The sequence below is a fragment of the Schistocerca americana genome, chromosome 1, assembly GCF_021461395.2.
Source record: "Schistocerca americana isolate TAMUIC-IGC-003095 chromosome 1, iqSchAmer2.1, whole genome shotgun sequence".
NCBI classification, from domain to species: domain Eukaryota; kingdom Metazoa; phylum Arthropoda; class Insecta; order Orthoptera; family Acrididae; genus Schistocerca; species Schistocerca americana.
In genome coordinates, this window is record NC_060119.1 from 912,440,785 (window position 1) to 912,584,963 (window position 144,179).

Below are 144,179 nucleotides of genomic sequence, written 5' to 3' on the forward strand. Positions count from 1 at the left end.
TTTTTGGCAACGCACCGCACTTTTCGAAACTGCTTTTCGTCCCTGCTAGTATCACTATTCGGGTCTAACACGTGGTGTTTCAGGGGTACATTGCCAACAGTTTCTGTGTGTATATATAAATCTTTCAGTAGTAGAAATTTGATATGCTTGTAAAACTAGGAGAGCGGGCTCTCTGCAGAGAAACAACCAAGCCCATCACGGCGGCCAAGAGAACTTTTTCGATGATTGGAGACACACAGTCGCAGTAGAGGGCACGTAAAACTGATTCATAGTCGTGACAAGGAAGTCAGAAGACGTATTTAAAGGTGACAAAACGGCAGGGATTGCTGCTGGCATACATCCCGATTCATATCTTTCAGCACGAAGAATAGCAAACGATTTGGAAGCCAGTCTGAAGAATTTTGCATATGTTACGAGGTTCAGCGCTTCGCATTGAAGTACTGCCCACTTGTCTCAATACGTCGTCAATCCATCTGCCACTCTCTTAATATCACTATGAATCCAACACAAAACTTCCTTGTGCGACCTTTCATTATTTTGTCTCATTATCGCCTAGGACCATCTCCATTTCAGTTTCATAAGTCACTATTACGTCCTCAACTCCTGTCTTTTGTCTTACAAATTTGCTTGTTTTTCTGTCCGTTCTTGGAATGCCCAACATGCATCTATCCATTCCTTGTAGAGAAAATCTCAATTTTTAAACTGTTTCACTTACGTAAGCTACTACCGTCAGTAAATTCTGATTATAGACCACCTGTGTTAGGCATATTGTGAGCATTCACTTTCCCAAATGACCTCCAAGCCATTTTTACCTCCTGTTTATTCATTTAAGTGTTCACCCGCTTGCTGTTTCCAGTTGCTCTAAGAATAAAAATTAGCCAACTATTTCCGTAAGTTCATCTTTAGTCTTTACTATCGATACACTGATTGTGCATTAGTTTGGTCTTACTGTAATTGATCTTCAAGTTCACTTATAGTATTATACTTGCACGTTCAGTGCCGCCACCCTCTGCTGCGGTTGTTATGGATTTGAAGCAAGCGTGACAACGTTATTCGCAAATTGAAGATAATTCAGATAAGATCCGCTTATGAGAACTGAGTAAGAGAATGATCGTCATTTGACTCCCTTACGGGAATTTTCGGTTGCCATCCCCTCCACTCCTTACTAACATAACACTTCTCTGGAAAGCACTTCCTCCTCCCAGAATTTCTCGCAATATTACGTTCCGCTTGAAGGAATTGGAAGAATACCGTATTTCAAAGAAAAACCCAACAGAAAGTTCCCAGTCCCTTAACGAGCATAATATTTTTCAGCCTCAATGTCAGCATCAGTCTTCTGACAGGTTTGATGCAGCTCTCCACGAATTCCTGTCTACTGCCGAAATCTTCATCTCGGAACAGCTCTTGCGACCAACTTTCTCAATTACTTGTTGGCTGTATCCCAATCTCTGTCTTCTCCTGCAGTTTTTACCCTTTACAGCTCTCTCTAGTACCACAGATGCTATTCCCTGATATTTAAACACATGTTCTTCCATGCTGCCCCGTCTTGTAGTCGGTGTTTTCGATATGTTCCCTTCTTCACCGATCCTGAATGTAGTCTCCTCATCCCTTATCTTATCAGCTCAACTAATTTTCAGCATCCTTCTACAGTATCACATCTCAAACGCTCCAATCCTCTTTTTTCCCTATGGCCCAACAGTCCAGAATTCACTTCCATACAGTGTTGTGCTTAAGTGAAGGCTGACGTTTGATTCTGGATAGTAGACTTCTTTTAACAGGAACGTCCTCTTTGCTTGTGCTAGTCTACTTTTTGTGTCCCCCTTGCTTCCTCCGTCATGGGTTATTTTACTTCCAAGGTAGTATCAGAATTCCTTACCATAGCCTACTTCGTGATCATCAGTTTTTGTTAGGTTTATCACTTATTTCCTTTATACTACTCCTCATTACTTTCGTCTTTCTTCGTTTTACTCTCAGTCTGTACTCTGTATTCATTAGACTGACCATTCCATTCAAAGGATTTCCCTTCATTCTTAATTTTTATCCCACTCCTTATTTTTTCTTTTATTTCCGTTTTTGCAATATGTAGACTGGTGAATTCGTTCTTGGTTTTCCAGTCTTATTTTTCCCTCTTGGTTCTTGTACATGCTGTATACTACCAGCCTTTCCCTGTGGCTTACTATTTTTTTATTTGTATTTCACCATTTTACGCTTTAAAATTTTTTTTCTAGGTCAGAAAATGAAATGAACGTGCCCTGATTTTGACAAGTCTTGCTTCCATTATCAAGTTCAAGTCATAATTACCTCTCTTGTGATTTTACCTTTCCGAAATCAAAAATGATCGTCGGCTAATAGTTAATTCGGATGCATGAGACCTTAAGCTGGTGGTGCGATAATTCTCAGACTCATCTACCCTTGCTGTCATCGAGTTAATGTGACGCTCATAATCCGCAGGAACGTTCTGAATTTGCTCTTCGGTTTCTGGCACGGATCTAAGTTGAAAATACGTTGCGGTGCAACATTCTATTCAGTGGCGAGGCACATTTTAGACTACAGGAAACAATGAATACACAGAACTGCGGAATTTGGGGTACTGTTAAAGCGCGTGTTGTGCACAAAGAGACATTGCACTCACCGGATGTGATTGTGTGCTGTGGATTCATAACCACCTTTAATCTCAGTTCGTTCTTCCTTGAAGAGACTACACCCAGAGGGCCTCTCAAGTGTACCGTGCCGTCTGCACGTTTTCTAGACCACTTGCACAGCATTTGATTCCTGTTCTGCAACAGCGCAACTGTGCGTGATTCAATGTTTTCATGAAAGATGGGGCAACACGTAATGTCGCTCGCCCAGTGAAAAATCTGATCAATACAATCTTTCATGAACGTGTTATGTCCAGAGGTTTTCCAGATGCATGGCCTGCAAGACCACCTGATCTGAATCCATGTGACTTTTGGCTCTGGAGATATCTAAAAGAAAGCGTTTCGCATGGGCACGTTCGGTTTATCCGATCTGAAGCCCAGTATATGGGAACACGTTGCTCAGATTCCACCGGAACTGCTGCGAGTAGCTATTGACAACGTGATTTTACGGATGCAGCATCTCGTCGCCGTCTCCGGTGTTTATATTGAACGAACTGTGCCAGACGGCCGCTGTGGCCGAGCGGTTCTAGACGCTTCCGTCCAGAACCGCGCTGCTGCTACGGTCGCAGGTACGAATCCTGCCTCGGGCATGGATGTGTGTGTTCTCCTTAGGTTAGTTAGGTTTAAGAAATTCTAAGTCTAGGGGACTGATGACCTCAGATGTTAAGTCTCATAGTGCTTGGACAAACTGTGCAAGCGGTGCTTAATAACAAAATCAACATTATGCTTTTCTCACCTGGCTGTCCTTTCCTGTCCACGTCCCCTTGCTAATACATTAACTATGGAAATATTTATATACGTCTTTTTATTGCTTTCACAGCGCCAAATGTGCACCTGGTGGCCAAAACTGGAACTAATTTTTTCCCGTGTAAATCACTTCTGCATTAACGCACTGCATATCTACTAAGCTTCGCTACCGTATGATAATTACTGCCCACACTGGACCACCGTGAGTAGTTACACTTTAACCACACGGTATTAATGATCTAGAGCCTAGCGTAGGAAGCTCCATGACACTGTTCGCAGGTGATGGAGTTGTCTGTCAGAAGCTAGCAACGCCACAAGACTAGAGCGAATTCCAGGAAGACCTGACGCTGCAGAGACTGGCAGTTAACCATGAACATAAATACAATGAAGAGCCAAAGAAACTGGTACAGGCATACGTATTCAAATACAGAGATATGTGAACAGGCAGAATACGGTGGTACAGTCGGCAACGCCTCTATAAGACAACAGGCGTCTGCCGCATTTGTTACTGCAGCAGCAATGGCACGTTATCAAGGTTTAAGTGAGTTTGAAAATGGTGTTACAGTCGGCGCACGAGCGATGGGGCACAGCATCTCCGAGGTAGCGATGAAGTGGGGATTTACCCGTACGACCATTTCACTGGTGTACCGTGGGTATCAAGAATCCGGTGAAATCTCCGACATCGCTGCAGCCGGAAAAGGATCCTGCAAGAACGGGACCAACGACGAATGAAGAGAATCGTTCAACGTAAGAGAAGTGCAACCCTTCCGCAAATTGCTGCAGATTTCAGTGCTGGGCCATCAACAAGTGTCAGAGTGCGAAACATTGAGCGAAACATCATGAAGAGAATCGTTCAACGTAAGAGAAGTGCAACCCTTCCGCAAATTGCTGCAGATTTCAGTGCTGGGCCATCAACAAGTGCCAGAGTGCGAAACATTGAGCGAAACATCATCGATACGGGCTTTCGGAGCCGAAGGCTCCACACGCGTACCCTTAATGACTGCACGACCCAAAGTTTTACGACTCCTCTGGGCCCGTCGACACCGACATCGGACTGTTGATGATGCAAATATGCATAGTTTGACGAATCTCGCTTCAAATTGCATCGAGCGGACGGACGTGTACGGATATGGAGACAACCTCATGATTCCATGGAACCTGCACGTCAGCAGGGCACTATTCAAGCTAGTGGATGCTCTACAATGGTGTGGAGAGTGTGCAGTTGGAGTGATATGGGACTCCTAATACGTCTAGATATGACTCTGATAGGTGACACTTACGTAAGCATCCTGTCTGATCACCTGCATCCATTCATGTCCATTTTGCATTCCGACGGACTTGAGCAATTATAGCAGGACAATGCGACATCCCACACGTCCAGGATTGATACAGAGTGGCTCCAGGAACACTGTTCTGAATTGAAACACATCCGATGGTCACCCAACTCGCCTCTCATGAACATTATTGAGCATATCTGGGAGGCCTTGCAATATGCTCTTCAGAAGAGATCTCCACTCCCTCGTATTCTTAAGGATTTGTGGACATCCCTGCAGGGTTCATGGTGTCAGTTCCCTCCAGCACTACTTCAGAACTTATTCGAGTATTCGAGTCCATGCCACATCGTGCTGCAGCACTTCTGCGTGCTCGCGGCGGCCCTACACGATAGTCGGCAGGTGTACCAGTTTCTTTGGCTCTTCAGTGTAACTGTAACGTAGCGCGAAGAAATGGATTAAGTAACTCAGTGCTCTGCGGTTACATTATTTGGGGCAATCCACCGGAAACCGTAAATACCACAAAAACCTAGAAGTAACTATCCAGGGCGACGTAAACTAGAATGACAACACAAAACTCATTTTAGGAAAACTAGATACCAGGTTGAGAGTCGTTGCAAGAATATTCAGGAAATGTATTTCTGCCACGGAAGAAGTGGCTTTCAAAACTCTAATGTGACTGATTCTTGAATATTGCTCTATAGTGTGGCACTCTGAACAGGTTGTATTAACAATGGAGGTAGAAAAAATGCAACGAAGAGAAGCGCACTTCGTTACGGTTTTAGTCGGCGCGAGAGTATTACGGAGATTTTCAACAAACTCCAACGGCTGACGCTGCTAGGGAGGCGTTGCGAATCGCGGAGACGTTTACTGCTGAAATTCCGTAAAGTGTTGGGCTGGACATTACTAACTCCCACATACGTCTTCGGAAATAATCACAGCAAGAAAATCCGAGAAATGCGAGTTAATAAGAAGGTTTACTGACTGTCACTAATCCCACGCGCCATTCGCGAATCGGCAAGGGAACGGGACAGAAGACTGTGGTACGAGAAGTTCAAATGGTTCAAATGGCTCTGAGCACTATGGGACTTAACATCTGAGGTCATCAGTCCCCCAGAACTTAAACTACTTAAACCTAACTAACCTAAGGACATCACACACATCCATGCCCGAGGCAGGATTCGAACCTGCGACTGCAGCGCCTAGAACCGCTCGGCCACTCCCGCCGGCTAGGTACGGGAAGTACCCTCGGCAACACATAGTAATGTGGCTTGAGAACTATACAGGGTGATTCCGTGATGATGTTACAGACTTTCAGGGACGATGGATAAAAGTAAATGTCCCAGTCTGAGGCAACAGGCCCTCGTTCGGAAGTAACCGAGTCGAAAGTTGTAAGCGAAAATCGTTCTGATACCTCCGAAAGTTGAATAAACGTACCGGTACTGTTATTGCTAAGGTTGTAGGGTGTGCAACTTTCAGAGGCGGTGGTATGGAGCAAAGAAGCAAAAAAGGTGTAGTAAACATGGGCTCTAAAATGCATACCTGAAGAGCCGTGAGCACTTGTGCATCTTCGATACTGTAAATCACATCTCTTCTATAGAAAGTTCTTTGGTTTTTCTATTTTGGGAGGAGGTAGTGTGGACCGAAAAATGCGTAACGTAAGAGCTCTCAGTAGAAGAGATACATTTCGTAGTATCGAAGATGAACAATTGCTCACAGCTCTTAAGGTATGCATTTTAGGAGCCACGTTTACAGGACATTTTTTTCTTGTTTCGGTGCCCACAACCATCTCTGGAAGTTGCCGACTCTACAATCTTAGCAATAACAAAACCGTTACAAGTATTTCCGTGCCAAAGTTATTGGAACGATTTTCGTTTATAATCTTCGACTCGGTTGTTTCCGGGCCAGGGTCCCTTACCTCAACTCATATATTTACCCTTCTCCATCATCCCTGAAAGTTTGTAATGTCATGACTCACTTACTCCGTAGATGCAGGCTACAAACGAGATGATGAAAGCCTGATGGGTATGTAGCCCCCTTTCAGGCTCATTTTAGACGAATTAGGAAAAACCAATCCATCAGATTGTGAGCTCCATAGAGAGCACGTTAACCCAACGGGGCTCTTGGAAAATCTGATGGACGCCATCTTTCGAGTCGCTAACAGGCGACTCCATCTATCGGATAAGACTCAAATGCACGCCACACCGGCCGGCGAACATCATTCGAATCGTATTATAGTTCGCTGAAACGCACGTCTCAACAGCCTCATACACGATACGACAGAAATAAAGAGAAAGAACCCATTTGCTACCGTGCTCTCGAGAAGCCACAAGTAGGCCGCTGAATCTTACATTCCTATCTGATTTTCTTAAATTACAGTGAGGTCATACGAACTAGTTGATAATGAGTTAATACTACTTCAGCACTTGTGAACGAAATTTTTATTATGTTAACTATTCACAGCACTATCATTAAAACCGCGTCTATTTTGATCGAACGCTGCTACGCTACTCTCGGGCCGCTACTTGATTGGAGCGGGACGGGTAGCGATGAAAGCTGTGTACCCCGCAGTGTGCAACACAAACCTATTTGGCGACACGGAATTGTGCTGTCGGTAAACGTTTCGGGAGCGCGTGCGGTAGGCAGTAACAGCGTGCAGCGGAGCGTGCATGCGCAACACAAACGAGACCGTACCCAGAGCGTGCAGCGGGCGGTGAGCCATGGCTTTTGGAGAAATTATCACAGCAATACAAGAAACGCCAGAACTGTGGCAGTATTGTCATTTTCATTATAAATATAGGTCGACTGGAAGGTAGATATGTACTGAAACAGTAATAAAACTTAATACTGACGGCAAGTAAATACTTTTACTGTTTCATTCTGTTCTGACGAAAGTAATTCACAAACATGTGCCGCACATTTCAAACAACTAGTGCTGCACATGCAATTGTTTAAACTGTGTAATACTAATTTCGTTTAAAAATAAAATGTTGGAAAAGCAGAAGAAAATTGTTGAAGTCACTTTTCTTGCTTCAAAGTTAACTGTAAGTTCTTGCTCTAGCGGTGTGGCTAATGGAAATTGGTGCAGTGTGCTCTCAAGCGTGAGTCTATCTTTATTAAAAAATGGTTCAAATGGCTCTGAGCACTATGGGACTCAACTGCTGTGGTCATAAGTCCCCTAGAACTTAGAACTACTTAAACATAACTAACCTAAGGACATCACACACATCCATGCCCGAGGCAGGATTCGAACCTGCGACCGTAGCGGTCGCGCGGTTCCGGACTGAGCGCCTAGAACCGCTAGACCACCGCGGCCGGCGCACCATATTTCGAAAGCTTCTATTCTCTTCTTGTCCAAACTATTTACTGTCCATGTTTCACTTCCATACAGGGCTACACTCCATACGAATACTTTCAGAAACGACTTCCGGACACTTAAATCTATACTCGATGTTAACAAATTTCTCTTCTTCAGAAACGCTTTCCTTGCCATTGGCAGTCTACATTTTATATCCTCTCTACTTCGACCATCATCAGTTTTTTGCGTCCCCGGCTCGTGGTCGTGCGGTAGCGTTCTCGCTTCCCGGGCCCGGGTTCGATTCCCGGCGGGGTCAGGGATTTTCTCTGCCTCGTGATGACTGGGTGTTGTGTGATGTGCTTAGGTTACTTAGGTTTAAGTAGTTCTAAGTTCTAGGGGACTGATGACCATAGATGTTAAGTCCCATAGTGTTCAGAGCCATTTGAACCATTTTTTAGCCAGTTATTTTGCTCCCCAAACAGCAAAACTCCTTTACTACTTTAAGTGTCTCATTTCCTAATATAATTCCCTCAGCATCTCCCGCCTTAATTCGACTACATTCCATTATCCTCGTTTAGCTTTTGTTGATGTTCATCTTATATCCTGCTTTCAAGACACTGTCCATTCCGTGCAACTGCTCTTCCAAGTCCTTTGCTCTCTCTGACAGAATTACAATGTCATCGGCGAACCTCAACTTTTTATTTCTTCTCCATGGACTTTAATACCCACTCCGAATTTTTCTTTTGTTTCCCTTAACTGCTTGCTCAATATACAGATTGAATAACGTCCGGGACAGGCTACAACCCTGTCTGACTCCCTTCCCAACCGCTGCTTCCCTTTCATGCCCCTCGACTCTTATAACTGCCATCTGTGAACTCTTATACAATGTTTTAAACTCTCCAAACAATTCTAACTGTTGCACTAGAATACCTCGACCTTTCTTTACACTGAATGACTCGAGTTTTAGAAACGTATTCCTTTCCAGTATCAAATCGAACAGTAGTGGATTCGACTCTGTTTCTTGCCTGATCTCCGCAGAACGCTACAACAGACCGCTGAACAAAGAACTGCTACTCAGGAGACTACAGCCTCGTCCAGTGTTATGACGTCATCGAGTGATCTGCCCGCTTCCCGTCCCGCTGAACTCGGGCCGTAGCTTCAGAGTGTAGTAAACTACGAAACAGCAAGCGTACTGGTCTGGAAACTAACTTCACTCTTGAGGAAGAGAGCGCAAAGCAAAAGTGTGGCGGCAGGAGTCTATTAATGGAAGGTGGGTGGAGTCGCAATGAAGACGTGAATTTAGATGAGGTCACAGGCGCGGGCTGAAATACGGCGGCTTCGCATGACCGGCCGAGGCTCATGTCTGGTGTTGCGAAACAAGGAGGCCCAGAGGCGCTTCCGGCGGCCGCCTGACCGCCTCAGGCCGGCCGCCATTTGTATGATAATGCTGGCGGATCACGCCACTAATTAGCCGCTCTCCCGCTCTGCCACTTGCGCCGACGTCACGCGCGCGATGAATCACGGCTTAGGCGCCGGCAAAGCGGCTTTCTATCGGAATTAAAATGCTGCCAGCTGTGCTGCTGCCGCATAATCTGACCTGCAAAACAGTACATTCCGCCAGAGCTGCAGTTACACGCTCCTGCGAAGCAGAAGGCAGGAGTGTCTCCGCCAGAAACATCCAAGGCCAAACAGATGGCAGCTCTGTCGGTAGAAATGGCTCTGAGCACTATGGGACTTAACTACTGTGGTCATCAGTCCCCTAGAACTTGGAACTACTAAACCTAACTAACCTAAGGACATCACACACGACCGTAGCGGTCGCGCGGTTCCAGACTGTAGCACCTAGAACCGCTCGGCCACACCGGCCGGCTCCGTCGGTAGAACTCGCATGAAATAACGTAGCATCGCCTCAGTCTCCTCGTGAGTGCTGAGCGATCGCATTCCTTTGCCCCGAAGGAGCGGATAACTGCTAATCTGTGGTTACGATGCGCCACTGACTTCAGATGAAATACTATGCTTGTTAGCACAAATATACAGGGTGTTTCAAAAATGACCGGTATATTTGAAACGGCAATAAAGCCTAAACGAGCAGCGATAGAAATACACCGTTTGTTGCAATATGCTTGGGACAACAGTACATTTTCAGGCGGACAAACTTTCGAAATTACAGTAGTTACAATTTTCAACAACAGATGGCGCTGCAAGTGATGTGAAAGATATAGAAGACAACGCAGTCTGTGGGTGCGCCATTCTGTACGTCGTCTTTCTGCTGTAAGCGTGTGCTGTTCACAACGTGCAAGTGTGCTGTAGACAACATGGTTTATTCCTTAGAACAGAGGATTTTTCTGGTGTTGGAATTCCACCGCCTAGAACACAGTGTTGTTGCAACAAGACGAAGTTTTCAACGGAGGTTTAATGTAACCAAAGGACCGAAAAGCGATACAATAAAGGATCTGTTTTAAAAATTTCAACGGACTGGGAACGTGACTGATGAACGTGCTGGAAAGGTAGGGCGACCGCGTACGGCAACCACAGAGGGCAACGCGCAGCTAGTGCAGCAGGTGATCCAACAGTAGCCTCGGGTTTCCGTTCGCCGTGTTGCAGCTGCGGTCCAAATGACGCCAACGTCCACGTATCGTCTCATGCGCCAGAGTTTACACCTCTATCCATACAAAATTCAAACGCGGCAACCCCTCAGCGCTGCTACCATTGCTGCACGAGAGACATTCGCTAACGATATAGTGCACAGGATTGATGACGGCGATATGCATGTGGGCAGCATTTGGTTTACTGACGAAGCTTATTTTTACCTGGACGGCTTCGTCAATAAACAGAACTGGCGCATATGGGGAACCGAAAAGCCCCATGTTGCAGTCCCATCGTCCCTGCATCCTCAAAAAGTACTTGTCTGGGCCGCCATTTCTTCCAAAGGAATCATTGGCCCATTTTTCAGATCCGAAACGATTACTGCATCACGCTATCTGGACATTCTTCGTGAATTTGTGGCGGTACAAACTACCTTAGACGACACTGCGAACACCTCGTGGTTTATGCAAGATGGTGCCCGGCCACATCGCACGGCCGACGTCTTCAATTTCCTGAATGAATATTTTGATGATCGTGTGATTGCTTTGGGCTATCCGAAACATACAGGAGGCGGCGTGGATTGGCCTCCCTATTCGCCAGACATGAACCCCTGTGACTTCTTTCTGTGGGGACACTTGAAAGACCATGCGTACCGCCAGAATCCAGAAACAATTGAACAGCTGAAGCAGTACATCTCATCTGCATGTGAAGCCATTCCGCCAGACACGTTGTCAAAGGTTTCGGGTAATTTCATTCAGAGACTACGCCATATTATTGCTACGCATGGTGGATATGTGGAAAATATCGTACTATAGAGTTTCCCAGACCGCAGCGCCATCTGTTGTTGAAAATTGTAACTACTGTAATTTCGAAAGTTTGTCTGCCTGAAAATGTACTGCTGTCCCAAGCATATTGCAACAAACGGTGTATTTCTATCGCTGCTCGTTTAGTTTTTATTGCCGTTTCAAATATACCGGTCATTTTTGAAACACCCTGTAATTGAACTGTAAACTTTTTGATTGAGTTCCCATCTAATCGAGCTCAAATTTCACCCATGGCCTACTTCAACAAGAATATGCAATAGTACTTCAGTGCATTATAGTTACGGTTTGCTGAATACTCATACTCGTACATGTCAATGGAGCTATATTACGTGACGTCCTCTAATTTGGATCTAATCCTGCATTCGATTTGTTTCAGACAGCCGGGCGGGGTGGCTGAGCGATTCTAGGCGCTTCAGTCTGGAACCGCGCTGCTGCTACGGTCGTGGGTTCGAATCCTGCCTCGGGCATGGATGTGTGTGTGATGTCCTTAGGTTAGTTATGTTTAAGTAGTTCTAAGTTCTAGGGTACTGATGACCTCAGATGTTGTGTCCCATAGTGCTCAGAGCCATTTCGACCATTTGTTTCAGACACATTCAAATCATTACGTAAAGTTGAAGAACTGTACAGTTCGCTGCTCCAGTTCTTTCACTGTCTCAATGGGCGAGCTGTATACTACGCTGCTGATATGACATCAGATAGAAAAATCCAGAGAATTGCATCAAGTGATTTTGAAGGTCAAGGTACAGATCGAGCTCGAATTTTTCATCTTGGACGATAGTGACGTGTTAGAGGCCCTCCTACATCAGCAACAAAAGGATCCGATACCGTCACACATGAACCTCATCTTGAACCGTGGACTATGGGTGAAACCTGGTTACTTGAAGACATAATCGAGCAGTTTACATTTCAGAAACTTTATTGACTGGGACAATATTTCATACTGAAGTCAAGTACGGGTCACAGCCTCGTATTTGCAATTTTAAGAGCACTCCGTCTTCAGGCCACAAGTGACCCATCGGGACCATCCGACCGCCGTGTCATCCTCAGCTGAGGATGCGGGTAGGAGGGGCGTGTGGTCAGCACACCACTCTCCCGGTCGTTATGATGGTTTTCTTTGACCGGAGCCGCTACTATTCGGTCGAGTAGCTCCTCAATTGGCACCACGAGGCTGAGTGCACCCCGAAAAATGGCAACAGCGCAAGGCGGCACGGATGGTCACCCATCCAAATGCCGCCCACGCCCGACAGCGCTTAACTTCGGTGATCTGACGGGAACCGGTGTATCCACTGCGGCAAGGCCGTTATTTTCAATTTTAAGAACGGATCAAAAAGTTCCGTTCGTGGGGCGTACCGACCAGAATCGGTACGTCAATGAGGAAAAATCGCCGTTAGCACTGAGGCAACCATCTACCGACGCACCAGGTTGAAGATACACAGTGTCCTACAGCGTGAAGAAGTCCGTAACTGTTTGCTGCACATCCTCGTCCAACAAGAATCGTCGACCCTTCAAGGTCCTTTTTTAAGGACCGAAGCTGTGATCAGCGTGTGGGGAGAGATGAGGGCTAAGCGACTGGTTCTTGAGTGTCTCCCACTTGAGTCATCCGCGATGTGGAGCTGTGCACATCAAGAAGTAGAAGCACTCATTACACAACGGTGATTTCGGCAGAACTGTTTTGCTTTTGTTTTGTGTTGTTTCAGGGCGCAAAAGCAACTGAGGTCATACGCGCTCATAGCAGGACCGTAGAACACTAAGACGAGAAGGAAGTTAAAAGCGGCTACACGTTAATCCCAATCGACAGAAGGAAAGACAGCCAAAGACAGGGACTTCCTCTTGAAGAACGGTCCATAAAATAGGCCGTAGAGGTAAAGGAGGTCCTGAGGTAAGGATTAAATGTCCTTCGTCATATTGGTACGATGGATAAAAAGTAAAACGCGATCGATAACTCAGACGGCAAACATAAATTAGGACTAAATAGTTAAAGAGCATTCGGTCAATAAATGGCCAACCATCAAAGGTTGATCACAATGAGCACAAAGTGGTATGGGATCATCACCTAACAAATTGGCGATGATCAAAACGGCAGTGCTCAATGCACAACCTAACTAAAATGATCTCCTCGTAGCGAGAGGGCCGACTGGAGATCGGCCAAGCGGCTGGGAGAGGTTTAATTCCCCAGAGCTCGTTCCCATGAAGTGAAGACCAGCGGTGATGCCAAAGGGACCCCACCTGCTGACAGACGGCAACACAGAGATCATGGAAGGACTGGAAGGATTAGCGCGCAGAGGCAAGAGAACTGCAGCCTTGGCAGCAGCGTCAGCAGCCTCGTTTCCCGTTAGACCAAAATGAAGAGGGGCCCATATAAACCCCACAGTGGCTCTATCAAGAGTGAGCAAGTGGAAGCTTTCTTGGATCTGTTGTACTAAGAAATGGACTGTCTACAGCTCACTGAGGCCCTGAAGGACACTGAGAGAGTCGGAGCAAATGACACGATTGGAAAGCCTGTCTCGCTGGATGCCCTGCGTGCCCTGATACAGGGCGAAGAGCTCCGCTGTAACTACTTAGCAATGCTCCAGAAGCCGATACCGAAAATCGTCGGTGCCAACGACGAAGGCAACCCCGACACCACGGTCAGTCCGAGAGCTATCAGTGTACACAAAGGAATCATCGAGAAAATTCTGCACGAAAGTCTAGAGTAGTGTCCTTAGGAAGCGAATCAATTCCAAAGTAAACAAGGGCCGCCAATGTGGTGAAGGGTTCACGCCTATCGGGAAAGTCGCAGGTAGCGTGAAGTTTCTGGAGCAATAGCTGAAAGCGAACTCCAGGAGGTAACACGCAAGGGGGACGCGCCTAATGCTGGGGGCCAAAGGAGTCACCTTGAGAAAGACGCATAGGATGGGTGGCCAGGCATGTCAGACAAACGGTATGCGAACCTGCTAACGAGAACATCACGTCGGTACGACAATAGTAGTTCTACAGCTTCAGCATACAGACTCTCAACCAGACTAATGTAAAAGGCGCCAGTGGCCAAATGGATGCCACGATGGTGGTGGAGTGTATTTAGACGGCGTAAGATGGACGGACGGGCAGATTCACAAACGAAACACCCATAGTACAGTTTCGAACGGACAATGGATTGGTCCGATCCGCTCCCCGGAAGTACCTCTGAAGACACGCTTGACAATGAAGGACTGGGTACAGTGGGTGGCCAGGTAAGACACGTGGGAAGACCAAGAAAGTTTCCTGTCAATTTTGAGCCCCTGGAATTTCGTAGTTTCATCGAATGGAAGAGCAACAGGCCTAAGATACAAAGATGGTGGAAGAAACCAATTGCGCCGCCAGAGATTCATACAAGCGGTTTTGTCAGTGGAAAACCAAAACCCACAGTAACGTTTCAGCATTTACCGTATGCAAGTAGGAAAGACACGAATGACACACTAACCCTTTGCACGCACGTCGGTACTTATATACCGGCATCAGAGTAGCGCTGAGTTGTTTATACGCTGCAGCCAAGCCCTAAAATGGAAACTTTTTGATCGCCCCTTATATATCGCAAACGGCTCTTTTTCGGATCTATTATGGTGACTACGACGTTGTGAAATTTGTTGCTTTAGAAGCCGTGGTACTCCATCCCAAGATTGACCTCGTAGTTTGGTTGAGATTGCATTAGCTGAGGTATGACGAGTGAGAGACAGACGACAGATGGTACAGTGAGCAGTAATTCCGTGAGAAACTGTGCCAATTTAATCGGAGGATAATCTCATTGGCTGTCATCAAAGGAACCAACGTGCCAAATTTCTAAAGTTTTTTTTTTTTGTAAATTATAATGGAAATTTAATTACCAATCCTTCCGACTAACGTCTCAATAGTAAGCTATCATCCACTTATTTCAGATCACATTTTTATGACAGTTTTCATCAACATTTTAGTAACGATATTCAGACCAAGTACTTCGTGCATCTTCGGCCCCCGCTAAAAGCTTACACCGAACGAAGTGACTTGAGCAGAACGCATCAGTCGAGTCGGGTACGAGGAGTCTTACGGTCCAGTTTGTGTTACCCACTGCACAATTAAAATGAGAGTTGCACACCTTATAAAGGGATATTTAACAATCGCGACTCTGCTTGCAAAGCAGATAAGATAAGAGTAAATGTGTAACTTAGGTTGGTGCGCCCCCTCCCGCCGGAGGTTCGAGTCATCCCTCGGGCATGGGTGTGAGTGTTGTCCTTAGCGTTAAGTTAGTTTAAGTAGTGTATAAGTCTAGCGAACGATGACCTCAGCAGTGTGGTCCCTTAGGAATTCACACACATTTGAACATTTAACTTGAGTTGTGCATTAGTGATCCTTGTACGGACAAGTGATAAGTGTGATTTTGTTGGCGTATGTTTGTAAAATACATTGCTTGCAGATTGACGTTGGCTTGCAGCGTCAACTGTGTGATTAAATAAAAAGGATCTGGTATCCCAAAATTGGAGCTTGGCCGACTATTTCGTACAACTCAGAGCCTTAGACATCTCGCTTGTATGTTTTAGCCTCATCTCAGGAACAACGGACTCGCGACTTGACTGCTGCATCAGCGCTGGGACAAGGATATCTTTACAAGGTATCAGGTTGGCGAATCATTATAAAATCTCAGCGTTCTACCTTTGTGCGGTAAAATACTTACTGGTCCCTCGCATACCCTGCATTTCCAACACAAACGTGAACTGTTAGAGCCGGCCGCTGTGGCTGAGCGGTCCTAGGCGCTTCAGTTCGGAACTGCGCTGCTGCTACGGACGCAGGTTCGAATCCTGCCTCGGGCATGGATGTGTGTGATGTTCTTAGGTTTGTTAGGTTTAAGTTATTCTAAGTCTAGGGGACTGATGACCTCAGATGTTAAGTCCCATAGTGCTTAGAGCCATTTGAACCATTTGAACTGTTACATGTAATCTGTGGTAACACTGAAGAAGAAAAGAGTTAATTAATGTGAAGCGCGCGTGTCGCACTAGATGCTTACTACATCTGTCACATTTGATTGTCAGTTCAATTTCGGTCACTCTGACTGCCTTCGGTCCCGTCCATTACATTTTTTTCTTTAGTTGACACCTTAATGTCATACAACCATACTTAATCAACGTATCGGGACCCCCAAAGTAGAATTATGGTCTTGTTATTGCACCTCCAAAACTGTTAAGACTTGAAAATTTGAGAAATTTATATCGAGGACTTATAGAAAGGTAACAACATCTCTAGATATGATACAGTTCAGTTTAAGACTCAAAGGAATTAGATACATTGGCTGCGAGCGATCGTTGATTTAAATCGGCGGGGAAAGTTGAAAATTTGTGCCGAACCGGGATTCGAATATGTCTGAAAGAATAGACACCGCATATATGTACAGATCAGATTGTTACAAAGTTGTTCAAAAGTAGCTTGTTGCTATGATGCGTTCATTTGCTCATAGCTAGATTATGAGCATCCAATGTAATCTACACTTTGGGCTACACTGGATTTCAGTGTGTCGCTATAATCTGCACAAAAATAATAGTGCAGCTAGTGACGACAGTCGTGAAATCAGAGCGGCAGCATCTTCAGTATACCGCTCATTAATAACTGCTTGCGAGCTATTCCTGGCTTGACTTTTTCCTACCGCCTGCTGGCCTTTCTTCGCCACTGGCTGGTAGAAGCGCTGTAGGCACACGGCCTGCAGAAACGGATTACAGTCAGCACAATTTCCTTGAATCATGAGACAGTGTTGGCATCTTATCTCCCATCATACCCTGGTACAACAGTGAGCAGTGGTCATTAGCGGTCTCTTGCGTACAAATATGCTACAGATTCTCGTACTGAGTGTGTGAGTGTGTTTGTGTGTGTCTTGAAGCAATTCCTACCCTTAGTGAAGCAAAAATTTACTCTCGATCTGGAAAACTTCCGTGCGGATCGATGTGCTCGTCATCGGCAGCAGTTATGATATTTATTCCTAGTAGACCTGGAATTCTGCCACTGTAGGTAAATCCTGAGGACAGTACACGGTGAGACTCGAAGGAAATCTTCAGGGAACTATCTTCGGTATACCAGGCACCCCCTTCCGCCGCACATTTGTAGTAATCGTGCGCCCAGCTTTGCGCAATGTGAACGAATGGACTCCAGCGCTGTAAGACTCCCGTGAGCTCTCTGAACATTGTTCTACATTCTCTCATTAACTGCTACCCGCACATCCTCGCGATATGTCATCTGCAGGAACGCAAGTTTAATACTAGCTTTTGACTCTCCAGGTGAGTGATTACACCAGACTGCATGATTTCAAAAGATTGATAATATATGTGTTCCTAACTAAGGTCTGTACGTTGGTTTCAAAACCGTGCTTAATTTTCTCCTGTGACGTACAGCTTTATCATTACGGAATAAAATTTATTTTATTTTTAACTACAGGAATTTTATTAGAACGGAAAAACGGATGTACGCCAATGATCTGATTTTTATATGATGGGGTAGGTGGGCAAAGCAAAAGCACTGGAATATTAAGTTTTAGCCAAATCGTAGAAATTTTGAGCCTGGGAGTAAAACGATCTTGCTTGAACCGCTTATAGGCCAAAACGAAATATTGCTTTGTCCCCTGTATATCAGGTGGGTTTTGATGAAGCAATTTGTAAGGGCTGTTTCACTAGATGGATTCTCGTCTAAGTCTTTGTATGAAATTTTCAGCTATCAGACAAGAAAAAAATCGAAAATTGGGATTTTTATTGACCATAGAATTCGCGAACTGATGAAGGATCACGAGTTAGTGAATACAGTGAACCCTAGTAGAAATCTCAATAGTAAACCTTAGTGTTTTATTGAGAATTTTCTCTGGAATAGAAAGCACATACAATAAAACAAGACTGTCGAAGTTGCATTGGAAAATTTCAAGAAGATTGCTTACAATAAGAATGCAAAACTCCACTTCCTACGCTCACATACTGCTATTTTCATGAAAGTTTGTGATTTTATAGTGAAAAACAATAGCGCTTCCACGAGGACATAAAGGAGATGGAGTAGAGGTACCATGGATGATGCAATGAATTTGCGATGGCCGACTATTTTTGGATGCTCAAGGGGGACAGTAAACATGATGGTTCTATTAGGATATGAAAAGCGAGAAACATCGAAAATTTAATATTACGGAGAACTCATGATGTTGATGAGACAATTGTCTGTAGTATTTTTAGGATATACCTAAAACAATAAAATTATAATTACAAAAATGAAATTCCTGAAATAATATTTTAATATTTTTGCTTTCAATTTTTAAAATATTATATCGTGTTCCCTCCATGAACCATGAACCTTGCCGTTGGTGGGGAGGCTTGCGTGCCTCAGCGATACAGATGGCCGTACCGTAGGTGCAACCACAACGGAGGGGTATCTGTTGAGAGGCCAGACAAACATGTGGTTCCTGAAGAGGGGCAGCAGCCTTTTCAGTAGTTGCAGGGGCAACAGTCTGGATGATTGACTGATCTGGCCTTGTAACATTAACCAAAACGGCCTTGCTGTGCTGGTACTGCGAGCGGCTGAAAGCAAGGGGAAACTACAGCCGTAATTTTTCCCGAGGACATGCAGCTTTACATGCAGCTTTACTGTATGATTAAATGATGATGGCGTCCTCTTGGGTAAAATATTCCGGAGGTAAAATAGTCCCCCATTCGGATCTCCGGGCGGGGACTGCTCAAGAGGATGTCGTTATCAGGAGAAAGAAAACTGGCGTTCTACGGATCGGAGCGTGGAATGTCAGATCCCTTAATCGGGCAGGTAGGTTAGAAAATTTAAAAAGGGAAATAGATAGGTTAAAGTTGTATATAGTGGGAATGAAGTTCGGTGGCAGGAGGAGCAAGACTTTTGGTCAGGTGATTACAGGGTTACAAATACAAAATCAAATAAGGGTAATGCAGGAGTAGGTTTAATAACGAATTAAAAAAATACGACTGCGGGTAAGCTACTACAAACAGCATAGTGAACGCATTATTGTGGCCAAGATAGACACGAAGCCTATGCCTACTACAGTAGTACAAGTTTATATGCCAACTAGCTCTGCAGATGATGAAGAAATTGATGAAATGTACGATCAGATAAAAGAAATTATTCAGGTAGTGAAGAGAGACGAAAATTTAATAGTCATGGGTGACTGGAATTCGTCAGTAGGAAAAGGGAGAGAAGGAAACATAGTAGGTGAATATGGATTGGGGGGAAGAAATGAAAGAGGAAGCCGCCTTGTAGAATTTTGCACAGAGTATAAATTAATCATAGCTAACACTTGGTTCAAGAATCATGAAAGAAGGTTGTATACCTGGAAGAATCCTGGAGATACTAAAAGGTATCAGATACATTACATAATGGTAAGACAGAGATTTAGGAACCAGGTTTTAAATTGTAAGACATTTCCAGGGGCAGATGTGGATTCTGACCACAATCTATTGGTTATGAACTGCAGATTGAAACTGAAGAAACTGCAAAAAGGCGGGAATTTAAGGAGATGGGACCTGGATAAACTGAAAGAACCAGAGGTGGTACAGAGTTTCAGGGAGATCATAAGGGAACAATTGACAGGAATGGGGGAAAGAAATACAGTAGAAGAAGAATGGGTAGCTCTGAGGGATGAAGTAGTGAAGGCAGCAGAGGATCAAGTAGGTAAAAAGACGAGGACTAATAGAAACCCTTGGGTAACAGAAGAAATATTGAATTTAATTGATGAAAGGAGAAAATATAAAAATGCAGTAAATGAAGCAGGCAAAAAGGAATACAAACGTCTCAAAAATGAGATCGACAGGAAGTGCAAAATGGCTAAGCAGGGATGGCTAGAGGACAAATGTAAGGATGTAGAGGCTTGTCTCACTAGGGGTAAGATAGATACTGCCTACAGGAAAATTAAAGAGACCTTTGGAGAGAAGATAACCACTTGTATAAATATCAAGAGCTCAGATGGCAACCCAGTTCTAAGCAAAGAAGGGAAGGCAGAAAGGTGGAAGGAGTATATAAAGGGTTTATACAAGGGCGATGTACTTGAGGACAATATTATGGAAATGGAAGAGGATGTAGATGAAGATGAAATGGGAGATAAGATACTGCGTGAAGAGTTTGACAGAGCACTGAAAGACCTGAGTCGAAACAAGGCCCCGGGAGTAGACAACATTCCATTAGAACTATTGATGGCCTTGGGAGAGCCAGTCCTGACAAAACTCTACCATCTGGTGAGCAAGATGTATGAGGCAGGCGAAATACCCACAGACTTCAAGAAGAATATAATAATTCCAATCCCAAAGAAAGCAGGTGTTGACAGATGTGAAAATTACCGAACTATCAGTTTAATTAGTCACAGCTGCAAAATACTAACGCGAATTCTTTACAGACGAATGGAAAAACTGGTAGAAGCGGACCTCGGGGAAGATCAGTTTGGATTCCGTAGAAATGTTGGAACACGTGAGGCAATACTAACCTTACGACTTATCTTAGAAGAAAGATTAATAAAGGCAAACCTACGTTTCTAGCATTTGTAGACTTAGAGAAAGCTTTTGACAACGTTAACTGGAATACTCTCTTTCAAATTCAGAAGGTGGCAGGGGTAAAATACAGGAGCGAAAAGTTATTTACAATTTGTACAGAAACGAGATGGCAGTTATAAGAGTCGAGGGGCATGAAAGGAAGCAGTGGTTGAGAAAGGAGTGAGACAGGGTTGTAGCCTCTCCCCGATGTTATGCAATCTGTATATTGAGCAAGCAGTAAAGGAAACAAAAGAAAAATTAGGAGTAGGTATTAAAATTCATGGAGAAGAAATAAAAACTTTGAGGTTCGCCGATGACATTGTAATTCTGTCAGAGACAGCAAAGGACTTGGAAGAGCAGTTGAACCGAATGGACAGTGTCTTGAAAGGAGGATATGAGATGAACATCAACAAAAGCAAAACGAGGATAATGGAATGTAGTCAAATTAAATCGGGTGATGCTGAGGGTATTAGATTAGGAAATGAGGCACTTAAAGTAGTAAAGGAGTTTTGCTATTTAGGGAGTAAAATAACTGATGATGGTCGAAGTAGAGAGGATATAAAATGTAGATTGGCAAAGGCAAGGATATCGTTTCTGAAGAAGAGAAATTTGTTAACATCAAGTATAGATTTAAGTGTCAGGAAGTCGTTTCTGAAAGTATTTGTATGGAGTGTAGCCATGTATGGATGTGAAACATGGACGATAACCAGTTTGGACAAGAAGAGAATAGAAGCTTTCGAAATGTGGTGCTACAGAAGAATGCTGAAGATAAGGTTGGTAGATCACGAAACTAATGAGGAGGTATTGAATAGGATTGGGGAGAAGAGAAGTTTGTGGCACAACTTGACTAGAAGAAGGGATCGGTTGGTAGGACATGTTTTGAGGCATCAAGGGATCACAAATTTAGCATTGGAGGGCAGCGTGGAGGGTAAAAATCGTAGAGGGAGACCAAGAGATCAATACACTAAGCAGATTCAGAAGGATGTAGGTTGCCGTAGGTACTGGGAGATGAAGAAGCTTGCACAGGATAGAGTAGCATGGAGAGCTGCATCAAACCAGTCTCAGGACTGAGGACCACAACAACAACAACAACAACATATATCGTGTTTTGTGAAAAACTATGATAAATTCTATAACATCTTTTTTTTTAAAAATACCCTGAAAAAGTGTTAAAATTCAGGTTTGTGTTGATGTCCAATAAGCTCACCTTTCGCTCTTCATCATCAATTGTACTAAGACGAAGATCATATGCGGACTATGTTGGAAGCTCTCCAGAGAACAGCTTTATTTTTAGATTATCAGGAATATCCGTCTCCTAAGTTCCAGAGATGCGATTTATTTTGTAGCGAGTTTGTGCTTGTCTTTCATCGTCGTGATGAGAGCCTGTTGAGGAAGTGTCATCGTACAGTTCCGTGAGACGTGACAAATCGCAGGTCTAGAGGGCACGTCGGAACGACGTGCGCCTCGCCGCAAACTAACGTACGCACGCCGTCAGCGACAGACGGCGCTGTAGTGCGTGTACGGAGATACAGCTCGCGCAGGATACAGTGGCCCACGCGCAGTGACCAGGTTTTGTCCAAAGCGCTGGGCGAGTTCATTCGTTTGTTCGGAAGGGACGCCAATAAGTGTTTTCCATCTTTCGCCCGGTCAGCGGTGACAGAGCCGAGGCGCGCACCCTGCAAACTTTATTCGGTACTGTTAGGTTTATATGTCAGGTTCGTGACGGTGTGCCCATCATTTCGTTAATGGTCATAGTTATTCTGATATTTACGTGGAAGTGCAACACTCCGCGAAGTGTGCAATGAAAGAAGTTGCTATGATTTAGCGTTTGATGCATATTACATAATGTGTTTTTGTGTATGAAATTCAGCTAACATATAGAATTTTTCTTTAGACTTGGGAAAGGTATCTATCTCTCACTAATCTCGAGAAAATTGATCTGATGTAGCACACTCATTTGCGATCGCGCCACCCCAGCGATAAAGCCAGAGTGATATATCTACAACATTCCTCATACTTCGTAAACGGTTTCAGATACCGAAATGAGATTTTGGCAGATGATAGCACACAAAGAAGAGTATTTTTACATGTCGGTCTTATAAAAAACTTCATTATCTACCGTGTTATTCCAACAATTACAGACTTTTTTGGTGAAAGATCGTAATTTTTAAGGGCCATCGATAGCTCGTGAAACGAGAAATGCTATGGGTTTTAGAACAACGTTTGTGAAGACATTACAGGTTTTTTGTACAGAGGACGTGTTTTTTCATAACCTACTCTTTCTCAGTTCCTCATGTAATAACCTTAATAAAACACTTTTTCAGAATTCTCTCACATGTTAGTGAGGTGAGACAATGTAAACTCCGTTGTGTTTTGGCAAAAGAAGCAAATTTTGACATGGAAACCATATAAATGTGTAGGATTTACTCAAAATTCGCCACCCATGACGCTTATCTGAAAGTTACAAATGGTTAACAAACCAGGCGAAAATAAATCGTTGCATTTTCAGCCGAATCCTTTTTAGATACTAATGAAAGCAGACGTGAAAGTAGATCTTTCTGAATAGCCGCAATGCAAGTGTGGGCGTGGAGGGTCCCCACTTAACACATACAAGAAATGTGAGCTTAGGCTTCAGTGTAGAACAGCGCTTCCTCTCCAGCGCTCCACATTTGCGCTACAGCGATGTGAGCGACCCCCTATAACTGGCGCTCTCCTCACGCTTCCCAAGCGACTCCGCATCTGGCGCCCACGGCATTTTGCGCGCACTATACCTCACCACGATAGCCCAGACGTTCATCGCCACTTCCTGTACTGTCTCAGGCAATCGTTCGACAATGAGGCTGTTTCTTACAGAATCAAATTCTCCACCGTACTTTGATCTACGAGAATCAGAAACATAACATCCAAATTGGAAGAGGATTTTTTTTTTGTAAAAACAGACGTAAAACAAGCATGACAAGCGAATTTATACCAAGCAAGATGGCTCAGTGGTCAAGATACATGATTCGCAAGGAGAGAGCCTCAGTGCCCTGAACATCGCAAACTGCTTAAATTTTGATTCTACGTTGTTGTCAACAAACGAAGCGGTTCTAGTTCAGAGAGTAGTGGGTAAACGTCATCTGCAAATTCACAGCTTCGGCGCTGATCTCTCACTTCGTTTTATGATTTTTTATTGCCGCTTGTTCTTCATTCACCCCTCATAGTGATTTTTCTGTGAAAAAAAAAGTGTAGCACCATGGTCCAGAGTACGCCTTAAACTATAGCTTCTCTTACCCCTGGCTGGGTATGAGAGTTGGTGAGTTCAGTCTTTGGAAGAAAGCAACACCTCCAGTATGACGATGTTTCATTAAGCATTGTGGTGTTCAAACCAGTCATAGGATTGGCGACAGACTTATGTAATCTAAGCGGAAAAGTTGAAAAATAGAAAAAAAATATTTCTTTGCATAACAAAACAGTACAGAAAAAATTATGAAAAGCTAATGTGTATGTCAATAATATAAGATGTTACGCGGTACAGTGCGCTCGTTACAAAATATGTAAGGTTTAAGATGGACACAGTAGGCTAGATTTGAGTAAAAAAAGTGGGAAACCCAGTTCAAATTACAGTCGCAATTTGTGAAGATTTGAAAAGAAATGAGAAAAGTATGCCTATGGTGGCCAAAATGTAAGTAGCATAGAAACTGCTCACCAGGCAAAATCTTAACATTAAGCAACGGCCGTTCGACAGGTGCTTGCTTTTTTTTTTTTTTTTTTACTCTACCTTTTTTTTTTTACTCTACTTTTTTTTTTTTTTTTTTTTTTTTTTTTTAAATGTCATACATCTATACAAATACATAAATAAGATTTACATACAACTTAAATGAAAGCGAAAAAAAAAAATAAAAAAAAAAATCCGTATTCCAAGCGGATGGTTTTATCTTTTTTTTTTTTGGGAGCAGGAAGGCAGGGTAAACAAACAATCTTTATTCGTACAATTGTACTATCTTAGGGATAAGAAAAGGATCGAGACAGCAAAAACAAAGCAAAAACAATTTGGAAACCAGAAAATCAACGTAAAGGGCGCCCTTTTTTGTTTGTGTAACATGAAGAAAGTAAATGACAATCCTAGTCACGGGCGGGAGTGAAAATGAAGTTATCATCTGCATCACAATCCCTGCAGCACGCGGTGTCGCATCATAAATCTGGCAGACAGCCATATAATCTTGACCATTTCTGCCTTTGTGGGCGGCATATATTCATGTATTTCTCCTGCGTCGACCATGTAGGGGCCCGTTGTCTTCTCAGTGTGCCGTATGCCAATATAACTGAGCCGCGCAGTATTGTTTCTAGTCGTTCTGCTGCAGGAGTCTTCTCAGTTCTGGGACACCCCAGCTGTCGGGCGGATTGTGAAAAACACTTCCTAAAAAATTGGAAAAGTAAGTCCTGTATTTCGTATGACTCCGTATGAGCTCGTGTTGTTCTTGTAAATACATCCAATAATCCATCACGGACTTAATATCGTACGAATACAAATATTTCGTCGCATGTCCAGCGATCCAATTGACCGCATACGTCTTTTGTTTGGGAAAAAAGGTCTTGTCCGGTAGAAAAAGTACATCCGATGTGATTTCTGTGTAGTTAGTGCGCCGAAGTAAGGCCAATATTCGACGCGTCAGCATCCAGACGTCCCTCGCTGCGCCACACACTAAACCATGTTCTTCCGTTGCTAACAGGCCACAGTTTGTGCAAAGAGGAGAATCGACCATATGAATTGTATGTAATCGACTCCTGGTCACAAGTTTACGGTTTATAAGAATGTACCACATCGATCTCGCTGCTGTTGACAGTAATGGAGTATGCACTGCACACCAAATGTGGTTCCACGTTCTCGACGGGTATTTGAATTCCATTACGTTGCGGGCATGGTGATCCATCAAGCACCTATAGATCTCCCGAGTCGTGGGTAGTCTCGTCGAAGGTACTTTCAGACGAACATAACTGTAATCAACAAGAAATGAGGCAATGTGTGCAAGAGAAGGCGAAATATTGCCCACCGCAATAGGGGGTTCGTACGAAGGCGGAACAAGTACTTCTATCAGAGCTGACGTAATGGTGTGCTTTCGTTGTTGCCAATTTCGTATCATCGCTCGCATGTAAAGCGCCAGAGCTTTGTTTCGCACGTTTGTGAGGTTGAGGCCACCGTTCCGGAAGTGCAGCGTTAACGTGTCATATGTGATCTTAAACAACATCCCAGTACTAACATAGTAACCAAAGGCAGCCATGAGGCGGTCTGCAATACCCTTCGGTATTGGTAGGATCTGCGCTAAATGGGGCAGACGTGACGCTATGTGAACGTTAGTGTATGCCACACGCTGGATCATGTCAAAGGCTCTCAGTGAGTTGTTCCGTATCGCCAGACGAACATTTTGCAGAAGCCGCCGAGAACTCGCCGCCGCTGACCGCCGTAGTGAGCGGGTAAATGTGATCCCCAGACATCTCAGCGATTCCACCGTCTGAAACGGTCCCGGTATGTCTTCCAGACCCCGTCCAATGTGCATAATTTTGGATTTCGTCATGTTAATGACACTGCCTGCTGCCGTCCCGTAAGAGTCTAGATATTCAACAGCCTGATGCACTTCATGACCTGATCTGACAAGAAGGATCAGGTCGTCCGCATATGCACGACAAACGAAAGAGTTCTCATTAAGCGCTATCCCAGTAAGTGAGCGCCTCATAACACACATCAGCGGCTCAAGCGCTATCGCAAACAGCATCATGGAGAGTGGGCACCCTTGTCGGACGGAGCTGTTAATAGGAACCGAGCCCGCTTCCCGACCGTTTACAATCACCTTCGATGTAGCCCCTCGTATTAGCCTCATAATGATGGAGATGAAAACAGGTGGAATCTCCATTCGGCTCATGACTGACGCCAAGAAGTCATGGTTTATCCTGTCGAACGCACGGTCGAAGTCCACAGATATCATCGCTGCTCGCATTTTACAAGTTTCCGCAAGGGCGATAACGTCACGGTATTCACTTAACGCCGAGGAGATGTTGCTTCGCACCCCTAGGCAAGCCTGATCAGGGGATATTGTCCTGGATATTGCCAGCTTGAGACGAGACGCTAGTAGCCGTGCAAAAATTTTATAATCGGTGTTTAGCATAGTGAGAGGCCGATATTGAGTAACACTACGACTCCTCTCCATCTTCGGGATGGGAAGAAGAAAGCCCGTCACAAAATCCGACGGTAGGCGCATGTTCGGACTCATCGCCTCATTGTACATCGACACCAACTGTGGCATCATCATGTCCACGAATTCTCGATAAAACTCTAGCGTAATCCCATCTGGCCCCGGTGATTTATGGGCCGCTCCTTTTGTGAGTGCCACCTTTATATCGTCTTCTGTGAGTGGCTCCATAAGCGCTGCCTTATCCGTCTCTGTCAGTGTCGTTTGCAGATGTTGCAGTATCTCTTCCCCTACCTGACGGTCCGTCGGTGTACCGGCATAGAGATGGCGGAAATGCTCTAAAAATTCATTTGCAATGTCCTGTTGTGTTGTCAGTTGACGGCCATCTAAACCGTGGAGCACTGTTACCAATGCCCGGCGGTAACGCTTATGTTCCCGCGACACATGGTGCATCGAGGTACGTTCCCCAGTGATGGTGTCAAGACATCTTGCCCGTATTGGGATGCCACCCAGTCGTCGTCGCGTGATCGATAGGATTTGTGCCTTGACACGATGAACTTCCGCATGATGTTCTGCAGACGGCACCTGGAAGGACAGCTCACGAAGCATGGTGTAATAATAATCAAGAGTGTCTCTCTGCCATCTCGCCTTATCCCGACCATACTGTATTAGAGCTCTTCTTATTGCCGGCTTAGTGCACTCGAGCCACCATTGAAGCACGTAGGTATACGTTGGTAGACGGCGTTGACATGTGGTCCATACCTCCTCGACTCTCTGGCGACATTCGGGGTCCGCCAAAAGGGACGAATTGAGCTTCCATGTCCCGCGGCTTCTCCACACACTTTGCCTAGGGAGTGACATGGTACAAATGTAAGCCAGATGATCAGTAAATGCCGCAGGCCATCGTTCCGCGTCGACCACCTTATCCTGTAGGCCAACCGAAACATATATTCGATCGAGTCTGCTCGCCGAGTGACTGGTAAAAAAAGTATATCCCTCACGGTTACTATGAATCATGTCCCAGGTGTCGCTTAACTCCAGATCCCGGCATAGCACATGCAATTCACGACAAGTATTGTAATGTGGTGTCTGGTCTTTTTGGGCTAAAACACAATTGAAGTCACCACCTATAATGAAATGATCGAATCTGCCGGTAAATAAGGGCACAATCTCTTCCGAATAATATCTCGCACGCGCCCGTCTGTTGTCCGTGCCGGAAGGGGCATAAACATTGAGAATGCGAATTCCATTAACAGTTATCGCCAGTCCTCGTGCCGAAGGTAGATAAGCCAGGTCTCGGACCGGAATCCCGTCCCGGACCAATATCGCCGTTCCACTGTCGTTGTTCGAGTGCGGCGAGGTGTAGGAGATGTATCCATGTACGTCCTGGAACTCAGGAATGTAAATTTCCTGCACCATCAGTATATCCACATCCGACGCGTATATCATGTCCCTAAACAACCGCTGTTTCACGGGCGATCTAATGGTATTTACATTCACTGTCCCTATTCTGTATGCCTGGGGTCGAGTAGCTGTCATCTCCACATGATGTTAAAATGACAAAGTTTCACCGTGTCGATAGTCCCGTTGCACATCCGCCGAGGGTTGCCCGAGGAACGTGTCCCTGCGGCATTAGGTTTCTTGAGATGCGGACGGATGCAAGGCCCCACCAATAGAATGGTCCGCATCGGTGATGTCGTCGTCCTGCTCATACCAGCTGATACTATTGGTGTGCTCCAAATTTTCCTGTGCGGCATTGTTGTGTGACATCTGTTGTTCTTTCGCAGCTGTAGACTCCACCGCCGAAGGGGTAGCAGGCCCCTGAGCGGATGCGTCGTCTGAACGATATGACATCATTTCACTGTCCGAATTCATATGATCTGCGACATCCGAAGCTTGTGGTTCCATGTCAGACAGGTCCATAGTGTTAGACTCGTCTGGGCTCCCTGGAAGAGAAGGGAGCGTCTCCGCAGAGTTTAGTCGGCGCTTCTTGCGGCGCTTTGGCGAGCGTTGTTTGCGGGCCCTAACCTCGGCCTCTGGTGTTGGCGCATCTTGCATCTCCTGCGTTCCCGCCGCCGCCACAATCCCCTGGGGCCGTTCCACTTCAGCTTCCATGCCTATTGTGACGCTCTCATCCTCTTTCTGCGCCACCTGTAGTGTCTCAGATTGGAGGTTGGTCTGAGCCATTCCTTCTTCAGTGGCGTCCGAAGGCGCCTCAATCAACTGTGGCGTCGGTTCGATGGTGCGCTCCGACCTCGGCGTCACCTCCCCGCGAAGTGCCGTCACGTAAGTCATCGGCAGTGACGTTGGTGTGGTCGGATTCTGGAAGTCTCCGCTGGGGAGTTGCACGAGTCTCCTCTGCATACACGCTGATCGAAGATGTCCTTCACCACCACATCCGGAGCATGTCCTGGGCTGTCCATCATAGATGACAATAGCTCTACAGCCGCCGATGTTTATGTACGATGGCACATGTTTTGTAAGGGCAATTCGCACCTGTCGGACACCATTGAGCACTGGATACGTGCTAAAACTTGCCCAGCGTTCGGCCGTATGACTAATAACTCTGCCATATGGCTGGAGTGATTCAGTGACCAATGATTCGGGTACCTCGAAAGGCAGCTCGAAGATTCGAATCGTACGCACGCCCAGGCCCGAATGAGCGACTAAAACTTCGCCAATATGACCATCGGAGTGTCGGAACTGGAATCCTCGTTTGGCGGCTTCAATGATCCTATCACATGCTGCGTCGTCAATCATCTTCACGTAAAGAGTGCTGCTCACGATTGATAAATGAATTCCAATAATCTCCGTGTAATTAAGATGCACTTCGTCCCTCAAGAAACGTTCGATTTCGAAAGCCTTCGGTCTTGCATACTCGTTACAGAACGTGAACTGTATCGTGGTTTTTCGGAAATTGTGTGCCATTGCGTTCGATTTAAACAGTAACACACGCGAGTGACGACGGTGTAAACACCGCTTCTTCCGCGACCGTTCGCAGCCGAGACGTAAACAAGTCCGAGCTGCTCCGCGGCGAAAGGCGGACTGTGCTGAGAAGTTCCTGATGCATAATGGTGCCTGTGCTGTGAGTTTCCATATCCAGACAGTTTGAAATAGGCCTCATCTTAAGAAACGAAACACTTGGGATCCATATATTTCTTTACACTTGTTTCAAAAACCACTGACAGAACTGATTATGCTCTGAATGGTCAGGAAGCTTTTACTCCTGCGTAACATAATATTTGTAAGGAGAAATATGATAGCTGCTTTTGACAATTTCCTGACATGGCATTTTTATGGCAAGTTGTTTTCGGCCACTCTGCATCATATCACACACAGTGTGTGTGCTTTGGAAAAAAAGTATGTAGCAGCGAACAAATGAGTACTTTTATTTATACATTTATCTTGACTACACCAGATAAATTTTTGGTGAGAAGAAAACAAGAAACGTTACAAACAAATGTTTAGCTAGCAGGGATTAATTCAAATGGTTCAAATGGCTCTGAGCACTATGGGACTTAACTTCTGAGGTCATCAGTCCCCTAGAACGTAGAACTACTTAAACCTAACTAACCTAAGGACATCACACACATCCATGCCCGAGGCAGGATTCGAACCTGCGACCGTAGCGGTCGCGCGGTTCCAGACTGTAGCTCCTAGAACCGCTCGGCCAAGGGATTAATTAACCAACATAGTTGCCATTCTTGTAACTTCGTTTGTTGTGAAAATATGAACGGCTGTACGTCTGCTTAAATAGCACCCTATCTGTTTTGTTCAGTGATCAGTTTCCTCTTCTCAAGACCTATACAAAAACGTATCATATTGTGCCATTCAAGTAAATATGACGCTGTTAAAAACGTAACACGAAATTGACTTTCACTCTCCCAAACAAGGACACTGCAGTAATGTAACTCGTCCACTTGCTGGAGTGGACAGTCAACAAATGGAAACATAAGAGAAAAAAAAGGGCACCGATCATTCACCAACCGTCTTCCGTTGAAGATTTCAGTGAGTACTACGTGTACCAGCGGACAGACTTCTCACCCATTGCGAATTTAAGGCAGGAGAACAGTAATTGCAGTCATGTTTCCTCATTTACAATACGGGTACATGTAATACAGTACTTTTAAAAGATATCTTGCACTCAGTAAAAACTGCTTGTTGCACAAATTTTACAGCATTCATCTGGATTTGATACCACCTAAGGATGGCTCATCAGAATAAGTTACAGGCTAATTACCGTGTTTATACCACTTTCTTCTTACGTCTTTGTACCTTGTCACAGCCTTGGATACTTGGGATGGCAGAAATCTTACAGACTTGAACATGGCTGGCGATCAGCTAAAGTATTTAAGTTAATGAAGGATAAAAGTATCCAAGGCTGTGACAAAGACCAAAGATGAAGGATAAAAGTATCCAAGGCTGTGACAAAGTCCTAAGATGAAAGAAGAAAATTAATAAAAACAAGTAACTGTAATTTATTATGATGAAGATAACCTTAGTCGGTATACACACCAGGTCAATGCAATAAAATTTGTACAAACGGTTCGCTGTTTTTTATCCTTCATCAAAACTGAACGACAGCCATGTTCAAGACCGTAATTTCATCATTAATAGTTTTCCTTTAGTTTGGCAGAAAGTAGGCGAAATACTACTCAAGCAGAGGAACTCTACAGAGAGGGATTTTCTGACAAGAGCCCACCATTCCGATGGATATTTTCTCTTCTTGTTGTGAAGCTGCAGGGAACAGGAAGTTTCAACTCAAGGAAAGGGTCTACTAGCGCAGGAAAATGAAAGTCAGTTTTATGTTACGTTTTTAGTATCGTCACGTTTACGCGAATTGTTCGTTTTTGAACAGTTGTTGAGGAGAGGAAGTGTATTACCGAAGAAAAACTTTAGGGTGCTGTTTAAAAAACAGCAACAGTTTCGATGTCACTCAATCCCCGTACGGCTGATGGTGACATTACGAACGGCTAACACACAAAGCAAAACTCTGGAAGTTTTAGAGCAATTTCAATCGAATTTCTTATCTCATACATGAATTGCTACGGGGAAAAAGATGAAATTGTTAATGGGAGCTTTCCAAGAATTATTAAGTGGTTCTCTGAAAATGGACTGTATTTTAATTTTGAGAATGCTACATTCAGTTCTGTAGAACAAACTGAATCGTATCAACAACTGATGTAGCTCATGAACGAGAATCTGCAAATAGAGCAGAATGTCCCGAATTTTTGGGTGTGCACATTCAAGAAAGCTTGAACTAGTCAAAAAATTTTAGTGAGTGGCTCAAACAAGTAAGTTCAGTCACTTCTACCCGTCGTATAAATACTAGTATTGGAAACAAGCGAATCAACCCGCCAACCAAGTTTTTCAGTTAATAATGTCTTATGGAGTAATTTCTTTTTATTTTATCGGATAACTTAGCAAGCAATGAGTCCACAAGAACGACCAGTAAGAATAATAAGCAATGTGGTCACTCGCAGTCGAATCGTAAGCAACTCTTCAAGGAGTTTGACATTTTAACTGCACCTTCGCAGTATATTATTATTATTATTATCTTCCCAAATTCTCTTTATACGATCTCTGCGTTCTCTCTTGCGTTCTTCTGACCATTTATTTCCTGTTCGCTTTCTGTGTAATTTTTTTTTAAGAGTATGTTTCTGAACATTTCTCGTATGCATATGTTATCTCGTGTGATTCCCATTTCTCTGAAATATTCTTCTGTTTCAACAGCCCATTTTATCTCATTTTTGCTAGAGCTTATTATGTCGAAGTTTTACCTTGTGATCCTGTTCTTGTTCATCCTCTGGATATCCCCATTGAATTTCATCCTCATTTCCCTGAAGGTGTCCTTTATTGTTTCTTTATGTTTGTAGATTTCCCTTGACGGCCTCTTTATCCTAATTCTTTCACGAAAAACCGGACCTAGTATTTTCCTGATAATTTTTCTTTCCTGCTTTTCAATCTCCCTTTTTTTTTTTTTTATTTGACCATGAATCACGGTATTTTCTACAGCTTAAACTGTTTCCAGTAGAACTACTGTGTTGTAACGCCTTACTTTTGCATTGCCAGAGATAGATTTTTTTTATTTTATTTACTACAGGTGAACTTACATGGATCATTATATAGGGTGATTCAAAAGTCATGTCCGATATTAATGGAGATAGGAGCGTCGAGAGGGATGACCCAACACCGCCACACCGTGAAATGACTAGTCGCGTGAAATGTGGACGTCCGCCGGCCCTTGGATGAGGTTGTCCTGTTCGCTGGACTGATAGATAGGGATCAGTGGAATGGCCACCTATGTCGCCAGATGTGACGGCACAGGACATTTTCCTTTGGGGACATCTCAAATCTACAGCGTGCACTAATACACCAATAACATTAACTGACCTGCAGGAGAATTTTACGAGCGGCTATACAGAGATACCAACAGCGCCGTTTCGGTTTGTATCTAGCAGTGTCCGTCGTCATGTTCAGATGCGTCGTCTTCAGGATGGCAGTCAGTTTGAACATCTTCTGCATTAGAGGTACGTGCGAACAACTAATATGGGATGGCAGTTGCGTTATGCTGTTAATTTTCAGGTCGTCACTGTCCGATTACGTAGCGTTTTGTTTGTACAATTAATGCACATTTGTAGCATGTATTCATCTGCTTGGATTTTCGCTGTCTCCACTAGTCACGACTTCGTCATGTAGGCCAAGACTATTGAATAACCAATGTAGACATCGTCCGGTGGGACATGACTTTTGAACCACTCTGTACACAGGGTGACTCAACTACCCCTACCTATGAGCTTTATGCAACCTGGAAGGCCTTGAAAAACCACAAGTGAGATTTTCATATTCTCTCGCTCGCTACATGCAAGCTAGTATTCCAAAAGAATAAACTGAACAGTAACTTATTGTAAGAAATTTAACGTACTTAAATTTTGAACTGAGTTACCTTTTGCATTGGAGGCCACAGTTTTCGAGTTATTCAAGAAAAACACGTTAGAATGTCACCCTTGTACGTTTTCCTTGAATAATTCATAAACTACATCCTCTAGCGAAAACGTACCCCTGTAAAATATTTAGCTATATTTAATTTTCTACAAAAGGGTTGTGTTCATTTTTGCTGTACGATTCACAGTTTGTGCACATGAGAGAGAAAATATTAAAATCTTCCTCATGGTATTTGAAGGCGTTGTGCTTTGCATGAAATCCATAAGCAGTGGCAGCTGAGTCAGGCTGAATGTTATGTAATTAGCCATTAATACATCACAACACTAGGAGAAAAAAATGACCATCACTCATTATTAAGCTGTCACCGACTCAGTAAGGAGTTCAATAAACATAAAGTATATCTTTTTATCATTTGCCAAATAACACAAAATATGCGGCAGCTAATATGTCTACCCTATAACCACTCCTTCTGGACAACTCCTATTACATATACGAATTTGATTTAAAAAGTCGTAGTCTCTAAAGGAAGAACAAGTTATGAGTTCAGTTTCATGAGTGGAACAGAAAAATAAACTACCAATTAATGTTGAATTTAGACTAGTGTGTCATTTATGACCCCGTCAATTACAGGATGATTCAAAAAGTACTTTACAAGTTTGAAAATTCATATAAATTAATTCATAGTACCTACAGAGCTATTTTTAGTGAGAATTTGTAGGGAAATAGATCAAGTTTTGTCTCGCGTAATTCGTTGCTGTCGAATCGCACCGTAGCCGATTCGCTAGCGGCAGTTGCGTTAAAGATGACTGCCTTCACTGGACCCGAGCATGCAAGCTGTGTATTTTGGTTTGAAGAATCGAAGTCGGCGATAACAGTTCAGCGTAATTTCCGTACCAAGTACGCTAAACAATCTCCTCGTAGGCCTACAATCTATGAGTGGCATAAATCCTTTTTAGAAACAGGGTGCTCGGTAACACGTGGGAAATTGTCAGGTCGTCCAAGCACATCTGACGACGTCGTTGAGCGAGTGAGACAACGTTTTGTCAACAACCCTACGAAATCGACCTGGCGTGCTTCTGGCGAATTACGAATCCCCCATACGATTGTTTGGCGTGTTTTGAGAAACCGTTTGCATTTGAAACCATACATATTGACGATCGTACAAGCAATAAAAGGCACTGATAAAATTGGTCGCAAGAAATTCTGTGCGGATATGTTACATCGATTACAAGAGGATGGACATTTCTTGGACAAAATCATCTTTTCTGGTGAGTCGACTTTTCACTTAAGAGGCAAGGTTAACATACATAACTGTAGATTTTGCGGCAGTGAAAATCCACACTAAACATTGCAACATGTTCGTGATGGCCCTAAACTGAACGTTTCTTGTGCATTGAGCAAGAACAAAGTGTACGACCCCTTTTTCTTCCGTGAGAGAACCATCAACAGGATGGCGGACCTGGACAGGTTACAACAATTTTTGAGACCACAGATCAATGAGGATGACCAAGAACGAAATGTCTCCTTCATGCAAGATGGTGCATCACGCCAGTACCTGGCTGAGGTCCGGAATTTTCGCAGTGACCGCTTTTCAGGTCAATGGATTGCCCGTGACGCCCCAATTGCATGGGCCCCACGTTCCCCAGACCCGACACCTTCGAATTTTTTTATGGGAATTCATCAAGGACGTCGTGTTTGTACTTCCCGTGCCGGCTTCCCTGCCTGAACTTACAAGGGGAGGCCACAACGTTTGGAACGCGGATTTACTGTAAACTACGTACACTCGTAGTACTCCATCAGTACAACAAAATGCGTCAGCAGTAGCTCGTACTTCTCAAGCGTTATGGAGAAAATCGCAAGATAATTTAGGTTGTCAAATATTTATCTGTGCGTGCCCATTTTACCATGAAGCGGCGGCAGCCCCGTGGTGCCGGCACAGTAGCTCAGCGTGTTCGGTCAGAACGTTAGCTACTCTTTGTAATTAAAAAAAAAAACTGAGCGAGCGGATCAACGAACAAACTGAATGGTTGTCACCAGACGTCCACACTGAACAAATTCAACGAACAATATAGAACAAAATGAAATTAAAAAAAAAAAATGGTTGGCGTTCAAGCCCCGTAATCGCTGGATCGAGTTCCGTTCGTCAGTTTTTTTTTTTTTTTTTAATTTTCAACACAGTCATTTTCTTTACTATTTATATTACAATTGATATAATGGGAAAAATATGTGTAATAGGGTGAACTTTTATAAAATTTAAAATGTTATTTGGCAGTCTACTAATTTTTATTATCACAAATAATATAACATTCATAACTATCGACTAGTAAACGACCTAACGCATAAAGTGATACTGAAAATGTATGCTTGTCCGTGTCTTCAAAATTGTTCGTATTTAATCGAAAGAGAGCGAGAAATTGCTTATCGGAAGACGCTATTAAAATTCATTCGATACTGCATAACCAATAATCAGCGCCGATTTTTAAGGAAATACTGCGTTAAGCATGGATTGCTTCCAAATTATCGTCTGAAAGAGAGGTTTTTGAAAATGTTAACGAGGTTTGTTTTTCCACGGAAAACCTCAAAAGACATTGCGTATGCGGGAACATAGCATTTATTCAATGCAGCTGGTGCCATTTAACTTTATGTTTTCCTTGCTTTTACGAAAAATACCATCCTGCAACTTGTACTCGTAATGTCGAAAGCGAGGATTAATTGTACATCTTTCGAAAGCCGTCTGTGCCGATCAAAACGTGGAGGTAACAAGTCATTTCGGGCTCCTTCCGGGTATAAGGGATTTCTCAAATCACGGAGCATACATTTTCAGTATCACTTTATTTGTTTGGTCGTTTATTAGTCGACAGTTATGAATATTATATTATTTATGATAATAAAAATTAGTAGACTGCCAAATAACATTGTAAATTTAGTAAAAGTTGACCCGATTACACGTATTTTTCCCATTATATCAATTATCATATAAACAGTAAAGAAAATGACTGTGTTGAAAATTTAAAAAAAACAGACGAACGGGACTCTATCCAATAATTACGGGGATTGAACCCTAACCACTCGGCTGCCGCTGCTTCATGGTAAAAATGGCCACGCACAGGTATATATTTGACGACCGAAATTATCTTGCGATTTTCTCAGTAACGCTTGAGAAGTACGCGCTACCGCTTACATATGTTGTTGTCTTCATGAAGTACTACGAGTGTACGAAGTTGGAAGTAAATCCGCGTTCCAAACGTCGTGGCCTTCCCTTGTTAGAACTTTTTTTTTAACCTGTCTCAACATTCTTCCTCCCAATTGTTATTTTTCATTGCAGTACTAAGGCCGTTTCTCTGTTGCTACTTTTAATCATTAAGAGTGCTTGTCCACCTCATTACGTATGTACCTGTACCACGAACACCACTTTCGACTTCATTACTCCGTCACCGCTTCGTTAGCTCTAGCACACCACGTGGAGGAAAGTACTCCTCGAAATAAGACACACGCGAAAGAGAATCTCATAGCATATGTGGGCGCGGGGCCGAAAGTCGCCGCCCGTCTGTGACGCAGATAGCGGCGCGCACTTTGACCCCCCGTGCGAGAGCGGGAGGAGGGGCCCGGACGTACGTGACAGCGAACTGGCGCCAGAGGAGAGTGCGTCACGCGCCGCCGGCGGATATGCATGTTTTTATTTCCGCCCGCCGGCAGCAGGCAGGACAGAGCGGCCCGCGGGGGCCTGCAAGAGTAAACAGGGCCCTTAATATTGCAGCAGCAGCGCCGGCGGCGGCAGCGGCAGCGGCGACGCGGTGAGAACAACGGGCGCCGTCACAGCGCCGCGACGCCTGCCGACTATTGGATTAGGCGGGCAGGGCGCGGACAGCGGCGCTCTGCTGACCCACCGTAGCGACGCCCCGACACAGAGCCCTTCGACAAAGCTACCTCGTCACTGCCAGTGCAGATTCTGTCGAAAACACGCCTCATGTGACTCTCTACACAGGTCTGCCACACGTACTGTCCTAGATGCCTAGGAGAGCTTAACATCGGTTTGTTGCAGGATTCTCGAGCATATTCTCAGTTCGAATATAATGAATTTCCTTGAGACAGAGAAGATGCTATCCATGCATCAGCACGGCTTTAGAAAACATCGCTCCTGCGAAACGCAACTCGCCCTTTTTTCACATGATATCTTGCGAACCATGGATGAATGGTATCAGACGGATGCCATATTCCTTCACTTCCGGAAAGCGTTTGACTCGGTGCCCCACTGCAGACTCCTAACTAAGGTACGAACATATGGGATTGGTTCCCAAGCATGTGAGTGGCTCGAAGACAAGTAATAGAACCCAGCACGTTGTCCTCGATGGTGAGTGTTCATCGGAGGTGAGGGTATCATCTGGAGTGCCCCAGGGAAGTGTGGTAGGTCCGCTGTTGTTTTATATCTACATAAATCATCTTTTGGATAGGGTGGATGACAATGTGCGGCTGTTTGCTGATGATGCTGTGGTGTACGGGAAGGTGTCGTCGTTGGGTGACTGTAGGAGGATGTAAGATGACTTGGACAGGATTTTTAGTTGGTGTAAGGAATGGCAGCTAACTCTAAATATAGATAAATGTAAATTAATGCAGATGAATAGGAAAGAGAATCCTGTAATGTTTGAATACTCCATTAGTAGTGTAGCGCTTGACACAGTCACGTCGATTAAATATTTGGGCGTAACACTGCAGAGCGATATGAAGTGGGACAAGCATGTAATGGCAGTTGTGGGGAAGACGGATAGTCGTCTTCGGTTCGTTGGTAGAATATTGGGAAGGTGTGGTTCATCCGTGAAGGAGACCGCTTATAAAACACTAATACGACCTATTCTTGAGTACTGTTCGAGTGTTTGGGATCCCTATCAGGTCGGATTGAGGGAGGACATAGAAGCAATTCAGAGGCGGGCTGCTATATTTGTTACTGGTAGATTTGATCATCACGTGAGTGTTACGGAAATGTTCAGGAACACGGATGGGAGTCTCTAGAGGAAAGGGGTCGTTCTTTTCGTGAATCGCTACTGAGGAAATTTAGAGAACCAGCATTTGAGGCTGACTGTAGTACAATTTTACTGCCGCCAACTTACATTTCGCGGAAAGACCACAAAGATTAGATAAGGGAGATTAGGGCTCGTACAGAGGCATATAGGCAGTCATTTTTCCCTCGTTCTGTTTGGGAGTGGAACAGGGAGAGAAGATGCTAGTTGTGGTACGAGGTACCCTCCGCCACTCACCGTCTGGTGGATTGCGGAGTGTGTATGTAGATGTAGATGTAGAGAGTTCACTACAACTAGAACTCCAGTTATCACAACTCCAACATCACAAATTATACGCCTCACTTCGAGGAAAAAGAAATTGTACTGTATGACTAAAATTGTTGGCTGCATACAATACAGTATACGTTTCTTTATCACTCTATATTCAATCCTTTGCGAACGAATTAAAAGATAAAAGTTTCCAGAGAACAATGAATAGCGTACGCACATTGTTGTACGCGCAATACGCGTTTGTGGTGTCCATCATTCTGTGCAACCTACCCCCATAAGTATGTGTCGTGATCTTAGCGTATACACTGATTTGTCTCTACACCTTCCGTATTCCGTGTCTTTTGTTTTATGCCTGTGCCTTAATTTTCTGTCTTCTGAAAGGAAAGTCGTCGTCTTTGTCGTCGCCGGACAAAATTCAAGTCCTCGAACAATTAACACAGATGCGTGAGTGCTGAGCAGCTGGCTGAGATTTTTAGCTTCAGAAGATCAACAATTTCAGACATAATAAACAAGTCCTAAATTTTAAACTTTGTGTCTTTCCTTGAGAATGAAAATCGGAGCTCGTACAGAAAAACGATGGAAACAGCAAAAAACAAAGAGCTTGAAGAGGCTGTATTCTAGTGGCTTTTGCAGCAGCGAGCATTTGGAAACTCTCCTTCAGAGCCAATTGTTTGCGAAAAAGCAAAACTTTCACCCAGAATTATACAGTTTTTCTTCATTTAAAGTGAGCAATTGCTGGCTAAGAAATTTCAAGGCAAGGTACGGTATTCGTAAGTTGCATGTAAGTGGTCAGCGGACCGAAAAGCACCAGTAAATTTTATGGAATAATTTAAAACTCAAGAAGAATCTCATGAACCTCAATTTTTATATAGCGCAGATGAGGCAGGTCTTATTTGGAAAACTTCACTTGAAACAATTTTAACTGCTTTAATAGCAGTTGACAAATGAAGATTTAACGACCTTTCCAGCATGCAACATGAACAAACCTAGCTCGAAAGAAACAACGTCAAACAAAACATATGAAGACAAAATCTTGAGCCTCAGAAATGTGTTTGGCTCAATATTTGCGGATTTTAAATGATTGGAAACAAGTTTTCTTTGTTCTCTTTAATGAATACCATAAATATAGAATAGAAACCTGATCAAATGGAAATTAAGGTAATTGAAATACTGTGTTATGCAGATTTGAAGACGAAATTTAGTAAATATTTCAAATTTTCGAAGTACTTGTCGATGTCAACAGTTATTTTCAGTTATGAAAGGAAATAAATCTGCCAGAGCCAAAATTTCAGACGTTCACCTTGCGTAAGTTTTGAAATTAATTACTGGGAATAAGTTTTCTCCCGAAATATGGAAAATAGTAACAGAAAATATTTGTGTGTATTCTACACACTTAAAAGCAGCCGTTTGGTGACAGCGTGAAGACGTATCACCAGTGAAAGCTTTCTGGGTTATCTGCTACAAACATTTGCAGAGAATTGTATCAGAAGAGAATTTCTTGGGTCTTCACAGCCATGAGAAGATATGAATAATTTGGTTTACTCATAGTCTCTGGATAGGATTACTGCTGTGTGAATATTTCAATAAAAATGTTAGAATTTAATAGCTGCTGTTATTATATTTTCCCATCCAGCAAAGATTCGAGTAAACTACTAGGAGAACCCCCATCTCCAGCGTAAGCTAGAATTTTTAAGCATATGAGGAAGGAAATCCTGAAGACCAACACGAGAGCACTCGAACGTAAGGAGAAAGTGGGGCGGCATAGTGGTAAATTGATGCAATATCGACCAATTCGTTATTTATGGTAACTTTTAGGCACCACAGGAAAAGATGAAGTCTATCGTGCGATGTCAGGGGCTGAACCAAGTTGTGAAAACGATGTCGTCAGTAAAAGTTCAGTTCAATTTGTCAACGTGAACAACTGTTGTTCACGTGGGACGCATTCGTCCTTTTAAATGCGCTCCAGTCGTCTTATCGCAAGTACCAATGCCATTACCAGGCAAGAAGGTAAGCGGTAAAAGGAGCAGTTAGGATGCAGAAACTCTCCTGCGCCGGCCGCGGTGGCCGACCGATTCTGGGCGCTTCCCTCCGGAACCGCGCGACTGCTACGGTCGCAGGCTCGAATCCTGCCTCGGCCAAGGATGTGTGTGATGTCCTTTGATTAGTTAGGTTTAAGTAGTTCTAAGTTCTAGGGGACTAATGACCTCAGATGTTAAGTTCCGTAGTGCTCAGTGCCAAACTCTCCTGCATGTCACATGTGAATTGCAGTATGCACTGAGGTCTCGATAACAGATGGGTAGGCCAAAATGTGTGTTTTTAGGGCATTCATTGTATGTGGTGCGTTATGTAGGAAATAAGGAATACAATAGAAACGTTTCGAAAGTTTGTGTCTTGTTTCCGTAATTTTTCTTGGTTCGCTAGGGATATGGTTTGTTAACACGGGGAGATTTAGTTCATTTCCATTTATTTTGTAGCAACAGGCACGACATAGGGTTCATCTTGTTAGGAATTAAGTAAGATAAAGGTGTGTTAACGAGATGGAAGGATCTGTGACATTCTCAATGTGAGTATGGATCCTGAGCGCACAGTCTTTTCAAGAGGAGGAAGGAGAATGAGTGTGATTTGCTTTCCCCAGATGACAGTATCACCAAGGACAACAGTGATGTCTGTCACATTTCTGGCAATGCTATACTCTTTCAGTAGGAAGGGGCACGCACGTTGCAGAATCAGCAACTGGAAGGAAGGGTACCGTCAAAGTTTCTTCAACTAGTTTTCTCTATTTTGTTGTGGTCTCCAGTGCGAAAACTAGTGTGATACAGCTCTCCGCGCTACTCGATTCTGTGCGAGCCTTCCATCTCTGAATACCTACTGCAACCTAAATCCATTTGAACCTCCTTTATGCATTGATGCCTAGGTCTCCCTCCACAATTTTGATCCCTTACATTGCCCTGAATTACCAAACTGAATTTTCCTTGATGCTTCGCGATGTGTGCTATCAACTGATCCCTTATTTTTGTCAAGTTGTGCCATCTATTTCTTCTGCCCCAGTTCGGTTCGGTACCTACTCATTAGTTAATTCATCTTCCAATCTAATCTTCAGCAGTCTTTTATAGCCTCATGTTCCAAAATGTTCTATTCTCTTCTTGTTTGAACTGCTTATGGTCCAAATTTCACTTCCCAGCAAGGGTACACTCCACACAAGTAACTTCAGAAAAAGATTTCCCAATACGATAGTTTGTATTAAATGTTAACAATTCCCTTCTTTTCAGAAATTCCTTTCTTGATGTTGTCAGAAAGCATTTTATATTCTCTCCGCTTCCGCTACCATCAGTTACTATTCTGCTCAAATAGTAAAACTCGAGCCGGCAGGGATGGCCGAATGGTTCTAGGCGCTACAGTCTGGAACCGCGCGACCGCTACGGTCGCAGGTTCGAATCCTGTCTCGGGCATGGATGTGTGTGATGTCCTTAGGTTAGTTAGGTTTAGGGGGATGATGATCTTAGAAATTAAGTCCCGTAGTGCTCAGAGCCATTTGAACCATTTTGAGTAAAACTCGAGTATTGCTTTTGGTATCTCATTTCCTAATCTAATACAGTGAGCATCGCCCCTCTCATCTACTGCTGGCCGTTCGTGGCCTTTGACGTTTTTAACTCTTGTTCCAGTAATGTTGAAGTAGCTGCAGGGACATATTGACTCATCAGTCACAGATGGTTATTTATTGTAGCGATGTTCCCTCAATGATCAAAAGAACAATACAGGGTGACCCAACAGTCCGTTAATATTTGAAAATTGAATACTTCATGGAATAATGTAGGTAGAGAGGTAAAAATTCGCACACACGCTTGAAATGACTTGAGGTTTGGTTCAAATGGCTCTGAGCACTATGGGACTTAACTTCTAAGGTCATCAGTCCCCTAGAACTTAGAACTAATTAAATCTAACTAACCTAAGGACGTCACACACATCCATGCCCGAGGTAGGATTCGAACCTGCGGCCGTAGCTCCAGACTGTAGTGCCTAGAACCGCTCGGCCACCCAGGCCGGCTGACATGAGGTTTTATTGAAACCAAAATAAGTGTACAAAATGACCACCAGATGGCGCTTCATATGATGCAAAAGTAATAATTAGCATAACAATTGATTATTAACAAAGATTATGTTGTTTACAACAAATGCTCAATATGTCGGCCGTCGTTCATCAACAAAATCTGTTGTGAACACCTATCAGTAGGTATGGTGAGATATTTCCGTCGAATGTTGTCTTTTAGCAACCTCAATGAGGTCGGAAGTTCGTGGTAGACTCGTGACTTCAGATAACTCCACTATTAATAATACAAGGATTGAGGTCTGGGGACCTGAGAGTCAAAACATGACAGATGTATCGGCTCAGCACGCGATCCTCGCTAAACTATGTGCGCAAGAGATCTTTCACACGCGTAGCGGTGTGAGGTGGAGCGCCATACTACATAAAAGACGTAGCTTCCAGCAGGTTTTTATCAGCCAGGCTTGGGATGATCTTACTCCCTCTCCCACTACAGTTCATTTTATGCAGGGTTCTCGATCAGCGTCGTTGCCGTGTTGCCGCCCAGCACCATCTGTTGACCAGCTTTTGCACTCGTTTTTATTTTCAAATAAAACCTCATGTCACTTCAGGCACGCCTGTCAATTCTTTCTCTCTCGCTGCATTATTCCGTGAGTTAGTGCATTTCCAAATGTCAACGGACGTCTGGGTCACACTGTACATCGAAAATGCAATATTAGTATTCTCTAGAATTTAGGAAAAAAGGCTGTGAAGGCAAAAACGACATATGTCGATCTTTTATTGTTACTACTGCAGTTATTTCGCAGCTATAGGCAAAAATCAAAGAATCCTTGCTACATCTCGAAACTCAATACGTGGGTGCAAATGCTCACATTTTTTCAAGATTTATTTTACGTAATTGCGTCAACACAAGAAGCTTTGTGAAGGTATTGCAGTACACTGCAACTGCAGATCTACCACTGATTTATCCATTTGGTATTTTCGCCGTGCAGTGTATGAAGGAAGTAAATCATTGGTACAGTGGAAATGGAGTTCTGGCGGAAACCGAATGTTCGCTACAGTTGCACAGAAATCCGATAGAATGTGCTTTCCACAAATTTGCTACTCCGACTTCACCGTTCGATGCTGGAATGTAATAACACAGACAACGTCCAGCTTGCGTAGCTGAATATCAGTCAGAGACCACAACGAATGCACATCGTACACTTTCAGCTTCGCAATAGAAAATAGTATCCTTTGAATTCTGTCACAGCTTAACACAATTATCGTCTTAAATAGGACCGAACAATAAAAAGTTTTGAAGTATTTTATTTAATACATATAGTAATTTTTCCACTTGTCTTGACCCTAACATATTTTTCGTGTCTTTCAAGTGCACCACAAAGTACTTTATTAACGGCAAAATTACAGTAAGCTTTCGGCCTGTTTCCTTCGTGGAAGTTACTTGAGAAGAATGAGAGCTAATACTCTCGTGAAAAAGTAAATAATTCATACTTATGCTTGGGATCCCTGCGTGAGTACTCTGAAGAGAAGTTAAGGATAATCTCTATTTCTTTACAGAAATCCATATTCTATCTACACTGTTCTGAGTGTAATCGGCATCTTCCTTAGCATAATTCTCGACTTCCGATCTTTCAGTGTTGTGTGACTATCCGTGACTGTTGATGAAATTTGTTCTTATTTCAAAGCTGTCTTGGAAGAACTGGTGATTCTACTGTGTTTTAAACATGGACACAAGCGGTCTCGACCGTCAAAAGATTTATTTTGTGGCAACCGGAGTTCGTGAAGTTTCAACACCCGCTCCATTTACCGCCAACGTCGACTATCGTGGTACGAGAGTCTGGGCGTAGTCAAAAACTGACGGAAACCGGTTACCACAAAATAAATGTTTTCGCGTTCGAGACTGCTTGTGTCCCTTTTTAAAGTACTTTTTGCCAGACCGCTGGTCTCCATTAGAAATGCTCTCAAAAATTCTGCTGTGTGTCCAACCCAACTTGAAGACTGAAATGAATACTATTTCCGTCACTGACTGCGTACAGCGAAACCGTCTCTTCGATAGACATCCCACGATTACGAGCGCAAGCAGATTGCCACCCGCTGACCACCAATGCCTGACCCGGCCGCGGTGGTCTAGCGGATCTAGGCGCCCAGTCCGGAACAGCGCGACTGCTACGGTCGCAGGTTCGAATCCTGCCTCGGGCATGGATGTGTGTGATGTCCATAGGTTAGTTAGGTTTGAGTAGTTCTAAGTTCTAGGGGACTGATGACCACAGATGTTAAGTCCCATAGTGCTCAGAGCCATTTGAGCCATTTTTGAGCCAATGCCTGAAGACGAAGAGAGGACTCTTCTATGTCTGAGGCAGGACACAAAACGGGAAGGTTTCGTATGCAGCAGCGACATCACCGGTTACAACTTCATTCGACCATACTTCTAGATGTCAGAAGTTATTGCATCACTGGCTTGGTTTACTGTGACCAGATCTGATCAAGTAGCGACTATTCAAGCGCTTCAGCAGTAAACACATTCACGCAAACTCTACACACACAGCAGCAGCATTACGAAACAGAAACTGCAAAGCAACTGCATGTAAGTTTCAATTACTCAACCCTTTCTCCTCGGAATTTAACCTTCATTTTCGGACTCCTTATCCGTTTAACACGAGTCGAACATCAAAAATGAAAGGCTACCAGTGGCAGTCTACGGTCGTGAGACTAGCAGCGCATAAACTACAATTCTCCGCTTAGTTTAAGAGTTCATGTTTCTCATACGTAAATTGAGCTTGGCTATGATAAAATTAAAGACAGCAGAGAGGCAGTTCTGACGTTACGTATGATAATGGAGGCAGGGAAAAGGAAACTGCAAGCGTTGAACAACTTACAATGATAGGTCGTGATTGGAACGTTTTAAACCATTGGTATGCATTACAAGGAAATACGGGTTACGTACAATGTGTACATGAACCAAGACGAAACAATGTGACTGGAACATCAAGAGAGAAGGGTTAACATTAAAATGGGCGTAAGGCAAGAATGTATGCTTCCTGTTTTGCTGTTCAGTTAGCGTCTCGAAGAAGTAATGAAGGCTTCTTAAGCGTAATTAAAATACTAAGTGGAAGAATATGATTGATAAGATTCTCTGCTGGCATCTGCTGTCCTCGGTGAGAGTGAGGAAGAATTGCAGGTCTTTTTGAATAGAATGAACAGTTACTGACCAGAGACTATCAATTTAAAATAAACCAAAAAATGTCGGAAGCGCTAATAGCAGATATAAAATTAACATCGAGCATAACGTCAAAAATAGAGAATACTTATCATGTGAAGTATATGTATTCTTACGTCTCGGAAACAAAATAATGCATGACGGAGGAACCTAGAAGGATATAAGAAGCAGATTAGCACAGGCAAGCTCAGCATTTCTTCACCAAAAGGATGTGCTCTGGAATACTTCATTGTATAGAAGTACATCATATACAGGGTGTTACAGAAAGGTACGGCCAAACTTTCAGGAAACATTCCTCACACACAAAATAAAGAAAAGATGTTATGTGGACGTGTGTCCGGAAACGCTTAATTTCCATGTTAGAGCTCATTTTAGTTTCGTCAGTATGTACTGTACTTCATCGATTCACCGACAGTTGGCCAAATTGAAGGAAGGTAATGTTGACTCCCCCACCATGAACCATGGGCCTTGCCTTTGGTGGGGAGGCTTGCGTGCCTCAACGATACAGATAGCCGTACCGTAGGTGCAACCACAACGGGCGGGTATCTGTTGAGAGGCCAGACAAACGTGTGGTTCCTGAAGAGGGGCAGCAGCCTTTTCAGTAGTTGCAGGGGCAACACTCTGGATGATTGACTGATCTGGCCTTGTAACACTAACCAAAATGGCCTTGCTGTTCTGGTACTGCGAACGGCTGAAAGCAGGGGGAAACTGCAGCCGTAATTTTTCCCGAGGGCATGCAGCTTTACTGTATGGTTAAATGATGATGGCGTCCTCTTGCGTAAAATATTCCGGAGGTAAAATAGTCCCCCATTCGGATCTCCAGGCGGGGACTACTCAAGAGGACGTCGTTACTAGAAGAAAGAAAACAGGCGTTCTACGGATCGGAGCGTGGAATGTCAGATCCCTTAATCGGGCAGGTAGGTTAGAAAATTTAAAAAGGGAAATGGATAAGTTAAAGTTAGATATAGTGGGAATTAGTGAAGTTCTGTTGCAGGAGCAACAAGACTTTTGGTCAGGTGAATACAGGGTTATAAATACAAAAGCAAATAGTGGTAATGCAGGTGTAGGTTTAATAATGAATAAAAAAATAGGACTGCGGGTAAGCTACTACAAACAGCATAGTGAACGCATTATTGTGGCCAAGATAGACGCGAAGCCTATGCCTACTACAGTAGTACAAGTTTATATGCCAACTAGCTCTGCAGATGATGAAGAAATTGAAGAAATGTACGATCAGATAAAAGAAATTATTCAGGTAGTGAAGGGAGACGAAAATTTAATAGTCATGGGTGACTGGAATTCGAGAGTAGGAAAAGGGAGAGAAGGAAACATAGTGGGAGAATACGGATTGGGGGAGAGAAATGAAAGAGGAAGCCGTCTGGTAGAATTTTGCGCAGAGCATAACTTAATCGTAGCTAGCACTTGGTTCAAGAATCATGAAAGAAGGTTGTATACATGGAAGAACCCACTTGCTTCAAGAATCATGAAAGAAGGTTGTATACATGGAAGAACCCTGGAGATACTAAAAGGTATCAGATTATATAATGGTAAGACAGAGATTTAGGAACCAGGTTTTAAATTGTAAGACATTTCCAGGGGCAGATGTGGACTCTGACCACAATCTATTGGTTATGAACTGTAGATTAAAACTGAAGAAACTGCAAAAGGGTGGGAATTTAAGGAGATGGGACCTGAATAAACTGAAAGAACCAGAGGTTGTACAGAGTTTCAGGGAGAGCATGAGGGAACAATTGACAAGAATGGGGGAAAGAAATACAGCAGAAGAAGAATGGGTAGCTTTGAGGGATGAAATAGTGAAGGCAGCAGAGGATCAAATAGGTAAAACGACGAGGGCTAGTAGAAACCCTTGGGTAACAGAAGAAATATTGAATTTAATTGATGAAAAGAGAAAATATAAAAATGCAGTAAATGAAGCAGGCAAAAAGGAATACAAACGACTCAAAAATGAGATCGACAGGAAGAGCAAAATGGCTAAGCAGGGATGGCTAGAGGACAAATGTAAGGATGTAGAGGCTTATCTCACTAGGAGTAAAATAGATACTGCTTACAGGGAAATTAAAGAGACCTTTGGAGAAAAGAGAACCACTCGTATCAATATCAAGAGCTTAGATGGAAACCCAGTTCTAAGCAAAGAAGGGAAAGCAGAAAGGTGGAAGTAGTATATAGAGGGTCTATACAACGGCGGCGTACATGAGGACAACATTATGGAAGTGGAAGAGGATGTAGATGAAGATAAAATGGGAGATACGATACTGCGTAAAGAGTTTGACAGAGCACTGAAAGACCAGAGTCGAAACAAGGCCCCCGGAGTAGACAACATTCCATTAGAACTATTCACAGCCTTGGGAGAGCCAGTCCTGACAAAACTCTACCATCTGGTGAGCAAGATGTATGAGACAGGCGAAATACCCTCAGACTTCAAGAAGAATATAATAATTCCAATCCCAAAGAAAGCAGATGTTGACAGATGTGAAAATTACCGAACTATCGGTTTAATAATTCACAGCTGCAAAATACTAACGCGACTTCTTTACAGACGAATGGAAAAACTGATAGAAGCCGACCTCGAGGAAGATCAGTTTGGATTCAGTAGAAATGTTGGAACACGTGAGGCAATACTGACCCTACGACTTATCTTAGAAGAAAGATTAAAGAAAGGCAAACCTACGTTTCTAGCATTTGTAGACTTAGAGAAAGCTTTTGACAATGTTGATTGGAATACTCTCTTTCAAATTCTGAAGGTGGCAGGGGTAAAATACAGGAAGCGAAAGGCTATTTACAATTTGTACAGAAAGCAGGTGGCAGGTATAAGATTCGAGGGGCATGAAAGGGAAGTAGTGGTTGGGAAGGGAGTGAGACAGGGTTGTAGCCTATCCCCGATGTTATTCAATCTGTATATTGAGCAAGCAATAAAGGAAACAAAAGAAAAGTTCGGAGTAGGTATTAAAATCCATGGAGAAGATGTAAAAACTTTGAGGTTCGCCGATGACATTGTAATTCTGTCAGAGACAGTAAAGGACATGGAAGAGCAGTTGAACGAAATGGACAGTGTCTTGAAAGTTGGGTATAAGATGAACATCAACAAAAGCAAAACGAGGATAATGGAATGTAGTCAAATTAAGTCGGGTGATGCTGAGGGAATTAGATTAGGAAATGAGACACTTAAAGTAGTAAAGGAGTTTTGCTATTTGGGGAGCAAAATAACTGACGATGGTCGAAGTAGAGAGGATATAAAATGTAGACTGGCAATGGCAAGGAAAGCGTTTCTGAAGAAGAAAAATTTGTTAACATCGAGTATAGATTTAAATGTCGGGAAGTCATTTCTGAAAGTATTTGTATGGAGTGTAGCCATGTATGGAAGTGAAACGTGGACAATAAATAGTTTAGACAAGAAGAGAATACAAGCTTTCGAAATGTGGTGCTACAGAAGAATGCTGAAGATTAGATGGGTAGATCACATAACTAATGAGGAAGTATTGAATAGGATAGGGGAGAAGAGAAGTTTGTGGCACAACTTGACCAGAAGAAGGGATCGGTTGGTAGGACATGTTCTGAGACATCGAGGGATCACCAATTTAGTATTGGAGGGCAGCGTGGAGGGTAAAAATCGTAGAGGGAGACCAAGAGATGAATACACTACGCAGACTCAGAAGGATGTAGGCTGCAGTAGGTACTGGGAGATGAAGAAGCTTGCACAGGATAGAGTAGCATGGAGAGCTGCAACAAACCAGTCTCAGGACTGAAGACCACAACAACAACACAATGTTGACATCGGTGCTTATGTTGACATGTGACTCATTGCTCTACAGTACTAGCATCAAGCACAGCAGTACGTACCATCAACAGGTTAGTGTTCATCACGAACGTGGTTTTGCACTCAGTGCAATGTTTACAAATGCGGAGTTGGCAGATGCCCATTTGATGTATGGTTTAGCACGGGGCAATAGCCGTGGCGCGGCACGTTTGTATCGAGACAGATTTCCAGAACGAAGGTATCCCGACAGGAAGACCTTCGAAGCAATTGATCGGCGTCTTAGGGAGCATGGAACATTCCAGCCTATGACTCACGACTGGGGAAGACCTAGAACGACGAGGACACCTGCAATGGACGAGGCAATTCTTCGTGCGGTTGACGATAACCCTAATGTCAGCATCAGGTAAGTTCCTGCTGTACAAGGTAACGTTGACCACGTCACTGTATGGAGAGTGCTACGGGAGAACCAGTTTTTTCCGTACCATGTACAGCGTGTGCAGGCACTATCAGCAGCTGATTGGCATCCACGGGTACACTTCTGCGAATGGTTCATCCAACAATGTGTCAATCCTCATTTCAGCGCAAATGTTCTCTTTACGGATGAGGCTTCATTCCAACGTGATAAAATTGTAAATTTTCACAATCAACATGTGTGAGCTGACGAGAATCCACACGCAGTTGTGCAATCACATCATCAACACAGATTTTCTGTGAACGTTTGAGCAGGCATTGTTGGCGATGTCTTGATTGGGCCCCATGTTCTTCCACCTACGCTCAATGGAGCACGTTATCATGATTTTATACGGGATACTCTACCTGCGCGGCTAGAACATGTGCCTTTACAAGTACGACACTACATGTGGTTCATGCATGATGGAGCTCCTGCACATTTCAGTCGAAGTGTTCGTACGCTTTTCAACAACAGATTCGGTGACCGATTGATTGGTAGAGGCGGACCAATTCCATGGCCTCCACGCTCTCCTGACCTCAACCCTCTTGACTTTCATTTATGGGGGCATTTGAAAGCTCTTGTGAACACAACCCCGGTACCAAATGTAGAGACTCTTCGTGCTCGTATTGAGGACGGCTGTGATACAATACGCCATTCTCCAGGGCTGCATCAGCGCATCAGGGATTTCATGCGACGGAGGGTGGATGCATGTATCCTCGCTAACGGAGGACATTATGAACGTTTCCTGTAACAAAGTGTTTGAAGTCACTCTGGTACGTTCTGTTGTTGTGTGTTTCCATTCCATGATTAATGTGATTTGAAGAGAAGTAATAAAATGAGCTCTAACATGGAAAGTAAGCGTTTCCGGACACATGTCCACATAACATATTTTCTTTCTTTGTGTGTGAGGAATGTTTCCTGAAAGTTTGGCCGTACCTTTTTGTAACACCCTATATAGTGCGAAAATCGGAAACGGAAAAAATGGAAGCATTTGAAATGTGGTCTTAGGGCAAGATGTTGAATAGTAATTGAACTGATAATCCTTCCCAGAATCGACGATGAAAGTAAATTGTGAAGAACACTGACAACAAGAAGGAACTCAATGATAAGACATGTGTGTAGACACCAGGGTATAATTTCCATAGTACTAGCGGGAACAGCTGGTGGAAAAAGCTGTAGGGGAATATAGAAACTGGAATACTCGCAAATGCGCGTGCGGTGCGAGTGCTATCCTATGGCGAAGAGTCAGGCGCTGGGAGGAAGCAGTGGCAGGTCGTGAAAAGAAAACAGTCAGAAGACTGAGAACATAAAAGCTAAAAACTCCCTGACAGATAAACTTGGTAGAGATACCACACATCGAATAATATTCTAGATTATACCACGTTCCTGCAAATAAAATGACATGAAGTAAGTAGATTTTGAAATGACCGCAGAATTTATTTATTTTTAATTCATCGTGGTTCACTTGTAGTACATGGTAAGGTTTTACATACTGATAATACCTTATCAACTTGGAATTTACGTTGTTTAATATTATACCTTATACAGCACAGGGGAAAATCTGCAACATTGATACTTTCACTTCACACTACGTACATTTGCGTCTACGGAAATATCGTCTGCTACAATATGTAAGACATTTACAAAAGAATGACAGTAGTAAGGCTATGCGGACTTTGATTCACGTTGATCTTGAACTGGGTAATTGACCTTCAAGGTCGTCACGTGATCATGAAGATGATCGATGATGCCATGGATGTCATTAATCGATAAAATCAATTAATATATCGATAATGGGAAACTAAAAACCTTATCCCCTTATTATCTCCAACTAATCATAAACCAATATTAAAAATCCAATAGAAATAGTCCAATTGTATTACCAGAAAATTAAAAAAAAAACTGTCCCCCCTTCATGCAACCAATCACATTGCAGTACTCCTTATTTCCATCCAATCATGGCACTCTATTAAAAATTCAAAACATCCCCTCCTTCCAACCAATCAGAGCATAGTATTAGACAATAGCCCAATTGTGGCAGATGGAAATGAAAACCAGCTCCCCCTCTTCTTCCCCTTATTTCGGCCAATTATAGCGCAGTCTTAAAATTAAACATCCAGTGAAAAAGTCCAAGATGATAGAAATAACCCAATTCTACTTTATACTCCATGCCACATGCTCTCTACTCGTATCTCTAACCACTTAAAGTATTAGAAAACAGTGCAACTTCTCTTTCCTCATACTTATCTCCAGCCAATAATAGCTCAATGTTAAACATCCAATATTGTGGAAACACATCAGTTATTGTGTTACTGGTAAATTTAAAACCAGAACCAATCAGTGTGTAGTATTAAAACGATGCACAAAAATGGAGTAAAATTACGTTATTTTCTTTCTTATTATCTCCCGCCAGTCAAAAACAAAGTCCAAGATAATGTAATCAGACTAATTGTGTGCTTTACATCTTCATTCCCCTCTTTCCAACCAATTATAGTATAGCATTAGAAAATGGCGGCAGATATACAATGAAAAATTGCGTATCCTCAACTTGAATGTCAAAAAATATTCATTATTTACTTCAACGTCCAAGATATTCATAATTTGTTGCATACTACCATTACCTGAAGTTACTGAAGCTACTATACTCTCAATGTTAGCAATGTTAGTACAAATATTTTCTACTCTCATTTCAACATATCTACTCTTTGCACAATATGAGTAGTATCAGTCTTGATTGCGTCAACTTTTGCTTGACATATGTTTACTTTTATATTAACACTTTAAACCTATCTGTGCACAGTTCAGATTCGCCTCAATCTTTTCTGTTAACTTGTGCTCCAGATTCGCATCTTCCATTTGGAAGTCTTTGCGAACCTCAGCAACTTCGGATTTTACTGTTTTATACATCTCAGATAACTGTTGAGCAACCTTTTTCTTAATATCCTCATGATTGTAATCAATTTTATAATTTAAACTGTCCAGATCCTCTTTCAACTTATTGCAGCCAGTCTTGAAGGAAGTTTCTAATTCAGCTTTATTGGATTCTAATTTATTGTCCATTGCAAAAAGAGATCGTGGTAGAAGATTATACCATGTACTGTATTGAGACTGTTACGGGGGTGATAGTTACAGGAATGTCACCCAGTTTATCAAAGACGAGCAGCACCCATGAGCAAGCAGTAGATGCTGCTTTAATCAGAACTGAACCACTTTTCATTTTTGAAATCACCGCTGCTTTTTTTAAATCTCAAGGTATTGAACAAAGAATAATGGATTTGCAGACAAAATAGGATCCGCCATCGGTCCTAGAGCAAACTGAGTAGTGTGGCAAGTATTTCCCCCCTTTCCACTCAGCCATGTGTTCCTCCCATGGCGTACCCAGGGAAGAAAATATTCTGGGGTCCTATCTGTCTGCTTTGTAATAAATCTTTCCCTCAGAAGAGACTGCCGAGGCCAAGCAGCTGCTAACAGAGGAAAGTTTAATTCATTTCATTTACGAGTCATCCACAATGGGGGCTCTCCCCATCCATACCACCCAGCCACAGCAACACCTGTCTGAACAGTAACTCATTTCCTGGCGTACCAGCACCTGAGCCACGATGGACACGTATACCTTGTAATTTATGGGGAATTTCCAGCTCTGGAACCGACAGTGCACATAGGAACCTGTGTAGGTACTCAACGACCCTCCCCACATGGGAAGGGATACTGTGCTGGGTTTTGGGCATATTACCTTTGCTAGAAGGAAAGGTGCAAAGATGGAAAGGTACAAAAAGTAGAATATAAGCTGCGTTGGGTGACATTCCCTGTACAATTCGCACTTCTGTAAAATTTGCAAGAGGAATAGCAGGTCAAACCCAACAGTGGGAACAGTGGGAACCACGTAGAAAATAATGAAAAGTTTTGGAACACCAGAAGGGCAGTAAACGAGTGTCCATAACCATAAACCAAATCCAGCCATTATCAACGCCAAAAAGACTGACCAACGGAAAGACAGAGGGAAAAAGGAATAGCAGAAGTATAGACTTACAGCATGGAAAGTGAGGTCGTGCTGCCAAGCACATACTCACGAAAGAGACGTGAGCCATCCTGGGAGCATGTGAGTAGACATTGAGGTGGAATACATGCTGAGTGCTTTACTCGACCCCCTTTTCCTGCATTTTGGGAGAGTGGCCGATTATGATACTCATGGAATTTGTACCAATCTGCTATTGAAGAGCATAACTTTTCCTTCAAATATAAACAACTATATTTTCCACAGCACCATAATACCTTCTTTTTTGTTGGTGTGGAGGGGGGAGGGGCGTGCGCAATTTCACAACATAGAACTATAATGCACTCAATAGCGGGATACCACAAGTCTTTGAAAATTCTGGGAAGCTCTCTTTCCAAGATGGGCAAGTAGGCATTAAGGAAAGTGGTAGTGTCTAGATAGTCCACAGTAGAGTTGTCTATGCGAGTTTTCGAAGAAGTAGTCCAGTGAGGATGTGTGATTTACGTGGTGCTCACTTAAAGGATGGGCTGGAGGAATGGTGCTAGGTCCAGAGCAATGTCGAGATAGTCCAGGATGCTGGTGGGCTAGTCTCAGGCGCTGATGTGACGGTGCCGAGCATAGTAAACTTCCCGTAGATGGCCCAGACCGTGGCAAACGTGACAGTGTTGACAGCCCATACCAGGATCATGGACTGGGCTGAGGCAAACGCAATGAAGACATCATTATTGGGCCCATGTTCCTCGATGCTAATGAGAGTGTCATTGACAAGTCCATCTGTGGCTTTTTTGTTGGCACAAGCCTGCCTCTGGATGGATCCAGTACTCCTGCAAAGGAAGAAGACACATTGAAATGTATCACGTATATAATAGACATACGCACACATCTGTAATAAATTCTGGTCCTTACATGGAACGTAATCAGCATTGGTATAGCCAAGCAGGGATTTCAGCCACTCGTCACCATCATGATTCAGAATAATGGGTTCTAATATTTTTTCCAGCTCAGCATCAACATCTATCTCAGCGTGAGTGGCTGTGGCATCAATCAGTTCCGACCTCGCAATATCATCACCAAGGCACCTAGAAAAAAAAACGACAACTGGTAAGCAGTTTTTGCCAGTGTAAATCATGAGCGCATTTATTTTGATGAACGAATGAATGATATGTCAGTTATGAAAATGCCGTTCGATGGTTGGCGTCATGAGCCCGCACTGGTAAAAGCCATCTGCAGTTGCGGTGTCGACCACCACCCCTTCCCCCCTCCCCCCACCCTCACTGCCATATCGTCATTGACAGAACCTATAACAGAGACAAGAGCATATCAAGTAATGTATCTCAAGTAAAGGAAGGAAACATAAATTAATATTGTAGAAATACCAATTACTGTTACATATGTATGCAGTTATTAAACATAAGAGCCCATTGCCATGCGGAGATTTGCATCACGTTAGTGCAATCTACCCTTTGGTACAACACAATAATAGTATTCCAGTCTCCCAGAAGAAAAGGCAAACAAAATTTCATAAGGTTGTGTAACTATAGAGAAACACTTACACATGATTGCTAATACCACTTACATAATCAAGTGTGTGTGACGTTCTTGGAGCTCAACCTAGGGACCTGATTAACCCTGTCTACCCTACAACACATCTCTGTAATCGTATTCAGGTCTCCTACAACAAAAGCAATAACGCTTTATAAACATCATGTGCATGTGTGATTATACTGGGTGTTTCACTAAATGTGTTTGTCTTTGTAAGTTACGAAGCAATAGGCGACGGAAATACTTACTGCAGTAGATCGCCATAAGAAACATTACACTGTCTGCGGAGCTATGAACATAGTTCATTGTGTTATTATCCCAAGAGTTACAGAAAAAAGATACAATTTTCTTAAATGGAACAATAGTTGTTTCTATCATGGATTGGAATCAGTAGCACCAGCTGTGTATACATCAATTTAAATTACATTCCTATCACTTTTAGTTTGGGAGCTACAACCCTTCAAAGTATCGGGGGCAGATACCACACACGCTGCGCATAACGCAATGCGCCTTGTAAATGAGGTGTGGCCTAGCTTCCTCGATGCGCTGTTAGACTGCCGACTGTCGCCGCACACGGCCGTATACCCGACAGTTCGAGCCACACAAACAAACGGGGCTCAATATACCACAGTTACTGACATCGGATGAAGATGGCATACACGAACAACGAGTACGTTGACATGTTGCTGATGCTCGGCGAGTGGCGACACGATGCCACTGATGCAGCCGTGGCGTACGCCGTGAGATGTCCTAGGCGAAGAGCTCCGGCAGCCATTACGTTCTTACGTGCCGAACAGCGACTTCGGGAAACGCGCAGCTTGGTAATGCGCCGCAGTAACAGACGAAGAACTGCAAGAAGTGAGGGGATGGAGGTGTTTGTTTTATCTGCAGCACACCACGATCCTCGTGTCTCCTTAAGAGCCGTTGCTGCAGTCGCTGGTGTCAGTCTCACATCTGTGTGGCGTGTAGTACACGGCTACAGGTTTCACCCGTACCGCCTGTCACTCACCCAGGAGCTGCATGGGAACGATTTCCGTGCGAGAGTAACATTCTGTGAATGGGCCATGCGTAATTTCACGCTGGAGTCTTTACAAGGTGTTCTGTTCTCTGATGAGTCCAGGTTCACAAATTATGGTGCAGTGAATAGCCATGTCCGCAGCTCGTGGTCGTGCGCTAGCGTTCTCGCTTCCCGCGCCCGGGTTCCCGGGTTCGATTCCCGGCGGGGTCAGGGATTTTCTCTGCCTCGTGATGACTGGGTGTTGTGTGATGTCCTTAGATTAGTTAGGTTTAAGTAGTTCTAAGTTCTAGGGGACTAATGACCATAGATGTTAAGTCCCATAGTGCTCAGAGCCATTTGAACCATTTTTTTGAATAGCCATAACGTGCAATACTGGGCCACAGACAATCCTCGGTGGGTACGACCTGTCGACCGTCAACGTTGGTGGTCTATTAATGTATGGTGTGGAATCCTTGAGAATGAAATCATCGGTCCACACTACTTCCCAGGTACACTGACAGTTGCGTTATATCGCGCATTTACAGTCGACAGTTTAGGTGGTCTCCTTGAACATGTGTGTCTACACAGGAGAGTCCACATGTGGATGCAGCACGATGGTCACCCAGCCCATTCTGCGCGTGCTGTTGTGGAAGAACTAAACGCCGGCCGGAGTGGCCGAGCGGTTCTAGGCGCTTCAGTCTGGAAGGGGACTGATGACCTTAGAAGTTAAGTCCCATAGTGCTCAGAGCCATTTGCACCTTTTTTTTTTTTTTTTTTTTTTTTTTTTTTTTTTTTTTTTTTTTTTTTTTAAAGAACTAAACAAGAGGTTTGCAGGAAGGTCGTTGGGGCGCCAGTGTTTATGTCACTGAGCCCACATCCCTAGATGATCTAAAACGGCGCATCGAGGACGCATGTTGTTCCGTGACTTCGGCGATGTTACAGTTCGTCAACAGATCCTTTAGAAGCCGCATTGCATTGTGCATTCACAAACATGGACACACATTTGAACATCTCATTGAAATCAACTTCCCACAGCCAGAACATCCATCACCCACCACACAGCCATGTATTATGTATAGCGTGTGGTATCTGCCCCTGAAACTTTGAAGGGTTGTAGCTCCCAAACTGAAAGTGATAGGATAGTAATTTAAATTGAAGTATACACAGCTGGTGTTACTGATTCCAGTGCATGATAGAAACAACTATTGTTCCATTTAAAAAATTGTATCTTTTTGCTGTAACTCTTTGGATAATAACACAATAGACTATGTTCATAGCTCCGCAGACAGTGTAACGTCTTTTATGGTGACCTACCACAATAAATATTTCCGTCGCCTATTACTTCGTAATTTACAGAGGCACACACATTTGGTGAAACACCTTGTATATAACAGTCTTACTTGAATTCCCGATACTAATTATATCTGTCATGTCCTGAGAGCTCTTACTAGAAACATGATAAAGTCTAGGTTCTTCTGTTAGAGAAAAACGCGAGAGATGGTACCATATAACTATCATGCACACACACGAAAATGATTTAGGTTTCACAATATCTCGACAGAGGAAGAGCATACACTGCATGTAAATAACAAAATAATACAGCAAATAATTTATTAGACTACCTTTTTAATAGTGAAAAGTCAATTCTGTTGAAGCAAAATAAAATTAGCTATTGACGTTAATTGCCTAGCAGAAAGAAGAGGAAATACGCAATGGATAAGGTAAAAATCTTTATGTATTGTTCTACCAAATATTATTTTATGTGCTTGTATGCTTATAGTTTCTCTAGCAAATAAATGTCAACCTTTTGAAATGTCTGGGAGCTTTTTCTGTTACATTACTTCTCAGCAGGTAGCTACAAACCTTCAAGCATTTGGCTTTGGTCTTTCGTAAGCTGTGTCATTACTAGTTTCTTAATTGTAATACTATATTCTGACCTTTGTATCACAGATGATATCTCGTAACCTCACTTCCACCCTTCGATACTGGGCTAATCAAAGTGATGCCTTTATGTTCCATCTAATGTGAACGAAACAGCACTGGACGGTGACATCGCTATCTGTTCCTTTGCTGACCAGATGTGCGCTTATTTGACGAACAGCGAAACTTTTGTAGGAAAAGATACTCTATGTCGCTTGTAACGTGACCGTTGGGATTTTGGTACATAAGATGTTAACTCATTGTAAATGTGACTGCAAAGGCTTCGGACTACCCGACGTCGGTCTACGTACACGAACACGTGCAAATAATGGCAACTAGAATGAAACAAAACAGCTGTGACAAATGGAAGGCTGTAATGGAGTAGCTAACGATGTGTTGCACAGCATCACTGGACCACATAATAATCTAATAACGTTACAACTACAATAATCATTCACATTATAATGCCTCCACATTAAAATACTGTTCGTAGAGTAATTAAAGTAACTACTTATTCGAAGAAAATAGTGCAGTTACTGAACTGCATGATTTACGGCAATGGCTGGAGCTGCACGTTCCTAATAAAGCTTCATGCATGAGTGCCAAAATAACTTGTCATGAATGGATGGGAAAACAGAGTAGTTAATAAAGAAATCAGTTATCTACACTGCGTTTAGTTATTTATATTCAGAATGTGGACGGAAGAAGTTAGTAAGAAACTGCATTTTACGAGTAAATACTACTTAGCTAGATTGTTGCTGTTACGTCGCTGTTTAGCGGCAGAAAAGCAATTTCCATGTCCTTCTTCGTTCCTTTTGCAGTCATGTTACATTAATTATTGCATAGTGTCCTATCTCTTCCCGTAATATCTCCATGTAAGGCCACTTTATAAATATTCCTTCATATGTGTTTCATCGATCACCACAGAATGTTCATGTAGTACACAGAGCCCTGCCAGAGCTACAACGAATGAACTGCCACAGACTACTGCTCTCAAAACGCCTATATGGTGCAGTTACTCATTCAAGGACAGTAAATATCTTACGAACTTTGTTTCTTTTTTAACACACATTCTGATTCTCAGTATAGTTTAACTTTTGAAGCGATTGGAGTAATTGAATATACAAATAATATTATCCACGAATATTACAGTGCTCAGACAGAAATGGCAATATTTGATGCAAACAGTTTCTTATTCCACTAACAGATGGCGGTTAAGGCTACAGAATAGTGGCGCAAACTTTAAAGTATTACAGATTGCACTTTATGGATTGAAATTAATAAATTCACAAATTATACTGTGATTTTATGTTTCGCAAGTGAGTGACTATAAGTATACGTCACTGTCTTGACATAACTGCGTCGTTATACGCTATCACCAAAAGAGACAGTCCGCCCCGGTAGCTGAGTGGGCAGCGTGACAGACTGTCAATCGTAAGGGCCCGGGTTCGATTCCCGGCTGAGTCGGAGATTTTCTCCGCTTCAGGGACTGGGTGTTGTGTTGTCCTAATCATCATTATTTCATCCTCATCGACGCGCAGGTCGCCGAAGTGGCGTCAAATCGAAAGACCTGCACCAGGCGAACAGTCTACCCGACGGGAGGCCCAAGCCACACGACATTTTTACCAGAAGAGACAAAACCAAGTTTTGCCCAGTAATATGGCATTTTTCTTACCAAAGATACTCGATATTACTAACAGCGAATGCAGTATGCAGTTCAGCTAAGTAAACATTTTGCACCACACTCTCTCCCACTTGGCGAAATCACGCATTTTCCACAAATTTTGCATTGTATGTTTGGTGTTTTTTCTTGGTCGTGGTATGCGCGCATATGCTGCGTATATTGAACCTGTTGACAAATCTCTCCTGGTATACAGGGTGTCCCATTTATCTTGACCACCCTAAATAACTGTCTCTCGAGATGCAAATTACAAAATGTTTCAAACAAATGTTCCTTAGCCGTCAGGGGGGCATCAATCCGCATAATTGCCTTCGTTGTAGCTTTATTTTTTACAAAGATATGAACAGCGGTATAACTTTTTTTAAATGACACCCTATAGTTTTTATTCGGTAATTCAGTTCCTCTCCTAAAGACCTATTCAAAAGTGTGTCACAGTGTACCATCCACTGAAACAAGTTATTAATTATATAACACGACATTGACTTGTCAGAAAACAAATGAAAACCAAGTAAAAGCATAACACAAAATTGACTTTGACTCTCCTGGACCATTGGCCAGGAGCAGAACATTCAAAGGTGCTCAGAGTGGTGACCCTGGACACCGGTACACTGGGCACTCATTGAATGAAAGAATATTTACTGCTTCCAATGCTGCCTGCTGAAGAGAATTACAAGCATTACAAGCATTACGTTCCTGCATGTCCTCTGGAGTTGTTGGAATATTCCGATAGACAACGTCTTTAACATATCCCCAAATAAAAAAGTCCAGAGGATTTAAATCAGGAGACCTAGCAGGCCAAGTAACTGTTCCTCCTCGACCAATCCATCTGGCAGGATACGTTCGGTTCAGAACAGGACGTGCACGCAAGGCATTATGTGCTGGTCATCCATCGTGTTGATACCACATAAGCATTCTGATTCTTTGTGGCACTTCATCCAGAAGAGGAGGAAGAATCTGTCTGAGGAAATTGGCATACGCTATGCCGTTTAGACTACCACTGATGAAATAAGGACCAAGTACCAAGCATCCGAATCCAGACGTTAACTCTCCATTGACACTGACGTTCCACCTGTCTAAGCCACCGTGGGTTGTCGCTGGACCAATAATGCATGTTCCTTGTATTTACCTGTCTTTTGTCTGAGAAGGAACAATCATCGGTAAATAGAACATTGGAAAAGAAGCTCAGGTTGGCGAAGATTTGCTGCTATGCCCACTGACAGAACTGTACACGATTCTGGAAATCATTCCAATGCAATTCTTGATGTAGGTGTACATGGTAAGCATAGAACCGGTGACGTGTAAGAAAACGATGTACACTGGTTTTAGGAATGCCAGTCTCGTGTTCAAGCTGTCGTGTGCTCACATTGATGAAATAAGGACCAAGTATCAAGCATCCGACACCAGACGTTAACTCTCCATTGACACTGACGTTCCACCTGTCTAAGCCACCGTGGGTTGTCGCTGGACCAATAATGCATGTTCCTTGTATTTACCTGTCTTTTGTCTGAGAAGGAACAATCATCGGTAAATAGAACATTGGAAAATAAGCTCGGGTTGGCGAAGATTTGCTGCTATGCCCACTGACAGAACTGTACACGATTCTGGAAATCATTCCAATGCAATTCTTGATGTAGGTGTACATGGTAAGTATAGAATCGGTGACGTGTAAGAAAACGATGTACACTGGTTTTAGGAATGCCAGTCTCGTGTTCAAACTGTCGTGTGCTCACATGTGGAATCATGGCAACAGAAGCGAGAACAGTAACTTCGGAAGTTTCGTCTGTGTGAGTGCTACGACGATTGCGTTGTCGTGGGTTGAAACTTCCCGTTTCCTGAAGTGCCGCAACAAGACGAGAAAACATCCATTGGGAAGGTGGGTTCTTGCCAGGATATGGCTCTCTGTACAGTTCCGCTGCCTGCATAGCATTTCGCCTACCTTAAGCAATAATGACAACAGTAAAAGAAACGTTATGTCGTCGCAGTTTGTTGGAGGACAGTGTTTACTGTATGCCTACTCTACACAACAGTATTTAAACTACTGTACTAAATGTACCCCTACATAAGAAAACAGTATTGCAATTACTGTTCTGGTAACTTACATTCCCCATAGATGAGTAGCATTTTTACCTTCTCTTCGGTCGTGTACATTCTACTCACACAACTCTTCAACTGACGATGGTTGACGGAATGACGGATGTGCATTCTACTTATGTTTAGATTTGTCCTCTGTCAACGTCAGCACGTGGATGTGCTCCATTGCCCCGAGTACCTGCACTAACTACTGGGAGCGTCAACGTCATTGTTGTGTTATGTAATTAATAACGTTGTGTTTCAGTGAATGGTACACTGTGATACATTTTTGAATAGGTCTTTAGGAGAGGAAATGAATTACCAAATAAAAAAATACAGGTTGCCATTTAAAAAGTCATACCGCTGTTCATATCTTTGTAAAAAACAAAGCTACAACGAAGGCAATCATGCTGGTTGATGTCCCCCTGACGGCTAAAGAACATTTGCTTGAAACATTTTGTAATTTGCATCTGGACAAACAGTTATTAAGGATGGCCAAGATAAATGGGACACCCCGTATACTGCACAAGGCTTGAACGAATTGATTCTGATGAAAACCTACCGTGCGTTCGTATAAAGTCTCTGACTGGGATCACACGCAAGTTTATATCAGGAAATATGCAATGTATGAAAAGATGCCCTCTTACCGATAAAGCTTAGGTCGATGAAGTCCTATGATACGCACTAAGAACAGATGACGAAAAACCAAGAGAAGCCTACTTCGGGCAAATGGGCATAAAAAAAGAAGCTTGACTGAGTGCCATGAATGTATTAAGTAGTGATAGGCAGGTTACTTAACATTAACAACGTGTAAGTAATTTAGCTTATACCCAAACCACGTGCTGTGGGCATGTTTGACCCTGTCTGTCAGCCAGACCTTCACATTTAGAAATATGAATGTTCAAACACGCAATTGATTATGTTATACATAAGGTTAAGAGTTGCCAGCCTCTTCCGCAATTCCGATGACTGGGTGTTGTGTGACGTCCTTAGGTTAGTTAGGTTTAAGTAGTTCTAAGTTCTAGGGGACTGATGACCATAGATGTTAAGTCCCATAGTGCTCAGAGCCATTTTTTTATTCCGCAATTCCGACGGGCGACGAACCTTTCCGTTTTGTAAAACCATGAAAAGGGAGTCAGTGGAATCTTCCGTTCACTGCAGTTATCTGAAATATGTACACTTATTTTTGTTGCAAAGATAGTGCAAGTACACTGCTATCTCAGCTGATAGCAGGATTAACGTTACAAAGAGACAGCATAGTGCCAGTTGCGAAATGTAGTTGGCCGTAAATATACCAAAATTTTAAATTAATGACAAGGGACACTGAATGAAGTGATTAATCTCTTAACAAGAAAATATGTAACTGCATTGGAAGCAACATTGAGCGTACAACATGAGTTCATGAAACATGTGGTACAAAGATTCAGAAGAGGAGCAGTATTTAACAGAAAGAAATTGATATGCAAGAAAGTGTTAACAGTGCTTCGCAATCGGTGATGTGATCAATTAAAATTACCCAATATTCATAAGGATAAGTATAAAACCGATTCTGCACCTTGCGTCGAAGGTTACACGTCTCACAAAACCGCGAACAAATTGTCTCATTAAAGTTGTGTAAATACCGGAAATATCGCTACACCAAGCATTGCAGTGCCAATAAGAAAATAGGCCTATATTTGTAGCACGACGCTTGCGAATGCACATCAGCTTCTGATTTAAGTTCTACATAAATCGTATTCAACAATGACATCCGTATCTCTCGATCATCACTCACCGACGAACAATATTTTTCGGCATACCCATTCTTGTTAAAAAGGAGGGGAGAACCACAATCGACAGGAATATTACAATTTTCAACACTACCGTCAGCTGCAATTTAATTATCAATCGTTTGACTTCTGCTTGCGGTCTTACGGTGTGTGGTTGCTTAGTACAAGAGGTGGTGGAGACACCGGGATTTTCACCTGGGACATTCTGACTGATGTCAGCCACAATATACTCAGAAGACCTTATGATGACGAAGTGCATCGTCGAAACCTATTTTCAGTAGACCGATAACCAGAATGAAGCTGACGGTAGTGTTGAAAATTGCGATACAACCATGTTTTGTCTACTCACCCCCAAGTGTTCTCCAGCAGCCACGTGCCGCGTTCGCAAGACTCGGCTCCTCAAAGATCACCTTACAAGCATCCTACTGAGCGTGTTCAAAAACAGTTATGGTTTCAGCGATCAATAGTCTGGCTCAGAGTATGTCATTGCAAAGTACTTCCTATTTAAGAACTGAAAGTTGTGAATTTGACACACAACTTTAATGCTATTTTGTCTAAAACTGACATGGTGAGACCGTGGCTGTGTACAGTTAATGTAGGTTGATTCTTACAAAGAAGAAGACAACAACCAGCCACTATTAATACTGTTATTTATTTAAGTAGATAGCGCTGTAACCGGTTTCGAACTGACAAGTTCATCATCAGACGGCTGTTCATAAGATTTGCAAGATACACTTTACATAATCGTCCGTTTTCGATTTTTATTCTTCCGCTGTGGCGAAATATTCTTGGTGTGTTACTGACCTACGGTAGAAAACAGTGTTAGAAGCGCCCTATGTGAAAATAAATAACCTCCAACCGATGAAATACAGAGTAAACAAATATGTGATGTTAGGTGGTTATGATACTTACATCGAAAATTCCGCGCGATTTTGTTGCGAAGTTGCAGGATTGTATTTTTCAAATATTCCAAAATATATGCAGCACATGATTTGGTTAAATGGTTCAAATGGCTCTGAGCACTGTGAGACTTAACTTCTGAGGTCATCATTCCCCTACAACTTAGAACTACTTAAACCTAACGAACCTAAGACATCACAAACATCCAAGCCCGAGGCAGGATTCGAACCTGCGACCGTAGCGGTCACGCGGTTCCAGACTGTAGCGCGTAGAACCGCTCGGCCACTCCGGCCGGCACACATGATTTGCGCATCACCATATTGTGCAAGCAGCACACACACACACACACACACACACACACACACACACACACACAAACACACACAAACACAAACACACACACACACACACACACACACACACACACACACCAAAATGCATTTGCCACATGTGAAGTTGACACAAAGATTGCAGTTTTTCAAATAAAACAGTGCCAGGGATGTTCTCTCTCAGAGATATTACAATTTACACATTGCTTTGATTTCACAGTATGACTGTTTTTAAAGAATAGACATAAAGTAATGAAAAATAAAACACAAAGATAAAGCTTACATTACGAGCATATATTGTTACAGATAAAGTTGACAGATGTATCAACCAGCTTATGTGAATCCTACTTATATGGTATTATGTAAATACTGTCCTACATAGAGGGAGCAACATAGAGGTGAGATAAAATGAATGACAGTAACAATTATAAATGGTTCAAATGGCTCTGAGCACTATGAGACTTAACTTCTGCGGTCATCAGTCTCCTAGAACTTAGAACTACTTAAACCTAACTAACCTAAGGACATCACACACATCCATGCCCGAGGCAGGATTCGAACCTGCGACCGTAGCGGTCGCGCGGCTCCAGACTGTAGCGCCTAGAACCGCTCGGCCGCCCCAGCCGGCTAACAATTATATTAACATCATATGGCGCACTGAAATTTTGAAACAGGAATAGTTCCAATAGATTGTGACTAAGCAGGTAGCTATATTTTGGTGTAAATCAGTGCCAAAGAAGTTCTTGTATTACAATATATCTTGTGAACAGCCGTCTGATGATGAACTTGTCAGTTCGAAACCTGTTACGCCGCTATTTACTTAAATACATAGCAGTATTAATAGTGGCTGGTTGTTGTCTTCTTCTTTGTAAGAATAAACCTACATTAAGACAACTTTGAAGTTCAACGAACTTCTGGTATGTTTAAATCACTGCTACAGCAGATCCTTGGCTGAGTGACCGCTGAATGGCTGATAACATACCGAGTTTCATTAGCTGTGCTGAAATACGGAAAATAACGTTATGTTCATGGTATAAGAACTCTTGATGTCCACTAAGAATCTACGACACCTCAAGGCCGACCTCATCCTTTCCACGCTGCTTTATCGCACTCGCTCTTCCTATCTTTTCCGTCTCTCAGTATGCAGACGCGCCTTCGTAGGTGACGCGAACTCTACGACAGTGAAACGACATAATACTGACGAGACAACAGTGGCGAGCTGCTCGCAGTACGGTACGTCTCGCCTCGGCTCTGCAACGCCTCGTCTTCCTCTCGTGTGTCAACGACTTCCCGCGGCAGAATACACCCGCGGCCGGCCGTCTGCCCCCGACAGGTACCTGCCTACATGTCTGGGGTCGCCGGAAGCGCGCTGGCGTTTCTGTCGGCTTTGCGGAGATTTACGGCGCGGCTTTGAGACGGCCGGGAGAAGCGCCTCCCGCCGTCGCCGTCCTGTCAGGCGGCGATGACGTACCGCAGGCTCTACTGTGTCCCAGTCGTGACTCCCCTCCGCGTGAACCGCAAGTCTCCTGCGCGACCGACGATGATACCGAGCAAAAGCCAAGTCCAATATTCCTTCCGTCCAATTTACGCAACTGGCCATTACAACTGCTACACCAAGAAGAAATGCAGATGATAAACGGGTATTCATTGGACAGATATATTATACTAGAACTGACATGTGATTACATTTTCACACAGTTTGGGTGCATAGATCCTGAGAAATCAGTACCCAGAACGACCACCTCTGGCCGTAATAACGGCCTTGAAACGCCTAGGCATTGAGTGAAACAGAGCTTGGATGGCGTGTACAGGTACAGCTGCCCATGCAGCTTCAACACGATACCACAGTTCATAAAGAGTAGTGACTGGCGTATTGTGACGAGTCAGTTGCTCCACCACCATTGACCAAACGTTGTCAATTGGTGAGAGATCAGGAGAATGTGCTGGCCAGGACAGCATTCGAACATTTTCTGTATCCAGAAAGGCCCGTACAGGACCTGCAACACGCGGTCGTGCATTATCCTGCTGAAATGTAGGATTTCGCAGGGATCGAATGAGGGGTAGAGCCACGGGTCGTAACACATCTGAAATGTAACGTCCACTGTTCAAAGTGCCGTCAATGCGAACAAGAGGTGACCGAGACGTGTAACCAATGGTACCCCATACCATCAAGCCGGGTGGTACGCCAGTATGGCGATGACGAATACACGCTTCCAATGTGTGATCACCGCGATGTCGCCAAACACGGATGCGACCATCATGATGCTGTAAACAGAACCTGGATTCATCCGAAAAAATGACGTTTTGCCATTCGTGCACCCAGGTTCGTCGCTGAGTACACTATCGCAGGCGCTCCAGTCTGTGATGCAGCGTCAAGGGTAACTGCAGCCATGCTCTCCGAGCTGATAGTCCATGCTGCTGCAAACGTCGTCGAACTGTTCGTGCAGATAGTTGTTGTCTAGCAAACGTCCCCATCTGTTGACTCAGGGATCGAGACGTGGCTGCACGATCCGTTACAGCAATGCGGATAAGATGCCTATCAACTCGACTGCTAGTGATACGAGGCCGTTGGGATCCAGCACGGCGTTCCGTATTACCCTCCTGAACCCATCGATTCCATATTCTGCTAACAGTCATTGGATCTCGACAAACGCGATGTCGCGATACGATAAACCGCAGTCGCGATAGGCTACAATCCGATCTTTATCAAAGTCGGAAACGTGATGGTACGCATTTCTCCTCCTTACACGAGGCATCACAAGAACGTTTCATCAGACAACGCCGGTCAACTGCTGTTTGTGTATGAGGAATCGGTTGGAAACTTTCCTCATGTCAGCACGTTGTAAGTGTCGCCACCGGCGCCAACCTTGTGTGAATGCTCTGAAAAGCTAATCAATTCCATATCACAGCATCTACTTCCTGTCGGTTAAATTTCGCGTCTGTAGCACTTCATATTCGTGGTGTAGCAACTTTAATAGCCAGTAGTGTATTATACAGGGTGAGTCACTAACTATTGCCACCTAGGATAACTCCTAAAGGATGATAGTAGTCGAAAAGTTTGTGGGAGAAATATTGCGTGCGAAAAAGGGGGCCATAATATGACGTTGGTTTTTTGTTGCTGGGTGGTGTCGCGTCAGAGCTATGAAGGTCAACTTTTTTTTAAAAAAAATGGGATGCTATAGTTTGGTGCTTATTTTCTTATAGCGGCTATCGAGACGAATCCAGTGATGTGTAATAGTAAGGTCTTTCTTCTCCATGCATTTTATTTCCCACTCCAAATTTTCCTTTAGTTTCCATTACTGCTTGCTCAATATATAGATAGAATAACATCGGCAATGGCCTACAACCCTGTCTCACTGCCTTCTCAACCACTGCTTTCCTTTCGCGCCCATCGACTCTTAAATAACTGCCATCTGGTTTCTGTAGAAATTGTAAATAATGGCTGGTTCAAATGGCTCTGAGCACTATGGGACTTAACATCTATGGTCATCAGTCCCCTAGAACTTAGAACTACTTAAACCTAACCAACCTAAGGACATCACACACATCCACGCCCGAGGCAGGATTCGAACCTGCGACCGTAGCAGTCGCGCGGCTCCGGACTGAGCGCCTTGAACCGCCAGACCACCGCGGCCGGCAATTGTAAATAGCCTTTCGCTCCCTGTATTTTACCCCTGCCACCCTCAGAGTTTGAAAGAGAATATTCCTACCAACATTGTCAAAAGCTTTCTCTAAGTCTGCAAATGCTAGATACATGGGTTTTCCTTAACATATCTTCTAAGATAAGTCGTAGGGTCAATTTTTCCCCACGTGTTCCAACATTTCTACGGAATCCAAGCTGAACTTCCCCAAGGTCGGCTTGTACCAGTTTTACCATTCGCCTACAAGGAATTGGTGTTGGTATTTTGCAACCGTGACTTATTAAACTGCTAGTTCTGTAATCTTCCCACCTGTCAACACCTGCTTTCTTTGAGATTGGAATTGTTATGTTCTTCTCGAAGTCTGTGGGTCTCAAACATCTTTCTCACCAGATGGAAGAGTTTTGTCATGACTGGCTCTCCCGAGGCTATAAGTAGTTCTAGTGCAATTTTGTCAACTCCGGGGGCCTTTCAGTATTCTGTGAAATTCCTCACGCAGTATCATATCTCCTATTTCATATTCATCTACGTTCTCTTCCATTTCCGTAATACCACTCTCAGGTACATCGTCCTTGTATAGAATCTCTATATAATCCTTCCACCTTTCTGCTTCCCCTTCTTTGCTTAGAACGGGTTTTCCATCTCAGCTGTTGATATTCATGCAGGTGGTTTTCTTTTCTCCAGAGGTCTCTTTAATTCTCCTGTAGGCAGCATCTATCTTACCCGTAGTGATACATGTTTCTACATCCTTAAGTTTGTCCTCTGGTCATCCCTACTTTGCTATTTTACACTTCCTGTCGATCTCATTTTTGAGACGTTTGTATTTCTTTTCACCTGCTTGATTTACTGCATTTTTATATTTTCTCCTTTCATCAATTAAATTCAATATCTCTTCTGTTACCCAAGGATTTCTACTAGCCCTCGTCTTTTTACCTACTTGAGCCTCTACTGCCTTCACTGTTTCATTTTTCAAATCTACCCTTTCTTCTCATATTGTATTTCTCTCCCCTCTTCTCCTCAATCTGTTTAATATTTTTTTAATTTTTCTTAAAAATCAATTTATATAAATGTTTTCTTTTATCATTGGTAGTAAGAAACAGGTACATCGCCGCAGAAGATGGTAAAGATAGGCTTATAAAAAATCTTTGCAACAAAAGAACAATATCAGGAGAATATTCAATTATTTTAAAAACTTTTGTTTCAAACAACTTTTGTTTCATTTATGCTTGAGAGTACTTAGGTTCTTGATCTCACTCAAGAAGGACGTGTAATTTGTTTTTCCCGCGTCAACAACGAGTGTAGTAAATGTTACGTGTGATTTATATATATATATATATATATATATATATATATATATATATATATATATTTATTTATTTATTTCTACGCATGACTTTAACCTGCAATCATAAGAAGGGTCAGTATCTTCTTCCAAGTTGCAAGATATATAACAATATACAAATGCTAATCATCAAGATTTAATGGATACCATCGGCAACCACAGAAAGTTAAAGGTAATCAAAGAATGTTAGTGTAACTTAATAGAGACTTCTATTAAATGCATTTATCTGTAATAATCGAACGAATGACTCTTTGTTAAGCACCAAGTTTTCTGAAAAATACGGTTTGTGAGGCTTCAGTATTGGTACGTTGCATTGTATTTTTCTTACGTCGCGAGGAAGACTCTTCGTGGCACCAAATTTAGTTCCAACAAGAATTCATGCTTTAATTGCAGCACTGCAAGTAGTAATTATCTCTCATTACGTATATTTCACGACGATTCATACTCTATGTGTGAGCTGTTGGACTCCCTCCCAGCACGGTTATTCCAAAATCCAGCCATGGAACTAAGAAAATCGTTCCATAATACTCTCTCTGAAAGTATCCACAACCCCCGGTTCTTTCAGTTTAAATTCCTACCGTTTTGCAGTTTCTTCAATTTTAATCTACAGTTCATAACCAATAAGTTGCGGTCAGAGTCCACATCTGGCCCTGGAAATGTCTTACAATTTAAAACCTGGTTCCAAAATTTCGGTCTTGCCATTATGTAATCTATCTGAAACCTTCCAGTGTCTCCAGGCCTCTTCCATGTATACAACCTTCTTTCATGATTCTTGAACCAAGTGTTAGCTATGATTAAGTTACAGTCTGTGCAAAATTCTACAAGGCGGTTTCCCGTTTCATTCCTTACCCTTAATCCGTAATCACCTACTACTTTTCCTTGTCTTCCTTTTCTACATCTACAAGACTACTCTGCAATTCACATTTAAGTGCTTGGCAGAGGGTTAATCGAACCACAATCATACTATCTCTCTACCATTCCACTCCAAAACAGCGCGCGGGAAAAACGAACACCTAAACCTTTTTGTTAAAGCTCTGATTTCTCTTATTTTATTTTGATGATCATTCCTACCTATGTAGGTTGGGCTCAACAAAATATTTTCACATTCGGAAGAGAAAGTTGGTGACTGAAATTTCGTAAATAGATCTCGCCGCGACGAAAAACGTCTTTGCTTTAATGACTTCCATCCTAAGTCGCGTATCATATCTGCCACACTCTCTCCCCTATTACGTGATAATACAAAACGTGCTGCCCTTTTTTTGCACCCTTTCGATGTCCTCCGTCAATCCCACCTGGTAGGGATCCCTCACCGCGCAGCAATATTCTAACAGAGGACGAACGAGTGTAGTGTAAGCTGTCTCTTTAGTGGACTTGTTGCATCTTCTAAGTGTCCTGCCAATGAAACGCAACCTTTGGCTCGCCTTCCCCACAATATTATCTATGTGGTCTTTCCAACTGAAGTTGTTCGTGATTTTAACACCCAGGTACTTAGTTGAATTGACAGCCTTGAGAATTGTACTATTTATCGAGTAATCGAATTCCAACGGATTTCTTTTGGAACTCATGTGGATCACCTCACACTTTTCGTTATTTAGCGTCAACTGCCACCTGCCACACCATATAGCAATCTTTTCTAAATCGCTTTGCAGCTGATACTGGTCTTCGGATGACCTTAATAGACGGTAAATTACAGTATCATCTGCGAACAACCTAAGAGACCTGCTCAGATTGTCACCCAGGTCATTTATATACATCAGGAACAGCAGAGGTCCCAGGACGCTTCCCTGGGGAACACCTGATAACACTTCAGGTTTACTCGATGATTTGTCGTCTATTACTACGAACTGCGACCCTCCTGACAGGAAATCACGAATCCAGTCGCACAACTGAGACGATACCCCATAGGCCCGCAGCTTGATTAGAAGTCGCTTGTGAGGAACGGTGTCAAAAGCTTTCCGGAAATCCAGAAATACGGAATCAACCTGTAATCCCCTGTCGATAGCGGCCATTGCCTTTCCTGCAATCGCATTCCAGTCCCCAATGACTACTAAATTTTCGTCTCCCTTAACTATCTGAATAATTTATTTTGTCGCATCATACATTTCTTCAATCTCTTCATCATTTGCAGAGCTAGCTGGCATATAAACTTGTACTATTGTGGTAGGCGTGGGCTTCGTGCCCATCTTGGCTACAATAATGTGTTCACTATGCTGTTCATAGTAGCTTAGCCACGTTCCTATTTTCTTTTTCTTTTTATTAACTACTAAGCCCATTCCTGCATTAACGTTATTTGATTTTGTATTTATAATCCTGTAGTCACCTGACCCTAAATCTTGGTCTCCTGCCTCGGTACTTCACTAATTCCCACAATATCAAACTTTAACCTATCCATTTCCCTTTTTACATTTTTCTAACCAACCTGCCCGATTAAGGGATCTGACATTCCACGCTCCGATCCGTAGAACGCCAGTTTTGTTTCTCCTGATAACGACGTCCTCCTGAGTAGTCCCCGCCCGGAGACTCGAAAAAGTTGCACAACTCAAGTGGGAGAGACTCGAGCACCTTCCCTATAGTCCGGATAGCTGTCCATTTGATTATCTTGCCTTCGGTCCCTTAAAAAGGGCCTTGAATGGTCGGCGATTTCGGTCAGACGAGGATGTGCAGCAAGCAAGTACGGACTTTCTCACGCAGCAGGACACGGTGTTTTACCAAATGGGCACCTTCAACGTGGTACGTCTAAATGCTCACGGCGATTTTACCCTATTGGCAAGCATCTGTACCACGTGAAGAGGGATGTTACCTATTTTTTCGTCATTTTGAACTCAAAATTACGAAAGATGGGTAATCGTGTACAGTGCCCGGTATCATCAAAGTATAACCCTTTCCAGTTGCGTGTGACTGCCCTGAGAATCTTTGATTTCCCCATGGTACAGATAGTACCCACAGGAAACTGAACGTATATTCGAGATTAATCCAGAACTGCAAATTATTTACCGATGAGATCGTCATCCTGCTTGAGACGGTAGTATCTACTCATAGTAAAAGCTCAAAACCAAATCTCCCTGTCGATGTACTAATCGATACAAGGGACGCTTCAGTACTTGGCGTAGAAATTAACGATGATGTGTATTGTCTGTGTATGGACGATGAGTCTGATCTGAGTAGGTGTACGGAGCACTATGACAAGCATACAATTTTGTTTGGCCAATTATGATGTAATTTCATCATGTCCCAATTGCCTTCTTACAGTGCTGTTGAACCAGCTCTATACTCGAAGTATGGGTGACTTAAACAAGGATTCAGAATGGTAGGCAGTGATTGGCACTGCAAGCTACAGTGTAGACTTACAGACTATTGGATAACTTGAAGGCCCATGATTGAATTCCGGCGTTACTGTCTGCGTACGAAGCCCCGAGAGGTCATCTTTCTGTGTACGCTTGCAGATTAAATGCTGATTGCAGGCGGTGCGGGCACGTGACCCGGTAGGAAAGTTCATAGGCGGAGTAGGGACGTATCGAAAATTATTCTGGTGATGATAGGCGTCTCCAATTCGGGAACCCACTGACATATGAAGCTTCGACAAAAGAACAGACTGTTAAGAGCCAGTGCCTCTGCAGTGCCTGTGCGACGTGGATATCGTCGGCGCTTGCGGCGCACTGCTCCTGTGTACAACTCATTGAGAGCAATAGAGATTGACTTGGTTGGTCAGTTCAAGAAGCAGCAGCTTATTGGCGGCCCAGATGTTTTTCGTGGACTACGAATGCAGTTCATAAGTGATGTCGAAATTGTATTTGGAGATAGTACATGCCTGACCTTGGCTGCTGTATGGGGGAATCATGCAGACTACGGTGGCCTTGAAACTTTCCCCGATGCAAACTTCTTGGTCTGGAAGACATTGAGTATAGCTCAGAGTACAGGTCTATTCACAAATGTTCCCTATGGTACTTTGGTGCGAGACAAGTCGTTTACTTTGGCTAAAAGAAGAAAGAAGAAGCTGAATGCAGACGAGTATCTTTTTATTTGGGCGAAAGTAGGGAACAACAAGAATACTGGTGACTGTATGTTCTATTATAGACAGTAAAAATTCCTTATCTCCTTTTCTTATCTCTCCCATGTTCTTTTTAAAAAACACGCGAAGGTGGTCGGTTGTTCGTGTGCCTCTTTAGTGATCGTCTAGAAGGCCGTGTCCAGATACGTAATTATTCAGGCTAACGGCTAGTATAAACGTGTACTGCGCCACGTGCGCAGGTCTGTGGGGCAGTATTTTTTACGAGCTGTGTGAGAAAAGTAATAAGTCTGACAACACGGCGAGGGATCTTGTAACGCTTTGTTATTCTGCTTGTGTAGACTCGTGTTTGCATCCCTTCCAGACGCTCAGTCCCAGTTTCATCTCCGTACAGACTTCACGTGATTTTTTAAAGCGCCATCAGCGAAGCTGTATTTTTGTTGTGTGTTTCGAAAAAGGAACGGATGAATTTATAGCCACGTTATGCTAATGAGTTTTGCGTTAAAGCTGGGGAGTCCGTGAGTCTGACCCGTGAAAAGTTGAAACAGGCCTATGCGAAATATTCTTTATCAAAAGCACAAGTTTTTCGCTGGCATAAATCACCTGGTTCATGGAGACATTAAACTTCAACATCCGGCTGAAATGTCGAAGGGGCGTGTACTCTTGTGAGATCAGACCGACGTTTAACAATAAGGATAATAGCTGACCTGTTAAATTTAAATATTTTCACCGTACATCAAATTTTGACCAAAGTTTTGAACATGCGAAAGGTTTATGCCAAAATTCTGTCGAAAAATCTCACAACTGACCAGAAGGACAATCGAAGACACGTGTGCTTTGTTTTTCTTCAGAGGACTGCCAGTGACCACGAATGGTTCAGTCGTGTGGTCACAGGTGATGAATCCTGGGTTTCTCAGTACTAGCTGAGACGGAGCGGCAAAGCGAGGAGTGGCGCACTGAGACCGAAAAAAGCTAGAGTGAGAAAATCAAAAATCAAAACAGCGCTCATTTGCTTTTTTGACGGTAGGAGTATAGTACACAAAAAATTTGATTCGCCAGGACAAACTGTCAACCACGCGTTTTACAGAGATGTCCTTGAACGGCTCAGGAAAAGGGTGTATCGAGTGAGCCCGAATATGTCAGGCAGGGATGCTGCATCATGACAACCCCCCATGTCACACAGTCACTTCTATCACGGAATGTTTGACTTCAAAAGGCATTCCTGTTGTTCGACAGCTCCCCCTATTCACCTAATCTGAGATCTTGTGACTTTTTTCTTTTCGCAAAATTGAAAAAAATCTCTTAAAAGGACGTCTTTTTGGGATTCTGGAGTACATTCAAAAGGATGTGACCGACATGTTAAAGGCCCTAGCAGTTGAAGCTTTTGAGTGCTGCTACCAAAGTTAGGAACAAAGACTCCAACTGTGTACAACTACCGAAGGAACTATTGTGAACGGAACAATATAGTTTTTGAGGATATTTTCGTTGCAACTACAAAAAATGCTTGTTTTTTTTCACCAGGCGCGTTTCGCTTTACTGAGATAAAGCTTCAAAAGTGGTCTTTAATTAAGTTATTTACATTTTTACTTGCTGTAAGACCGAAAAAACAGTTCGTTAACAATATGTTGGTTTGTACATACGTTGATTTCCTTCTCGCCTATGTAGGGAAATTCCGTCTGCTGCCGTTGTTAATGAACTGTTTTCCGGTCTTGAAGCAAGTCAAAATGTAAATAACTTAATTACAGACAGCTGATGACGCTTTACCTCAATTAAGCGAAACGCATCTGGTGGAAAACAAGCATGGTTTGTAGCTGCAAAGACAGAACGAAAATACCCTCAAGAACTGTAAAGCAACTACGGACAATATGGCAACACAAACAAAGAAAACAACATTGTTGTTTGAAAAAAATGAAAACTTTGGTAGATAAAAAATCAGTCTCGTTAGTTTTCTAACACACCTCGTATGCCGTCTGGAACATTCACCTGTTCGCCTGGACTACTATGAAACCGTTAGTGACCGGCCGCAGCCGCCGAGCGGCTCTAGTCGCTTCAGTCTGGAACCGCGTGACCGCTACGGCCGCAGGTTCGAATCCTGCCTCGGGCATGGATGTGTGTGATGACCTTACGTTAGTTAGGTTTAAGTAGTTCTCAGTTCTAGGGGACTGATGACCTCAGATGTTAAGTCCCATAGTCACCAGAGCCATTTGAACCATGTTTTAGTGGTACACGAGAGCACCATGACAGCTGTGTACTACTTGTACATTATTGCGGAAAGCCCGCATCTCTCTATGCTTGATTTCTTCCCCGAAGGCGATAGTATTTTACATCAGGATTACTGCACGTGCCACAAGGCCAGAATTGTGCTACAGTGGGTTGCGGAACATAGCAATGAATTCATGTTGATGGGTTGGTGACCACATTCGCCAGACGTGAACCCGATGGAACACATCGGGAACAGTGTCAAGCGACCACCAACTGCCGTCCCATAATTAACGGGATTTGCATGGCTTGTGCAAAGACATTTGGTGCATATTACTCTCAGAAGTCTACCATGGACTTGACTAGACTATGCCACAAGGGGTCGATGCTACATTGCGTTCCAAAAGTGGACGAAAGTGCTGTTAAGCAGATGGCCACAGAGTCTTGCTCCACCAGTGGAATTGATGGAATTGAGTTAATAAATGACGCCAGGAGACCTTCTTAGAGAACACCGAAGTCAGTTTACATGGTCAATTAGAGGTCAAAGAAAATGTAATTTAGATAGTTATGTTTTGTGTGATTTCTTTCTTTGTTATGTAGGCCTGTATTACTACGTTTGATAAATGAAAATTATTTTTGGATAATACAGTTAGTTTCCGTCTGTAGATCGCTGTTTTTTATTACGTCACACTGATCTGTTTGTAACAGTAACAACCTTCGGATCATTTGTCTTAGTTACTGAGTAACCAGTCTTGTCGGAACGCTCCTAGTTTCACTGTCATATACGGTAGTGTTATGTTTCGATGCTGCTCTGTAACACCGACAAATAATCTTAACACGGGCGTCACTCATCGGATCGGGTCAGTTTGAGATAATAAGCAACAGCGATATACAGATGAAAAATAAGTGTACCTTCTACAAACAAGAATGGCAGATAACTCACTCACGACAAGCATGTTCAGATTTGAAAATTATTGTAATTCTCTTCTCCACCATAAGTAACTCTAATTTAAAGCGTTAGTCAGCGTTATATCTGTGTTCTTTTCCATCAAAGACGTCTATCAGTGGGTTAAAGAAAACACATCTTACACTGAAATAAGCTTAGTTTCTTATCAGTATTTCAGTAGATAAAAATGTTACGTGCTCGTTTCTGCTGCACTCTGACTTGCCGTAAAATTGGTTTCGGTGTACCGCGTCGTTTATGAATGTTACGCGTGTTCGTGTTACTGCACAAAGACATCTGTGCTTGGCCCTCTACGACCTGACTGAATTTAATTACCAAAACGGAATAAAAATTCTCTAAATAAATTTTCTACGAACTACAGCAGATTACCAAAACAAACTCCCTCAGATAGTCAGTTAAAAGATATCAGTAAAGTAATACGTTTCAAATAACCAAGGATTACTTAGAACGCATAGATTATGTATTTGGTAAAAAAAAGTAAGAGAAGCAAATAGCAACAAAAAATTGTAATTTCTCAACACACTTCCGTAATAATACGTTTCTTGTGGAAAACCTTTCATTAAACACAAAGCCACTAAGCAGGGTATACAGACCTTCTAGTACATCAGGCCGTAAACCCGTCACTATGACCACTCAAAGGTTGCAAGCAAAACTTGAAAAAATATTTGAAGAACAATATGAAGTTATTAACAATATGAACGAACTGATTGTACCACATCAAGATTTTATCCCTAGACATTGTAAACTTATGTGGAGGTATATTTGTTGAAGAAACAGTTGAGATAATAAGAAAGAACCTAGAAAAGGAAAAAAAGCCAATGATCAGATCATAAATAATAGAGTTTATATATGTACTTACTTTAATATCTCTTTCAACAACTATATTTACAAGCAAGACCTACCGCCTGCAACAGGAAGCTCTCTTAGTGGCCTAATAGCTGAAATATTTATCAACCCCATGGAGAATAAGATATTGAAATTAGAAGTCAGTATCACAAGCAAAGTTAAATTGTATAAGAAGTATGTGGATGACACTCTCATTCTGTTTGATGTATCACATGATGAAGTAACAACCTTTTTTAATAAATTCAAAAGTCTGCAAAAATATATCCAGTTCGCTCTGGAATATGAAGAGAACAATACCATACCCTTTCTTGACATGAAAGTATTAAAACAGAACCAGCAGGTGTCTCTCTCTCACAAAAAACCTACTGCTACAGACACCACTATGGTAAACTCCTCTACAAACCCCACGGCCCACAGGAAAGTCGCATATAGATTAATGCTACGCAGAGCCCACAACTTTCCACATACAGAAATTAGTAAGAAGTAGAAACCATACAATGTACTGAATTAAACAATGGATATGATCACTCACTTGTTAATACAGCATCACCACAAATAAAAAAACAAAGTAACAAACTGCAAAAAAACAGTCTCTCAATTGAGTGCACCCCATCAGTGAAATATTGACAGCATCCCAGCAGCGAAATATCTAAAAACGCTATATCTCCGTGTAGCATCCGAAAAATTATCGAAGTTATTCAACAATAAAGACACAAAAATCAACTTCATCACCACCAACAACCTGAGAAGGAGACCTATTCACAACGTAAAAACGTCAGATACAGATATTGACGCAACTGGCATTTAAAAAATTACATTCACCCAATGAAACAAATATTATATAGGCCAGACAGGCAGATATTTCAGAACTCGATATAATGAATATATAGACCGATATATAGTAAAGATATGTAAAAAAAATGAGTAGTAGCAACACATGTTAATGAAACAGGGTACCGTTAGAAAATCGAAGACAACTTGGAAATTTTGCACAAAATGGAAAAAGTAGAAGAACTGACATCAAGGAAAAAAAGGAAATTTTCATTCATGATGCAAAATGTGGCTACTGTTGGTTGGTTTATTTGGGGTTGGGGACCAAACAACGAGGTCATCTGTCACATCGGATTAGGGAAGGCCGAGGAAGCAAGTCGGCAGAGTCCTTTCAAATGGCTCTGAGCACTATGCGACTTAACTTCTGAGGTCATCAGAACTAATTAAACCTAACTAACCTAGGGACATCACACACATCCATGCCCGAGGCAGGATTCGAACCTGCGACCGTAGCGGCAGAGCCCTTTCAAAGGAACCATCTGGCATTTGCCTGAAGCAATTTAGGGAAATTACGGAAAACATCAATGAGGATGTCCGGACGCGGGTTTGAACCTTCGTCCTCCGGAATGCGAGTCCAGTGTGCTAACCACTGCGCCACCTCGCTCGGTGTGGTGACTATTTTTAAATGTGATAACTGAATCCAGAGAAACAAGCCTTAGATCACTACCAATGCAATAGAACTGAGAGGTGCCAGTATGTGGCAAACTAATACTAAACAATCAATATCACGAAAAGGTTTCGCATTTTGCAAATTTGGATTAACGTCGGCTGTTTGTTACAAGTGAAAATCTGTGACGGATAAGGACGCGAACACGGACTTCCCGCTTATTGCGAGCTGTCGCCTCAACCACTTCGGCTATCCCAATACGCCTCCAGGACCGATCCAAGCTTCGATACATCGCGGAGTCCACATCCCTTACGCTGCCACATTTCGTGATTCCCGGACAGGGAGAGACAAATATTTTATCGTTAAGGCGAAAAAAAATGGTTCAAATGGCTCTAAGCACTACGGGACTTAACATCTAAGGTCATCAGTCCCCTAGACTTAGAACTACTTAAACCTAACTAACATAAGGACAATACACACATCCATGCCCGAGGCAGGATTCGAACTCTGACCGTAGCAGCAGCGTGGTTCCGGACTGAAGCGCCTAGAACCGCTCGGCCACATCGGCCGGCGTTACGGCGACCCCTCGCGATAAGCGAGAAATCTGCTTTCGTGTTCCGCTTGAGCACAATTTTTCATTTCTCACAAACAGTTGATCTCGATCCAGGTTCACAAAATGCGAATCCATTTGTTAATAAATACCACAGCTAAAATTGTCGGAACAGTATCTGATCCTTCAAACATGCATGCATCTCTCAACGACACTGCAAACTGAAGCCATCGACACTGTATAAACACAGATATTGTAACTATCATTTATCACCACTATCGCGAAAAGAAACGATCATCGGTATCCACAGTCTACAAGGCCGCCATATTGTATTTAAGATATGGAGAAACGTTTGTGCAGAGAAAGTGCGTCAAAAACAGTATTAAAAGAGCCAGAGTAATAATAGAATGTTGAACAACAGCTTTGCCAGCGCACTAACGATGCAGATGCAACTTTCAGAAGTGAAAATCGTAAATCAACAGCCAGTATATGGAAAGGATATCACATTGTTATCACATCATAACAACTGATGCAAAACTACCTGCAACCTGTACAGGCTGTGATGTCAATCACAACAACGAGGCACAGATCCACACAAGTGGAAGACAACACTTGAAATCGATTTCTGGCCATCCCCCATCCCCCAAAAACCACAACAGCCACTCCAGAACCAGAAAAAGTGAACAAACTAGTTCTGGGTTCATTTAGAGCAAGTTGTTTTATCTTCAAGTAACATGAGTATGCATAATAGGCTGATAATTAGCAAAACATGCACGAAATTCGTTGATGTGTGTTAAATTAAATACAAAATAAATAAATGTGACTGGTAGGAGAAAAACACAAATAATTAGTTATTCCTTGATGCCCCACGAAGTGTCCTTTCAAACAACCCCTTGTTTCAGTCAAGTTGTGCCGCAATTTTTCAGTTCGGTGATAGGCAGAAAATTTAGATTTTCGGTACTTCTTCATTAGTTCATCGTATCTACGCATCTAAGCTTCAGCATTCTGCTGTAACTCCACATTACAAAAGCGTCTGTTTACTGCCCACGGTTGCTACTCCCCATACGTTCAGAAAATACTTCCTAAAACCTAAATTTATATTCGATAATAAAATATTTCTCTTTTTATAGTACTGTGGAACTGAATTTTATATCCTCTTCAATTATGCTATTGTCAGTTATTTTGCTGCTAAAATAGCAACAATTTTCTACTAGTTTTAATGTCTGATTTCCTAATCCGATTTACTTGGCAGCGCCTGGTTTATATCGGCTACATTATGTTTCCTTGTTCTACTTAGCTGATATTTACCTTATAAGCTCTTTTCAAGGAACTATCCATACCGAACAATAGACCTTAACCTATTTTATTTTACTTGATATTTGTCTTATTAGCTCTTTTCAAGAACTGAACTGGTTTTCAGGTCCTTACTGCTTCTGACAGAATTACAATATCATTGAGGATCCTCAGAGTTTCCATTTCTTTTCCCTGAGCTTAAATTCATTTCCAAATTTCTCTTTGGTTTCCTTCACTGACTTCTAAATACGAGGGCAGTTCAATAAGTAATGCAACACATTTTTTTTCTCGGCCAATTTTGGTTGAAAAAACCGGAAATTTCTTGTGGAATATTTTCAAACATTCCCGCTTCGTCTCCTATAGTTTCATTGACTTCCGACAGGTGGCAGCGCTGTACGGAGCTGTTAAAATGGCGTCTGTAACGGATGTGCGTTGCAAACAACGGGCAGTGATCGAGTTTCTTTTGGCGGAAAACCAGGGCATCTCAGATATTCATAGGCGCTTGCAGAATGTCTACGGTGATCTGGCAGTGGACAAAAGCACGGTGAGTCGTTGGGCAAAGCGTGTGTCATCATCGCCGCAAGGTCAAGCAAGACTGTCTGATCTCCCGCGTGCGGGCCGGCCGTGCACAGCTGTGACTCCTGCAATGGCGGAGCGTGCGAACACACTCGTTCGAGATGATCGACGGATCACCATCAAACAACTCAGTGCTCAACTTGACATCTCTGTTGGTAGTGCTGTCACAATTGTTCACCAGTTGGGATATTCAAAGGTTTGTTCCCGCTGGGTCCCTCGTTGTCTAACCGAACACCATAAAGAGCAAAGGAGAACCATCTGTGCGGAATTGCTTGCTCGTCATGTGGCTGAGGGTGACAATTTCTTGTCAAAGATTGTTACAGGCGATGAAACATGGGTTCATCACTTCGAACCTGAAACAAAACGGCAATCAATGGAGTGGCGCCACACCCACTCCCCCACCAAGAAAAAGTTTAAAGCCATACCCTGAGCCGGTAAAGTCATGGTTACAGTCTTCTGGGACGCTGAAGGGGTTATTCTGTTCGATGTCCTTCCCCATGGTCAAACGATCAACTCTGAAGTGTATTGTGCTACTCTTCAGAAATTGAAGAAACGACTTCAGCGTGTTCGTAGGCACAAAAATCTGAACGAACTTCTCCTTCTTCATGACAACGCAAGACCTCACACAAGTCTTCGCACCCGAGAGGAGCTCACAAAACTTTAGTGGACTGTTCTTCCTCATGCACCCTACAGCCCCGATCTCGCACCGTCGGATTTCCATATGTTTGGCCCAATGAAGGACGCAATCCGTGGGAGGCACTACGCGGATGATGAAGAAGTTATTGATGCAGTACGACGTTGGCTCCGACATCGACCAGTGGAATGGTACCGTGCAGGCATACAGGCCCTCATTTCAAGGTGGCGTAAGGCCGTAGCATTGAATGGAGATTACGTTGAAAAATAGTGTTATGTAGCTAAAAGTTTGGGGAATAACCTGCTGTATTTCAATGCTGAATAAAACAACCCCTGTTTCAGAAAAAAAATGTGTTGCATTACTTATTGAACTGCCCTCGTAAGTAGACTGAATCACGTGGGGGACAGTCTACAACATCGTTTCTTTGTCTCCTCAACATCAGCCTCTTCTCGTCCCCTTCGACTCTTACAACTGTCATCTTGACCCTGTACAAGTAGTATTTCGTGTTTTTGAGGTCAAGGTAGGGTATTTTTCCCTCTGTTTCTAGTTACTTAGTGAAGTGGCTGCTCTTGGGTATGTTATTTATTTGTCTGTGTAAACCTTTTACATGTCTGCAAAGTTTGGCTATGGGGTATACAAGTATGATACCGTCTATGTACCTGCGCCAGTACAATACCTCACATTTTTTGTTTCTATTGTTTATACAATGTTTTTCAAATGGTTCAAATGGTTCTGAGCACTATGGGACTTAACATCTATGGTCATCAGTCCCCTGGAACTTAGAACTACTGAAACCTAACTAACCTAAGGACAGCACACAACACCCAGCCATCACGAGGCAGAGAAAATCCCTGACCCCGCCGGGAATCGAACCCGGGAACCCGAGCGTGGGAATCGAGAACGCTACCGCACGACCACGAGATGCGGGGTAATGTTTTTGTTTTCAATATTATTTATTAGCATATATATTAGTATGTCAGAGATTGGGTTTCCCATTGGGAGACATCTCTTTTGTAATTAGAATGCATTGTTAAACTGAAAGTACTTTTTATCGGTGATGGCTCGTATGATTTGTGTCACTTCTTCTGTGGCGGTGTTTGGGATTTTTTGTCAGTTGATCATCTATTACGTTAACTATTTCACCACGTGTGGGTGAAATATAAAAATCTTTTACATCACAGGATATATGTTTTTTAGGTGGTGACAATAATAATACGGAAAACAGAAAGATTGTATAAATAATAGAAACAAAAAATATAAAGTATTGTGTATTTCTTGGATTATTTCTGAGGAGTTCTTTTTTTTTTTTTTTTACACTTTGTGTTCTCTAATCTGAAATGTCCAGTTAAGCATTTGTATGCAAACTCTGCAGTGTGATATTTTTATTATTTATTTAATCCGATCCGATTAGCGCCATCAGGCTCTCTCTTACATCGGACCAGGGTATCTTTTTTAGATGACCGAAATGATTTCCAAGATGGAGGAGAGAAGAAAATTGAAAAACGAGAACACTGAAGATGCAAGAAAGATATACCGAAGGTTAAATAATGAACTGCGAAGAGAAACAGAGCAGGCTAGGAAAAAAATGGCTAAAAGAGGAATGTGATGAAATTGAAGAACTAGACAGGAAGGGAAGATACGACTTACTATACAACAGAGTAAAGAATATGACATGGGAACAAAAAAGAGCATTAAGTGCTACTATGGAAATTTAGAGTAAAGACGAAGAGGTAGTGTACAAAGATCGTGACGATGTCCTCCAGATATGGGAAGAATATATAAAAGAGCTATATGACACAAATAGCAAACCAGAAACTCTGGAACTTGAATCACACAACAGTGTAAGTGATGAAGAGAAAGGACCGACCATCATAATGGAAGAAGTAAAGTCTGCCATAGCTGCAATGAAAAATGGCAAAGCGGTAGGTACAGATACAACACCGGGAGAAGTACTAAAATACTTGAACCACGATGGAATAAGAGAAATATTGAGGTTATGTGAATGGCCTGAGGACTTTCTGGCAACACTAATGATTCCATTACCGAAAAAACAAGGAACCAAGAAATGCAGCGAGCACAGGACAATCAGCCTCATTTCACATGCAGCCAAAGTGATGTTAAGAATAATTAATAAAAGACTTGAAAAAGTAATGGAGGAGAATCTCGGCATGGAGCAGTTTGGCTGTAGACGGAATACGGGCACCAGAGATGCAATAGGTCTCCTACGAATCTTGGGAGAAAGGTTTATTGAAAAAGGAAGAGACTTATATATGTGCTTCATCGATTTAGAAAAGGCATTTGACAATGTGGTTTGGGACAAGCTGGCGACTATAATAAGGGAAAAGAGAGTGGACTGGAAAACCAGAAGACTTATAAACTCATTATATCTTAATCAAAAAGTTTCAGTTTAAGTGAGAGGAGAAAGTACAAACTGGATCAGACTAGGAAAAGGAGTAAGACAAGGATGCTGTTTATCACCTACAGCAGGCCGGAGTGGCCGTGCGGTTCTAGGCGCTACAGTCTGGATCCGAGCGCCAGCTCCGGTCGCAGTTTCGAATCCTGCCTGGGGCATGGATGTGTGTGATGTCCTTAGGTTAGTTAGGTTTAATTAGTTCTAAGTTCTAGGCGACTGATGACCTCAGAAGTTAAGTCGCATAGTGCTCAGAGCCATTTGAACCATTTTTTATCACCTACTTTTTTCAACGTCTACTTGGAAAATATGTTTGACCAATGCTCATCAGATGACAAAGGAGTAGAAATTGGAGGAAGAAGAGTAGGGTGTTTGAGACTTGCTGATGACATGGTCCTTCTAGCCACAGGGGAAAAAGAATTACAGGATTTGGTACACACCATTGCAACTAACGGAAAAAAATATGGAATGAAAATTAACACAAATAAAACAAACGTATTGGTACTAGGAGGAAATAAGGAAATGAAAATTATGCTGAATGGAGAAACACTAGAACAGGTGCAAAATTTTAAGTATCTTGGAAGCAGGATAGACACCGACTGGAAGTGCACCACAGAAATTAAAACAAGGATAGCAATGGCAAAAGAGGCGTTTTATAAGAAAAGGAGAATCTTCTGCAGCGGTCTGGACGGAGAACTCAGAAAGAGACTCATAAAATGTCTTGTATGGAGTGTTCTTCAATATGGCGATGAAACGTGGACGATGAGGAAAAAAGACAGAGAAAGGCTGGAGGCTTTTGAGATCTGGACATGGCGAAAGATGGAAACAATAAGTTGGATGGACAGAGTAAAAAATGAAGAGGTACTGAGAAGAGTGTGAGAGAAAAGATAGTTACTAGATGTAATAAAGAGAAGAAATAGAAATTGGATTGGGCACATATTAAGAAAGAATGACGGACTGATAAAAACAGTTTTAGAAGGTTATGTAGAAGGGAAAAGGAAGCGAGGAAGGAAGAGATTCCAGATACTGGATGACATGATGGACGGTACAACATACAGCACCCTTAAGAAGGAAGCAATGGAGCGCAGAAAATGGAGAGGCAAAGGACCTGCTGACATAGCAGATAACTGATGATATTGAGTGACAATACTAATCACGAGGTAACAAAGTTAATACTGACAGTACTTCTACTACTACTGCAACTACTGCTGCCACTGATAATAATAATAATAATAATAGTGGGAGACACATAGGTGTACAAAATACACGTTTTCTGATGTAGCCAGTTCTGGGGAAAGGAAATTTAAGGAGACTGCACCAGCTGAGAACACTTTTTGGTTGGAGAGAAGGATGTACAAGGATAACGCACTCTTACAGGGGTAATGGTAATCATTATTGTTACTTTAGTAGATATGTCATCAACTGCCTTCTTAAGCTGAAGATGTTATTCAATTCTCTAATATAATGCAGGTAATTATTCCAGTTTCGGGTTCCTGCTACTGAGGACTTGGAGAGAGTGGCTGAACCATGGAGCGGGACAGAAAGGATTTTGCCCTGATGGGAATGGGTGTTTCTGCTAAGTTGCTCAGACAAGAGCGGAAAAGACAAGGAGAGATAAGGAGGACAGTGTACGTAGGTAAGAGAAGTCACTGTGATATGGAAGTCACTGTGCTTATCTGTACGCAGCCGGGATAGCTGTGCATATGATGGTGAAATATGAGCAAAGAGTCTAACATCATAAATATAACGAATACAGGCATTCATAGCCAGTTCCACGTGCTGTAAGATTTCCTGAGAAAGACCTTGCAGAATAACATCGCTTTAATCAGCAATTGGAAGTACAAGTGTTTGTGCAAGCTTCTTCTTCAGGGCATGGAGAGATGCCTTCTTGCACACTTAAGTTACCTGCTCAGTCAAATTTAGTTTTTTATTTATTAATATGACTTGACTCTTTGCTGAAGGAGAGAAGTTGATATTTGCCCCATTTAGAGTTGAAGATGGTAGAGATTCCCGATATTTCGGCTAATGAGCCTAGATCAACGAATCACTACTGTTTGGGTTTTCGGTGGGTTGAGCTTAAACCCTATATCCTGCTCCCATTTTGAGAGTGCAAAAGGTCAGTTCTGAGATTCTCGATAGCTTTGTTTGGGTTTATTAGTTTTGCGATTTAGAAATGGAGGCGTAAATGAGGCATCTGCATTAACACAAAACTGATGTCACTTCATTGACGCCTCATACTACATGCCTCCGTTGTGACTTTATGGTACCGGATATGACGCATTGCTGGCGTGATGTCAGGTGTGAACAAAACCATTGCACTGCACTTTACGAGAAATTTAGGCTGATATGTTTGTCAAGTAAACTGTCGAAATCTACAGTGTCAACGGCTTTGCTGGACGCATGATAGTGGCCTCTTGTGAATCTATGGCAAGCTTCAGGTCATCTGTTATCTTTATTAAGGTAGATGTTGTGCTGCGATGTTTACAGAACACTGACTGGTATTCGTCTAGTAGTTTGTTTGTAGTTAGGTAGCTTCTTAGCTGGTCGTGAACTATATATTCTAAAGCCTTGGACAACGCAGAAAGGATGCAAGTAGGTGGGTAATCAGAGGGTTTTGTGGCAATGTCCTTTTTAGGTAGGGGCTTAAACAGTCCCTGTTTCCAGGCTTCAAAGAAAACACTTGTGGTTAAGGAGTGATTGAAGGTACCTGCTGTACTGGGCAGTATTGGATCATTAACAAGCTTCATCATTTGCAGTGTGATGTCATCGTGTCCAGTAGATGCTGAACTAGTACGCATGATGGCTTTCTTGGCCGTATGCTTTAGATACAATTTTTAATGGCTACATTAGTTTACACCCATGAAGTAATCAATGAGTCTTTCCTTCGGTTGTGGTAATGTGAAGTGCCAGTTCAGTTCTTCAGCTGGGACAACTGGATCAGTCGCAGCTTTTACTTTGCCTATATCAAAAGTACACAGGTTGTCCCATAGAGAAGCTGGTCTACTTCCTACTTCATCCCCTCATGTGGGAATAGTTGGTTTGAGCCAGATCTCTGAAATGCCCTGAAATATGTAACGGTTTATGTCGAAATGAGCTGCAGGAATTGAACGTCTGATGTGCTCAGGTGCACGGTGCGTGGAGCTGCCGCTCCCGGACATTTCTGACTCTGGGTTACCGCTAGGGAGCAAAGCGTAATAAAAACATGTTGAGATGAGGCATTGCGGTTTGCCGAAAGTGAAAGAAGCAGGTATCCTGAGGGAGGATGGAAGTTTTGTGGGCAATGGCAGCAGGATTTGCTGTGGTCATTGAAAAGTCGACTTGTAAGAGGGAAATATAGGGAGCAGTCCTGAAACGGATAACTGGTCTCATGGGGATATTGTCCTTAGGTACTGTGGTACTCTATACTTGCTTCTAACAAGGAGACGGCACGACCGTGGGGTCGGGGATTTGTCCGAAATTTTGTGTGGTGGTTAAACTATTAGGACGCACTACCCGGAAAATCCCGGGAAAATCGATCCAAAGTTTCTTAGGTGCCTTATGAGTATAAAATGTTAGTCCACTGCTGAGCCGCCGCCTCACCTAGATGGTTAGGGCTCGGACTCTTACGCCAGAGGTGTCGGGTTAGATTCCCCCTCCGGCACTTTTTTTTTCTTCTGTTTCATTTTCTTGTCTTATTCCACCAATTATTCAGAAAGTTTCCCAAACCTACATTATCTTTAAGAAATTAGTTACAATACTAAATAATTCTTTTTTTCTTTTTGTCCAACAACACAGTTTGTGACGGTGGGTTTTCCATTTCCCATTGTAAAGTATATGAGGAGAAACATTGGGTTTTTCATCAGAATAACAGAGTCGATTGGGAAACATTCAATTTTTATACATGTAACAATTATAAACAAGAACCGCAGTGGTTATTGTCTTAAAAACAAACAAAGCAATAATTTTTGCGACATCTTCCGCAACATATAAAAGCGGATTTTTTACAATCACAGGGCGTTTGCAATAAATCTGTACAAAAACATGCCCCATTAACATTTACGAAAATGTTTCGAGTTTCTGATAATTTTGAGGCAAACTAGGCATATTGAATCATCTCTCGGAATATTGGTGACGATAATTGATGGTGAATTATAGAATGAATTTTTATACAATCTTCCCGGGAATTAATTTCACGATTCTTCTCTAACAATGCGCTGCAATTTTGCAAGCGCTTTATGAAATTTTTAACTTGCCTGTAAAAGTAAACGTCACAAGGTTGCACCAAAGAAGTGCATTCTGGAGGTATGACTTGTACAGACCAAGTTGCCATATTTTCGTCATCTTGAAAAATTGCGTCATATATCTCCGAATTCGTTTGACCTCCCCAAGAGTCAATGAGAAGTGAATATTTATTCTCCCCGACCTAAGATTTTAAACATTTCCGGAGAAAATCCATGTATAAAACTGTTGTTAATTTTCCGGACTTCGATGATGTTAGGATGACGTTCGTATAAGTATTGGCTTAGCCATCTATTAATTTGTGAATACGAGGTCCGAAATGGCCGGTCGCTTCTTGTAAGCATATGAAGACATGTGGGAGCAGTTTTCCGGATAATGTTATTGAATATTGTGCGGTGTACTAATGCGTCGCTTTATTCAAATCCGACTTTTTCACGAAAACTGTTTTACTCCCTTTTTCAGTGAGAGTCCTGTTGAAAACAGATTGATATTGGCATCCTAAAATAGTTGTACTTTTAATATTAAACAATATTCCAATGTGTATGTAAATATCTTTTTCTATAATTAAATTTGAATTGATATATTTTACATCAGTAAAAACATTTTGTACGCAGAAAACACGTATTTACCTGTTTGGTCAGTATTTATCACATAATCCTCATGTTATTGAGGAATTAAACGGCACGTCTGCCGTCGGAAGGTCTCCGAAGACGCCTGGATGTCCTCCATTGACGCCGCTTCTTTTTTCGAAACCAGTTTCGTGACCTTGCGTTGTCAAATTCTGTGCTTCTGTTTAAATGCCGTGACCCATCGATCAGACGCCTTGAATTTGAAATCGACGAATCGTGCAGCCGCAGCCAATGCCCAGTGCTGTAGATTTTTTGTCGTGGCTTGCTGATATTGCTGTCTTGCTTCCACAAAACGATCGTAGGTCCACTAATCTATCGCCTCAAATTTATCCACTTTTAATCTCTTTCTCCCATTGTGAAAGATATTCTTTTCTCTTCAATAGGCGGCATCCACTTTTTTGCAATGTCGCCAAGGACCATGTTGGGTGCGCTTTAGCAATATTCACGACTTTGACTTTGTAGGCAATGGGAATCATGTCACTTTTAAATCTTTTCGGTGACGGTTTATATTCGTCTGGAGACGAATCACTTTGTGACACTTCGAACTGTTCGTCGTTCTTCTCACATTCTTCGCAATCCTCATGAGTGTGAATTAATTCCTCTTCAGTTACGAATGTTTTTTCATTCAAAAGTTCCAGAGTATTATTATAAAGTTCTCCGGCCAATAACATAGCATCGCGAGAGATGTCTTCCGCAAATGTCGATGCAATTAAATTATTTTCCGTCAACAGCTTTTCATAATACACCACTGCGTCCTTCAATCGTAATTTTGATGGATCACTATGAATGGATTCTTCAGAAATTTCTTCTCCTATTCAAGATGAGCCAGCAACATCTTCAGTCGACATGTTTAACCACGGATCGGAATAACACGTTGAAATTTGAAACATGCTATGGTCGCAGGTACGAATCCTGCCTCGGGCATGGATGTGTGTGATGTCCTTAGGTTAGTTAGGTTTAAGTAGTTCTAAGATCTAGGGGACTAATGACCACAGAAGTTAAGTCCCATAGTGCTCAGAGCCATTTGCCAAATTTGAAACAGGCACGTCTGTTCACGACGAAATCGAAAAACAGACTACCGTTTACTTCTGACGTCTCACTCACAGTCCTATGCGCAGATGACCGTTATAATCCCAAGGGGACCCTTACAAAGCCCCTTGAAACCCCATAAAACGAAATAGAACAACGAGCACGAATATTTTTCAGTGAATGGAAAACTTTACGTTCCTGAGCTAAAATAATGTTTTAAAAATAATGTAGGTTTGAGAAACTTTTTGAATAATTGGTGGAACAACAAAAGAAAATGAAGCAAAAGAAAAAAAAAGTGTGGACGAGGAATCGAACCCGAGACCTCTGGCGTAAGAGTCCGAGCCCTAACCATCTTTTTTTTTTTTTTTTTAACAGCACCTTAGACCGCTTTTTTTTCGCGGGCAAGTGCTCTACCATCTATTTTTTTTACAAGGAAACCACTTTATTTGCCAGGAATGAGAGGTTTTTTTTAAGGAAGGCAGGAGAACCAGAAGCCTTTATTATTCACAAAATAAACATAGTACGTCCTGACACATGAAAACTGTCCTGGAAGGAACCTCGCTGCCGTTCTACCATGCAGTATGAAATAACAACAAAATTAAAGTGGGGACCTCCGGCACCCAAAAGAAAAAAATTTATATATATGAAAACAAAATATGAAGTACATCCTTTTGCTAACTGTGCAAGCGTCAGTTTTTCCTAGGTCGCATACTCGCATAGTGTCCTTAGCCGATCACTTTACTTGGTCGGTTTCACAACGACAGCACCGCCGCTCATCTTTGCGCACCCGGCACACCCCAAGTATATGGCGGGTCCGCAAAAACCGTTACTAGGAAATTGGCATACCAATCCTTGTACTTGTATAGCAGTAATAGTTTTGTGTATCCATCTTGCAGGTATTGCCAGTGTTATATCCTAGCCAGTAATGCCACCCGAGCCCGCTGCCAAAAGGTTGGCAGCATCAAAGTCCGGACGCCGTCCGCATAAGCAGCGCCAGCGAGACAGGAAATCGCCGCAAGTCTGCGCGCGCCACCGCTGGCTTCTGGTTTCTTAAGCGCTGGACTCGCGAGCGCTAGGACAGTTCTGGATTCGCCGCTCAGTTGTATACTCGCCACCGAATTGTGTACTTGCTAGTCAGTTGTGTGTTCATCGCAGCAGAGTTGTTGTTTGTCGTCAGCCGACGCTGACCTAGCCGCTCCGACTCGAACTAGACAGATTTCTGTAGACACGGAGTTCACTACTGTACTTCGTTAATAAAGATAAGTACCGACTTTTATTTAATCAGAGTGTTTGGGTTTTCATCTTTCTGTTCACTGTTCCAGCGGACCGGTCGGCCCGCTATTAAAAGTGTGGCGGTGACTTCGTAAGCCGATTCTACAGCGAATTGTTTGTCGCTACGAACGCCGCCACAAAACTGGCGACGAGGACTTCCGAACTCGTGTGCAGGGCTGGTTCAACTTGTTTCTGATTATACTAATTATAGCGATAAAATTTTGGGGGCTGGTTTAATTTGTGTTCAGTATGTCTGCCGACTTACAACAGTTGATCTTGTTACAGAGTCAGCAAATACAAAGTCTGGTGGAAGCAATAGCCAAACAAGCGGCTAATCCTCCAACACAAAAGGAACAAGCACAGGCAGCACCACCTTTCCGTGCTTTTGATGCATCAAGAGAAGAATGGCGAGAATATTTCGCGCAGTTGCAGGCGCACATGACAGTCTACAAAATCACAGGTACTGAGCGGCAGCTTTATTTAATTTCCACCGCAGGCGTGGAAGTCTATCGACTACTTTGTAAGTTGTTCCCGGAATCCCAGCCAGAAGCTTTAGACTATGACGTTGTTGTTAACAAGCTTGCTGAGTATTTCGAGTCGCGAGTTCATGTGGCAGCAGCCAGATTCAAGTTCTTCAGATTAAAGAAACTGCCACATCAATCTAATAAACAGTGGTTAACAGATTTACGGGGCCTCACCCGTCAGTGCCGATTTAATTGTGTGTGTGGAGCTTCCTACAGTGATGTCATGTTACGAGACGCTATTACTCAAAACATTGCAGATTCTCGTATTCGTGCTGCTATCTTAAAGTTGCCTGACCCGTCATTAGAGACTGTGATGAACATCATTGAAGCCCAAGATACTTTTGACTATGCTGAGTGTGAGTTAGATCAGCCATGTATTTCTCAAATTGCCTGTCCTAAGCAAGTTATGTCACGCCCGCGGCCCCACCGGCAGAGTCCGACTGTAAACACTAGCCGGCCGCGTCATGTTAAACACATTCGTCAGCCGCGTGTGCAAAATGATAGAGTTAAGTCTTGCCCTAATTGTGTTCTTGCTCATCCTCGTGAACGTCGCCCGTTAAGAAACGCGGTTTGTCACTTTTGTCAAAGGAAAGGACACATCCAGACTGTTTGTTTGCGTAAACACAAGAACAATTCTAGTGCTGCCCAGCCCATGGATATTCATGTTCTTCAAAGCCAGCCCGCCCAGAAGGTCGCGTTTAAAGCCTCTTCCACGGTTCGTGTGGGTAATAAACTTGTTCGCAATAAGCCACCCACCCAGCCCTCTGCTATGCTACCCAAGCGTAATTCAAACGCTGTAAAAAGTAATGTACAGACTGCAAGTGAAGCGGGAGTTGTTGTTCCACCCGCCCAACCCACGAGTTGTCGTAAGCAGCGAACACGCGCTAAACGCGCTGATTTTGTGTCTTCCGCCTCCCCTGCACCGATCCAGAGACAGTGTAATAAACTATTTGTGAAGCTACGCATCCAGGATAAGACCTTCAATTTTCAATTAGACACTGGTGCGTCTGTGATTCTCATAAATAGTGCTACGTATGCGGCTATCGGCCGCCCTAAACTGTCAGCGGCAAAACATTCTTTGGCTACTTATAGTGGAGAACAAATTCCTGTGTTAAGTGTATGTAGCGTGCCAGCCACATTCCGTGGCAATACAAAAACAGTTTCATTCACAGTGCTCCGCGCTACAGACAGTGTAAACATTTTCTTATTAGACTGTTTTGACTTGTTTGGCCTGTCTATCCAAGACAATGTGTTGCAAATTAATTCTGTTGTTGTTCCTCAAGACAGCATAACCGATTTGTGTAACCAATACAGTGACATATTTAAAGACGAACTAGGTTGTGCTGCGAACTTTGCCGCTCATATTAAGTTAAAAGATAATGCTCAGCCTCGATTTTTTCGTGCTCGTCCAGTGCCTCACGCCCTCCGGGCACCTGTAGCAGATGAACTTCGTCGTTGGCAAAACAACGGTGTTATTCAACCCGTTTCAGCGAGCCAGTGGGCTTCTCCCTTAGTTATTATAAAGAAACCGTCTGGCAAGTTACGTTTGTGTGCTGATTTTAAATCGACAGTTAATCCTCAGACTGTCATTGATTCTTTTCCTTTGCCTAGACCGGACGAGCTGATGGATACGTTAGGGGAAGCTCGTTTCTTTTCCAAATTGATCTCCGTGAAGCATATTTGCAGTTGCCGCTCGACGAGCAATCACAACAGTATTTTGTCATAAACACGTCGTTGGGGTTGTTCCGTTTTCTGCGCTTGCCTTTTGGTTGTGCGTCAGCTCCAGCTGTTTTTCAGCGTTTTTTTGTCACAACTTCTGGCTAATGTGCCATCGTGTTGCAACTATTTAGACGATATTGTTGTGTCCGGTCGGACGCCTGCTGAACATTTCCGTAATTTGGAGTGTTTGTTTACAGTGTTGTCTCAGGCAGGCCTACGTTGCAACATCGATAAATGTTCATTTTTCCTTACGGAGATGGAGTATCTGGGACATGTTATTAATGCTCAAGGCATTCATCCCTCCCAGTCACATTTAGCAGCTATTCGTGATTTGCCCGCCCCTCGCAACCTGCAGGAATTGCAAGCAGTTCTTGGCAAATTGACATATTATATTAGGTTTATACCTAATGCATCACAGATTGCTGCACCGTTGCATCGTCTCCGCCGTAAGAATGTTCCGTTTGTGTGGTCAGCTGATTGCCAATCAACCTTTCAGCAACTTAAAGAGGCTTTATTGAATGATCATTGTCTGGTCCATTACGACCCTAACAAGCCTCTGGTGTTAGCTTGTGATGCCTCTTCTTTCGGCCTCGGTGCTGTGTTGTCTCACCGAGTCGGTAACACCGAACGTCCTATTGCGTTCGCATCTAAATTGCTAAACAAAGCTCAGTGTAAATATAGCCAATTGGACAAGGAAGCGTTGGCTATTGTGTTCGGTGTCACAAAATTCCATCACTACCTCTATGGTGGACCATTCTATTTAGTAACAGATCACAAGCCCCTGACGTCACTGTTTCATCCGTCTAAACCAGTTCCTCAGCGGACAGCTCAGAGACTACAACATTGGGCTCTTTTGTTATCACAATACCAGTATGAGATACTGTATCGCCCTACAGCTCAGCATGCAAACGCTGACGCGCTTTCTAGAATGCCGATTGCTGCGGATGGTGTCTTCGATTCCTCTGACGACTCTTGCCATCAGATTGACGCCGATGAGCATCAATCCCTCCGGGATTTTCCGATTGATTATCGTCAGGTGGCACGTGAGACAGCTACGGATCCTCATCTGAGTTTACTATTACGTTTTGTTCAACGTGGTTGGCCGTCCAAGGCAAAGGACATATCGGATCCTGTGGTTCGTCGCCATTATCCGCAACGTCATCTGTTGTCTGTTTCGCACGGAGTTTTGCTGTTACGCACCGAGAATGACCAGCTTCGTGTAGTGGTTCCCCAAGTGCTCTAATCCAAGGTCCTCGACTTGTTGCATCAAGGTCATTAGGGAGTGGTCCGCACCAAGCAGCTTGCCCGCCGTCATTGTACATGGATCGGCATTGATAAGCAGATTACGCAGATGTCTACAGATTGTTCGACGTGTGCCGAACACCAAGCTGCTCCGCCTCAACGCTATTTTGAGTGGGCACGCCCTGCCGGTCCCTGGCAGCGGGTACATATTGATTTCGCTGGTCCATATTGGAATTCTCGTTGACTCATCGTGATAGATGCATTTAGTAATTTTCCGTTTGTTGTGCCCATGCAGTCTACAACGTCTGCACAAACTATACAGGCGTTGACTTCAATTTTTTGTATTGAGGGTCTTCCAGAAGTTTTAGTGTCTGACAATGGTCCACAATTTACCTCTGCTGAATTTGAAAGTTTTTGTTCTGCCAATGGCATTCGCCATGTTCTTACTCCGCCGTTCCACCCTCAATCGAATGGTGCAGCGGAACGTTTTGTACGCACATTCAAGGATCATATGGACCGCCTTCGTGCTACGCACTCTCGTCAGCAGGCCCTCATCACGTTCCTGTCGTCGTACCGGACCATGCCACGCGACGGCCCTTCGCCTGCGGAGCTTCTCCACGGCCGTCGTCATCGCACCCTACTACGGTTGTTGCATCCCCCGGATCGACCCGCCGCTTCTGAGCATCGCACGCGTTTTCAGCGCAACGACGCCGTTTTTTCAGAGTTTATCACGGTCGCCGTCGTTGGGAACGTGGTACCGTGATAAGTGTCCAGGGTCGCGGTTTTTATACTGTTCAAGGTGCAACTGGGGTGCACAGGAGGCATCAGAACCAGTTGCGCCGCGCTGGCCGCCCGGATTCTGCCGCTCGTTCTTTGTCCACAGATTTGGTCCGCGGCGGGTTCCAGCCGCGCCTTCCGACTTCGCTGCCGCCCCCAGGGCAGCAGCAGCAGCAGCCGTCGCCGCTACCACGCCGACAGCCCGTCCCGTTGATGCCTCCCGCGCAGCTTCATCCGGGAGCGCCCCAGGTGGTCGCTCCGGCGCCTGCGGTCCCTCTTCAGTCGCCACCGCCTTCGGAGCTGATGGACGTCGACCCCTCAGCCTGGCCGCCTTCCCAAGCGGTGGCTTTGCAGCCTGTCCTGCAGCCGCTTTCCTTGGGCACCCCCAAGGAGTCTGACACCGCAGCGCCTTGTCCGGCGCCCACTCAGCAGCCGTCGCCGCAGCGTCAGGAGACGCTGCCTCTCTTCGTGGGTCCCGACGCCCCGTCGCGGCCAGTACCAGAAGCTGCGCCCGTGGTCACAGGCGTGCACCCTGACCTCGGTTTTCAGTCGGTGTTTTCCGAGGCCCCGCGCAGCCAATGCTGCGGTGCGGACCGGGGACTGCCACCGACAACAGTCTCCGCCCCGGTCTCTTCTGCTACGCCTGCGGCCCGACCCCTCCCCCGCCGTCGACGCTCGCCACGTCATTATTCAACGACGGTGTGGCGATTTGGGGGGGGAGGAGTGTTATATCCTAGCCAGTAATGCCACCCGAGCCCGCTGCCAAAAGGTTGGCAGCATCAAAGTCCGGACGCCGTCCGCATAAGCAGCGCCAGCGAGACAGGAAATCGCCGCAAATCTGCGCGCGCCACCGCTGGCTTCTGGTTTCTTAAGCGCTGGAGTCGCGAGCGCTAGGACAGTTCTGTATTCGCCGCTCAGTTGTATACTCGCCACCGAATTGTGTACTTGCTAGTCAGTTGTGTGTTCATCACAGCAGAGTTGTTGTTTGTCGTCAGCCGACGCTGACCTAGCCGCTCCGACTCGAACTAGACAGATTTCTGTAGACACGGAGTTCACTACTGTGTTTCTGTATCTTCGTTAATAAAGATAAGTACCGACTTTTATTTAATCAGAGTGTTTGGGTTTTCATCTTTCTGTTCACTGTTCCAGCGGACCGGTCGGCCCGCTATTAAAAGTGTGGCGGTGACTTCGTAAGCCGTTTCTACAGCGAATTGCTTGTCGCTACGAACGCCGCCACAAAAGCCAGTAATCCAGGACGTTCAGTACGTTCTGACGTGTCTCTATAGATGTAATGGACCGTCATACGTGTGATCCACGTCACCGCGTTCGTCTTATGACGTGGAAAATACGTTTCCTCTGAAAAAAATACCATGTCAGGAGAGACTGCTGTATAGATAGTGCGCCGCATGAGCGCTGTTATCTTTCTTGCGAGAGTCCAAACAGCCAATGCCTCACCGCAGACCAGCCGATGGTCGTCTGTATCCAGCACGCCGCATTGCTGACACAAGGGCGAATCCGCCAAATGTATTGCGCACTTTTTATCATTCGTAGGGTATTTTCGGTTCACGACAATGTACCATGTTGATCTGACTGTCGTAGGTAGATGGGGGTGGTGGACCGAGCGCCACACCACGTGCCAACTAACAGCTGGATGTTTCCGTTCCACCCTATTCGGGGCGATCGGTCGATCCATCTAGGCGAGGCGGCAGCTCGACAATGGACTAACATTTTATACTCATAAGGCACCTAAGAAACTTTGGATCGATTTTTCCCGGGATTTTCCGGGTAGTGCGTCCTAATAGTTTAACCACACAAAATTTCGGACAAATCCCTGACCCCACGGTCGCGCCGTCTCCTTGTAAGTAATAAGCTGCTGCTCTTTTTTTCTTTTTACCCAAGTTTTTTTCTGTGTTTTTATATGTTTCTGACAGTTTCAATATGTTCCTCAGTTTTATTTGGACTCTGTTAGTTGGATCAGACTAGTTAAAATTATCTTTTTATTCTTATAATAAGCAACCAGTAGCATAAAAGAAATGTGATTTCTTTACCGATTTCGGGCACTTGCTGCCCTTCAGAAGGTCAAGTCACAAGCTCCAGCCATACGACGGACTACACATTTTGTTTATGTTGACAGGTTCCCTACGAGCATGCTACTGACTATTTTCTGTCATTCATGTAAACCTGTTTAGCCATAATCACCAGTGTTACTATTGTATGATTTTGTAGCTACTGCCCCTTGCCTGTAGCTTTTTGAACAAATCAATTGTTAGTAGTTCTTCGTAATGTTCTGTCTTCTTTCTGTGGGTTTTCTTGTTTTTGACAAAACCATTTACTTGTTTTTCTATCAGTTTCATAATTCTTCCAGCACTTGTAAATTTTTTTGTTTTTCTCCTTTTCTTGCAGTGCATTCTGCTTCTATTACAATATTTTTAACGTCTACATTTGACTCATTCTTATTGCTGCTATATTTAAGACCTCTCTCTATCAAATTTCTTTCTGTTTTATTTATTCTTAGTCAACATAAAGCACTATCTTCCCACTAAAAAAAATGTGAATTATGAGTGACAAAGAAGGTGTGAAATATTTCCTTATGTTCAGGATGTCCATGTTGTTACTACCTCGTTTCACTATCTAAACATATAGGACACTTCATAGGAATTAGTGTTTATTGAATGCTGCCTTCATTGTGTGGCAGTTTTAATAGCCAGAAGTGTGATTACTCCTGGATGAATTTTGGGTGGCCTGCATTTTAATTTTACATCCTATACAGTCTGATTCGCAATCCTATTACAGGATCCAGGTGGTTGTAGAACGATGTTAGTTGATCAAGTTTTGAGAATGAAACCATGACCACAAATGTTATGGTTCTTAAGTAAAATAAGTTTGAGGATCAGATCGGTTTCAAATCATCCACTTCATAGTACCCGCACCAACAGAAAAGAGGGCACCATTGTCAGTCCGTGCCGTAGTTATGACATCACACCCAACTACAACAACTGCTGCCAGAAACTGGTACGTTCGTAACTAAGAGGGTTGACTGTGGTGGTCCATGGACGCGCTGCATTCTCAAGAGGACGTCCTTCGTCACGTAGGAGACAAACGGACAGCGAGTAACCGAACCTTTGCACTTGTCATGAGATCCTGTAGAGTACACAAGTCAGATCTCATTGGCTCCGCTGTGAGCGTACCATGAACCAGGAAGTTTGAAAGCGATTCAATCTTCTAACTTATTTTACAGCCAAACTGTACAGGTCACAAACGAAACTCTGTCGACAAACTCCCCTATATAACACCTAGACGCATGCAACACAGATTGTGGAACACTCCGTATATGAGAGCTGGTGCGTAAGTTCAAAGCTCTCTTCCATAAGTTGAATAAACACAACAGCTAGCGACCAGAGACTTTAGTCATCAATAATATTCTCCTTCACTGTTTGCAACAGTCTGCCAACGCTGGGATAACTTTTAGATTCTGCAACTGTATGCATGACGTAGTTTTGAGGCGAAGAACTTGTCGAGCTCTGTTCGTACCACATTTTCATCGTAAAAGAAGTTCCTTAAAGGTTGATCAGTAGAGTGGGGAAAAGGTAAAAATCTGAGGGCACAAGATCGGCTAAATAAGGTGGGTACGGAAAGACTTCCCAAACTAACTCGTGTGTAGTGTTTTTTGTCAGTCTAGCAGAATGCAGGAGGACGTTTTTGTGGAGTAGCATCACTTCACTCAGTTTTCCTGGTCGTTGTTCTTGCATCGCATCTGCGAGACGTCTCAGTTGTTGACAGTAAATGTCAGCAGTGATGGTTACACCTCGAGGAAGCAATTCGTAGAACACCAAGTCGTCGCTGCCCCACCAGATTGATAACATTATCTTTTGTGGATGCGCACAGGTCTTTGTATGATAAGTTACTGATATGTTTGGGCTCAAGCATTCCTTTCCTTCCCTTATGTTAGTATAAAGACACCATTTCCCGTCATCAATAACGATATGTGATAGGAATGGTCGATGTTGTTCACGAGCCAGTTGACGACGAGCAAACAGAGGAACAGAGGTGCACATATACACCTTTGCTTCCAAATGTCTCACAATGGTGGAATGATTACAGTTCATCACATTTGACAGTTCTCGAGTATACTCATATGGATTACTGTGGATTAATGCGTTTAAATGAGCTTCATTGCACACCGAAGGTTTTCCTCAACGTGGAGGGTCACTAACCACAAAACGATCCTCCTTAAACCGAGAAAACCATTTTCTTCCCGTGCTCTGTCCAGTAGCGTTATCTCTATACGAAGAGCAAATGTTTCCGACTCCATCCGCTGCTGTTAGCCCTCTGCTGATCTCAAACAGAGGAATATGTCGGAGGCGCTGCAGTCATGGACTGTGCAGCTGGTCCCGGCGGAGGTTCGAGTCCTCCCTTGGGCATGGGTGTATGTGTTTGTCCTTAGGATAATTTAGGTTAAATAGTGTGTAAGCTTAGGGACTGATGACCTTAGCAGTTAAGTACCATATGATTTGACACACATTGGAATATTAGCAATATGTCGGAAATGTTCCGATTTCTCTTCTTGGCACTCCATTTTCTAGCGTCCACAGGCCCACTCACAATCTCCAAATCACAAAATGAAAATAGGTAAATTCAAATAGCAACAGTGAACTACAAATAAAAAATGACAATCGATAAATAAACCCATAGCAAACGGAATACCAACATGCAATACAAAAACGCTACGAATTTAAGCACCAGCTTAATATTTAGCTCTATGGTACATTCAACATCCATGTAAGTAATTCACAGATAATTAATACTGCTGCTGCAGCTACTACTACTACTACTACTACAACTGACTATTTCGCCCACAGGGGACGGCATTACGACCTCTGCGACTGTTCTATCTCTTGAGCCTTGTCCCGCAGTTACGCAGGGTCAGCCATCGTTAATCGGATTTGGCATGTTAATGGTTGAGGGGTGGCCGGATGCCCTTCCTGCCTCTACCCCGTACCACCCGAGACGGAATTAGTGTACCCCAACTGTCTGCGTCGAGTGTAATCCGTGAAATAGTGCGAATGTGCTCAGATGTCTGAGCGCCGTGTAACTGAGGCGGGACATAGGGACCAGCCCGGTATTCACCTAGCTGGATGTGGAAAACCGCCTAAAAACCACATCCAGGCTGGCCGGCACATCAGCCCACGTCGTTAATCCGATGGGCGGATTCGATCCGGGGTCGGCGCGCCTACCCGAGTCCAGGAAGCAGCGCGTTAGCGCTCTCAGCTACCCTGGCGAGTAGCTCTGCGACTGTTGATCAATACAAATAAAACAGTTTCTGCGTCAGTCACATATTTATTTTGTTACTAAGGACTTCCATCGTCCATACCGTGTAAAGAAATGATCCTCCACCTGAAGATGAACCATCGAAACGCGTAGTGGCAAAATAAACAAGTGACTGACGTAGAAACTGTTTTATTTGTACTGCTGCTGCTGCTGCTGCTGCTGCTGCTGCTGCTACTAATACCAATGGTACAGCTTGTATATACAGTACACCCTCACCCCTGAGAAGCACTCACACGCACACGTCTGAGTGTTGGGCAGGCCTCAGGAGGCAACGAGCCACGCTGCTGCAGCCCCTGCGAGCCGCTGCAACAGCCCGGGGCGCTGGCTGCCTGGAACCGCTATAACGGGCCATTTGCATGTCAAAAGCCCCTAATATGCCACGGTTTCAATTTGCGAGCCGCGCCCGGCCCGAGCAGCGCCGAGCCCGCACGAGCTGCCGCCGGGCCCTCGACGGCTGGCCGGGCCGCGCGCTGCGTACCCGCAAGTGCCTGGAGAGGGCGCCGGCCGCCGCAGCAGAAACGAGATCCGCGGCCGCCTTTTGTCTCGGGGCGCTCCCACCTCTTCTGACGCCCTTACGCAGGACGTCTTCTTGGCTGTTGCGTGGACTGTGAGCTTCGCCCGAGGCGGAAAGTTCAGCGCCAAATAGGAGCTCCGAATGGCCACTTTGCACTCTAAGGCGCGCTTCTCTGCCCATGTTCACTTTATGTGTTGCCCCAATCAAATTTCCGGAGAGTAGTACACATCACTGCTGCTGATATCAGAAGATGGGGACCGCTTGATGGTATTCGACGACAGGTCAACCAATAAAAACCGGGACATGACGAGCAAGTCCAGTACCAATATTTCACCATTGCACCGTATAACACAGTAGCGTATAGTGTCTCATCCCCACGCGCCTTCTTTTTCTTCTTTTCCTCTCTATTGAGTCATCAGTCTTGTGACCAGTTTGATGCCGTCCGCGACGAATTATTCTCCCGTACCCACCTCTCCATCACAGAGTAACGCTTGCACCTTGCGTTCTCAATTATTTGCTAGATGTATCCCAATCTCTGTCTTCCCCAACAAATTTTACCCTCTACAGCTTCCTCTTGTAACATGGAAGTTGTTCCCTGATGTCTTAAGAGATGTCCTGTCCCTCTTTCTTCTCAGTGTTTTACATATATTCCTTTTCTCGCCCATTCTCCAGAGAACTGTTCTGATTCCAGGTGACTGAAAATTCAGGACTTTTTTTTGGGGGGGGGGGGGGGGGAGGGAGGGAGGGGTGTCATCAGTCTTCTGACTGGTTTGATGCGGCTCGCCACGCGTTCCTCTTCTGTGCCAACGTTTTCATCTCAGAGTAGCATTTGACACGTATGTCCTCAATTATTTTCTGGATGTGTTCCAAACTCTGTTTTCTTCTACGGTTTTTACACTTGTAAATAGGCTGCTTAGGTTTTTATGTTGGTAACGCCACGTAGCACCCTGTATGAAAATCACTGACTGCGCTGTGCGCAGTCTGTGGCTGGTTGGACTCATTGTTGGAATATTTGCTTGTGTAGTGTTGGGAAGTTGGATGTGAACATCGTGTAGCGCTGGGCAGTTAGAGGTGAGCCGCCAGCAGTGGTGGATGTGAAGAGAGAGATGGCAGAGTTTTGAGAGGTTACTATAAGCGGACGATCTGGACGTGTGTCCGCCAGAAAAAGAAAATTTGTAAAGATGGATGTCATGAATTGATAGATATATATATATGATGACTTTTGAACATTATTAAGGTAAATACATTGTTTGTACACTATCAAAATCTTTCATTTGCTAACTATGGCTATCAGTAGCTAGTGCCTTCAGTAGTTTGAATGTTTTATTTAGCTGGCAGTATTGGCGCTCGCTGTATTGCAGTAGTTCGAGTAACGAAGATTTTTGTGAGGTAAGTGATTCATGAAAGGTATAGGTTATTGTTAGTCAGGGCCATTATTTGTAGGGATTATTGAAAGTCAGATTGCGTTGCGCTAAAAAAAATATTGTGTGTCAGTTTAGTGATGATCAGAATAAGTAAAGACAGAACTGTCTGAGTACGTTCAGTTTTATTCAGCTGTCTCTGTATCAAATAACGTAGAAGTTTACCAGCACAGTAATTCATAATTTTTCCTAAGGGGACGTTTCACCCTTTACAGCTCCCTCTATTATCAAGGAAGTTATTCCTTGATGTCTTAACAGATGTTGTATCACTCTGTCCCTTCTTCTTGTCAGTGTTTTCTACGTATTCGTTTCCTCTCCCATTCCGCGCAGATACTCCTGTCTTCTGGTTTTCTCACAGTCCTTGTTTCACTGCCATATAACGCTGTTCTCCAAACGTACATTCTCAGAAATTTCTTCCTTAGGTTCAGGTCTGTCTTTGATACTAGTAGACTAATCTTGTCCAGGGATGCCATCTTTCCCAGTACCAGTGGGTTTTTAATGTCCTCCTTGCTCCGTCCATTATGGGTTATTTTGCTTCCAAGGTAGGTCTTTCTTTCATTTACTCTCAATCCATATTCTGTACTCAATAGACTGTTCATTCCATTCATCAAATCCTGTAATTCTTCCTCACTTTCATTTTCATCGGCGAATCTTATCATTGATACCCTTCCACACTGAATTTTACTTGTCATTGCGTGTTCAATGTATAGATTGGACAGTACGAGCGAAAACTTACATCCCCGTCTTACACCCTTTGCAATCCGAACATCTAAATCTACAGGGTGACGCACCTGTCTTTCATCTACTTCTGCATGACTACTCTGCAATTTATACCTAAGTGCCAGGCAGACCAGGCAAGCGTTCGTTGAATCCCCAACAGACTATTTCTCTACCGTTCCTCTGTGTAACAGCACGTGCGAAAAATGAACACTTAAATCTTTTGGTACGACCTATGATTTTCGCATTCAGAGGAGAAAATTTGTGACTGAAATTTCGTGAAAAAATTTCGGCACAGCGAAAAACGGTTGTCTTAATTCTAAATCGGTAACGGTGCTGCTTTTGTAGATAAATAATATTATTAACGGTAGCTGATTGATGTTCTCTCCTTTGCAATAAGTAACTTGTATTTTCTACGCAGCGGGGCGATCTCAAAAATATCAGTCTTCGACAAAATAGCGGAAAGAAAGTTTTGTGCTATATGTCATTGATTCTGAGGCATTACTTTTCATTTGTAACTTTCTGAGGACCAAGCACGGGCCGCGTATATATTTATCCCAATCTTCTATTAGTCCATCTCCTCCTTCCCACTCTCTCTGTCCATCCCCCCCCCCCCCCCATGCAATGCATATTGCTTCTACCAGCTCTCTCCATCCACCTCCTCCACCCCTCTCCCTGTCTCTATCCATCTCTTCCTCCACTTCCCTCCCTCTGTCCATTCCAACCTATCTCTCTCTGTGTCCATCTCATCCTCCCCATTATCCGTGTCCATCTCCTCCTTCCCCCATTCTGTCTGTCCATTTCCTCCATCTCCTTCTCTCTCGTCGCTGTCATCGCAACTCCAATAAGTGACTGGTGGTTTCTTTCCACATGGTGTACCAGATTTGGTTGGAATCGTTCCAGGTGTTCAGGTAGAGTTTTTTTTGGCCCGTGGGTTTGCCCGCGTACGCAAGTGTCAAGTATATTTGACATATATTTAATAAGTTGCACGGTTATTTGTACACATACTTCAGCTGAATCTCTCGTCCGCCCCCGGTAGCTGAGTAGCAGCCGGCACGGTAGCTCAGCGTGTTCGGTCAGAGAGCTGGTTGGCCTCTGTAATAAAAAACTGAGTGGAAGGATCAAGAAAACGAACTTGAACAGATGTCATGTGACGTCCGCAACGACCAAACATAACGATCAACAACGAACAAAATGCAAAAATAAAAAAAAATGTGGCCAGCGTGACAGGATGTCAATACGTCAATGCTAAGGGCCCAGGTTCGATTCCCAGCTGGGTCGGAGATATTCTCCGCTCAGGAACTGGGTGTTGTGTTTGTCCTAATTATCACCATTTCATCCCCATCGATGAACAAGTCGCCGAAGTGGCGTCAAATTGAAAGACTTGCACCTGGCGAACTGTCCACCGGATGGGAGGCCCTAAGTAACGCGACACTTACACTCTAGCGAATTCCACCCCTGCAGCTTCAGTTTCACGCAGCTCAGTGTTTATGACATCGTACATCCTGGACTATATGCAGTTCAGTGATATAATTTTTGCAGTTACATCCAATGGTATATGTGACTACAGTCTGCCACAAGTGTTGTGAATAGAGTTAGCATTAAAGGAGTAATAAATTAAAAAGTAATGGTAAATGAGGCAGTTTCTCACACGTCCCATTATTCGATGTCATATCTCCTGAACTATGTGCCGTACAACGGTATACTTTTCAGCGATATGAGTGGATAATTTCTGCGAAATATATTGCGACCAGAGATAGTGGCAAAGGAGTAACAACTTAGAAACTTCTTGTATGCTGCAGCAGTATTGCACCCACCTCACTGTTTATGACGTCATGTCTGCTGAACTATGCGTCGTACAATGATACAATTTTGCTGACAGATCCAGTGGTACATGCGAATACTGAATGCAAAACGTTGTGCTTCATGCAGCAGTTTTAGTGCATGAACAGCGAAAAGCTAGTAAATGATAAACTTGTTTTTTCTTTTCTTCATTTTAAAGGGGTTGTCACAGAGAAAAATTTCGTAAAGGATTGAAATTATGCGTTGGGCTTTGTTGCAGTTCACTAAGTGCTCAAGTTTGGTTGAATTTAGTCCACTGCCTTAGGAGGAGAATGTGGTATGTACATCTATCCATACATACATATATCTATTTTTATAATATATATGGATAATACAGCTACAGAAATGCATAGTTAAGTTTGTCAGTAGTAGGACAACAAAAACTACTCCCCATATCTCTTAATGTTTGAAACACCAAAGGGAAGCACAGCTTGGAACAAAGATCGTATGCCATCCAGTAACGTCAGTTTGAAATATTTTCTCCATAGTTTGGCATTTGGATCAAGAGAGACCTGCAACAGAGAACCCACAGTAGTAGTGAAGTGAATTTTTTGAAAAAGTGATACTCAGAAAGTTTTCTATTTCCACTCTTTGAATATTATGCGTTCCATGTTTCATTCCAACAAGTACTTTATGGCAGTGATTTTTAACATCGTTTTGAAAACTGTCAGTAGCTTTTCCAGCAAGACACAGTTTTGTAGAGGAAGTGTTGTTCACTAGTGAGGGTGCGTTCACAAGTCACGGGAATGTAAGTTTAAGAAATGTGAACTACTTATCAACGGGAAACCGACACTAGTTTCATCAGGTGGTCATCAAACGACAGTGGAGTATGGATCTGTGGAGTGACGTAATTGCATAGAAAATGATCTGCTCATTTTTATACGTCTTACATACATACAACGCAAGGCATCAATGGTGTATGGTGGAGGGTACGGTGTACCACTACAACCCATTTATTATCCTTTTCCACTTCCAAATGGAGAGAGAAAAAAGCGATTGTATGCCTCATAACCGGCCGCGGTGTCCGAGCGGTTCTAGGCGCGTCTGTCCAGAACCGCGCGACTGCTACAGTAGCAGGTTCGAATCCTGCCTCGGACATGGATATGTGTGATGTCTTTAGGTTAGTTAGATTTAAGTAGTTCTAAGTTCTAGGGGACTGATGACGCCAGCTGTTAAGTCCCACGTTGCTCAGAGCCATTTGAACCATTTTTATGCCTCATAAACGTAAGTTGAAAGGGGAAATGTACAAACAATTTTTAATTGATACTTTACCCCTGACAAACAATGTTCCCTTGATAATTCATCAGACACCGTGTTTCAAACATAACGAATGTCCTGCCCATAAATCTGCAGTAGCAAGAGATGAATTGAACCGGTAATTTTCAAAATGGCGGATGGGGAGACAGTACTATTCGTAGGGATTCAACACAACTGCATGGTCTGACGCCGTTCGACTTCTTCCTCTGGAATCATGTATGGAATGTGGCTTACACGGAGGCTCCAACAAATGTGGAGGACATGTGAGAGAAAATTGTTGCTGCAAGTAATGTGGTTACTCCAGATCCGTTCACAGCAGTCAGTTCATTAGTCATATATATGTACAAAGTTGTCGCTATGCAGGTGGCTCTTACTTCGAAAACATTCCTTAAAATATTCATCAATAGTAATGTGACGACACAGAATAAAATCTATATTCTTTTTGTTCACAATCTTTTGTTACATTCATTACTTTAATGTATTACTTTTTACAGATTAAAAATACCATGGCACATGTGAAACAAATGGAAGAAATAATTTTATTTTCAATTATAGTAATAAAAAATGTTGTCACTAAAGAACATTTCTTTGCGAACATTAGATGTTCTCAGGGTATCTGACCATTTGTTGAACATTGTGGAACGTAAAAAAAATGTCTCGTCTTAATGTCGGCTGACTGACTTCTGCAGCGTCATTAAATTTTCTCTGGTGAGAAACACGTTTAAACCTCTCTACGGTTAAGGTGTTCCATTGTTATGAGCGCTGCTGTTTGTGAGATAACTGCTGATGTTTTTTTGATGTGCATAACAGATGGATAGATACACTAACTTGGTGCAGATAGAATCCCTAGCTGTTTAAACGTTTCTTCAGACGAAGTTCGGTTACTATTTTAGTTATTGTGCTATAATGTACCTTCTCTGTAGTTCGATGACTGTGTCATTTTCTTGTGTGTGGGATTCACCAAATGTGATTCAATAGCTAAAGGATTGTATATTGTGGGAATAGTTTGTAAAAGTAAGACATTGTCTGTTACACATGAAACGAGTCTGTTTTTCACCTCGTTTCACTGACACATCAGGATGATGCTACCCTGTGATATCCAAAGAGGCATGCAGGTATCGATGCTGTATTGCCTTGCGTAGCTCTTTGTACTCCCAGGCAGCTGAAGGCATGGCATGTCTCACGGGTAACTCTTTGGTTGTGCCAGTTCAGTCACCCGCTTTACCGCGAGATTTTGTTTTTATTGCAGTTGAACTTCGGCGTTCTGCGGTACTTATATTCTCGTTCCTGCGTTGGTTCTTCTCAGCCACGTTGTCGTCGGTTCCTAGTAGCGGTGATGCATTCACTTTATGTTGCTGCGCCCATTGGTCAGGTCGCTACATGCTTTTGGCTTAAGCAACACATTGCAAGTACAATCAACTGCATATATTTAGGACGATTTTTTCCGATGTATTAGTTATGCGCAGTAAATTATCCACTTTCCTTTGGCATTTGGACTGAAAACAGAACATAGTTCCTTGTGGGTTTTAGTAGTGTCCCCATTTGAGTTGTGATTTCTGTCATGCGTTCCATCGGCATCCATGATCACAGTAGGTACCAATCACCCTCTCATCCGGTTACAAGCGAGACATTATGACGCCATTATTTGTGCTCGGTATAGTGACTGATTTTTTTGGTACTTACTTTTGAGTTAGAAATCGATCAATGACTTTCAATATATTGTATGCTCAAAAGTATCCGAACGACCTCTACTGCGTCCTGGCTGCTTTGTATGCAACCAATAGTAGGTAACATTCTTCCAGGTACTCTGATCTCTTTTCGGTGACTATCCATATGGTTAGTACAAGACACCACTAAAACTGTTCTGTAGAATTTAGTGAGCTTTGCAACCGTTGTACACGTGGATGAAGTAGACAGTCCTCTACCATGAGTCTTTAATCTGTTAATGGGAGCCTACTCATTGTTTCTGTGGAAGTTGTGTGGTTACCGCAAATTCGTGACTAGTATTTTTTCAAAGGCACCGAGGATATTGCAATGATCATCTAGCTGACTATTTTGTATACTTTTACTATGGTGAAAAATTAATTAATTTTTAAGAAAGAACGTTTTATCAAATGAAAAAAGTGTTTCTTCGAGGTGGTGTCTTTCTTCTAGCTAGACACTGGGTGGTGAGTGTGGCATTTCGTTGCTGTGTGTGTGTGTGTGTGTGTGTGTGTGTGTGTGTGTGTGTGTGTGTGCACGCGCGCGCGTGCGTGTACAATGTGTTTCAAAGTCTTCGTGACAAACGTCTAGGGGTGACAGATCACGCCTTGGGGAACAATTATCGTTACACACAACGTGTTTGTTGAAGCTCCCCGGTGACGTAAGGCGTCTTTTAAAACTGACGCTCCTGAGAGATGGGAGGGAGTAGGTGCTCTGCGTCGCTCATAGCGGTGTGTGTTGCCTATAAGCCAGTCACGTGCTCCGCGCAAATGGAGTAGGTCGAGCTTGTAAAACATCTTTTTTTAGAGACACCCATTCTTAAGGTCGTTTTCTCGAGCATTACTCTACCAATTTACTGGTGCAGGTAGTATGCAGATGCAGCACACCAATTTAGTCGACCCTGTTAGCTCGGTGAAATTTCGTCACACCACAACCAGCGAAATCAATAAAACAAATGTCTATGGTCGCCGGGAATCTTTAGCGAACATTTTGTCTCTAACAAAAGCAGTGGTATCAAACATAGAGCTTAATTTGAGCAAGAAGTTTCTGAGAATGTACGTTTGGAGCATAGCATTGGTGGTACTGAAACATGGAGTATGGGAAAATCGGAGCAGAAGTGAAACGAAGCATTTGAAATGTGGTGCTACAGACGATTGTTGAAAATTAGGTGAACTGATAAGGTGCGAAATAAGGAGGTTCTGCGCAGAATCGGAGAGGAAAGGGATACAAGGAAAACACTGACAAGAAGAAAGGACAGAGTGTTAAAGCTTCTATTAAGACTTCAAGGAATAACTTCCATGGTTCTTCCATTTCATGTCCAATAAAATGTTACACCCATGTATTAGTATGAGTTGGCCTATTCCAGCTGTGTTTCACTGATGTTATGGTTATACGATACTACATTTGTTTCGTTTTGTGAAGTACACTATTTTACATTTCTGAAAATTTAAGGCAATTTGTCAATCATTGCACCACTTTGTAATCTTATCAAGATCTGATTGAATATTTACGCAGCTTCCTTCAGACAGTACTCCATTATAGATAACTGCATCATCTGATAAACGTCTTAGGTTATCATTAATATTGTCCGCAAGTCCATACATACATGACATGAACAGTAACGGACCCGACACACCTCCCTGGGGCACTCCTCAAATTGTTTCTAAATCTGGTTTCGTGCTTTTGACAATAAGCGTAAATGTGGTATTGGATCAAATGCTTTTCGGAAACCAGTGCTGCATTTACCTCCCGGCCTTGATCCAAAGCTTTCAGTAAGTCATATGAGAAAAGTGTGAGCTGGGTTTCGCATTATCGATGTTTTCGGAATACGTGCTGGTTGGCATGGAGGAAACCATTCTGTTAGAGATACAGCATAATGTTTGAGCTCATAATATTTTCCAAGATTCTAAAGCAAATCGATGTTAAGGTTACTGAACGGAGTTTTGTGGATTAATTCTACTACCCCTCTTGTAAACGGGTGTGACCTGTACTTTCTTCCAACAATTTGGCAGGATTTTTTGTTCGAAGGATCTACGATATAGTTGGAAGAAGAGCTAACAATTTTAACTGTTTCTCAACACCGTTGACACTACTACTTATTTCATTCATCGTTTCAGTGGTATGAGGATTAAACGGGGCAATTGCTCGGTAAAAAAACTTTTGAAAACGGAGTTAAGCATCTCAGCTTTTCCTTTGCTATCCTCAATTTCAGTTCCTGTCTCATTCACTACTACTGGATACTATTTTTGATGCCACTAGCAGCCTTAACATACAACCAGAATTTTTGCGAAATATCATTTGGCAGTTTTCTACAACGGTAGTTATTAAAGGCTTACGCATTGCTCTCTTGACAGCCAAACGCGTTTCATTCAGCATCTCTCTATCTATAGTCCTATGCTATGTTTTATACGTTTTATGTAGTAGTCTCTGTTTCTTTAGAAGTTTATTTACAGTGACTATACCTCGGAAGGTCCCTCCCATTATGAACTGTTATACTGGGTACATATCTATCCAGTACATGGTCACCCAGTCTTTTAAAACTGAACTATAATTCCTCTGCATGTTCCTGCCCTGTGCTGAAAGTATCAAGTTCCTCATGGAGATGTGGCACTATTGCTTTTTTATATAGATTTTTGTCTTGTTTTAGTTGTTGTTTGTACTTTAGTAATCGCTGCTACAACAACTGCGTCATGCTCACTGATACCAATTTCGATGTGGACAGCGTCTGTTTGTTGCCATCAGATGCAATATATATTTCCATCGTGAGTGGAGTTCCAAACGAACTGTTCTACGTAGTTTTCAGAGAAGGCATATAGTAATTGATCACAATACGTGTTGTGACGCCCACCACTAACAAAATTGTAAGTTCTCCAATTGACTGTTGGATGATTAAAGTCTCCACTGATGACTGCAGTATGACTGTGGAACTTACGTACAAGGGGACTGGGGTTTGGTATGAAGTTTTCAGTTACATCAGGAGATGAGTCCGCTTGGCGATAGAAAGATCCAGTGGATGTCTGACAAGCACAGGAGACTAAGTTGTGGCAGTACTACTTCTTCTGCAGTTTTCGGTACTGCTTCCTACTCTTCTTCTATTCTGTGTATATGTCAATGTTAGTCTACTACTAATAGTCTATATTGCTATTTCAGAAACAGGAAATAAAGATTATCAGTAAATATTGGATATCTCAGTCAGTGATTTAAATGATACAAGGGTTGATTATGGGTCATATCTGATGAGTATCAGGGAAGGAATATTTTGCCACCAAGCTACTGCGATGCGTTTTGCCAGTGAATTTCTTACGTCTTGACACAATGGGTGTGTACTCCAAGCTGTGGCGTCTATTTTCTTGTAAATTGTTAAGAAGTGAGCTGTATGGTTTATTGGCTCCATCCAGGTCGAGGTGGGCACATACTTCCCTATTGTGGCTGTGTTGAATAAAGTGGGGTAGTTGTCATAAAAGAGTTGGCCGTTGTTTAAACTTATTGGGAATTTATTATGGCGAGTAGATGATTGTCTGTGGTTACGAAGCACCATGTTGGTGGTGAATATAGGTAAATCGAAGTCGTTGACATGAGGGCATTAATGTTAACGGGAATGTTGAGTTTTGCCGGTTGCTGAAAGACGAGCATCGAGCTACCGATGATATATTGTGATTTGCTGATATCAAAGAGAAGACGGCTGTTTTACTTATTGAAAATAGAAACATTGGTAGCCTAGCAATGCTGAACAAAACCTTTTTTTTCGTGTTAATTTCTTTCCATGAAATAAAACGACCGTCTACTCTCTGATACCAGCAAATCACAATACATCATCGGTAGCTTGAAGCTATGAACCGGAAGTTATAAATAAATGTTTTACTTGGAGAAGTTTTGAAACCACACTGTTTTTATGACACTTGCGAACTATTGAAGCAGATGGATTAGTTAAAATAAAACGATGCCAACAGAGAATATTGACGATTGGAACTTTGGCTGGAGACTAGAGAAAGGTGGAAAATGGAGCACTGAGAACAGGTATAAATATACCCTTTTTCCTGAGTTAGGTTACTGATCAAACAAGGTAAATTACCACTTTAAGTATCAAGATGTGGATAGTTGAAAAGATGACTGAAGGTGTGTATGATATTAAATTGCTAAGACCAAGCTTAGTTTTTTGTTGTTTATGAAACAGTACATCGAAATTTCGAATATTCGATTGATTATAAAGTGAAATCTGATGACTGAAATTTAGATAATCATATTTCCTTTATTATTTTTAACGTACCTGTCTGAGTTCCTTGGATTTTACACCATAAATTGAAGCCGACAGCGCTATACCTAGAGGATATTGTACCTAGGAGCACCTACGATTCTTGGTCAGCACTTAGGTATATTGACTGATTTTGAATCATGTGAAGGAATGCGCACTAGAGACCACCAAAAGCAATTTCCGTCCTTTTTCTACAGCTTTTATTGTTTTTAAACATGAGGTTCTGTTTTGCGCAGCATTTGTAACTAATCCACGTTATACAAATTTAAATTCTGGATAATATATTAAAGCTATTTGGACAATATTGTTATTTCTTCAGGTGCGTAATTTTGTGGTAAGTAAGATTCTTTGTATTTTTAGAACTACTTATACTCGTTTGACATGTGGACAGAGTTAAGCCACACTTCGTCGGTCGTCACCTTGAAACAGAAGAAGGTCCTTTTCAGTGGAACAAATGACAATTGCAAATGAACTGAATTTCTTTAATATCGTAACAGCTTTACCTCCCTTGAGAACGGAAATTTGTGTTAGTTTCCTATGGCCCCTCTTTCAAAAAGTATTTATCTTGCAACTGGGTCTTGATAATACCTCTCCTTAAATTGATTTTATTTGTTGATTATTGGTGTGTAACAGAGTAATAGTGCAACGGATATGACAATTGATGCATAAACTGTGTAAATGAGTCAGCGATCATATTGTGGCACTTTATTTGTGAACGTCCGTCTTGAACGCCCAAATTATAAAATCCGCTATTACCTGTTTGGGCTACTGCCATCTTCATATCTGTCACACACAAAAAAAAAAAAAAAAAAAAAAAAAAAACCAGTGGTGTGACCACCTAAGTTGCTGTAGTTACTTAAACTTAATTCTTCACAACACTGTTTTTTATTGTTATTTTATTGTAACAGACCAGAAGATGGCAGTAGCCGAAACCGGTAATAGTGAACTGTAAAATCTGAATGATCAAGATGGACCTTTAAAAATAAAGTGCAGCGGATAGACTGTTAAATACAATACTGACAAGATTTTCTCGACTGCAGGGCATTTAAATTTCAGCGGAAAATTGTTCCTAGTTACATGATCACGTTGCACCTTGGTACATGTTTCCACATTTGGAAATACCTTCATTTTCCGAAGTAATTGTTGTATTTTCTGAAAACGACTGCACCAGATAGTGTCAAAAGTGAATCAAGGTATAAAGCTCTCTCCTACATATGCCAGCTGTCTGCAGTACTGTTGTATAGCTTTTCCGCAAAAGACCATCGAGAAGACTTTTTTATTCTGTGGATGACTAGTAGTGTGCTGGTTATGAGTCTTTGGCCTGGAGAAGCGATTAGCTTTACTGAGGTACGCTTCGTACGTGGGCATGCTTCATAGTAATGCCTCCAAATTCTTTATGTGAGAAATCTTGAAGCTTTTCTAATAAAACCTACGTTATTAATATTCTACATCTTTGTTTTTCATGTCTACATTTTTATTTCTCAGCATTAATCGCCCTGGAGAACACATTTCTCTCAACGAGACACAGTTTGTTCATACCGTCAGTGTAGAATGTTTGACTTTGTTGAGGTAGCCACAACCTCATCTCTGCTGGCACTACTTCATCATTATCAAAGGGAAGTTCTCCAAAGTGTTCGTTACGTTTTGTAAACAGATGAAAAGCCGATGAGACCATGACGGGAATGTATTGAGGATGGTCGATGACAGCGAACTCAAGGCGCCGGTACTTGGGGATGTCGCAACGCTCGTGTGTGGTCTAACTTTGTCATTCTGAAGGAGACGGTGCTCCATGTGTGGACGAACTATTCTAATTCCAAACTTGATTATAGCTCGCTGTTTCCCAAGCACCGACATAGTCACGTGACACTCTGCCATGGTACGCGCTACAATTTGGAGCCCTCTAGCGCCAGAAGGCTGCATACAGGGTGGTCCACTGATCGTGACCGGTCCAAATATCTCACGAAATAGTGTCAAACGAAAAAAACTATAAAAAACGAAACTTGTCTAGCTTGAAGGGGGAAACCAGATGGCGCTATGGTTGGCCCGCTAGATGGCGCTGCCATATGTCAAACGGATATCAACTGCGTGTTTTTAGATACGAACCCCCATTTTTTATTACATATTCGTGTAGTACGTAAAGAAATATGAATGTTTTAGATGGACCATTTTTTACGCTATGTGATAGATGGCGCTGTAATATTCACAAACATATGGCTCACAATTTTAGACGAACAGTTGGTAACAGTTAGGTTTTTAAATTAAAATACAGAACAAAGGTACGTTTGAACATTTTATTTCGGTTGTTCCAATGTGATACATGTACCTTTGTGAACTTATCATTTCTGAGAACGCATGCTGTTACAGCGTGATTACCTGTAAATACCACATTATTGCAATAAATGCTCAAAATGCTGTCCGTCAACCTCAATGCATTTGGCAATATGTGTAACGACATTCCTCTCAACAGCAAGTAGTTCGCCTTCCGTAATGTTCACATATGCATTGACAATGCGCTGACGCATGCTGTCAGACGTTGTCGGTGGATCACGATAGCAAATACCCTGCAACTTTCCCCATAGAAAGAAATCCTGGGACGTAAGATCCGATGAAGATGCAGGCCATGGTATGGGGCTTCGACGACCAATCCACTTGTCATGAAATATGCTATTCAATACCGCCTCAACCGCACGCCAGCTATGTGCCGGACATCCATCATGTTGGAAGTACATCGCCATTCTGTCACGCAGTGAAACATCTTGTAGTAACATCGGTAGAACATTACGTAGGAAATCAGCATACATTGCACCATCTAGATTGCCATCGATAAAATGGGGGCCAATTATCCTTCCTCCCATAATTCCGCACCATACATTAACCCGCCAAGGTCGCTGATGTTCCACTTGTCACATCCATCGAGGATTTTCCGTTGCCCAATACTGCATATTACGCCGGTTTACGTTACCGCTGTTGGTGAATGACCCTTCGTCGCTAAATAGAACGCATGCAAAAAATCTGTCATCGTCCAGTAATTTTTCTTGTGCCCAGTGGCAGAACTGTACACGACGGTCAAAGTCGTCGCTATGCAAATCCTGGTGCACAGAAATATGATCCGGGTAAAATCGATGTTGATGTAGTATTCTCAACACCGACGTTTTTGAGATTCCTGATTATCGCGCAATGTGTCTGCTACTGATGTGCGGATTAGCCGCGACAGCAGCTAAAACACCTACTTGGGCTTCATCATTTGTTGCAGGTCGTGGTTGACGTTTCACATGTGGCTGAACACTTCCTCTTTCCTTAAATAACGTAACTATCCGGCGAACGGTCCGGTCACTTGGATTATGTCGTCCAGGATACTGAAAAGCATACATAGCACACGCCCGTTGGGCATTTTGATCACAATAGCCATACATCAACACGATATCGACCTTTTGCGCAATTGGTAAACGGTCAATTTTAACAAGGGTAATGTATCACGAAGCAAATACCGTCCACACTGGCGGAATGTTACGTGACACCACGTACTTACACGTTTGTGACTATTATAGCGTCATCCATCACAAAGCGAAAAAAGTGGTCCAACTAAGACATTCATATTTCTTTACGTACTACACGAATATGTAATAAAAAATGGGGGTTCCTATTTAAAAAACGCAGTTGATATCCGTTTGACCTATGGCAGCGCCATCTAGCGGGCCAACCATAGTGCCATCTGGTTTCCCCCTTCAAGCTAGACGAGTTTCGTTCTTTGTAGTTTATTCGTTTGATGCTTATTTCGTGAGATATTTCGCCCGGTCACTGTCAATGGATCACCCTGTACATGTAGACAAGAAGAATAAAGATGTAGAAAGTTACTAACGTTTATTTTACTTAAAAAGCTTTATGAGATCACAGAAAAAATCAAAGGGTTTAATTTTCAGCATCCGTTCGTATTTTTTTCTTATCAGAGTGTGGGAGGAGAAAATATGTAGGTGTGAGAGAGATCATAGCATCTACATTCATTCAGAGAGCCAAGCAGCTCTGAAGTCTGGGCCCCAAGATCAAAGATCATTTCAGAATGCCATGAAATCCTTATTGGTTTAAGGAAAGAAACAGGAAAAGCTGCCGTGGGTCCCTGGTCTCATGGGTGTTAGTGGTGACAAACAAGCTGAAAGACTAGCCATGGCGGGGACAACGGCTCCATTTGTTGGAACAAAATCTGTTCTATCACTACGGTGATGGTAAAATCAAACGTAAGTTGCTGCATCAAGAGGCAGTACGTGGAACTTTGGACTAAAATCCAGAAAACTAAAATATGACAAGCTAGTGATGCCAGAACCATGGTTAAAGTGATATGTATTCCTGATCTTGAACAGGAGGCAGATTAAACTCAAGGTAATTTTATTGTTTGCCCATGGGAGCAACAATAAACATCTACACCCAATGGAAGTAGAGGAAAAAGATCCTAAGTGCAAACAATGCGATACAGGAGATGAAAGAGTACCACATTTAACTTTCCATTAATAAGCACTGGAGATTAAACGACATAAAATATTTCGATCACAAATTCCTGAATAAATTTCGATTAACAGAGACTTTATCTTTTTAAGGATTCTATTTTACATTACTAGAATGTCAGAGAGAGGTAATGAGAAACTAATTAAGTTTCGGTGCGGGCAACAGGGACTAGCATCAATGTTGTTTTGTCTCCCTGGTTAAATCAAAAGAATCACTGAAACAGAGAAAGACCGATGGAATACCATAAGCTTCGAAAAAAAAATCAAATGAAAAACCACGCTAATTAATTTCATTGTGGTCATCCTTTACAGGCTAAGAAGAATACTTAAGGAATGAACGAGGAGCAAAGCGTGAGTCTCTTCTTTAAAACGATGGTCACTGGCAACACATTCAAGAAGATAACAGTAAGAAACAGCGTGATGTAATACATAGCTGTATTTATTTTTGTTTTCATAATCGATTTAGGTAATATTCTGATCATCCTCGAGCCATCTGTATGAAAGGAGAACAAACGTACAGACAATACACACAATAACTGTACATGGTGCCTCATAAAACATTTTCATCAAGTATACATGGTTTTACAGAGAGTGTCAAGTAAGCAAAAAATATACTTATGAAAGGCGTATTTTACCGTGCACTCCATAAATGTAGTAACTAAACATTCTTGAGATGTTCTATTTACATATAACAAGTGATATCACAGACATGTACTTTTGTCTTTCAGTCAAAATATAAATACGCCTGAAACAACATCGTTCCTCATCTACTGCTACAACTGCCTAAAGACGTCACTGGCTCTTGATATTAGAAAAATTTTGAACTTAGATACATTCGCACCAGTATGCCTGTGATGTCATACTGTTCTAAAACAATAAACTATTGCAGTATGTCGACTTTACAGTAATTATTCTTTCGTTAGATAGTAATTAATAACCAAAATAAACTGTTATAATAGCATGTATATGTGTTCAAACACAAAAGAGCAAATAAAAAAGCAACCCACAGAAATTCAGTGTAATTATACAAAAAATAGATATCTAGAGAAACGTTTCAGGGGGCCAGGACAAGTGTTGCTCTTGTCCCCTCCACCGTAGCTCGACTTGGAGGCACCTATGTGCATAACTTCCCTCAAAACAAACTCTGAACTTGTTGGCAACTAACAATATTCTTAGATGAGTTGAACAATAATTAACAGTGGGGTTCAAATGACTCTGAGCACAATGAGACTTAACATCTGAGGTCATCAGTCCCCTAGAACTTAGAACTACTTAGGCCTAACTAACATAAGGACATCATACACATCCATGTCCGAGGAAGGAGTCGAACCTGCAACCGTAGCGGTCGCGCGGTTCCAGACCGAAGCACCTAGAACCGTTCGGCCACTCCGGCCAGCTAATTAACAGTGGGGAAATAATACCCAGGATTTTTCAATCTATTACGTGCATCAGTAGTTTGCCCTATGTAATCAGTATCTCAACACACATACTGAAAACAGCTCAAACTCCAAAATTTAATTACAGACTACTTATAAAATGTTTCTATAATTCCATCCTGTGTAAGATTGAGATATGAAGCGTCCACGTCTACCGAGACGTTTTAAGAAGTCTACAGAAACCAGTTGGGTATTCAAGTCCCTATAATGGCACAAACAGTCAGATGAGTTACCTAATTTCGTGTATACAGGTCTGAAGATGGCGCCAATATGGACAGAAGCTAACAGCTAAACAAGCTATTAAATAGAATTATAGTTGTTGGTATCCATTTTCTTCAAATTACAATAAGGAGCTATATGTAAATCTGTATATAAAATTTCACTGTTACGCAAAGTGTGAAACTATCATGAGCTGTCTAGGTATTTATATTAGGTCCATCTTCATTCACAGTAAAATCATGGCAATGACTTCATTTTTAATTTTAAGTATAAAAATAGCCCAATCATAAAGAGCAGTCTGTATATGAATGTATCTAAGCCAACTGGGAAATTGCACTCTGAGAACTTAATAAGCTGTCGATGCCTGTGTTTTAAACTGAGTAACGGAACAGCAGGTGCTATCCGCACCCCAACAAGACTGTCTTGACTCGACAATTTCCGGACCCGGAACGGTGAGCCGCGCATTCACCGTGGACAGGCAGGAAGTGCGCCCCTTAGCCGTCTAGGGGCGCTGATAAAAATAACAATCGTCGCGCGGGTGAAATCTCTATCTGAGGCAGGCGGCAGGCGCCGGACGCACCCCGCGCTACACCCTCGCCGGCGCCTGTAAATCGGCTGCGGAAGCGATAAAGGCTGGCGGAGACGGCTGCGGCACCGCTCGTATCTAAACTGCGTATTAGACGGGGAGGGCCGAGGCGAGGTATGGGGTTAAGGCCAGGGGGAAGGGGGGAGGGGGGGGATCCACACAGAGCCAGGGCGCCCCCATCGTAGCCTCCAGGCGTCTGCGCCGTAGTCCGCTGTACCCTAAGTGAAACGCCGTAGACGAAGCTGTCTGGCTACCGTCCGTCCGCTCTCCGTTAAAGGGCTGTTGATGGCGTTCGAAAATGAGAGACGCCAAAGTGTGACAGCTACTGTTATTTTCATATACAAGTGTCCCAGAATACTTGCGACAAACTAGCGGTCCGGTGGGGGCGGGGGTTGTATAGAGGGTGTCGTGATATCTTGAGGAGCAAATCAAGTTTAGGATCCCGTGTCCGGAAATGCCATCCAATGACGATACAGATTGTCGAAGTTACAAGCTCCAGAGTCTGCCACTAGGCCACTCCATCGGCAGCAAAAGTCACTTTGTACGCTGGCGGACGTCTCGCAATGTCATTGTTATTCAGTGATCAAGACTGAATGCCACGATTAGCAGTGGAGAAGATGGAGCTAATTATTGTGAAGGAAGGCCTCGTCTCCTCGGAATGAAATGCTCTGTTGCCTCAGTGGATGACGGTTTTGGGCAGGGGTTTCCATTTGTAGTTTATTTCTCTCCTGTATACCGAAAACATTGGAGGTTTGCGAGGTTTACAAGATAAAAATAAATTGCAGTAGAACCTTGTGCCCAAATCCCACCGTAGCAACAGAGCATTGTGGTCATAGGAGACAAGGCCTGTCTATCCAGCATCTTCTCCACTGATTATCGTGGCAATTAGTCGCGATCACTGAATAACAAACAACGTTGCGTGACGTGCCGTCTATGTTCCACCTGCGTACAAAGTCACGTTGGCTGCCGAAGGGTGGCTAAGTGACAGACGCCGATGGCTACAACTTCCACGCTCTGTAGCGTCGTTGGATGACGTTTGTGGACACGGGTTTTTATCATCGATACGTTTCTCAAGATATACTCTAAAACCTCTCGAAGTCTGTAGCAACATTTCTGGAACACCCTGTATAAGCGGCAGTCAAGTGAAACCGAAGGAGATGGAAAAATGTAAGTAAATTGTTTATTATTTCAAAAGTAATCGGCCTAACTTAACACATTTACCCATTTTGAGACAAGATCAATGCCTTCATGGGAAAATGTTTTTGGTTGCCTAGGGAACCATGATTGTGCACAGGCATGTTCCTCTTCGTCCAAAGTATCGGGTTGTTCGAAATGATGGACCCATTTTCAAAACTTCATATGTATTCAGGTACAAATCTAAAATGAAGAAGCATAATACCAACGAAAAGAGGAAGTTTCAAAGTTTTTTTCGTAATGTTTGATATCAGTATAATAAATTTAATAATTTGTAATAATTCGTAATTATTTAGTTTTTAATAATTATTTAATAATTAGAAATGTGATAAATGTTATATAATTCAATGTGGCCACCGTTGGCTGCACGGCAAACATCGACGCGGTAGCCAAACTCGTTCCACACACGCGAAAACGTATCTGCTGTTACTGAGTGCACGGCAGTAGTGATCCGGTTCCGCAGATCATTCTGAGTGGTTGGTGGAGGCGGAACGTAACAGCTTCCTTCACATAACCCCCTAAGAAATAGTCGCAGGGTGTGAGATCAGGAGATATCGGTGGCCAGAGTAGTTCCTCAAGTTCCCTGCGGCCGATCCAGCGTTGAGGAAGGGAGTCATTCAAAAAGCCTCTCACATCACGGTGCCAATGGGGCGGAGCTCCATCCTGTCGGAAAATGAAGTCCTACAAATCTTCCATACGTTTCTCAAGATATACTCTAAAACCTCTCGAAGTCTGTAGCAACATTTCTGGAACACCCTGTATAAGCGGCAGTCAAGTGAAACCGAAGGAAATGGAAAAATGTAAGTAAATTGTTTATTATTTCAAAAGTAATCGGCCTAACTTAATATTCATTGTTCCAGCATGTCCAGGTATGTGATTCTCGTTACAGTTCTATCCGCAAAGAAAGATGGTCCATAAAACTTTGTACGGGATACGTCACAGTGTAACACCATAGCTTACACACTACATACTCTTTGTTGATTCATTTAGCCTTCTGTTTTGTTCAACAACCCATCGTTGAACTTCTGTAATTAGTGTATGAGTAATTCGATACTGTAATGAAGTGTAATCTCTGTAATATGCACAATATAAGCAAATGATATGTTTTGTCTTTCTCACATAGTCTCTTAGGTTATCTTTAAAACTGAATAATTTTATTTCAATAATTTTGAGTAGAACTACCAACATGTGCAAATGTTCGGTTTTAATTAATATGTTTGGTTGTTATTATGTAATTTCTGATCGTCATTTAAGGTTCTTAGTTGTTTTTCATGTAAAAAGTGGTGCAGTTCCCCTCGCCACCAAGAAATGACAGAGTCCAGCAATTCTAACTGTTCAAATTTTTACGTAATTCTGACTTTCACAACCGATATGCCACCTCCGTTAGGTATATCACGGTCAACAAAACTAAATTCCTTTCAGAGGGTAACACTGCTCTGCTGCTTTATACTGTAATTGCTTTAACAAAAATAATTTCATTATACGAACTGCATCCAGCTTAGAGGTTATGGTATAGCAGAAGCGGACAGCAGTGTTACACGCGGCTTTTCCGTGACAGGACTTTCTGTTGGGGCATAGTACGTAATAAACCAAACTTGGTATTTGAAAGCAAAAGTTACGTAAATCCGGTTGCAGTGTTATAACAGAACACGTTGATCTTCGGTGAGTCTCTCTCGTGTTGCAATGATGAACGTGGATTTTACAAACCCAATATGTCTGCTGCCTTTTCCACTAAGGTGGAACGTCGCTTCTCACTAAAAATTACACGCTGTAGAAATGCGTCATTCTCCATCTTTGCTAGCACATAACCACAAAATGCGAGACACTTCTCTTTCTCATGTAGCTGAGAGCCCACACAGTTTGTAATCGGTAGGGCTCGTACAGCAAACGCCGTCTCAGAACTTTCCATACAGTTGGTTGAGGTATTCCAAGTTCTCGACTGGCTCTATTGGTAGGCTTACTGGGACTGCGCACAAAACTTTCTTGAATCCGTCGGACATCATCCTCTCACACACGCGGTCGACGTGTGCTTTTTCTTTTACACACACTCCCAGTCTGTTTAAATTGATTAAACCGACGGCTAATGCTTTTGCGAGCTGGTGGTTGAATATCGAATTTGGTACTAAAATGCCCACTGCACTGCCATTTGCGACTCACTTGTAGCGAACTCTTGTCACAAAAACTATATTGTCGAAATTATTTGAAGACATTCGTTTGAAATCATAATTTTAAATTCACTCCCGTATGCCATAATTTTTTAAAAAGTCGGAGTTGATCCTCAGTCTGTATCAGAAAAAGGAATAGCAACACTAAAGACGTTGTACATTTGATATAATTCTAATAGAAATAGGAACCATTCGCAGTTTATACGCGTAAACGGTTTGTATTTCACCGAAGGAACCTCTATACTTCATCAAAAGCATCATCAAGTCCTGTCACAGTACATGACATTATAAACAACGTAGCCATTGTAAAGGTGTCATTGAAGTGAGTGTGAAGTTTTCTGTCTGTTACGTAGTATCGAATAAAGCCACTTGGCAAATATTTAGTGATGCACCACAGTTAATTAATGGCACCCAAAATGCGCAGAAACTGTTAATTAACGCTGACGCGTCAGTGAAACTTTTTATGGTGCCATTCCATCCAGTAACTGATACAAATTATTTTCTTATCGTTTCAAAGAAATATCTAAAAAGTTCATGTTGCTTCTTGTGGAGTTTACTGTAAACATCATCGTTTATTCTGAGCTTGTTGGTCTCTGGAAGGTAGCATGTGACAAAATTATGATTCTTATTTGGAAATATTCGCTGTGTGTACTAGAATTATTGACTGCTTATGCCACAGTCGCGGAATTCGACACTACAACAATCGACAGTAATTATTGTGGAACAAGGAAAGGTTTCCTATATTGAAGCACTTTTTTATCATTGCTAGCCCAAACCTTTATTATCTTTTCAAACGAAATAAACATAGTGCACAATAGTCTATATACACTGTTCGTCTATGTAAATAAAAACGTAAATGTTTGTTTGTATAAAATGATAAATCTGCGAAAGTTCTTCACCGATTTCTTTGAAATTTTTGCATAACGGTTCAGTTGCCCAACCTTTGTCGTTTTACGCAACCTGTAATATTATAACTGGCATCCATAAACCAAGCGTGAGATTCTCACATTCTCTCACGCGCTATGCACAAATTATTAACCCTCCTGAAAAACAATAAGAGGAACCTTTGTCTAGGTAATTTAATGTAGTTAAATTTGATACTAGGACGCGCTTCCACTGGTGGCCAAAACCTTAAACCTCTGAAAATTCTTCATCGACTGCTTAGGAAATTCGAGACAACGTTGCACTCGAAAGTGCGCGTGTTCTTATGTACCAATTTTTAATAATATAATACATAAGTAAATATGTGATGTATAAAGCGGAAAGGTTGATACCAAAAATCTGCCGGTCGGAGTGGCCGAGCGGTTCTAGGCGCTACATTCTGGAACCGCGCGACCGCTACGGCCGCAGGTTCGAATCCTGCCTCCGTCATGGATGTGTGTGATGTCCTTAGGTTAGTTAGGTTTAAGTAGTTCTAAGTTCTAGGGGATTGATGACCACAGCAGTTAAGTCCCATAGTGCTCAGAGCCATTTGAACCATTTCGAACCAAAAATCTCGAAAAGTTCTGAACCGATTTACTTCAAATTTTTACGCAGTACTGTTATAAACATTCGAACGCACATGTGTTATATATACTCGACCTTCTCTGGTCTCTATTTATTGGGCTGTTACGTCTCCATCATAATCGGCTGCTTCAGTAGAATGTATTTACGAGGGCTATTCGGAAAGTAAGTTCCAAACGGTAGAGAAATGGAAACCACTGTGAAAATCACAGTTGATATTAACAGCCTGTTACAATAATGAATTCTTTTCCCTTATCGTGAAATTTCAACTCTTGCACAACACTCACACGATAGGCTTTTAATTTCATATCTGTTAGTACACGATAACCTCCTTACTGACTAACAGTTACTTGTCGTAAAGTCCATTCGAACTCTGTCTACAGTTTCAGGGATCCTCACTGTCGGTCGCCTATTCCTTTGCACTTTCTCAATGGATCCTACACCCCTCCGTTTCTTGTACAAATCTTAAATAGTGACCGAGCGAGGTGGCGCAGTGGTTAGACACTGGACTCGCATTCGGGAGGACGACGGTTCAATCCCGCGTCCGGGCATCCTGATTTAGGTTTTCCGTGATTTCCCTAAATCATTCCAGGCAATTGCCGGGATGGTTCCTCTGAAAGGGCACGGCCGACTTCCTTCCCTAATCCGATGAGACCGATGACCACGCTGTCTGGTCTCCTTCCCCAAAACAACCAACCATCTTAAATAGTGCTGGTCGTGGAGAGTTTCATACCAGGATACTTCATTTGAAATATTTCTTTACATTCCTTTATGAAGCCCTCGATGTTCTAATGCAAACTGCCCCATTTCTGTCACAACTCAGTAATAAGAGCTTCTTACAACAACTGACCCACAGACAAACAGCTGTACTCCACTTTCCAATGAAATGTAGTGTTGCCAACTTTCAAAACAGTGTTGCCACTTCACCAACAATTTGAGTAGAGATAATTAACCGGTATGTGAGGCGTACCTATTTTGTGTGAGACACACTGTCGAATGTAGAGACATGTGCCGCATTGTTACGAGACAGAGAAGTCTGTTTCTGTCAGCCCGACGGACGAAACCGGCGCGGTACGAGTCGGTCTCCTTTAAGAACCCTTTGTGCCTGGGAGACGCTGCGCGCCGAGCAGTGCCGAGTTTCGGCAACATTTTCGGCGCCGGTCTGAGTGGCGGAGGCGCACCTGCAGCGGGGTATTCCCCTATCCCAGGGCTACCACTCAGCCGCTGCCGGCCCATCATCCTCCCCCCCCCTTTCCCCTCCACTCCCGCCTCCCCCCGGCTCCTCCGTGGACCCACTCGCCTCAGCATTAATATGGATAGCCGGCGGGGGCGTCGCTTGTCGACTCGACTCGCCGCCGCGACGCGCTGGCGTTACGGCGCAAGCGCGACATCGGAGGACGGCTGGAGGCGGCGCAGTTGTCGGCGGAGGCAGCGGCGGCGGCCAGATTGTGCGAGAGAGCGTGTTTTAATTAGTCGCGAGTGTAGTCATTAAGGGAACCTCCATTAGCGGGTGGCTCGCTCGGCGGTGTCGCATTGACCGAGCAGACGACGTCGCCGGCGCGTCTAGACGGGCGCCAGTCGCGGAGGGGAAGTGTGTGTGGGGGGGGGGGGGGGGGGCGGAACAGGCAGACAAACGAGCCCAGAGGAGACAAAAAGAAAGGAGTAAAAAAATGAGTGTCGCGCGCGCGCGCAGTGGCGAAAGTTCCATTTAAACATGTCTGCAGCGCGACGCCAGAGACTAGGCAGCGCGGAGCTGCTGCGCGGCCGCAGCCCGCTGCAAACTGGCGATAATTTCAGAAGAGGAGACTGTGGCGACGTCTTCTGTGGCGCAGTGTGAACGCCCACGATGTACAGAGCGCTACTCGAGTTGCTCCTCGTTGAAGGGTGGGGCCTATTTAATGTCGGGAAAGATAGCAGCCCTGAACGGCTGGGGCTCTCGCTCCGAGCTGATACTTATCTGTACAACGCTTGCCCGTCTAGTCTTCCTGTTGAACAAGTGCGTTTATCAAAGTGCACAGTTCATTACTCCTCGGCAAAGAGAAGCTATGGCCAGGGTGCGCCCGGAGTTTCTCTCCTTACTCAGACCAATTAAACAAGCAAAGGGCAGTATTTCAGTAAACAAGCGACGACGACAGACTCATGGTCACAACAAATGCAGGCAAAGTCTAGCGCGACAAAGCGAACTGAAGGTACGGCCAGAGTGGCAGCACCGTAGTACAAGGTGCATCAAAAATAATCATCCGATTTAAAAAAAATCATAACTCTTATATTCTTTGAGATATGTGCGTGAACAACTTTGTTGGAAAGAGCAAACTCTCATGTTTTACATGGCTCCCACTAGTTAGCAGCAGTGTACGCCCACTTCAGTTCCAGTAAAAATGGTGTCCGGACAAAAAAGCCAAGAGAGTCACAGAAACAGGAACACCTCAGCTCATCACTACGAGACTGCCACGCCATAAGAGTAAAGTGAGTGACTGTTACAAAACATTTTCATGCAAACATCAGTCCAGCTTACAAAGTGACATCGTCTCTTGCTAGGTTTTCTCTTCTTCCACACGACAACCACAGTGCTTATGAAAAGACTTGTTAACATATACATGATCCTATTGTGAAATTGTTTTTGTAATGCCATATAGCCTGATGATGAGGTATACCCTCGAAACATGTCGCCCAATAAATGAATAACACATTAGTTAACACACTTTGTGGCTGGTAGCTGTAGTTAAAAAGCTTTACGAATCAGAGGTACTTTGACTGACATATAAAAGGAATGTTACGGAAACCAAAACCTCAACGGAACGTCACAGATCCGAAATATCGCTCTTGCAGCTTGTATTCTGCTGTTAACCAACACACATTTGAAAATTTTAAGAGATGTACATGCTAGAGCAGGCATGGGCAACTTTTGGTGATCCACGATTTTGATTCATATACGTCCTTAATCTCGTGGACTGTCTCGCCATGACACGATAGCGACGCTCATGGCACATAAAGATAAAAATGTTGCGTCCGTGACGTTAATGATTATAGGGTAACGCACTGGTATGAACGGCAACCGATCCCTGACACACCGCGCTGACAAATTATGCCTAAAGCGCTTAGTTTTGAGAGTACATTCCTTTTATGTTCAGCCGCATAAAAACGATGTTGCATGAATGACCGAATTAACTTTACAACACATGCACTGGCATATCGTATTCATCCGCCAATACCAGGCAGCGACTTTCAAATAAAGTATCCTCCCGTCTACGGGTGTTAAAAAATGTGTGTAAGAGTACAGATTGTGACGCACGCAGGAAATTGTGACAAACGGAATTTTGAGTCTGGCCGTGATTCGTGGATACAAAGGCAAAGCCGAGTCTGCTTTCGGCAGGACAGAGGCTGAGGCGTCGTGCTTACATGCTTGCCGCGTTAGCTCGCGCGAATGGCTGTTGCGGTTTACAGCCGGCTCCGCGCAGCTTGTAAGTAGGCTGTTCATGTTTTCTCTATGTAAGTAGGCTGTTCATGTTTTCTCTATGTAAGTAGGCTGTTTATGTTTTCTCTATGTAAGTAGGCTGTTTAGGTTTTTTTATTGGTAACGCCACCTCTGTATGAAAATCACTGGCTGTGCTGTGTGCAGTCTGTGGCTGCTTTGCATTGTTGTAATACTCGCCATTGTAGTGTTAGGCAGCTGGCTGTGAACAGCGCGTAGCATTGCGCAGTTGGAGGTGAGCCGCCAGCAGTGGTGGATGTGGGGAGAGAGATGGCGGAGGTTTGTAATTTGTCATGAACTGCTATATTTATAAATGATGATATCAAGGTAAATACATTGTTTGTTCTCTATTAATATCTTTCATTTGCTAACTATCCCTATCAGTAGTTAGTGCCTTTAGTAGTTTGAATCTTTTATTTAGCTGGCAGTAGTGGCGCTTGCTGTATTGCAGTAGTGGGAGAAACGAAGATTATTGTGAGGTAAGTGATTTAGTGATTTGTGAAAGGTATAGTTTAATGTTAGTCAGGGCCATTCTTTTGTAGGAATTTTTGAGTCAGATTGCGTTGCGCTAAAAATATTGTGTGTCAGTTTAAGGACAGTCCTGTATAGTTGTTCAAAGGGGACGTTTCATATGTCGACCCTTAGCCAAGGATACCTCACTGGAATCTTCTGATTTTTTCTTGTAGTTTCTGTATTTAGTGTAGCTTTTGTTTATTGCTAGCGCGTAATTGTAGAGAGAATCTCCTTTGTAGTTGTAGCCTTTCATTGTTGTACAGTAAAACAGTTGTGGCATGCATATAGATTTGCACCAAGTATTTAGCAGCTACGCTTGCAATTAACTAGATATTATTTTCAGTGCTATGTTAATGTGTTCTCCTATTTTTGCACTTCAAATTGTGCTTTTCTGTGTTATCGTGTGAAATATTGTGACAATTATGGCGTGTGAAAAACGTAACACTAGGCTCCAAACTAATCTGAGAAATAATAGTGACGACGAGCGTAGCTTATCAGCGCCGCCGAGTAATGAATTTACTAATGTTCAAAGCAGTAATTTGGTAATTGTGCATAGGGAAATGGAGCGGGCGGCAAACAATGGCGTGGACAGTGAAACAATTAGTGAAGAGGGAAGCATTATCGATCGATCGGTCGGCAACAGCTCGCCTCAGGAATCCGAAATGACAGGACACAATTTTGCATATACTGTAGATTCAGGTTTTGCGTCCTCACCGTTTTCCCAAATGAGTCAAGACACGTTTTCCGCTTGTCAAAATGTGAATGTTGCCGGTGCAAATTCACTGCCGAAAAGCACTGAGGGACATGTTTCAGACACCAGTGCATTGTTATTACAGTTAATGCAACAAATGGGACAAAAGCTACAAAAGTTAGACACAACACTTGAACAAAATCAGAAACAAATGGGACAAAATCTTCAAAAGTTAGACATAATGGAACAAAATCAGAGACAAACACAGCAAAAGCTTCAAAAGTTAGACACCACACTTGAAAAAACACGTGAAGATTTAACTACTGAGTTACATAACATTGAATCGAAATGTCAAAAAGTCTGTAATGACGTAAAAACACAAATTTGTGAGCATTTTCAACCTATTTTTTCGCGGCATGAAAATGTATTACAGAATCACGAAGCAGCCATAAAAGAACTGCAAACCATTGTTCATGAAAATCACGACACCTTGCAAGCTAAAATTGACTCAGTTGCATCTACCGATTCGGTTACGCAACTTGCAAAAACTCAGGAAAACTTAAAGGACACAGTAGATACTCTGAAACTTGGTTCAGAAAAACATACAGAGGAAATAATTTCACTATCGGATAAAGTAGCCGAACTTTCAGATCAGTTCACTAACTTATCTATAAAGGTAGATGATGATCTGAATAACACAACACCTGTAGCCTTCACTGACACTGAAGAGTATGTAGAAATTAGAAAATTCAAACAAAATCAAAATCAAATCAATACACAGTACAAAAGAGAAATCCGGGAAGTGCAAGATCAGTTGGCACAAGTAGTACAAGAATTATGTATTTCAGAGGACACTCGCGCCCCAATACGGGAAGAGGGACATAGAAATACGGAACAGCCACAAAATAATAACACAGCGCATTTCGGAAATTATGAAAGAAATTGGCAATGTGCACCGAATTTTGAGATTGAACAGCCGACACGACGTAACAATGACCGATATGTGACTCGCCGACATGATGATTTTGACTATAAGCTGTTCATTACTACACGTAAATTCAAAACATTTAAGAATTCCGGCAACGACATTCATCCACAAGCGTGGCTCCATCAATTCTCTCATTGTTTTCCTCCCAACTGGTCATTGGAGCACAGGTTAGAATTTATGTGTGGCTATTTAGAGAATGAACCAGCTGTAAGAATGCGATCGGTCATTCACGATTGTCACAGTGAAGGAGAATTTTACCATGCCTTCGTCTCAGCATATTGGACTCAAGCTACACAAGACAGAGTAAAACATGGCATCATAATGATGAAACATTTCGAACAATCTGAATTCTCCAGTCTTGTGAAATATTTTGAAGACATGTTGCACAAGAATCAGTACCTGTCAAACCCATACAGCCCCTCAGAACTCATCCGCATTTGCTTAATCAAATTACCTAAACATTTACGACATATTATTTTGGCAGGACGTTGCAAAGACGACATTGAAGCTTTTCAGGGACTCTTACAAGAATTAGAAATTGACACTGACAATCGCGGAACGCGAAACCAGGAACACAACAATTACAGGTCACATCCGTCGCAATTCCGCGATGAAAGAAGTAATAACTTGACACGACAAGTCTATTCTCACAACACAAATCGTGACCAAAACAGACACCACCCGTATGACAACCGTTGGCACAGTAGTAATAACTACAGGGAAAGATCACCTCTCCGCGGTAGTGACTATCACAGAGACAATAAGAGAAACAGACAATATGGGAACCAAAATAAATACTATCAAGGGAGACAGAATAACTTTAGACGCAACGGACCAGCGCGCAGTTACGATTCAGGGAGAAATTCTCCACCATGTGACCGACAAGAAAGAAACTATGGAATCTACCGACATGACGACAGACGATATGATCGTAACGACAGACCTGAATTGCATCAGAACTGGCGGGATTCAAACAGAGCAGGGCCCTCTCGTCACGGTGAATTTGTAGAAGTTAGGTCTCCAAATCCCAATAACGACGCGCGCCAACAAAGAGACAATAGGCAATGACTCACACCGCTGGCAGCAACAAAACGTACTTATGAAACTAACGACGCAGCTGCCGTAGCTAGTAATTACGTAAAAATGGAAGACATTAGGGACGTCTTACTCCAAGAACACGACGTAAAACATAACAACATTGCATATCCTGTGATTCACATTACAGTAAATGACGTAAAATTTACGGCAGTACTTGACTCTGGCAGTCCCATTTCAGTAATCAGTGAAACAGCCTTTAGTAAATGCAACAAATCGAACGATTGCCCCACACTTCCGTTACGTAAGATTAAATTACATGGTGCAATCTTTGGAAAAAGTGTAGATGTACTCCAACGAACCAACTTAGAATTCTTTTGTCAAAGCCACAGCTTCTCTATGAACTTTCTCATTGTTCCATTATTGTCGACGGAAATTATATTGGGAGTAGACTTTTTGAATGAATACAAAGCAATCTTAAACTTTCACGATGCTGAAATAAGTTTAGAGAAAGAAGGTAAGTCAATAGCTTTGAAATTTGAAGATTGGCTCTCAAACCATGACGAGGAAATTAATCGGCTTTACCTTCTGTTAGACAACAGTTCGGAATTTTCTACGGAACTAGACACTAACAATCACTCTGCAAGTACTGACAGGGATGATATCGACGGCGCATTTGACACTAATAAGTTAATTCAGAATAAAATTCAAACAATTGAGAATTGTAATGACACTGATAGGCAGGACCTTTTTGAGATTTTACAAGCACATTCCACAGTTTTTACTCATAAAACAGGAACAATCAAGGGATTTCAATACCAATTTCGTGTTCGTGAGCATACTAAATTTTGTGTTAGACCATATGTAATTCCAGCACATTATAGGGACCGTGTTAGAACAGGAATACAATCTATGCTTGACGAGGGCATTATTGAGCCTGCAGTAAGCTCATACAACAATCCATTACATGTTGTTGAGAAGAAAAATGGATCGATCAGGCTTGTCTTAGATTCGAGACAAATCAATACGATCATTATTCCTGAAACAGACAGGCCGCAGACGATGGAAGAACTTCTTCAAAATTTTAATGGTGTAAAAGTGTTGTCTTCCATTGATCTCAGATCCAGCTTTTATCAGATCGAACTTCATCCAGAATGTAGAAAATACACAGCTTTCCTTTGTTTCGGCGTTTGTTATCAGTTTCGGAAACTTCCTTTTGGTTTGAACATTTCTTCAGCAGCATTCATTCGCGGGCTAAATTCCATATTACCTGAATTCTTAAAACGTCACATCACCTTATATGTGGACGTTATTCTGATAGCAGAAGCTTCATGGGAACAACATAATCGCATCCTCAACAGTTTGTTACGTATTTTTGCAGAATCTGGAATTACAGTTAACTTGGAAAAGTCTGAATTCGGTAGGACAAAGGTGAAGTTTTTGGGACATATTATTTCTTCTGAAGGCATTCAGCCGGATCCTGAAATGTTAGAAGCAATCAGAGCCATTCCAGTTCCATCCACAAAAAGACAAGTCCGCAGTTTTCTAGGTCTCGTAAATTTTTACCGTCGTTTTCTGAACATGCAAATTCTTGTTACACCAAAACTTTGTTCTCTCACTGGAAAAAATACTATTTGGAACTGGGACGAACAAGCACAGTTGGAATTCAATTCTTTGAAAGAATCGCTACTTAACGCGCCAATACTAGCTCATCCAGATCTGTCACAAGATTTCTGCCTTAGCACGGATTCTTCTAAAGTCGGTCTTGGTGCCCATTTATTTCAAGAAGCCACAGAAAATGACACTACTGTTCAGAAAACCATTGCTTTTGCTAGCAGAGTGCTAACCAAATCTGAAAAAAATTATTCCGTTACTGAATTAGAAGCTTTAGCTATTGTTTGGGCATTTAACAAATTCCGTTTCTTTCTTTCTGGTTAGCACGTAAAAGTATACAGTGATCATCGTGCATTACAATTTCTTATGTCTTCAAAATTAAATCATGACAGGTTAAAACGTTGGGCATTGTTTCTGCAAGAATTCCACTTCACAATAGTCTACATTCCCGGCAAGGAGAACATTGTTGCGGACGCACTGTCACGCGCACCGGCTGGGCTTGAGAAAAGTAACACAGAAGGCAATCTCGAGAAAAATTTCAGTATTCTTTACATTCAGAAAGTCGCCTTTGAAAACTTCATCACCACATCTTTAAAGGACATTGCTCATGAACAAGATAAAGATCCAATTTGGAAAGACATCAAAAGTAAATGGCATGAAAAGACACACACACAGATTCGGCATTATTATCTGGTTAGAAACAACATACTCTTCAAACGCTGCACTGTTGATGACAAGCTATGGGTACTTTGCATTCCAGACGATTTTGTTAATAAGCTCATTTGGTACATTCATTTCAGCTACGCACATTTTGGCCCACGAAAATGTTATCATATTCTTCGAACGACTTGTTATTTTAACAATATGGAAAAGAGAATTCGAAGAGTCTTGTCTATTTGTAAACTTTGTCAAAAGGCGAAACCATCTACTATCTCCCATAGTGCTCTGCTGTTTCCTATCATTCCTTCGAACGACTTGTTATTTTAACAATATGGAAAAGAGAATTCGAAGAGTCTTGTCTATTTGTAAACTTTGTCAAAAGGCGAAACCATCTACTATCTCCCATAGTGCTCCGCTGTTTCCTATCATTCCTTCTAAATTAAAAGAATTTGCTGCTGTTGATCCCTTGGGACCGCTTGTCAGAACATCTAATGGATTTTCGTACGTTCTAGTCGCTGTTGAACTTACTTCAAAATTTGTTTCTTTCACACCGTTACGTAAAGCCACTGGACGGTCTGTATCCAACGCCTTTGTTAAAAATTTCTTACGTGAAGTTGGACACGTTTGTAAAGTCATTTCAGATAACGGACCGCAATTCATATCTGCTGTTTGGTCACGCATGCTTCGCAACCATAAAATCAAACCTGTTTTTATTTCATTGTACTCACCACATTGTAACCCGTCTGAACGGATTATGAAAGAAATCAATAAGCTTTGCAGACTTTATTGTCACAGAAATCATCAGCATTGGGACAGATATTTACACTTATTTCAAAATGTGCTGAATGAAATGCCTCATGATTCCACTGCTTTACCACCTACTCTTGTACTAAAGAATGAAGAACCGCCGAACAGAATCAGAGAGCTTGTACCTTTCCCAGATACACGTAAACTTCGACACAAAGACATAATTGATTTGGCTCTTAAAAATATAAAATCTGCAGCAGACAAAAGGAGAAAACTACACGGTAAAGCAAATGCAAAGAAATTGTATATTGGTCAGAAGGTTCTCATTAAAGCTCATTCATTGTCACATAAGAAGAAACATTTGAGTCACAAATTCTTTCTAGTTTACAATGGACCTTACAGAATCCGACGTATACCACATGATAATTGCGTTGAAGTTGAAACTCTGCGTACTAGGAAGAGTAAAGGTTTACACCACATTTCACATGTAAAACCATTTATTGAAAGATAATCTGCTTTTTAACTTAGTCTTTGGTATAAAACTTTTCACTTCACATTTCTAGTATGCTTTGTCAGACTTAGAATATGTTAACATACAACAATGTTTGAAGTTAAATATCCAGTCGAGAACCTAGGGAACATTTTTAAACAGAAATTACGATTGCATTGTTATAGTGAACAGACGACACAGTGTTGTATTTGTACATTCTTGCTTGTTAGTTGCACGATTACGTAACGACTATAAGGCTCACATACTTAGAACATATACTGGCACTGCTAATGAGATTTTCATGCAACATTTTGGTTTACTTGAAAATACATTTGGGATTTAAAGTACTTTCTGTGAGATTAAAGATGACTTAGTATTTGGTTTCTTTGACAGCTACACGGTTATATTACGACACTACTAATGTGTGACATAATTTACATCGTTGCTTTTGCGGTGTATTTGTTTTATATCTGCACAGTTTTTCTGAATTCTTCTGGAAAGTAAAACATGTTTTAATAGTAACTTTTGTGGTATAGCTACAATGAGACAGCCTTTTCCGTAGCACAACAATACGTTACAGCACAGTAATTTCTTCATCACAATAATAAGCATAATAACTATGATATCTATACGCAAAGCATTTCACTTTTGTTTATCATGAGGTAAGTACATTGACTTCTGCAGAACTTAGCTTTCGGAGGACGATAACTACGACACTTCCACAGAGATTATGTTACAAGACGCACAGTTTAGCGCTACAGTACACGTATTTCAGTGATCAATTTTATACTTAAAACATTTATTTTTAAAGATTTTTGAATTACAAAGAAAGTTTTCCGTGATATATTTCATTCCATTGGTGTAATCTGTAACACCTCAGGGTATAATTACATTAATCCTCAGGGGGGTACACGCTTACTTTGTGTACCATGTGTGTGGCAACCACAAGGAACCCTAGCTAATATGGTATTTGCTTATACAACTTTACACATCGGTACCATATTTCTCTAACACACAAATTACACAGCTATCTGATCATTTAACAGAGAAATAAACTTTTTTACTACATCAGTAACAGATGTTTACGCAATTACGCAGTTGGATAACTTCACACCTACGAAATTGTATTTTGTCTGTACTTTGTGAAATGCTCATATTTTTTCGGAACCATTGTGATACTATGAGAGCTTTGAATGATATATTTGGTAAGGGAGCATGATTTTAAAGTACGTTTGAGGTAGATGACATTATTGAAATGAGCAGAGAATATTTTTTTAGGGTTTGAAATTATTGCAGAAAGCTACGACGATTTTGAGATTTGACTGAGGTGTTATGATGTTATTTTTACGACGACGATGTGTATTATGCTGCTGAGGTATGTTTATGATTAATAGGCTGAGGCTATATGAGTTATTTGATTATGCTTCATATTTATAATGACGAAATATTGACGAGTGTCGATGGATACGTATATGTGTAATAAGATAAGGAGTAATGAATAGTGGGTAGGGACTCTTGACTTGTGAAGCAGGATGTTGGAAACCACGAATCGTACTTTAGAATTATGAAATGTGTGTACATGTGTGAATGTATTACAATGCCGACGAAAAATTTTTTGGACACTGTTATATTTATAGGGTTTTGTTTCTACAGATTTGGAACGCTAATTCTTGACCTGTGAAATATTCTTATGTGAGACTGTCACTGTAGCGGAAACAGCTGTCGTAAATATTTCCGTAAGAAAGTTAAGTGACCACCTGCACGTAATGCGTCGCGGGCACCCACCTGGGCGACAGCCGCCCGAAAAAAAAAAAAAGCCATTAGCCTTTCAGCGGCACAGGTAGAAAAAAAAAAAGGGAGGCCATTATCCTGGCCATTGTCATTCCTTTAGAGAAAGCATCGCAAATCTGACACGCTGATTACTTGGAAACATATCGTACTTTCTGATATTTACTGAAATGCCTAATGAAATGACAAGAAATAGTTTGTCTACACACCTGACTATGACTACTGTCTTTCTAGATGAGAGATTTTTCTACTAACTTATGAAATGTCACATGACTATTGAATGATATTTTTATGCTTTGGTTTGCGTAATTGCTTATTTCATTTGATACCTGTTTTCCAGCTGTGTTACAGCATTAGGTTTCATAAAATAAAATTAAATGCATTTGCTAATGTGAACACTTTCTGTCAACAGATCTATTAAATAATAATTTTGTGATCCACATTCTTCAAAAAAGGAGCACTTGGAAAGGAAAGAACAATAAGAAGGGACTAGTAACAGTAATTGCATACATAATATTCTTTTCAAGTACATGGTAATATTTTTTTTTACAATAAGTTGTTGTGGTGCACCACTTTAATTACATAGACATTAAGATGTGAATATACATTTCCCTTATCCACATTGTTGTCTTTACTGTAATATTTTTTCTGCTTGAGCTATGTCATGTTTAGATATAAGCTGCTGCTTGCCAGGCATAGTGCTACTGAACTTTAATTTGTGTTACTCTGCTAAGCCAGATTTATTTTTTTATTTGCTGCACATTGCCTCATATTAGTTGTAATGTTGAAGTGCTTGGTAATTTAGATTTACTGTAGCTTGCTTTGCGATTTTCCATTTTTTTATTGCTGTTTATATTAATTGTTTTATGTGCTGCTGCATTGCCTCGTCCCTTAGTTTAGCATCTGAGCTCAGTAGATTTAAGTTAGCTTAAGAGGGGGTAGACTATATAAGAAACTAACTATTATAAATTTATAAGAAATAGGATACTGTACAGTGGAGAAAAACTATTATTGACAGAGGATGTGTACAAAATACAGAAGGCAGGCTTAGATAGGACTTTTTGGGAATAATGATGAACAAAGGGAGATCTCCATGCAAAATACTGCACTAAAACAAACCCTGTCCTTTCCCTTTTGTGTTATCCCACTATATGGTTGTGTACCCTTGTGTATTTGTTTTCTTCCTGTCTCTGTGTAGTTTCATAGAATTTTTTTTTCTTTTAATATTAAGCTACATTCACTATGATGAGGAATACTGTTATCCTCGAATATAATTGGCATTAATAATATGTTATTTACTTTGTAAAGATGTTAGACATTATTAATTCCGTTCTGTTTAATGCTCATGTGTGAAGTTGACGTTTCAAAAGTTATTGTGATCTTTTATGTATCTACTTATCTCATAATTCCTGTAACACTGATGTATATGTTATTTCGATTCTTTTGTAAAGCCTGTACTACAAATATTATCTGTATTATTATGTTCCTTAATGATATATTTTGTACCTTTGTAATTGTATTTTCGTGTTGTAAATTTATAAAATTGTAATTGACACCAGTTCATCTTATTATTAACTTGTAAGTTACATTTCACTGCACACGTTTCTGTTGGTCATAGTATATGGACAATATGTGAGAAGTAGGGACTGTTAGTGTTTGCACGTGTGTTAATAATTCAGCAAGGGACTGGATAACAGCATTGCTGGTTCTAAGGACAATTCCAAAAACTTTGTGAGTGCACAAGTGGACTTGTTATATTCTCCGCAAGACTCTTCGATGGTGAATGTGCACCTGCACAATCGCAACAGATGGCTGCTGGTTATCTCTACGAGGACTACAGTGGGTCTGCACCTCTGGTGGCCCACCAATACCATTATCTCTACAAGGACTACAGTGGGTCTACATCTTTGATGATCCATCAGTACCATTATTTCTACAAGGACTGCAGTGGGTCTGCGCCTCTGGTGGCCCACCAATATCGTAATCTCTACCAGGACTACAGTGGGTCTGCTCTGTGATGACCTACCAATATTCATCAAAACTTCGACTGACTCTGCAGTGGGTTTGCTCTGTTGTGACCCAATACTTGTCTGCATGTCGAGAGTCTGCACTGTCTTTCCGTTGGAAGGACAACACTACTTCTTCAAGACTGCATGGAAATCCACTACTTCCGTGTGCATTTTCTTCTACTGCTCAGACTTTGAGAAAAACACTATATTTTACCGTAATGAATGATCAGGACTGTCTTTATGGACTGTGACAAAATTTTAGCTTTTGACCAACGTTGTATCAATAAGTGTGTGCATTTGATATATTTGTTATTGTAATTATGAAAAATTTTTTCAAATCTGTATTGGGCACTGCCCAAACCAATTTGTAAAATTTTTTGTGGGGAGCGTGGGGGCTATGTAAGTAGGCTGTTCATGTTTTCTCTATGTAAGTAGGCTGTTCATGTTTTCTCTATGTAAGTAGTCTGTTTATGTTTTCTCTATGTAAGTAGGCTGTTTAGGTTTTTTTATTGGTAACGCCACCTCTGTATGAAAATCACTGGCTGTGCTGTGTGCAGTCTGTGGCTGCTTTGCATTGTTGTAATACTCGCCATTGTAGTGTTAGGCAGCTGGCTGTGAACAGCGCGTAGCATTGCGCACTTGGAGGTGAGCCGCCAGCAGTGGTGGATGTGGGGAGAGAGATGGCGGAGATTTGTAATTTGTCATGAACTGCTATATTTATATATGATGATATCAAGGTAAATACATTGTTTGTTCTCTATTAATATCTTTCATTTGCTAACTATCCCTATCAGTAGTTAGTGCCTTTAGTAGTTTGAATCTTTTATTTAGCTGGCAGTAGTGGCGCTTGCTGTATTGCAGTAGTGGGAGAAACGAAGATTATTGTGAGGTAAGTGATTTAGTGATTTGTGAAAGGTATAGTTTAATGTTAGTCAGGGCCATTCTTTTGTAGGAATTTTTGAAAGTCAGATTGCGTTGCGCTAAAAATATTGTGTGTCAGTTTAAGGACAGTCCTGTATAGTTGTTCAAAGGGGACGTTTCAAGCTTACTTCCTTCGACGCACCATGACATATTCGCAAAGAAAGTCGACAGTGAAGTTCAGTTTTACGAACAAGTACGCACGACCGAAAGCATTAGAAATTGAACAGTTTTTACGAGATGCTCCCATCCATTACCACGATCTAATGGGGATTCACCTCTCCATCGCGAGCAGCTTGGTCTTCGTGAAGCTGGGTGACGACGCGGCTTGTGGAAGGATTCTCAAAAGGACGGGCGACGGATGGACACATTGGCCCTGTGAAAGTGGAACATGCACTCTCAGAGTCCGGTCCGCGTTTTCGAGTTTCCGTCTGAGGTGCCAGTAGAGGTGGTGATCGCAGCGTTGAGACCCTATGGCACTGTGATGAGCCATACGGCGGAAAAATGGGCACACTTTCCCACGTACCCCATTCTGAATGAGGTGCGCCAGATGCGCATCGACCTTACTAAACATATCCCGTCCTATTTGTACATCGGCGGATACCGTGCCATCGTAATTTACGACGGCCAGAGAAAGACCTGTTCGGGATGTGGGCAAGAGGGACATCTCAGATCAAGCTGTCTGCAACGTCGCATCACGCAACTGCCGACGGGGGGAGGAGGTGTCGCCCGATCTAAAGGTGCTCCATTTACATACGTGGGGGTCCTTCAAACTGTTGCACCTGGTCATCGACCGTCGACGGAAGCATCGCCTTCAGTCGACACTGAGCAGCCCTCCGATGCGGCGGTAGGGCACTACAGATGCGCATTCTGCACTGCCGCAGCACGCCCCGACATCAGGTTTGCAATGCGAAGAGGGAACAGCCTTGCAGAAGAGGTTGCCTATCGCAGATTTGGTAGTGAAAACCGACCTTTTGTCCCTCACGGTAGCGACACCTAGTCGTTGTCGGATACTGGCACTCATGCCCGAAAACAGCAGGCTCCAAAGGAACAGAAGAAACTTCGACTGGCCCCATCCGATAACTGCAAGACAAAGTCAACAGAAGACGAAGATCTCGACGGCAACGACCTTCCCCAGCAGGAAGATATGATTTTAAGTTCCCCTTCCCCAGCAGGAAGATATGATCTCTCACAGTTCCACGCCTCTGGATGAAGGGCAGCAGATGGATTCAATATCTGACCCTGTAATAGACGTACTGCAACCTTCGACCGCCCCTTAATTCCGAGGGATGGTCGCAACACAAGCCTGCCTGCGTATGTCGACGTCTCCTGCAACAGCTAAAGCTGTTGCAATTGCTTCACATCATGACAGTTAAATGCCAGTGGTCATAAGAAACCCATAGTTGACATCGGGGCCTTTTTCCAATCTCCCATCCCCAACTCTCTTATCAGGCGCCAACAATACCTCTCCAAATACCAGGTCTACCGGATTGACACTATCAGTATCAGTACCATCAGTTCTGAGGTCAAGCTGCAGACGTTTCGTGACTTCTTGCGTGTGGCAGATCTCGAAGTCACACTCCTCCAGGAAGTGCGCGTCGACCTGTTTCCGTCGATATATGGATACGACGTTTATAACACGCCATGCAATGATAGTAGCGGTGGTACGGCCGTTCTTGTGAAGGAAGGCATCGTCATCGATGATATGACCTTCCTACCGTCAGCACAAGGAGTTGCTATCACATATCAGGGCGTCAGGATTGTGAATGTGTATGCCCCGTGTAGTACGGACAAGAGGAGATGGTTCAAATGGCTCTAAGCACTATGCAACTTAACATCTGAGGCCATCAGTCCCTATACTTATGGTAGAATTACTTAAACCTAACTAACCTAAGGACATCACACACATCCATGCCCGAGGCAGGATTCGAACCTGTGACCGTAGCAGCAGCGCTCGGCCACAGCGGCCAGCACTAAAAGAGGAGAGAGAGAAATTTTATGCTTAGGGGGTAACGTCCTCATTCGAGGGACTCTACGATCCTATTATCCTGGGGGGGCGATTTCAATTGTCTCCTGTCGCCACAGGATCAGATACCACACTTTACCACATGCGGAGAACTGCAAAGCCTGGTGCAAGACCTTGGCCTAGTCGACACATGGAAGAGTATCCATGGCAATAGACAGGGATACATATCTGTTACCGGGCATTCAGCGACTCGCCTTCACCGAGTCTATGTCTCCCATGGGCTTACGGCAGCAACAATTGATGCTGAGATATGGCCGACAGCCCTTCCAGATCATGACGCCCACCTGTGCAACATCTTCCTCCGACGACAGAAGGTGTGGGGGAGCAGGAACACATGGAATGCAACGCTTCTCGAGAATCCAGAGTGCAGACAGAGGATAATGGACACCTGGATGAGCTGTGAGAGGCAGCATCCGTCCTTCCACGATCCACTGGTGGCTCGACTGCACGAATACTGCACTGTGGCGTATGATGATGGCTATGATCGAGAGGCTATGTGTTGGCAACGGCACACCACAGAATGTCATTTTATGCTGTTGTGGCAGATATCGGCCCAGCCACTGTCGCCAGAGCATCAGGCTGAGATCCGGAGATTGCAGACAAAGATCGCAACGCTTACACGACGTCGTCTCCAGGGCACGCTTGGGCGCGCGTGTAGTCAAGACCGGATTGGGATTGAACCGCCGATCATGTATCACATTATCTGCAAACGTCACACAGGGTTGATCTCCAAGCTGTATGTGCCAGACGGCCGTCGCCTGACAGCCCAAAAGGATATTTCCAACGCCTTCTTCGATCATTATCGGCTGTTCTGTGCCGCAGCAGACCAGGATGCTATGGCGGTGGATGAAGTTCTCCTCACGCTACCTCGGACTCTCGATGTCAACGTGGCGGCGATCCTCACGGACGTCACAACAGCGGACGTCACCGATGCCTTCAGCAAAGGGGCGAACAACAAATCGCCAGGCCCAGATTCTTTCCCAATAGAGTTCTACCATACGTTCCAAGATGTTATGATGCCCCGATGGTTTACGATGTACCAAGAACAGATGGACACTGCAGTGCAGATGGCACCTACATTTCTCGACGGCATCCTTATATTGTCTCCAAGTCATCTACTGGTGGGGGAACTGACCATTACCGGGCTCTTACGCTGCTCAGCAGCGATTTCAAGATGTTTACGAGAATTCTAACTGCCCGAATTCGGAGTGTCCTGCACCAAGTCCTCTTTACCGACCAGACGTGCCTTGGCGGTAACAGAAACATACAGACGGCGCTCAGCGATTACCGCGATGTCATCGCACTGGCGGAGGCATGTCGCATGTGCGGAGCCTTAGAATCAGTGGAC

At 42.8% G+C, this 144,179-nt stretch overlaps 1 protein-coding gene and 1 pseudogene across 1 annotated transcript; one reads left to right on the forward strand and one right to left on the reverse strand.

Annotated features, from left to right (window-relative positions):
* Positions 1-12,552: 12,552 nt before the first annotated feature.
* LOC124556021 lies at positions 12,553-12,670 on the reverse strand (annotated as a pseudogene).
* A 24,813-nt stretch (positions 12,671-37,483) lies between these two features.
* On the forward strand, positions 37,484-103,144 carry LOC124595090 (proline-rich protein 2-like). The gene is made up of 3 exons (XM_047133684.1): positions 37,484-37,700; positions 97,356-97,774; positions 102,836-103,144. The coding sequence occupies exons 1-3, from the start codon at positions 37,484-37,486 to the stop codon at positions 103,142-103,144; spliced, it is 945 nt and encodes a 314-aa protein (XP_046989640.1).
* The last annotated feature ends 41,035 nt before the right edge of the window (positions 103,145-144,179 follow it).

Bases quoted from the DNA above. Each gene is read 5' to 3' on its own strand.
- LOC124595090 (XM_047133684.1), top strand. From the start codon at position 37,484: ATGTGGGCGCGGGGCCGAAAGTCGCCGCCCGTCTGTGACGCAGATAGC. The intron at 37,701-97,355 runs GTAAACAGGGCC...CTTTGTCCACAG, and splicing joins GCCCGCGGGGGCCTGCAAGA to ATTTGGTCCGCGGCGGGTTC. The intron at 97,775-102,835 runs GTGCACCCTGAC...AGTGTTGGGCAG, and splicing joins CTGCGCCCGTGGTCACAGGC to GCCTCAGGAGGCAACGAGCC.